General features: G+C 43.7%; 3 protein-coding genes across 4 annotated transcripts in view; all 3 read left to right on the top strand.

Moving 5' to 3' along the window:
* Positions 1–59,966, top strand: part of Atp8b1 (ATPase phospholipid transporting 8B1) — a 120,555-nt gene extending 60,589 nt beyond the window's left edge. The window contains exons 3-28 of the mRNA XM_038330135.2: positions 9,437–9,534; positions 11,346–11,459; positions 13,487–13,585; positions 13,700–13,761; positions 17,238–17,310; positions 17,425–17,495; positions 18,799–18,881; positions 18,999–19,157; positions 19,387–19,475; positions 22,956–23,146; positions 26,048–26,256; positions 27,827–27,870; positions 28,888–29,044; positions 34,087–34,275; positions 36,030–36,142; positions 36,689–36,853; positions 37,849–37,960; positions 39,030–39,105; positions 42,489–42,621; positions 43,201–43,489; positions 49,393–49,616; positions 50,490–50,573; positions 51,294–51,539; positions 51,787–51,925; positions 55,220–55,350; positions 57,393–59,966. Of these exons, the coding sequence (XP_038186063.1) occupies positions 9,437–9,534; positions 11,346–11,459; positions 13,487–13,585; positions 13,700–13,761; positions 17,238–17,310; positions 17,425–17,495; positions 18,799–18,881; positions 18,999–19,157; positions 19,387–19,475; positions 22,956–23,146; positions 26,048–26,256; positions 27,827–27,870; positions 28,888–29,044; positions 34,087–34,275; positions 36,030–36,142; positions 36,689–36,853; positions 37,849–37,960; positions 39,030–39,105; positions 42,489–42,621; positions 43,201–43,489; positions 49,393–49,616; positions 50,490–50,573; positions 51,294–51,539; positions 51,787–51,925; positions 55,220–55,350; positions 57,393–57,617 (3,575 nt within the window). The 3' untranslated portion in view covers positions 57,618–59,966. The remainder of the gene's footprint in view (positions 1–9,436; positions 9,535–11,345; positions 11,460–13,486; positions 13,586–13,699; positions 13,762–17,237; positions 17,311–17,424; positions 17,496–18,798; positions 18,882–18,998; positions 19,158–19,386; positions 19,476–22,955; positions 23,147–26,047; positions 26,257–27,826; positions 27,871–28,887; positions 29,045–34,086; positions 34,276–36,029; positions 36,143–36,688; positions 36,854–37,848; positions 37,961–39,029; positions 39,106–42,488; positions 42,622–43,200; positions 43,490–49,392; positions 49,617–50,489; positions 50,574–51,293; positions 51,540–51,786; positions 51,926–55,219; positions 55,351–57,392) is intronic.
* A 9,734-nt stretch (positions 59,967–69,700) lies between these two features.
* Nars1 (asparaginyl-tRNA synthetase 1) lies at positions 69,701–85,586 on the top strand. Of its 2 annotated transcripts, none has more exons than XM_038331272.2 (15): positions 69,701–69,831; positions 70,830–70,912; positions 73,852–73,917; positions 74,018–74,110; positions 74,195–74,284; positions 75,335–75,413; positions 76,732–76,802; positions 78,124–78,210; positions 80,055–80,276; positions 80,376–80,575; positions 80,938–81,073; positions 81,972–82,085; positions 83,943–84,074; positions 84,394–84,525; positions 85,239–85,586. In XM_038331272.2, exons 1-15 carry the CDS (start codon positions 69,789–69,791, stop codon positions 85,368–85,370), a joined length of 1,680 nt encoding a protein of 559 aa, XP_038187200.1. In that variant the 5' UTR covers positions 69,701–69,788; the 3' UTR covers positions 85,371–85,586. The 2 variants fall into 2 exon arrangements, with proteins under 2 accessions (XP_038187200.1, XP_038187201.1); XM_038331273.2 differs by having other exon boundaries at positions 69,709–69,831; positions 70,833–70,912.
* A 9,217-nt stretch (positions 85,587–94,803) lies between these two features.
* Positions 94,804–129,474, top strand: Fech (ferrochelatase). Its single transcript, XM_038331593.1, has 11 exons — positions 94,804–94,968; positions 100,432–100,558; positions 106,551–106,670; positions 109,905–110,053; positions 114,710–114,844; positions 118,129–118,235; positions 121,777–121,875; positions 123,627–123,734; positions 124,154–124,318; positions 127,254–127,313; positions 127,747–129,474. Exons 1-11 carry the CDS (start codon positions 94,902–94,904, stop codon positions 127,879–127,881), a joined length of 1,272 nt encoding a protein of 423 aa, XP_038187521.1. The 5' UTR covers positions 94,804–94,901; the 3' UTR covers positions 127,882–129,474.
* Positions 129,475–142,898: the final 13,424 nt, after the last annotated feature.

Genomic DNA, 142,898 nt, shown 5'->3' with positions numbered 1-142,898 from the left:
TCAATACAAGGAATGTCTGTTCCAAAACGTGTTCCTACCACACCATGACCGGGCTAGTCTTCCCACACCACCAAATGTCCAGCATTACATTTAGTATATGGTCATCTTATTGTCTGGATGTTTAGGTATCTCTGTGTTCCCTACTCTGGCTGGACAATCATGGTTTTTTTGTGGGGGTGGGGGTTGAGGTTAAGCTTGATCCACAGATGTTTCTCATTGGATCTGTCTCACAGAATATCCCTGCTTTCTGAATTTCTGTGTTCAGAAGCTTGTGAGAAACATCATGGAGCTCCATCTACAGTTTCCATGGCCATGGATCCTGGGGTGGGGCCTAAGAGCCAACATTTCCAAGTGCCCATGTGTGGCTGTTGGTGGTCTGGAACCCTCACTCCCAGAATTACAGCTGTGGTCAATTCTAGCCAATCTGTTCTTAGTCCATCCATGATTTCAGAGACTGTGGTTATGGGTGGAAGTGGACTTCATATAGGAACATGAGAAGCCATGGTAGTGAGATAAGTTCTATACCTTCCTTGGTGAAGATGGTTCTGGGACTTTAGGGGCACCTTCTGTTCCACCCCTGCCGCCTGTTGACAGAGCAGCTGCTTCGCTAGGCTCACACTGGAGCAGGACAGGAGGGAGGCTGGAGCCTTTCTGCGTAGAGAGGACAGGGCTATCTTCGCTTCCTCCCCATTTCCTCTCCCGCCCTGGGTCAGTTGTACTCTTTCCCAGGTGCAGTCAGAGCCCTTCAGAAGCACGTGGCTTGGTGGCACTGTGAAGTTAACACTTAAAGTTCTATCACCTCTGCCCATTCTTCTGGCTGTCAGAGGCCAGAGCTAAATTCTTTCCGTCTCTCTTTGCCTGCCTGCCTTTCTTTTTAGATTTTGTTTTGTTTTGTTTTTCTGTTTTGAGTTTTGGTTTTGGTTTTTGTTTGTTGAGACAAAGTGTTGCTATGTAGCCTTGGCTAACCTTGAACTTGCTAAATAGATAGACCAGGTCGGACTTAAACCTGCAGGCATCCTTCTGCCTCTGCATCTTCCTGGAGTTACAGGCAAAAACATCTGGTGCACATCTGACATTGGTGTCTTTCTTTTCATATGTTTTACAATTCTGAAAGCCACAGAGAACACAAGTCCCTGCCTAAACAATCATTCCATGAACATGTGGAATTGTCCCCATGTCAAACATGAGCATACGGCCGATGGCCAGGAGAGCTTACATTTCTTCCCTCCCTCCCAGCTCAGAGAAAAATTCCATCCTTTTCTTTAAAACTTTTAGTACATTTTATTTACTTGTTTGTTTTGTGTGTGTGTGTGTGTGTGTGTGTGTGTGTGTAAGAGAGAGAGAGAGAGAGAGAGAGAGAGAGAGAGAGAGAGAGAGGTATGTGTATGTGTGAGAGAGCATTATGTACAACAGCCCACAAGTGATGGTCAAAGGACAATTTGTAGGAGGAGTCACTTCCTGTCTTCCACCCTGTGGTCCTAGGGATCAAACTCAGGTGGTCATGCTTGGCAGCAGGCATCTTTGTCCTACGAGCCATCTTGCTGGCCCCATTCTTATTTTCAGAGCCACAAGTCCTTTTCTTTTCTTTGTTGTTTTGCTATCTGAATCCACGTCTCTAAATACTGTAGTTTAGTTCTGTATGCTTTCGAACTTTGTGTTTATCTGTATGGGTCTGTGCAATATGTATTCTTATTCAAAAACATTTTAAAGATGCACTTAGGCATATTTCCATGGCTGTGCAAAATTGTCATCTTTTCTAGTGTTTTCCACCTCCTCCCCACACCAGTGTTAGGGATTCACACAAGCTAGGTAAGCAGTCTCCCACTGAGCGATGACTCCAGCCCATATACTCCACTTTTTATTTATCCTTACCCATAACCCATTCGCCTTTAGAATTTACATACACATATGTATATGTAATAGTAAATAGAATGGCATAATGACTATAAAAATGAAACAGCTTATATATTCTTTTTACATAAATTGAGAGAATACATTCACATGCATATTTTTAATGGTAATATATGCAAATGGATCCACATTTGCATGGGCAGAAAGTGAAAATTCCACATCCCTGGCTCTATCTTAGCCATGAATTTTTGTTTTCTGGGAAGAAACTTGCTCTTACTAGTTAGTCTCTCATAGACCCAGAGGTATATGGATATGCACACATGGACATTCACAAACGCTTACATACCTATTGCTCTATGGACCCAGGGATACGTGTGTACATATGGTTATACCATGTATTGCTTCTGTGTATCTCAGAGCTAAAGGCCTAGGATAATAGATGTCCTCTGCCATCGTCAGTGGGATGTGATGTGGAGGATTTCCCTATTTGTCCATATCAAGCCACCTTATCTGTTTTATTTTGCTTTTTCTATCATCTTAGACTTTCATTATGTGAATGTTTAACCAACTGTTCGCAGTTGGCGTTTTGCTTAGTCCTAATCCTTGGAAAATTTGGCTGTATTCAGAAGCTCTGCACTGTGCCATCTCTCCCCTGCAGAGTAGTCCATACACGGAGAGTAACTCCTAGAAGTTGGGGTACGCTACAGTGCACTGGGTGTCAAATTTTGAGACATGGTCAAAACTGCTCTCCGCGGAGGCTCTCCACAGGACCCAATTCTTTACTCTTTTTAACTCGGTGTCATTAGATTCTTTATTCTTCACCAGAATTTCAGCTTTATAAGATAAAAATGGTACCTCTGTGGATGCTGCATTGCTCTTTGATGATCTTCAGGGTCTTCTCTCCGGTGAAAGGACTGTCTGTCTTTCTTTCTGTGTGGCGTGCCTGCCTGTGTACCCATGCTTCTCTGGGATGGTTCTCCTCTTAGTACTATGATTCTAAGCTTTTGATTTTTCTAGTCTCCTGCGTCTGTTGCAGTTTACACCAACTAATCCAGGCTTTTGGTTGTTGGTGGCTTTGTAACTGAGAGTTCAGAGCAGCAAAGAGGATAGGGACAAGGCCATGCTCACTTTCTTTGCCAGATGGCACTGATCAAAGCCCTTGTCATCTGCGGGAACACTCCAGACATCACGTAGCTGTGCTTAGATGTATCAGCGACACAAGCATTTAGCAGAGCGTGGAGTGATACTGAGCCACATGTGGCTGATGTTACAAGCATCGCAGACATACGCCTGGTTGGTTTGTTGCTGTAACTCTGGTTGATTTTCTGTCTACCATCCAACCGCTAGGCCATATGGTAAAGATGTATTTTCTGAAATATTTTATAATTTCTTCTCTTTCTCAATATTTTTGTTCTAGAAAATGGGACAAGGTGATTTGTTTGACTAAAAATTGTGGTATAAGTGTATGGTAAAATATATCCTAAAAGCAAGTGCTTCTCAGTGTTGCTTTGCTGGCCTTCCTAAAGGCATGCACATTAACACAGCATTTCAAACCATACTAATAAGTGTTCTCTGCTTTTTTAAATTTTATATGTTTGAGCATTTGAACATGCATGTATATATTGTGCCATGTTTGTATAATGCCTACAAAGACAAAAGAGGTCATCAGATTTCCTAGAACTGCAGTTATAGATCACTGTGAGTCACCTATGGGTGCTGTGGACGAATCCAGGTCATCTGCAAGAACAAGAAGTGCTCTTAATCTCTTAGCATCTGATTTTTTAAAAATATTCATGGTCACATTAATTTTGCAAAGCTAGCATAAATAAATAATCTTTATGTGTTAAAGGTGTTGGAAAAGAGGTATTTCAAGTGTCTTCTTTAAGTAGATTTGACCATAGACCACCATCCTCAGATCTTTTTATGGTCTCTAGTTATACACTGCCCAAGTCTCCAGTGGTGAAGAGACACCCAAGATGCTTGTCCACACAAGTCAACCAAGAGCCTTGACTCTAGGCGGTTTCTGAAGTAGAGGTGAGGAGCTCCTGTGGCTAACCCTCAGATGCAAACCCACGGGGCACTTTCTCCAGGTCTCTCAATGTATTATATTAGCACACATATAAAACACAGAGACTAAGGTCATCTCTGGCAATCCTCACTGCTTCTACCGGGAGTTAGCAATTGCCCTCTGTTTACAGCTTACAAATGAAAACAGGCTGGGTTACTAGTTAGTTTCTCATAGACCCAGAGGTATATGGATATGCACACATGGACATTTACAAATGCCTACATGCCTATTGCTCTATGTACCCAGTGATGAGTCTAAGTTCTGTAACTACCTGCTAAGGCCTTCATTATAGAAGGGAATTTAGGAAGCTGGTAGGCTTGCAGTGGGGCTGGACCCAACACACCAGGGGAAGGTGGGAAAGCTCACTATGTTCAGCCCATTCACAGAATGGCTTGTTCTTTCCTCCTAGGCTCTTGTGCTTGTTTGTTTTGTTGTTTGGTTGGTTGGTTTGCTCATATTTTTCTTTTAAAACAGGGTGTTACAGTGTAGTCCAGACTGGCCTGTAACTCTTTTCTCACTTTTAAAGATTTATTATATATATATATATATATATATATATATATATATATGGGTGTTCTGCATGCATGTATGTATGTATGTACTCCATGTGTGTACCTGGTGCCCACAGAAATCAGAAGATGGTGTTGAATTCCCTGGAATTAGAGTTATGGATGGTTGTGAACCATTATCTTACTGCAGGGAACTAAGCTTCGGTCCTCTGCAAGAGCAGCCAGTGTTCTTAACTGCTGAGCCATCTCTCCACCTTTGGTCTTCCTGCCCCAGCATCCTGGGTAACTGCTGGAATTGCTGGTGTGTACCACCCTTACAGGCCCCCCCTGGGTGTTTCTAAGACTGAGTCCCAATGCTTCCCACTGACCTTTTCTTCTTGGGGAACCCTGTCATCTTCTCTTCCCTTACTGAATACCAGTGCCTAGAATGTGTCAGATCATCAATGAGCTCAAGTCAAACTTTAAAAGCGGGTGTCACTAGATGTGATACACACCACTGTAACCCAGCACTTGGGAGACTGAGGCAGGATGATAACAAACTACTGACCAGCTTGGGCTATGTCATGAGACTCTAAAAGAATAAAATAATAGGGGCTGGAGAGTTGGCTCAGCAGTTAAGAGCACTCTCTGCTCTTTCAGAGGATCTGGGTTGAATCTCCAGCATCCACATGGCAGTTTACGACTGTAACCCCAATTCCAGGGAGCCCAGTGGTCCCTACTAACCTCTGTGGGTCCCAGGCATGCATGCAGTGCATATACATACCTGCAGGCAAATACTAACACACATATAATAAAAATTAACAAATCCTGTAGAAAATCATAAAACCCAGATACATCTGCAAACTGCTACAGGGGAATGGATTCAAGAAAACACCTTTTTTTAAAGCTACTTTCCTTTGGAGCTCTCCTTTGAGTGGGAGGGACGTGTTCTGATTGCAGGTCTCATCACGGTGCTCATGGGTTGTTTTGCACTTCCACTTCCATTTTCCCTTTTGATGAAATTGCTCTTGAGCTGAGAAGATGCCAGGAGCGTCTCTACTTGTCATAACACAACACTTATGATTTCGTGGTGAGAGGCAGCCAAACCACGCAAGGAAACGCTCAGTAATGGTATTGTGATTTCAGAAATGTAATCAGGTTCATTATTCGCATTCTCTGGCAGTCTGCGCTTGATCTCTTATACTAGTATCTGTGTTTCCTAAGGGGCAGGATGATGAAAAGTGAGTCGCTTAAAAAGATGATGTATTTTCATAAGTACCACTTTGATTTTTACAATTGCTGCACGGTTGATCGCATTATGATCTCTTACTCCTAAATTTTCTTTGCTCCCTTTCCCCTTCCAAAAATGGCGTGTCATACTCACTGTTAATTTCATCTAAACTTGACCCACCCAATCGTGTCACTCAAAGGAAGTCACCTCCCTGCAGGTTGATGAAGAAGTCAATGCCAAGGGATGCTGCCTTTGGCCTAACTCCTAACTAATGACATCCATATTTTGAACTTTCATGACAGCAATACATTTGCACCTTTGTATTAGGAGATCAAGCATGGCTGTATTCTGCGGTAATAAAGGTGATCCTGGTCTCATAAATGACCTTCCCAAGTTGCTCCTGCTGGCCGAGTGGTTCCAAAAGAAGGGCCTAGCCAGCAAAGCAAGGTGGGGGTAGGGGCAGCTTACACTAGAGGCTCAGAGAGACCAGTCAGATTCTGAGTCTTAGCCCCCTAGTCTACACTTGCTGATCCTGCCAATGCCTTAGTGTCCTGAGCTATAAAATAAAGAAGTTAACCACTAAACACCATGCCTGACACATACAGAGAATGAATGAGCATGTTGTCTATAAAGCTGACATAATATAGGGCCGCAGAAGCCCAGTGTGGAGGAACAAAGACAAAACACAAGAGACGCAGCCTCTTTGTCAACAGACGTCACCTCTGTGTTGGAAGGTCCTTGGAGCCTAGATTTTCACTGAGTGCAGGGTTTCAACAACAGGACACCAATTGATATGGACATGGAGCAAACTGAACTGTGAATTTAGCATTTCCAATTCAGTCTGAAGATACTTTTGGTGCTAATGCATTTAGAACACATGGAAGACCTGTGAGGAATTCAGGGATAACCTTGGCATGCTCCAGGCTCTCCTGGGAACCAGTCTGGGCAGGGGGGAAGACACAGCACCAAGGTGAAGTGTAGCTAGAACAGCAGTGGTCACTGTTGTCCCTCTTACTGACTTGGGTAGGTGTGGAGGGGAGGTCTAGCTTCTGTCTGTCCTCATGAGAAAATGTTCATTCTCTATGTCCCAAAGTGTCTTTCTGCCTCCGGCTCTAGGGTCAGGGTCAGCTCCATCCCTTGAAGACCCAAGGGGCACAGACAGAAGACAGAACAAACTGTGTAGTTTGGAGTGGTGCTGATAAAGGACGTGCCACCAACCGCTTGAAAGGCTAAACGCTGCCCTGTAAAGGGGATTAGATTGGGGCAACTATGCCTGGAACGTGATGGCTAGTTACACTACACCTCCTATCTAAGGATTGTGATTTTCCATATTCAAAGTCAGAGCAGCCAAATGACGGCTGCCAATGAGCAGTACACTAGCATGTTGAACATGTCTAGAGGGGACACTCTCCCAGAGGGACGGCGATAGTCGTGCAGCCATTGGTGTCAGAGCAGCGCAATCCATACTGGCACAAGAGTAAACATGGCCACAAGGTCTTCAAGTATGCTGCTGGGAGTCATGCTGTTGGCCCATTCAGCCCTTGGTTATGCTGAGCCTGACTAAGTCTCCAGCAACTTCAGAGTAACCCACACTCCCTGTCTTGAAGCTTATAAAAGACCTCTGGCCATGACTATGAGAAACATCAACTGTCCAAGAAACTTTCTATTGGTTAGCTTTCTGTGAAGCTGTGTACCCCTCTAGGCAGGTGGAAAGATACCATGGGCTACAGGGGAAAATGCATGTATCTCATGAGGCTACCATGAAGAACCTCATCAGAATTTAGGCCATCCCAGCTGTGGTCACCCATGGACATGCCTGTATTTGCAGCAAAGGTGTGGAGTCCTACAACTACAGGACTTTGGGGAGGTTGGGATGTGTTTGGTATGAAAAGCCTCTGCCCTTCACAATAAGCAGACTTGGGAGTGACAACGGCTACAGGGTGGGAAGGACGGTGTCCCCAGTTTCGTTTCCATTGCTGTGATCAAAACACCCTGACACACAACAAGGGGTATATACTTACTTTTTTCTGTTTCCTTTTTAAAGGCTGCACATGGCAAGTCAAAGCAAATGACTGCAGGTCCCACAACCAACCTCAGTTTATCAACATAAAAGTTATTTTGTCTGAAGGAGAGCAAATATGTGATTTGATGTTTGCTCACAATTCCAGGTTACAATCCATCATAGCAGGGAACTCAAGGTGACAGGAACTTAAAATAGTGGGTTAGATCACATCCACAGCCCAGAGCACAGAGAAATGGGCACACGTGTGCTTATCATTATTACTCAGATACCTTTCTATCTTCTTATGCAGTCCAGGACTCAGATTCAGGGAATGCCGCCGCCTACAGTGGACAGGGTAATCCCACATTAATTAATCTATTAAAGACAACCCTCATAAACACGCCCACAGACCCAACTGATCTATCAATTCCTCACTGACACTCTCTAAGCAGGTGACTCTAGAGTGTGTCAAGTTGGCAGTTAAATGGACCACCACTGTTGGAGATAAGATTAGTGCACAAATTGTGTGTGTGTGTGTGTGTGTGTGTATGAAACATAATATAGCATATATGTATGTTTAATATATATGTTTCAGTAGAGTTGGAAACTGTGGTGTCCCTCTGCCGGTGACCTCAGGTATCCACCCTAGGGAGACTCAAGTTAGCAGTTCAGTATAGTGGACATAAGTAGATGTATAAGGAGACACGTGTTGGAAAGGAAACGTTCTCTTCAGAATCAGGGATCCTATAGATCTTCTAAAGTTCCCTGGAATTCAGACAGAGCAAGGACATGGAAGGAACTTGAGCAAATGACAGGCATTAGTCACCAGGAAAAGGCATGCACAACATCAATCCAAGATCATGGCTCAGAAGTGTGGGGTTAGTTGGTGATACCCTTCTTTGTGATTTATTCATTCACTAAACATTTTAAAAATGTAAGTATTAGAAACCCAAGTCAATGAAATTGAAAATTTAATATAGCTGGGGACTTCTAGATCTTTAACAATTTTATTTTGGTCATGTTTAGGGGTAGATTGTTCTTTTAGAGCATTAATGTTCTGTGAGCATCTGATCAAAACGCAACGTGCTGGGACCACACATGGTAATTTAAACACCCGGCATATATTCTCATGAGTCCCTAGTCTCAAAGACTGAGATGACGCTGTTGGTAGGGTTGTTCTTTCCCAGGATTTTGAGATTGGGATCTGCCTTACTTACTTTCCCTGCTGTGATAAAATGCCTAAACAAAGGACACTTAATGGAAAGAAAGGAGTCTCTTCTGGCTCACAGTTCAAGGGCACGGTTGATCATGACAGAGAAGTCCTGGCTCTAGGAGGTTGGGGCAGCCAGTCACGTTGCTGCCATACTCATTCAGAAAATAGTGGAGAAGAATACCTGTGTTTGGCTCCCTTTCTCCTCCTTATTCAGGTTAGGACCTGAGCCCATCTGTTGTGCGCACAGGTCTCCTACTTCAGTTAATATAATCAAGATAATTCACACACAGGCTTACCAAGAGCTCTGTTTTCCATGTGATTCTGGACCTCATTGTCAACCCAAACTGACAATTAAGATTGACCATCCCAGGTTCCACCCCAGGCTCTATGACTATAGATTTCCATCTTGCATGAATGACGTCACACCGTTCTCCTTCCTTGCTGGTATCCCAGTGGCCCCTTCGAAGAGGCCATGACACACATAGTGGATTAGGGCCCATTCTGCAGACCTCACTGTGAGTTGATTCCTTCCCCAGTGACCCTCATTTCTACTTACATTTTTTTTTCTCTTTCTCTTTTAAAGATTGCACATGGCAAGTCAAAGCAAATGATCGCAAGTTCCATGAACAACCTCATTTTATGAACACCAAATTCTTTTGTATTAAGGAGAGCAAGTATGCGGTAAGTTAATGGCAGAACTGTTTTTATACTAGCCCAAGTTTGCCTAGTCAATGTCATGCTTGTCCACCTCAAACCGCACCTTCCTTCTAGGTGGCTGCCAGCCTGGGGCTATTGACAACCCTCTCCCATCCTGAAGACTGTCATTTTTACTAAAGTTTAACAAAGGTTGGTAGGTGTGACCTGAAACAATAGAATTATGCCGGTGTAAACATCCCCTGTGTAGTGGCAAAGTTCTTGCTAAAATATTTAATGAAAATTATAAAATACTATCACTGAAGCCTTTTTTTAAAGTAACAAAAGTGACTCTGCCTTAGATGGATTTAGAGATATCAAAGATATTTTCACCTAAAAATGTTTATTTACTTCAAAATATGATAAAGCTTATAGGTGAGTAGAGCTGGAGACGAGATGGTTCCGCGATTAAGAGCACTTGCTGCTCTTGCAGAGGACCCAGGTTCAGTTTCCAGCACCCACATGGCAACTCACAACAATCTATATAATTCCATTTCTTAGGAATATGGCTTCCTCTTCCGGCCTCTGCAAGAGTCAGGCATGTATGTGGTACGCATACATACATGCAGTCAAAACATTCAAACACATAAATAAAAATCAATCACCCTATAAGAAAGAATACAGACAAGTGTTAGTTAAAAGCAGAGAAATGAATTTATTTACTGTGGCCACGTTGAGAAGAGTAACAACTAAAGCAATCTGGTGATTTTGCAAGTCCGTCTTCCAGATCTTTCTGTGAAGTTAAGGATAACTATAGCACAAGAGATATGCATAATTAAGCTATTCTAGTCAACATATTGTCCACCCATCACTGATCCATCATTGGGATGGTCTAGTCAGATCTCTGAGGTGATCTTACAGGTTGCCACAACTGTGTGAAATCTCTTTCCGGGAGAGAAATTCCTCCTCTGGCTGGCACCAGGTTTCAGCCTTTTCCTTCTCCCAGCATGAGAGTGTTGGGACAATTCAAATTTCTTGAGGACCATTGTTTCAATAGTTTAGTAGCCAAACAGAAGGCCATAAGTGCTTATTCTTAGACTCTTTTCTCCTGTGGACCACTAGAGTACCACAACTGTGTGACTTAGGAAGCAGAACATTATTTTCTAATAGTTTGGGGAGTTGGAAGTCCAGAGTCAAGAGGCTGGCAAGGTAGGTTCCTGATGGATACTCTCGGGACCAGATCTGTGCCTGCCCCAACATCTGGTGCTTGCCCACAATTCTTACCATTTTTTGGCTTATAAATATATCACTACAATCTCTGCTTCTGTCTTCTCCCTGTGTGTCTCCCAGTTTCCCCCACATTCCTATAAGGGCATTAGTCATTAGCTTAGACCTCTCCCTTGTCCACTGTGAAGTCACCTTGATTTCACCTGGACCCCATAGACAAGCAATATCTTGTTAACAGGCATTAGAATTAGGGACTAGTATACCTTTTGGAGGGCACAATTGACTTGCAAGAATGGTTTTTGCTCTTTCTAACACAGTGGCCTTCATCTTCTCTTAATAAAAGGTACTTTCTTGCTCTGTTTGTGTTGGCATCCAACTTCGCCCCAAGTTCTAGGAAGTCCTGTGGTTCAAGAAATGTGACAGCAGGATCCCTAAGGTGACAGTCTGGTGTCTTGTAATCTACATTCATCCCAAGCCCCGCTAGAATGAACTACTTTAATAAAATCTCAGTGTTCTTCTGACTGGAGAATTATGGCTCTGGGTTTTGGGCTGTGGGAAACAGTCATTTGTGCAGGTGGGTGTACTTGTTGTCTGGTACCATTTAGAATAATTCTTTATTTTTCCCCCAACAGAATAATGCCATTAAAACATACAAGTACAACGGATTTTCCTTTCTACCCCTGAATTTATTTGAACAATTTAAGCGAGCAGCCAATTTCTATTTCCTGATCCTTCTTATCTTGCAGGTAATGCCCTTTGATGCCTTGAATCTGTTGTCAGTGATATGTATTGTAGGCATACAGCAAGTACCAGTCTCAAACGTGTTTTCTATTTATATCAGGGATTTTTACATAAGGGATCTGTGCCTTGTGCACAGAACCAGCTCAGTGAGTGTTTAAAGAGAATAAATGAGACAAATATTATTCTGATTCTATTTTGCATTTTTGTTTCAAATGGGGGGATTGAACTTTGAACTCATGCATATTCTACCCCTGGGCTACATCTTCAGCCTTCTTTTTTTCTTTTTAAAATTGAGGCAGAATATCACCCACATTCTCAGGCAGGCCTCGAACTGGTAGTCTTCCTGCTTAGGCATCCTAAGTATCTAGGATAACAGGCCTAAACCAACAGACATGCTTTAATTCTGTTTTCAGAAAACTGATATGAACTATAAAATTATATCCCTAAAGTAAATAAAACTAAAATATTTATAAAATTATTTTTACCTTAAAATTAATAGGGTTTTTGTTGTTTGTTTTATATTTGCCTTTTTTTAAACTTAGTCATCTGTTATTCCATAAGGATACTATTGACTTTTTATTGAAAATTTTTTCCTAAAGCTTCTAAGTAAGCTTCTAAGTTAATTTTGTGAATTGGTTTTACATTAGAAACAAAACACTTCTCTTTTTGAAGCCAAGGAATCCTTATCTGGAGCCTTAGACTTTTATCTGTATAGAAACGGTTGCTATAATCAAGCGGCTCTACACATTTTAGCTAGTGCTCAGAATCGACCTTTAGTACCTGATATGTGGGTTATAAAGATAACAGTCAGTTGGCTTTATCAGATTCTTTATCACAAGGGTTGGATTGGAAATCACAACTGGGATTTACTAATGATGTTTTAAATGTAGTAGATGTATGTCTGAGAAGGATGTAGGGTATGTGGAGCAGAAAGCATAGAAGAGAGAAAAGACACTAGGAAGAAGAGGCTACTTAATGGATGTTGGGGAACAAAAAATTTTGATAACTTGATTGGAAAAGGTGTGTCACCGGGTGAGTGTAGCGGTGTACACTTCAAGTCATGCTAGGTCTCTCTGTGGCTAGTGGGCTCCTTTTCCCTTCATCTATTTATAAAAGGAAGAGGGCAGACAGTTCGCAATATAGCTGCAGCCCATTTGCTTTCTGTTTAGGTGCGGCAATCTGCGTTAGGGTGACAGCAACAGACAGGTTGTTTGCCTGCTTACTTGCTCTCTGTGAAGTAAACACCAGCATATGCTCCATCTTGCAGAGAAGAGCGGAGGCTTGGTGTGGTAAAGTAACTTGCCCAAAGTCTGAAAGCCTAGATGTGTAGAGCAGAACAGCGCTGACTGGGAGATTAACTTCAAAGAACCGGATGTGGTCCAAAGATCAACATTATTAAAGATATATCCATCCACCTGAGATACTGTCTTGATCCAACATAAGAGCTTGCTTTGTTGCCTGAGCCATTGGCAACGACCATGATGGGGACTTTGCCTACTCAGTTGCCTTCAGAAGCAGCCATCTTCTGTTGCGTTGCAAGACCCACAGTAGCCTCTGGCTGGGCAGAGTGCTGCTCAGAGCTAAGGGCTGCTTCCACCCGACCCCACCTACTTTGAATTTTTTTTTTCCAGACAGGGTTTCTCTGTGTAACAATTCTGACTGTTCTGGAACTCGCTTGGTAGACCAATCTGTCCTCAAACTCACAGAGATCCTCCTGCCTCTGCCTCTGCCTCCTAGTGCTGAAATGAAAGGTGTGCCACCAGCGCCGCCCAGCCCTACTTTGAATTTTTACAAAATAGCTAGGTTATGATGCAAACTCTGTTTGATGTCTAGTTAAAGCCATGGTGCCAGACTGTTTTGTGTGCCAGAAGTCAGAGAGAGCCAGAAGAATGGCTTTTAAATGTCCTTTCCTCAATGTGCTCCAGGACATAGACTTGCTCAATCAGACATTAGGATTAGCAAACCTAAAATCAAGTATCCGCTACTTGTAAGTCATGTTTTCATGTGTATTAAGTTTTTCCTTTTCTTTTAGGCCATTCCTCAAATCTCCACCCTGGCATGGTATACCACACTTGTACCCCTACTTCTGGTTCTGGGCATCACAGCAATCAAAGACCTAGTAGATGATGTGGTAAGGATTTCTCAAGCCACCTTCTTCTTATCATCCTGACCTTGCTGACATTTGTCACTGGGGCTCTATATATTGAGATGATTCAAATAATACCTCCTTATCTTCCTTCCAAAGGCTCGCCATAAAATGGACAAGGAAATCAACAATAGGACATGCGAGGTCATTAAGGATGGCAGGTACCTATTTTTAACTTATCTACAAAGATTTCACGTATAAATATGTCTAGAAGCATACTGAAAAACAAGTAGCAGAGCCTAGAAGTCTAGGGCACATTAGCATTGTGTGTATATCTTCGTGGACGTGAGTCAAGGTGACAGAAGTCAATGTCAGGCGTCTACTGCCTTCATTTTTGAAATCATATCTCTTGAGGTTCTGGTTCTCACTGGTTCAGTTAGACTGACCAGCAAGTAAGCCCAGCATCTGCCTATCTCTCCCTACCACCAGGGTTACAAGCATTGACTGCCATTTCTGGCTTTTCCACACGGACTCTGGGAATCAAACTCAGGTCCTCAAGATTGCATTACAAGCGCTTCATTGATGGAGCCATCATCTCAGTCCAAATACATTCGTATTTCAATAGTGAGTCATTTCTGATAAAGAGAGATGTTACCTCACCTTCAGGGTTGTGTGTCTGTGGAGTTTCCTGCCTAGACGGCCTATCAACACTGTCCTGGCAACCGTTCCCCAAATAACCACACAGAGATTTGTTATTAACTATAAATGTTCGGCCAATAGCATAGACTTATTTGTAGTTATAGCGTATAATTTAAATTAACCCATTTCTATTAATTTATGTGCTGCCCCGAGGCTTGTTTACCTCATCTCTGTACTTTCCTTGCTGCTTTTTTCTCGCATCTGACTGGTGGCTTCCCTGACTCCACCCCTCTTCTTTCCAACATTCTCTCTGCCCAGAAAATCATGCCTTGCCATCAGCCAGTCAGCTCTTTAGTAACAATGAGAATAACCACGTCTTCCCAGTGGACAGAAGGATTATTCCACAGCAGCTGTGCAGCTGGACCCAAAGTGGATTCGATGTAGTTGCTGATTGAGCTTATGCTCCCAGAATATCGAACATTTCCACAAGGCTCCTGCTTCTGTCCCCATCAATCCCAAATGTGTCCCTTTCAGAGATGTCTCCATACCTTTCCTCATTTGCCACCTAAAGTGATTTCTCCCTCTTCACCGCTTTCAGAACATTTAGTGTTCGTCTCTTTTGTGATGTGAATTGTATTAGAATTATATGTGTAGATGTCTCATCTCCTGGCCCAGACTATGCCTTGGCATCTAATATGCAGAAAGCGCTCAATAAACTCTTGTTCTAGAAACACAGAATGCAGTCAACTCTGGCCAAGTCAGCCACCTGAGGGCTCAGTAATGAGTTGTTTGATGAGCAAGATCCTCAAAGAACGAGTCCAAAGTCAAGTACTAAAAATAGGAATGAAGGACTAACTCAAAAGACGGTGTAATGTGTCCACAATTCAGAATATAACCCAATTTACAGTCACACATCCGCTGCACTTGGTTCAAACTAGGTGCCACCAAGTTGTAAATGTTGACACAGGATTTTTTTTTTCTCCTTGTAAATAAATGGATTCTGGGTTGGAAGTTACCTCTGGAATCACCTAGCATCAATATTGTGAAGGGGATAAGAGTCTTTGCCACCCCACCTCACTGTTCAGTGTGTGTCAATGACACTCGTCATGAGCAGCCCTGAGGCTAGAGAGGGAGCCCAGAGCAGAGCACCAGCCTACCCTGCCCGAGGCCCTGGGTACCATCCTGAGAAATACACACACACTGCCTCAGAGTTGGAGTGGAGGAGTCATCTCCAGCAGCACTGTGCCCTGGCAACTCGTACAGTGGAACCTGTAAGAACCTGACCCTCAGGGAGCCCAACAGAATAGCCTCTGGTGTTCCCAGAGTTGGGACATAAAATTGCTAATATGTCCCTTCGTAATTTGGGATTAACACATATATTTATTTCTAAATCGTAATGTAAGAAAGATTGAAATATAAATTAAGTATAAATTTCTCTCTGCTTTCTGTTTTGTTTTTTTTTTGTTGTTGTTGTTGTTTGTGTTGTAGTTTTATTATTGTTTTTGCTGCTGATGCTTGAACTCAGGACCTTATACATCCTAAACCTGAGCTCTTTCACCACGCTACATCTCCAGCCCTTACAATTTCATTTATGGATGATAAGCCAAGATTATTTTTAAAAGTTCTGGCATTGACAATTTAAGTTCTTACAAACTGGAGAAACTTGGTATTAGCAAATACTTAAAACATATTTTAAATTTCAAGTTTTCTGTCATGTGAGCCCATGAGGGGACAGCATAGTAATTTAATGTCTGTGTTCAGACCATGGCTTACTGGTTACTGTAGGATCATCACGACCAATACATAGTGCATCTGATCCTTTTGCTACTCATGGCTCCTTTTTTTGCCTGAGAAATATTTGTGAAACCTCAAGTATATGGGTACATAAAATATGAATACAAATTAATCGTTGTCTGATAATAAATCATAAAAATTATTTTGGAATTATTCTTTGGTATCAGTATAATTTTACCATTTATTAAGGATGAAAGTTCACTTTTATACTTTCTGAGGAATATGAGAGGAAATATTGAAATCATTGTTTCCCACAATTAAAGAGTTATGTCTCAGTCAGGTGTGGTGACATATACTATCAGTCTCAGCACTCAGGAGGCAGAGGCAGACAGATTTCTCTGAGTTCAAGGCCAGCCATATCTACAGATTGAGTTCCAGGAAAGCCAAGTTATACAGAGAAACCCTGTCTCTCACACACATAAAAAGTTGTCTCTTTAAAAACAGGAAACACTGTGCGTACGATGGAAATACCACACGTACACGTAGTCATCTCAAGCCTGAGCCAAGGCTTCTGACCAGTGTTTATTGACAGAATCATGTCTGCAGTGAAGTCCCATGATGCAATGTGGATGGACCCTCCCAGAACTACCTCAGGCTCCTTAAGAATTTGAGTTGTTTGTTCATACACCTGTTATTGTTGCCAAATGTTTCCTAAACCCCATGGTCATATGACCTCGGATAGAATAGTAACCCCAGGGTTTACCAAACTGTGAGAGAATACACCTTTTGTATGTGTGAAAAGTTTTGGGCCAGGGTATTATAGTTTGAAACTTTGTAAACATGGTTTCATTAGAAAGGGAGAGATTCTGTGGATTTAAAGAATGAGAGGAGCCCAGCTCTAAGGCCATTGAGGATTCTTGGTGGCCTATGGTGAGTCATGCATGCCTGTCCTTGTACTAGCACTAAACAAAGTGATGAGCGACAGAGGAGAGCTACAGAGGAGAAAAAACAAACAAACAAACCAGGGAGCCATAGCAAGCTCTGAGCACAAAGACAGAGGTGCCCACTGTCCTCACTAGGTTGAAGTGCCCTCTGGTGGGTTCTTCCTTATGTTGGGTAGGGTGGAAAGAACACAACAAAGTCCCTTTGCCAGTGCCTCCTAAGCAGGGTAAGGTAACTCTTGTGACCTCATTGAAAGGCAGAGCTTGTAGCAAATGCTTCCTTGTAATTTGCACATTTTTCAGAACCTTTGATACCCAGAAAGAATAATCATTTCTTGACCTTAAACTTAAAAGCCTGAATTATTGTTATTTTTGATTCTTAGGTTCAAAATCATCAAGTGGAAAGACATCCAAGTTGGAGACGTCATTCGTCTGAAGAAGAACGATTTCATTCCTGTAAGTGAGCAGCTTCCCGTTCTCTCATTCTCCTCATGAGTACCCACCCCACCCGAGGGGATGTGCCTTCCACCCTGGGGACCCCATGTGACAGGTGTCTTTGGTTTTGGACAGGCTGACATTCTGCTGCTGTCCAGCTCAGAACCAAACAGCCTCTGCTATGTGGAAACGGCTGAGCTCGATGGGTGAGTGCGTCTCAGGGGGACCTGCTTCAGAGGGGGCCTGGACGGGAAAATGCATTGCATATTTTGGGTAGGACACCTGAGGCGTGACTTTGCCTCAGCCACCAGCTGTCAATCTTACAGTAGCCATAGTGGACGGACTCCTTTTATCTATAAAATGGGGCTTCTACTCTAAGATGGGACTGTTCCTACCTTCTGTCAAGATCACATACCTAGCCCCTTATAAACAAACTGCTGAGCAGTGATCAGACTCAGAGATGACCATGGGTGCTGTTATATCTTCAGAAACGCAATTAGGTTCTTTGTCGATAGGCAATTTTGAACTTGTTTAATTCTTTTAGAATAAAGTGCTGCTTTTCAAGCAATTTTCGGTAGATTTATTGAGTACTCAATTGCATGTAGATATTCCTAAGTATTAGCTCATTCAGTCTTTTCAACAGCTATGTAATTGTTACCATGTGAGGAAGCTGAGGCTCAGAGAGGTGAAGTAGCCTAGCTGAGGTCACAGAGTAAGGGCCAGTCAAGGCTCTGTTCTCTGTGGCTCCTTTTTCTCATATCCCAGATGTGGACCCACTGCTCTCTGGAGGTCTAGACTCAGGAGTGGAAATCCAGCTTCCCTCGCTCTGTAGATCAGCTAGCTAGTTGAGCATCCCGTGTTTGCAGTGACACAGTTTTTGTTCTGAAGTTTTCCAGAGACAGGAAGTCCCATCATGCCTTTTCGTAACTGAATGGTGGAGCTGGGATCACCAGCCAGCTTCCTAATGAGTGGAGACTCTTGTGTGACTGGCAGCCCTGCTTTCCTGAGAAGATGTACCTGCCTGCCCCACCAAGCGCTAACACTTGCTTTCCTTTGTGCTGTGGTTGGAGCAGCCTGTGTATTACTGCCACCTCCTTTCCTAGATAGAGTTGTCTTGTAGAAACACCTCCACTGCCTGCTCTAGGAAGGACATTGGCTGAAGGTGCTAAGCAGGGTGTCTGTTCTGGGTCTGTTGTGGGTACCATTGTAGTGGGGCCCCCTGCTGTAGACCTCCTTGGGGTTAAGAGGTCATTTGAAAAGAAGGCTGTGGTTACTCTGTCTTCACTGGCACACAGCAAAAGGAAGGGACACATTTTAGGTTTGTAATCTTGCTCTAGAATCAGATTGCCCCACCTAAACTTTCAATTAGAGATTGAAAATAGAACAAGCCAACGGTTAAGTTTCACTCACTCCCAGGTAGGCCCCAGGTTACTTTGTGGAATTTTCTTTTTGTTCTTTTGAACTCCAAATTGTGCTCCTATAACTCTACCTGCCTCCCCTTCCCTGTAGGGAAACCAATTTGAAGTTCAAAATGGCCCTTGAAATCACAGACCAGTATCTCCAAACAGAAGATAACTTGGCGACATTTGATGGTTTGTACAGAACAACCTTACTTCGTTTTAAATTCAAATTGTTTTATTTGGTGTCCATTGGTTAAGCCTGGGTCTTTCATATTTGGCTGATTATATGGCTCTTACCTTTTGAAAAAGGTTTCATTGAATGTGAAGAACCAAACAACCGGCTAGACAAGTTCACAGGCACCCTGTTTTGGAGGAAACGGAGCTTCCCTTTGGATGCTGACAAAATCCTGTTGCGTGGTTGTGTGATTAGGAACACCGATGTCTGCCATGGCTTGGTCATTTTTGCAGGTACTTCAAGTTTTTAAGATTTCAAGAAAGCTGAGCCTAGTGGTCCAGGCTCCACATGCCAGCACTTAGGAGGCCGAGGCAGGAGGACTGATATTCCAGTTAACTGGGACTGGATAGCTAGACCACGGCTTTGGAGTGTCTATCCAAAGTCACAGAAAGAATAATTTTATTGACATGCTTATTAGTTGAATTTTCCAACTATTAATCACATTTAATTTTCCATTTTTAGGTGCTGACACTAAGATAATGAAGAATAGTGGGAAAACCAGATTTAAAAGAACCAAAATTGACTACTTGATGAACTACATGGTGTACACGGTAATTTATTTTTCATTCTGGTAGATGAGAGACTAGACCAGATGGCTGTCTTCTTCAGTAATTTTGATGTATGTTTTTCTAATGCAAGGTGATCTTGCAGCTTTAGACGGAGCACAAAGAGGCCTGGATGCACCAAGCCTAGTAGGATGGATGGAAAGGGGGTCCCAAGGCTTTCCTGAGAAATTTTACACTTCAGCAAGGACAGCCCCACTGGGGAGAGAAAATTCAGAGACTATCCCCAGGTGTTTTCATGATTGACTGTTGACAAGTTAAGAACCAGGGGCACCACCATGGGGCTCTTACCAGAGCTGTTAGGGTCAGAGCCAGGACCCTGGCATCCCCAACAAGTTGGTCTTGGCCACCCAACCTCATTAGGTCAATGAAACAGGCAAGAACTAGTCAGAAACCGAGAAAGGCGGTTTCCCCAGCGTGGCCACGTAAGGACAAGAATCCTACACCTGTCCATCAGGGTCCTGGCAACAGTTTTCGTCGCAGATGGAAGGAAAGAAGTGTACAAAAGGAAGCAGCCTTGGCTAGGTCGGGTCCTACCCATCCCTGACCCATCATTGTCTGAGCTCCAGTACCAATCCTCTGGCTGGCACCAGATTACAGCCTTTTCCTTTGCCCAGCATTAGATTCCTGGGGAAATTCCAATTACTTGGCGACCCTCGTCTCAAAAGACTGGTAGACAAAGGGGGTGGGGCACAACTATTTCTCTTTAAAATATCTCCCCTCTTGCCAGGAGCGTTATAATTCCAGGAACTGGGAGGTAGATTTACAGACATTAGTTTCCTATTTCCCATAGGGGCAGTTATCATAAATGCAAGTGTGTGTGTATGTGTGTGTGTGTGTGTGTGTGTGTGTCTGTGCATGTACTGTCATGTGTGTATGCACTTCTTGCATGCCAGCCCACCTAAGGCAAGGCTAAAAATAAGGTTTGTTGAGGGTCTTCAAAGCTGCACTCAGGCTCAAGATTGGGAGGAGCCACAGGGTTTGGCATAGACAGATGCTCACATCTGTGTCTTGCTGCAGCCCACGGTTACAAAACAGGATGAGCAGAAGGCTCACCAGATGAAATCTCAAGGGAGTTGGTTTAAATCCCACATGCAGCCACACCAGACAGGCACTCAGTTCCCTCAACAACAGTTTGTGACTGTGTGTGCTCCCTGTTGTCTCCAGTGACTCTTTTAGCTGGGGGCTAGGTGTGTAGGCTCCACATGCCCACCATCCTCCAAATCCCAGACTTCTGTAAAAATGCTGCTTGACAGCCTCAATGGTGTTGTTGGCCCAAATAAGCATAGTGAACTGTTTCTATATAGAACAGTGAGTCTCAACCCATGGGTTAAGACCCCTTGGTGGGGGTGGAGGATGGGGGTGTCAGAAGACCCTTTTACATATCAGATATTTGCTTTATGATTCATAACAGCCACAAGTTACAGTTATGAAGTAGCGAAGAAAATAATTTTATGGTTGGGTGGTCACCACAACATGAGGAATTGTAATAAAGGGTCACAGCATTAGGAAGACTGAGAACCACTGTTTTAGAAGAATCAGAAATAAGAAGCTGGGAAGCCCTCCCCAAACCTAAGTCTCCATTTGCCAGCCTATCTTGAAAGCCACCTTCCAAGGAGAGTGGGCTTAGGCCTGCGGTGCAAACCCTTCTGCACACACTGAGAATTGCTTTTCCAATATTTAAGGTTCAACCTGAATGAATAAACTCTTTAGAATGCAGTGACAGTTTGTTCAGGTGTGTACATACTTACAGCCACAAGAAATAGTAAAGCTGTCTGAAGACCAACACCCCCACCCTTAATTTTATGACCTGGAATATTTATATCTAGTGTTATTGTAACCATCCCAATGCAAGCACTCATAGATCATGTCTCTCCTCTGGGACCACTCATCTCAAGAAGATACTTTGAGAGCCTGTGTTCAGAACACTACGTTCTCCCTGGAAATTTTATTACTACGGTGAAAATATAAATATGGCTAGGAGAATTGAAAAAAGAAATTGAGACAAGGTTTTACTATGCAGCCCAGGCTGGCTTGAATTTTTTTGTTCTAAAAATATATGCTTCTCAGCCCCCTAACATAGCACCTATTACACCTTAGATAATCTTGTCTACTGTATTAGTTACCTTTCTGCTGCTATGATAAATACCATGACCCAAAGCAGCTTAAAGGGGAAAAGGGCTTTATTGGCTCATGGTTCCCAGTAAATAAAGTCTGTCACGTGGGAAGGCATCACCTAGCCAAAGAAGCATAAGGTGGGCCCAACAGTCAGGAACCAGAGACAGGGAACAGGAAGTAGAACCAAGCTTCTTTCATCAAGGCTCCACCTCCTAAAGATTTCACAACCTTCTTAAAAAGCACCATCAATTGGGGACCAAATAAAAAAAATGCATGAGCCTATTGGAGATGTTTTATCATTTTGCATTTTTTATAAATTTTATATAAATATTTGCATTTACAACTCCTATAGCATTGACCATGTATGAATACTTTCCCCACCTTTCTTTCTTTTCTTTGTTTTTTTTTTTTTTTTTTTTTTTGGTTTTTTGTTTCTTAAGACAGGGTTTTTCTGTAGCTTTGGAGCCTGTCCTGGAACTAGCTCTTGTAGACCAGGTTGGCCTCAAACTCATAGAGATCCACCTGCCTCTGCCTCCCGAGTGCTGGGATCAAAGATGTGTGCTACCACTGCCTGACTTACCCACCTTTCTTAAAAGCAAGCAAACAAACAAACAAAAACCAAAATAGCTGGATATGGTGGCCCATCCCTATATTCTCAGCATTTGACAGCTGAGGCAGGATTGAGAGGTCAGAGCCTGCCTGGCTACACAGCAAGATCTGTCTTCGGAGGAAAAAACAGATAGCAATATAGCCCAACTGGTAGAGAATTTGCCTAGTATTAATGAAGCCCTGGGTTTGGATCCCCACCATCTCATAAACAGCGGGTCTTCATTCCCAGCACCCATCAGTGGGGGCAGGTAGATCAGAAAGGCTATAGTCACCCTTGAGTATATGGGAAGGTCAAGGCATGCATGGACTACATGAGACCCTTACTCAAAAAAAAATTAGAACAACTTCCATTCACTATTATCTATGACCCTCTCAAGTCAGTGTTATTTTAAGTTTCTTCATGCAAGGGTGAATTATCTTTCCAAACAATATATCTCTGTTTGAAGTAATAATATCTGCAAGGCTACCCTGTCATAAGAAGGACTTTAAGGATTGAACGTAAGACATCAGCTCCTCTTTTGAAAGATGATTTGGGGAAGAAAACCTAGCATTATAAATGTAAAGAAATCAGCTGTTACTTGCTAGACTTTCAAAGCAAACTTATAGTCCTGTTTTCTTCTAAGTGTACTGTTTTTACAGACCATTAAAAGGTCATATGTATTATAAAGTGCTAGATAATATTATGAGAATCTTTGAAATGTGTGGAGTTGGAAGTCCTGTTTTGCAATACATGTCTTCTAGATCTTTATTGTACTCATCCTGGTTTCTGCCGGCCTCGCCATTGGCCACGCTTATTGGGAAGCACAAGTTGGCAATTATTCCTGGTACCTCTATGATGGAGAAAATGCCACGCCCTCCTACCGGGGCTTCCTGAATTTCTGGGGCTACATCATTGTGCTGAACACCATGGTGCCCATCTCTCTCTATGTCAGGTAAGCCTGGCCTCCCCTTTCTCTTACTTTCAGAGCAACGTGGTGCTTTTTCCCAGTGATCCACCTTCATGTTTAGCAACAATCGTTTCAAAGATCAAAAGGAAGAAGAAAATAAACTTCTTTTGGAACTGAGAGTGAGGTAGAAGGCCATGAACTTTGTATATCTCTCCTGTGCTAAGCATCTTCTATCTTGTCGTCTGTGTAGATAAGGCTAGTGACATTCCACGGGCAAAGGTGACAGTCGTTTGCTTGGCGACTCCTCCTCAGTGGGTTCCAAAGCACAGGGTTCAAAAAGAGTTCCTGGAGAAAGTGGAGATTTAGAGCGTTGGGGAAAATTCTTCCTTTTCAAAGCCTCTGTTCCCTTGCCAGAACCTTCTTTATTACAGTTGTTCCAGCTTTGCTCGCCTGTCAGGCCCCTGCTTCTCGCTGCTACCTCGTGGTAGGAAGGGTGTTTCTGTCTTCCTTCAGCCTCTCTAAACGCTGCTTCTCTCTGCAATGCCAATCCTCATCCCAACAAAAGGTCAGGGTCACAGCTCCCTGCTTTATAACCATCCCTCCTCCTTCTCTTCCTTCTTCCTCTCATATCAAAGTTCACAATTATTGACCAGTTGGATTTGGGGCCATTGAAGGAGAAACTGGGCCTTGGAATACATAGAGTAACCAGTCAGTCCTTCACCGAACCTGGAACTCACCATCTTAGCAAGACTTGCTGGGCAGTGAGCACCAAGACTCTGCCCGCCTCCACCCTACTACTACTTTCCTTCCTGAAGCACTTGGTTACAGACACACACCAGCATGTCCAGCTTCTATGTGGGTGCTGGGGATCTGAACTCATCTTCTTGCTCGTACAAGAAGCACTTTACCCACTGAGTCATCCGTCTCCTTAGCCCTGCCATCTTGGTTCGGCATCTTGGTTTCCGGTAAAGTGTGCACTGAACAGAAGGCAGCTCTAGGGATTTACCTCCCACTCAGAGAATATCAGTAGCTACATGTAATAAAATCAAAATAAAAACAAACACACATGTCATAAAATTTAAATTAATTAAAGCTTCTAATGACATGAGTATATGAGATCCCAGGTGCCTCTGGGCTGTTGTTCAGGTAATGACTGCCTGGTTACTCTGTATTACAAGGCTCAGTCTCGGCTTCAAAGGTCCCAAATCCAACTGGTGCATAATTGTGTTACCTTATCTTCCTGGCCTCTCCCTCGCCTGATCTAAATGGTTACTTCCCCTTCCTATTGGTCTCTATCTGCTGCTCTCTACTTTGATTTTCTACCTAGAATGTGCAACCCTCGAGAGTTTACATTTGCTGGACTGTTTTGTTTGTCCGCTTATGGGCAGGGACTTCATCTGCTTTGTCTGCAGTGTTCAACACCAAGCAGGACTACCATTTGTTAGGGACTTATTCCCACCTATAGGCCTTCTGCAGCCATGCATTGCCCACGTAGCAGTTGTGGGTGTGCAAACAGCCTCCTTACTGTTTTTAAATCTGAATTTAAATTTTAAATTTAAATTTTAAAACTGAGTCTTAAAATCTAACTGGTCCTCTTAGGATATCTCCTTTTGGACATTCTGTAAAGTCTGAGAATTTAGAAAGTGAATGTATTTTTTTTTCCCAGTGTGGTAAGCAACTAAGGTGCTAATTGCCAAAAGACCTGACTTGTTTGAGACATGAGGGTACGTCATCTAGTGGGTCCTGATTCTCTTTGTACAGGCGAACTTGACTGTCCCAGTTGTTCCTAGGTGTGAGGGAGAATGAGAGAAAAGAGTGGGGTGACTGTATCTGTGGTTCTGGCTGGAGTATCACTGTTACTGTTCCCACTGGGCTGTGTGTTCTAAGCGCAGAGTTCCTTAGCTGTGAATGACGAGCTCAGGCATGGGGAGGAAATCACTCTGATGAGATGCCATGAGGGAACATTACTCACCCTGAAACTGGAGAGTGATAGGTTTGGTCAGAGGAGCGCAGTGTAGCTTTTAAGAACTTTAATTTTCATAGTTCAGAAGACTGGGGAGTCAGTGATCAAGAGCAGAGTTCTTGGTAAGCGGTGAGAGCCCTTATTGTGCCACAGGTGGTCCCTTCTTGCATTATATCATGACAAAAGGGGGCAAAGGAGCTCCAGCAGGCTTCTTTAATACAGATGCTAATGCCATTTGTGAGCCCTAACCATCACAAAAAACTACCTACTTCAGTACTGTTACACTGAAGATTAGGTTTCACTATATGGGAGGAGGGGCGGGGTAATAACAGGTGATCTTCTCATTGGTTTAACAGTATATCTGATCAAAGAAGCTTAAAGAAGGAAGGGTTTATTTGGGTTCTTGGCTTGAGGGTACAGTCTATGACGCTGGAGAACGCATGCTAGGAGGAGTACGAGGCAGCTGGTCACATTGTATGCACTCAGGAAACAGAAAGGGACACTGATATCCTGTCACTTTCTCCTTTTTGTTCAGTCTGGAGACCCCAGCCCATCATAGGGGGCCTTCCCACCTCAGGTAAACCGGTCTTGGGAACACACTCAAGGACACAATAAGAGGTGTGTCCAGTAGGGAATGTTAAAATTCAGTCAAATGAACTGTCAGGGCTAACCATGGGGCTGGAGAGATGGCACAGCAGTCAAGAGAACATAATGCTCTCAGTTTGATTCCTAGCACCTGAGTTGGGTGTCTCACAGTCTCCTATAACTTCAGCTCCAGGAAGACTCAACATCTGCGTCCTTGAGAGCTCTTGCTTTATAAATCCGTTTTTAAAGAACGATTAACCATTATACAAGTGGACGTTAGTTTTCAAACCAAAGCAGAAGAAAAGCAGCTCATTCCCATGTGCCCAGGGAGAGCAGAATTCTTTCTTGGCCAATAGCCTCTCCACTCCCCATTGAAAAGCCTTCTTCTGTCCTCCTAGTGTGGAAGTTATCCGTTTGGGACAAAGCCACTTCATCAACTGGGACCTGCAGATGTACTATGCCGAGAAGGACACGCCTGCGAAGGCAAGGACCACCACGCTGAATGAACAGCTAGGACAGATTCATTACATCTTCTCTGACAAGACAGGGACACTCACACAAAATATCATGACCTTCAAAAAGTGCTGCATTAACGGGCAAATCTATGGTGAGTGTGAGGCTTGTGAAGTGGGGGTCAGAGCACACCCTTCCTTTCATAGGTGCCCTTGAAGCTTAGAGTATTGTCCTTCTGCAGAGCAATTGCAGAGTTATTCTTTTGCTTACTTTTCACTTACTAGGATGAGTTATGTTTGGGGTCTGAAATAACAGGCGTGGTTTACTGTTGACTAGGGGTAGAAATAGCATATCCCGGGTGCTGTCTGGGACAGAGTCTACCTTCCTATGGTTTGTTGGTACCCTCTCTGTGTGGAGTTCAATTGCCAAAGAAACATCACGGGCACTCTTGAGAACAGACAGACAGACAGACAGACACATACACACACACACACACACACAGAGAGAGAGAGAGAGAGAGAGAGAGGGGGGGGGGGACAAAATCAATAGTTAGAAACAAACACCCTTCAAAAACTTAAAAGCTGAATTGCTGCACGGTCTCGCAATTCTGTGCCTAGGGATCTATTATGCTCAAAAGATTTGAAAAGGAGCCACCTGGGAAGGTAGATGTTTACTCAAGCTCATAGTAACTTTATTCATATTTGGCAAAGGGTAGGAACAGCCCACTTATCTATCACTGGATGAAGAAATGAGCAAAATGTGCTACAACATGAATGGGCCCTCAGGACATTACCCGAAGTGATATAAGCTCACAAAAGCTTTGTGTGGTTGTACTTGGAGTAGTCAAAGTCACAGGGACAAAGGAGAGTACCGGCTGCCAAAGTTTGGAAGTTACTGTGAAATGCTAGAGAGTTCGGTTATCAAGATAAAGACATCCAGAGGTAGATAGCAGTGAAAGTTGCACAAGGTGACTGCACCTTGTCACCAAGCTGGGCACTAAAAAGGATTTCAATAGTTTATAGTTGACCTCCACCCTACTCTCCTGGAACATTCTCTACACACGAATAGTGTTTAATGTTGCCTTGAAGTATTGATTTTTTTTAACTTTTGATTTTTTTTTAAATACACACGTGCACATTTTCCCCCTTTAGAAAATATGTATGGTGTGCATGCGTTTCCCCATCATTGAAGAAGACAGCACACTGTGGGGTTGAGGAATTTGTCACCATAGTGATGGCAGACTAAAGTGTGTCAAAGGACACCATTCCGGTTCCAAAGGAGAATTGTGGAACAGGCATCAGTATTTCAAACAGCTCTGGTCAGTATTTGGCCATCTTTTTCTGTGAAGAGCCAGATAGTAAATATTTTAGCCGTTGCAGGCCACATAATGATTTCTAACAAATATCCTTTATCTTTAGAATATATTTATGTATTTATTCAATTCATTTTTGAACAGGATTTTACCCAATAGCCCAGGCTAGCTTTTAACTCGTGGTGACTTTCCTATTTTAGCCTACCAAGTACTTAGGTTATAGGCACGAGTCATCAAGGCCTGGGTCTAATATTCTTCTATTTTTCAACTCCTGAAAAATGATTCTTTACCCCAGAACCATCCCAAACCAAGAATGACAGCCACATCTGACACTACAACTGTGCTTGCAAATCCAGGTAGGAGGGGCTCTGCTCACTCAGACTCAATTTGTTTTGTTTTGTTTATTTCTTAGGAGACCATCGGGACGCTTCTCAACACAGCCATAGCAAAATAGAGGTGAGTGGTTCAGGCAAAGCACTGCTTGCTGTGGATTCGCTTCGGTGGGTACCAGGTTGAGTGGCCTCAGACTGGGGCATAAAGTAGCAGAACTGATCTCCCCCCATTTCTGGAGACTGGAATTCTTATGTTGGTTCCTCCAAGAGTTCTAGGGAGAAGATTCATGGCTTCTCCATAGCCTCTGGTAGTTTCCAGTGATCCTGGCTTGTAGGCTCCAGGCTCTAACCTCTATTTCTCTTGTCACGTGGGGTTCTTTCTCTTCATGTGTTTGGTTCTGTTCATACTGGTCTCTTACAAGGACATCTGCCTTTCCATCCTAGTCCACATGACCCCATCTTAACCCGATCACAGCTCCAGACATACCTGTGTGAAAGACACAATTCAGCTCACTATAGTGTGCAAAAACTTCACGAATTAGGACAAGAACGTGAATGGCTTTGCAGTTAAGAGCAATTGCTGTTCTTTTCAGAGGGCCGAGGCTTTAGTTTCAGCACACACACTGTAGCTCACAACTGTGGGTAACTCTAGTTCCAAAGGGTGCCCTCACACCCTCTCCTGGCCTCTGTGGGCACCAGGCATGCCCATGGTCCACATACATATAGGCAAAACACTCAGACATAGAAAATAAAAATAAGAAGGAATGTGCTAAAATCCAAAGGTGATTTTGGCATAATTAAGAACTTAGCTACAAAGAAAAGGTAGTATCAGTTATGGGTACAGATTTTTAAACCGTGTGTATGTGTGTATGTGTGTGTGTACATGCAAGTGCACATGTGTGCTGCCACAGTGCACTTGTAGAGGTTAGAGAACCACTTGGAGGAACTGGTTCTCTCCTCTACTCTGTGGATCCCAGGTATCAGTATTAAACCAAATTTGTCAGGCCTGGTAGCAAGTGCTTATACTCCATGAACCATCTTGCTGGCCCTAATATATGTATAATATACATATATATATATATATATATATATATATATAATTTCATTAATTGCATTTTCTTTCTCTCTCCATTTCTTTCAGTTAGTGGATTTTAGCTGGAATACCTTTGCTGATGGAAAGCTTGCATTTTATGACCATTACCTGATTGAGCAAATCCAGTCAGGGAAAGAGCCGGAAGTCCGACAGTTCTTCTTCTTGCTTTCCATTTGCCATACAGTCATGGTGGAAAGAATTGATGGTGAGTGTTCCTTTGGTGTCTCAGACACTGGAGGCCAGTTTTGGAGTTGGCAGATGACTCATGACTCAAGTGTAACAAATGCCAAGTCTGTCACACACACTCAAGCAATGGCCATATGCGAACCCTGACACTGGATGTGTATGATGTAACAAAGCATGAAACGCCTTATTATTGATTTTTTAATTACTTTATTTCATTTCATTTTGGGGTAGGACTGGGCTTGAAAAGTGCTTGTGTGCTAGACAAATGTTTCTTGCATCTCCCAAAAAAACGTACTTCTCTCAAAGATGATATCTGATGTAATTATAGCTCAGAATGGGTTATCCCTTTGTAAATGAAATTAGGTTAAAAGATATGGCTGGTGACCTGGTGAGATGGCTCATCAGATAAAGGCACTTGCTGCCAAGCCTGGTGACCTGGGTTTGATCCGCAAGACCCACATGGTAGGAGAGAAGCAGCTCTCACAAGTTTTTCTCTGACCTCCAAATGTGTGCTGTATCATACACAACATACATACAAACACACATAATACACACACACACATATATAATTTATTGGATGGTTGGCTATTGAATAAAATAGCCTAAATCTTTTTTTTCTACAATTGTTCATTGGGAATGTATAATTGGGCCTTATTTGTATCATAAATGGGCATTAAACTTAAGCATTATTTTCTTCAGATTTCTTTCAGATGTCTGCTTTTGTTCTCTAGACTAAAATATTTGGAATTGGAATTAGATCAGCTAAAGCCTAGGCCTCCTTATGGTGCTTTTCTCATTTGATGGAATAAAATTAATGAGAATTCATGAGTGAGCAGCAAGGAGTTTAGGTTCTTCTGCGGAATTCTTAAGTTCAGTCTGCACCTTCTTGGTCAGAGGAAATCTGTCCAGTGTCAACAAAAAATAGTTATTTTTATCATGTGTGGACAGAAATTCTCGAATCCTCTTGCTAGACAAATGCGTTGTGGAGAGGATGAAAGGAATGCTTTGGGTGAGGCTCCAATGCAGCACTCCGCCCACACGTCACTCATCCACCTCACCCCATTCTCTGTATTACTGAAGTTCCTACAGAGCAGGAAAGCGCCTCCTGATGGAGTCCCAGCATGGATGTTTTGTATGTAGTGATATCAAACCCTCCTGAGAAGGCATATGTGTAAAAATACCATTCAGCAGGTTTCAAAGAAATCCATTCTCCTAGAATACAATGGATAGTTCCGTCAAGCAAAATAGCACAGTTCAGACAGGAGGGGCTGTGTGTGGCAGAGCAAGGGACCACAGAATGGGGTTCAGAATCTAATTACCCAAGCAAATCTGACTTATTGTAACAAGAATAAAGTAGGCTCTTTCTAAGCACCCTTGTTCTCTTAGGTCTTGATTTATTGTTAGGATTCTTCTTTGAATGTATGGAGACACTTTGGACGTTAACTGCGCCCTTAGACAAATGTACATTAATTATACAGTCCATTTTCTTGTCCTCACTGGACTGAGAGGCAAGGCCTTGGAGTGTGTGCCAGAGATGAAGCAGGCCTGGTTTAGTCCTTATCCGGCCACCGTTTTCCTCAACAGCACCGTAGAAAGCATAGTTGTTCAAAGTTCCCTCCAGCGTAATCCTGTAGCTGTTTGCCCCACTGCCAGCTGAGTTGCAGGGTTGAACATACCAAGTAATAGTTTTTGCCCAGCAAATGACAAATAAAAGCCCCTGAGAACCAAGGCAAATTGTATCTTCATGTGCAGGATCTTATAGAAGAAATGGAACTTTGATCCAGTAGAGAATCATGAGAGAGTTCTTTGGAAGGGATTTTGTGATAAACAGATTCAGATGCCAAAAGCTCTAGGGGCTTTCCTGAGACCATCCAGCAGGCATCAATTCGGTGTCCTCCTTCACCATATGGCTGTTTCTTTGGCTACCTTCTGGTGTCTCTCTTTTAGGAGGATAATGGAGAGTAAGAATATAACCCAGAGAGAGAACACTTGCTTGGCATGTGTAAGGCCTTGGGTTTGCTTCCTAGCACCATAGAAAAATGGGGATTGACTTTTTAAAAATTATTGTTGTATGAAGAGGAAGAATTCTTTTTATAGACATGGCCCTAGACATTTGACTGCCTCAGAAGACATTTTGGGTGGTGATACTTCCAGGAGTTTCCTGCTCCGTTGTGATCAGTTACTACAGCTAGGTAGCTAGAAACATCTGTCTCTGATCGCATCATTCGTGAGGTCAGACATTTTGTGTCACTTGGCTGGCTTCTCTGCTCAGCGTCTCACTAGGATCCCAGTGTGGCCATGTTCTCACATGGTGCTCAGTGTCTTCTTCCAAACTCAGGTGGTTGGGCCAAGGTTCAGTTCCTTGTCATTGTAGGGCTGAGGTCCCCATTTCTCGGTGAGCCTACAGCTAGGGTTGCTTTTTGCCCTCAGTCGTTGTGAGACTGAGTCATGTTGGGGAACCCTCCTTAAGTGAAACTCCAGGTTCTGACTCTCTTCCCAAACTAACTAGATGTCCTTCCTAAGAGTCATCTAGTTAGCTGCAGAGCACCTGGTTATTCTGTCTGTTTGTTTGGTTTTGACTGGGGCGGGGATTTTTTTTTCCTTCTTTGTCTGCACAAAGGATCAAGCCTAGCATATATTAGGCAAGTGCTCTACCACCGAGCTACATCCCTGGTAATACTCTCTTTCTTAAAGTCGGCTGATCAGGACCTACTGTGAAATCTAAAACATCCCTTCAAAGTAACGGCTAGGTTAGTGCTGAATGAATGACTGGAAGAGAATGAATGATGCCACTGGGATGGGAACCTTGAGGCCCTGGAGACTCTTCCCACAGAGGCTGCATGAGGGCAGAGTCTAAAAATGCCATGGAGCTTGTCTTGCCTGGTGCTCTTTAATCTAGTGCTCATAGAGTTTTTCATAGGAGACCTTAGCATCCCCGGATATGATATGATAGGAACTCTGGGGTGTTGGATTATTGCGAGATGCTCACAAAGAATGAGAAAGTCATGAATGTACGAGGCATTCTGTTTACGAATTTGAGAGGTCGAAGAACGGAAGGCATTTCTGAGGCTGGAGACTGGAAGCTCTGTGGTATTGTTGGTAGTCAGAAGCAGTTAGAAAAGGAAGCAGTGAGAGGTAACGATGGCATTTGTGAGTGTGTGTGTTTAATTTTTAATTAAGAGAGGTAGGGGAGGGAGGGAGAGACATAATGGATGGATGGATGGGTGGGTGGGTAGATAGATAGAAAGATAGATAGATAGATAGATAGATAGATAGATAGATAGATAGATAGATAGATGATAGATGGATGGATGGATGGATGGATAGATGATAGATGGATAGATGGATAGATGGATAGATGGATAGATGGATGAATGGATAGATAATGTAAATGTAGTACCCACAGAGGAGGGTATTGGATCCTCCAGAGCTGATGTTAAGATAGTTGTGAGTTACTTGGTATGGGTGCTGGAATCTGAACTCAGGACCTCTGTAAGCACAAGAAGTGTCTTGACCCAACTGTCCAGCCCCACACTTTTGTTTTTCTTATGATACCATCTTAATCCATAGATGAGTCTGTTAAGAAAAGCTTTGGGTTGCCCCTAGGAGGGCAATTAAAGTAAGTTTTCTTCTGAGGAGTGTTTGTTCCTCCATACTTCTCCTGCAGATGTAAAACCGAGTGTTAGATCAGGCCTCCAATGTTCTTCCCTTCTGTTTGTTGCCAAGTCTGTGATTTTACCGCTGGAACACTTCCTTTGGTAATCCAAACATCAAGGTTCGGCTGCAGTTAGGATTGTCCGAACCATGGACAATTTGCCCTTTCACTATTGTGTTTCCTTTCTCTGTCAATATTATGGAAGATATTTATGTTCCGGCCAAGTTAAAATATTGAAGGGCGGTGCCGTGTTCTCACTGCTGCTTGCCCAGCACTGGGTCAACAGTCAGTTGGCATTTGTATCTTTGTAGAGGGCTTGGATGTAGCAAGCAAGCACTCCCATGACTGCTAGCGTGGCTTTCTGGATAGAAAAAGAGCCTATAATGCCTTCTTTACTAACTAATTTGGAGGTGATCAGTTTTAGCATATGTGGGGATAATGGTGTCTGTAGTTCCAGCTATTCTGGAGGCTGAGGAGGGAAGAAGGCATGAACTAAAGACCAGCTTGAGGAGCACAGTGATTCCCCCCCCCCACACACACATCCCAAGAATGAAAGAAACAGAACAGAACTAAGATGCTGATGGGATTGGAATTTAGCCTCTGAACTAACATGGAAAGAAGGGGTTCCATCTATGGCTGTCTGCTCTTTTAGGTAGACTGAAGGAAGAGGTGTTGCCAGCACATCTGTGCCCTGCTTTCTCATTGGAAAACTAAATGCCCTTTTCTGTAAATCTTCATCTGACTGGGGAAATGCTTTTAAGTATAACTTATGACAGACATGTATACATTGTACAGCCCAGTAAATGAGTCCTTATAATGAACGTCCAGGTTTAGAAAACATATACATGTGTATGTATATACACACACACACACATGTTATTTATGTGCACACTCAATGATTATAGCAATTTTATTTTTATGGGCCAGAAAGTTTAGAAATAAACCAAATGCCTATGAGAGAAAAGAATAGCAGTTTTATACTCAGTAAAAATAATATTTATGAAGACTCTTTAAAGATATGCCAACAGACTCAAAATCTGACACTAAAAAAGAAATCAGGTTGTAAACAGCCACCCAGTGTGTTAGGATTTCAGTCATGCTGCAGAGGCCTGAGGAGACAATGAACTGTTAGTAGTGTTCTCTTCTAGATGGTGGAATTCTGAGATTCCTCTCCCCACATGCCCATTTTAAGACAGTTTTATTTGCAATCGCTATTACCACTTTTAATTTTGAAGGAAATGTAGTGTTTACAGCATTGTGATTTCTGTGTAAGCTTTCAGAAGCGCTGACTTGTTCTCTATACGATGTGCAGGGCCGTGCAAGGTTTTCTCAGTACAGCGCTCAGGTATGGCTTCCCACCTTCGTCCACAGCTCTTCTGGCATTTCTCTCTTGCTTCCCTCCCCAGGGCAGCTCAACTACCAGGCAGCCTCTCCTGATGAAGGTGCCCTGGTAAACGCCGCCAGGAACTTCGGCTTTGCCTTCCTCGCCAGGACACAGAACACTATCACGGTCAGCGAGCTGGGCACAGAAAGGACTTACAATGTGCTCGCCATTCTGGACTTCAACAGTGACCGGAAGCGGATGTCTATCATCGGTGGGTCTCTACCCCAGGCTCTCTGACTCCTTCAACTCCATGTGCCTCTTCTCCAGTTCATTCAGTGATGCTTGGATAAATGAGGACATGGATGGACAGCTGACTTCTGAAAGATGTCCAGGTTGATGGAAACTGGCTTTTCTCTGTTCTTCACTCTGCCACTACTCCCTGTGACCTTCTTGAATCCCGCAAAGGCTTTTGACATTCTCTACCCATAAGGCCTTGAGTTGCTGAGTCTATAGCGGCAGGAGAAGTACACCAACAGTGCTGCCCCAGACCTGTTCTCCTTTATGTCAGGTCCCCTCCCAACACTTCTCTGCCCATGGCCAGGAAAGGGAGGCCTTAGCAGGAAAGGCTGTGTCCATGAGTCCCAACCTCACCGCCAGTCTAGGCTCTTGACAGGTCACCAGGTGAAGATGAGGGTCTTGTTCCAGATTTGAATTTCTTTTTCTAAGTCATTTGAAATCATGTTCAACCTACAGGAAAATTACAAAGATGGCTGGTGGTGCTTTTGTGTATTCTCTAATAGCCGCTAGTTTTTAACATTTAGTTTCATTTAGATATAGGTTACTATGTTCTGAACTACTTGAAAGGAAGCTACAGGTCCAATATTCCTTCCCCATGTAGTCATTAGAGCTATCCCCTACCAACAAGAGCCTTAGATGTGTGTGAGTGAGCAGAATCAGAAGCTTGCACTGACACAGTACAATTATCACCTGCCCCCTACAGTGCTCACCTCATTGATACAGCGTTATCACCTACCCCCTACAGTGCTGACCTACAGACATTGGCGGGTCTTACCAGGAACCCTCTCGCGTTCTGATCCCCTCCTCTTTGTCTTCATCTTCCTCTTTCCGTCTGTATGAGTTTCGGTCTCAGAGATCAAACATTGAATTAGAAAATCATGATTCTGAATTAAAAAAAAACCAACAATTCTTCTTCCTCTTTTGGACCTTTCAAATATTGGCATTTTCATAAAACAAAGGTCAGTTTTGTTGTAGAATGTCCTTGTCTTGGGCTTGTCTACTTAATGCTTATATCTTGGTCACACATTGCTGGCAAAAAAAAAAAAAAATTATGTAATGATGCTGTGCTCTTCTCAGAGGGTCACCATGCAAAGGCACCTGATGTTTTATCTCACGGATAGTGATGCTAACTATTGCTTCGCTGAGTTCATAAACTTTCCCACTGTGATGCTTGAGTATTAGCGGGTGGAGTGATATTTTACTCATTGCTTCCTGGGTGCCCAACTGATAGACTGGCAATCGTCCCTGGCACCGACCTCACAGAACTTAAAGTGTAGTTAGCAGTGGAGTGTAGTCTTTGATGGTAGATTGAACGCTATAAGAAAGTGGTCACAGGAGCCTTGTTAGAAGCAGTAAATGGTGTGAGCTCAAAGGCAGGTAAGGAAGACTCCTATTAGTGTGGACAAGGAAAATTCTGTGGAAGACATTGCACATAGTATGGAACCTATAAATACTTGTTAAAATTGCATGTTAAAACAGCTTAGAAAACTGAACTGACTTTGAATGAATGGTTTCGTATTTTACTGCTGCCTTCAGTGCAGGTAGCAGTTTGCCAAGTTTGCTGACGGCAACAGTTCAATTCATGTAATTTATATATATATATATATATATATATATATATATATATATATATAGAGAGAGAGAGAGAGAGAGAGAGAGAGAGAGAGAGAGAGAGAGAGAGAGAAACCAACCTAACTTTCTTGTGGCTTTTCCTTCCCTTGCTACCAGTGCGGACCCCAGAAGGCAGTATTCGGCTATACTGTAAAGGCGCAGACACCGTAATTTATGAGCGGCTCCATCCGATGAATCCTACGAAGCAAGAAACACAGGATGCCCTGGATGTACGTCTTACTTTGCCCCATCTGCTAGAGTGTCCATTCTTGCCTTCTGGGCTGTCTCTCCAGTGAAATGAGAACTTTGCTCACTCTTAGCTAATGCTCCCCTTGCTTTGGTGTCATGGGCTGGGGACACCAAAGTAGGGACATGGTGGGTAGTGCTTTTGCTCTTGCTGCAGTGTCCTCGGTTGTGAAGCCCTTTCTCAGCATCCAGGTCTTCAGGGCTGGTACGAGGGAATACTGGCTCATGGCTCTTCCAGGGACCTTGAGCAAGGAGCTAGCTGCCTTGAGGTATAGGCTTAACAACTCTCTGGTTGCCAAGAGTTTTACCAAATTCTAGCTATGGAGTGGAGGAAAGAAAGCATTTCCAGATGTCAGGGTAATGAAGCAAAATATGGGACCCCTGAGCTCTGATGCCTTTGTTGTGACCCATATAGTCCATAGCTGCCACATGCACAGTATAAATGTAAGCATAAGTGTAATTTTGAAAATGAATTTTTGGAGAAGTAACTCTTGTTTGCATGGGTGGCTTTTGTCTTGTAAATCAAACAGGTCTTTGCTAGTGAGACTCTCCGAACCCTGTGCCTGTGCTACAGGGAAATTGAAGAGAAGGAGTTTGCAGAATGGAACAAAACGTTTATGGCTGCCAGCGTGGCCTCGACCAACCGGGATGAAGCTTTGGATAAAGTGTACGAAGAGATTGAGAAGGACCTGATTGTGAGTTCAACATTGATGACTTGCTCTTTGACATTCTCAACTGTTAAAGTTGTGTGTTATTGTGTTACTGGTAGCATGGTTTAGGGAGAGTTCTTTGATGGGCACAGTTGGTACAAAGAGCTACATCATTTGAATTTTTCTCGTTAGACAAACAATAAAAATTTCGTATCGTGGAAGAAAAACCAAAATAGAAAACCTCTCTCTCTCTCTCTCTCTCTCTCTCTCTCTCTCTCTCTCTCTCTCTCTCTCTCTCTCTCTCCCGCACTCCCTCCCTCCCTCCCTCCCTCCCTCCCTCCCTCCCCCCCCCTCTCTCTCTCTCTCTCTCTTTCTGTTTTTGCTATACTGACTTGGCTGGCCTAGCACTTGCTTTGTGGTTCATAGCAGTAAAAAAATTTTATTTCCTATTAAAATGGCAAAAAGAAAACAAACATTTAGTGATTTCGTTGGGAGAATTACTAAAGCACTTTAATTAAAGTTGTAGTAAATCTTTTATCAAAACAATTAAAATGTTTTGAAAGTCAAACATGTTTTTTTTTTATTTATATTAATGGGAAATAATCAACCAAAGGGTAGTACTGCCGTTAGCTTGGGAAACAGCCCCAAAGACAATGCAAGTGAACCTTTAACAGCTTTTTGTGCTTGTACTTTTCTGTTTGGAGAGAGAGAGAAATAAAAAACACACCATGTAGCCCAGGCAGTCTCTAACTTGTAGGTGAGCCCTCTACCTCTGCCTCTTTAGTGCTAGATTTTTCAGGGTGAGAACCCACACCCTGTGTCTATCTTGCCCTTTCTGCCTTGGTAAATTAAACCCTAGAGAAGTAGTTTTGAAGCCTTTGGTCTGAGTCAAGCATGCAATGTCCCAGCTTTGGATGATGGTACTACCAATGCCATCAGAGCTATAGCTGGTGTTGTATGACTGGTCTCCTTTTTCAGAAATAGGCAAACTGAATTTAAAGACACTTCTTATATGCTATTTTTTAAAATATGTCTTCCAGCTCTTGGGGGCTACTGCTATTGAAGACAAGCTACAGGACGGAGTTCCAGAAACCATTTCAAAACTTGCTAAAGCTGACATTAAGATCTGGGTACTTACAGGAGACAAAAAGGGTAATCCATCTCATGGGGGAGGGTGTGTTGGCTAAGTCACAATATTTATAGCTGCTATTCCTTTGCCTATGATGACCTTCATAGGCTTCCCAGCCTGTAGGGATGGAGGTGCTCCCTCCTCTCAAAAGCCTTCCTCCTAGTCCAGCCTATGCTGACCACTTCCTTCCCTGAACTCCATCAGCAGCAGAGCTTGCTCCTTAGAATTTAAGCCTCATTTTGTCTTATCTCTCCAGCCAGAGGTGAGCTCCTATCTGGGAAAGGCTATGCCCCTGTCCCTGATTTGTCTCCAGCTCTCTGCCTTTGTTGAACATAGACTAAAACAATACAAAATGTTGCTACAATAGCTCTGGTTTTCATGCCTGTTGTGTCTTGAAAATTACAACAAACCTTTTATGTGCTAGGAAGCTGTTGGGCATTTAAACCTAGGACTGAATGACTCACCATTCAGCGTTGATGCCTTATCCTCCAGTCCGTCCCCGAGAAATCATTGTCTCTCATTCCGACACTCTCCCAAGCACAGTCCTGGCCTTTGACAAACACCAAATAGATGTTAGGGGAAAGAAGCAAGTGGGGTCTTTGGTAGCAGCCCCATGTGAGGGTTCAGACTTTGATTCTGACTTATTACAGAGAAAAAAATTCTCTTTTTTATGCGGTTTCTGTACATTACTACAGGAAAAACAGCGTATTTGGTTGAATGTGGTGAGGATCATAAGTTGAAAACGTCATCAAGGAATCCCTCAAATGCTTAAAATCTAAAACTCTTTGAGCCCTGATATGATGACACCTGACCTCATGGTACACTGGGCATGGTTAGAACACGCATGATGTGTATAAAGTTGCCCAAGTGATCCATATAAAATTGCCCTCAGGTGGCGTGGGTACGGTTCATATGGAATACAAGTGAATTTGTGTTCAGACGTACATTCCATCCTCCAGATATCATGCGTGTGTGCACACTCCAAAGCCACAAATCTCAAACACTTCTGATCCCAAGCATTTCAGATAAGGGATACTCAACATGGTTTAGATAAGCAGAAGTAACAGTTGGCTTAATTTTAATCTGTCATAGAAACTGCGGAAAACATAGGTTTTGCCTGTGAACTTCTGACAGAAGACACTACTATCTGCTACGGGGAGGACATAAAGTAAGTACCCGCTGTGGGTGGACATAAGGTACCTGTTATGGGAGGACATTGTAAGTACATGCTGTGGGAGAAGACAGGTAAGTACTAGGCCTGCAGGATGGGAGGATATAGTTTGGGTTTTTCTTTTGGGTTGATTTTTTTTTTAAACAAAGTCAAGACTAGATGCAGAAGGCAGAAAATATGGAGAAATTAGAGCTAGATCATGTACTTGGGTCTCTTTCTCATGTTCAAATGAAATAAATATCGATCTCCATATTACCATGGTTCATTTTGAACAGATTTCAGTCTTAGGGGGATCCAAGAGCTTTAAGGAGCCATTTTTCTCTATTCCTTAGAAAATCTCCTATTTAAATATTGGAAAACCGGGAGCCAGCCCTGGGAATACAGGGGCATGCAGCCATACCGAGGCTACTGCAGGGGTGCTGGACCTTCAAACTCAGGTCTTCATGCCTTTCTGTCAGTCACTGCTCCCTGACCCACCTGCCCAGCCCCATTGCTAGCAAGTTAATATAAATTATGTTTATGTCCCTTTTCTAGGGACTTCATCTTTTGAAACAGACATGAGAGACAATGAAAGTTGTCCCAGCATGAAAGTGTTAATGAGTTATACAGTGTAGGTAGGCCATCTCTTGGTGGTCTCTAAAGAGAGCATACCTGATATTTCAAGGCTGGGCTTGTGCTGGGCCATTCATCAGCCCCTAATCAGTTGTAGCAAACCTGGAAACGTATAATATAAAGGCACAGTCTTGTTACAAGCCGCAAGCTTCCTGTGATGCGTTTACTGCTGGCTTAGTCGTTCCATTTATTCCTCAAGCTTTTTTTTTTTTTTAAATCACAGTCTTGTCTAATGGCACAAAGTCAAATTAAACTGTTACTACACATCTGTTGTGTGTCCTAACGCAGGATGGGGTTGATGGGACTTTCTCATGCAGACAGTCAGCTCTGTGAGCCACTCCAGTGCAGTAGGCAATTTGCTGAGTTAGGTGAAGTTGGTAGCTATATGATATACATTACTTCTGCTTGAATTAAAGCACATAAACCATGCCTCTTTGAATTGGCAAATTTTGAAAAATACCAATAAGCATGTTTACTTAAGTAGTTTTTAATTGCAAGCAATTTGGTTAAGTACCATATGGTTTTATTTACATTTTATACGTGGGCGGGGGGGTAAATAATTTTCCAATCTTTCTTCTGAGAGTGGTAGATTGGGCCTAAGCCAAGATAAACGACACATTTATCCAAACAATCAAATTTTATAAACATTCTCTCAGCCAACTTTCCATTTATAGACAGATGAGCCATCTTCCTAGATGGCTCTTTAAAACGATGGTTCCTGTCAAATAGTTCAAACAGGCAACCTCACATTCTGCACCAGTCTCTTAACGACCTACTCCCATTCATTTCTGAACTTGGAAGGGAGAATTAAATTGGTGTGGAAGGAAGTTAATAAATACCCAATCTGGACAGTGCTTCTAAGTTTTTTGTTTTGTTTTGTTTATTTGTTTATTATTGTGTATGCACATGCCATGGCACCTTTGTGGGGGGCAGGGGCAGCCTTATGGAGCCAGTTCTCTCCCTTCCAGTGTCCCATGGGCTCTCAGGCTCATACAGCAGACGTCGTGGCTCATGGAGCCACCTCGCCAGCCCAGAAGCGATGGTTCTAATTGGGATTGACTTTTGCCTTCCAGGCATCATTGGCAGTGTCTGAAAATCTCTTTGGTGGGTAGACCAGGGGGAGAAGGTTCTCTAGGGCTCTAGTGGGCAGAAGCTAAGAGGATGTTAAACTTTATAGAAAGGTTCTATGTTCTAGAATAGCTTGCCGCATAGGATGGAGAATTATCTGGCTCCAGATCCCAAGGTTGAGAAACCTGCTTCTGAAAACAAAGACTGGTGGCGGTGTGTGTTGAATGGGGAAAGGCTCAGGCCGAGGGCAGAGACCTGAGTCCTTTTGCTAGATTTCCCATCAGCTCCCTGCAAGTAAAATCACGTCACTTCTTTCTGCCTTTGTTTTTTAATTTGCCACACAAGGAGATTGGCCTCTTCTACTCTAAAGCTCCATGACTCACTTCCCCATAATATGGAAGCATTATAATAATTTTTAAAGCAGTCAGAAGGCTGGAGAGGTGGCTCAGCAATTAAGAGCGCAGACTGCTCTTGCAGAGGACCCACGTTCAGCTCCCACCACCCATGTCAGGCAGCTCAGCACCCACACATGTGACGAACAGACGCATACCTATACACATAACTAAATATAAAAATAAATCTTAAAAAAATAAAGCACTGAGAATTTTGAAAAGCAGATAGAGTTTTGAGTATGTGGAAATGAGCTTTTTTTTCCCCTGTCATACAGTAGAGTGGTGAAATTCTCATCAAGACCACCTCCCTTCTCTTGCTTATGTTACCTGCATCATGATTTGGGTCTTTCCCAAGTGGTAAAATACCAAGGTCATGGTGCCCCACAGTAAAGGTGCCAGCACTTAGACATGTCTTCACAGCGGAGGCACTGTGACTGAGGGGCATACGAAAGTGTCATGAATTCTTAGGAATATGCCAATCAAAATCACAGAATATGACTTCTTTCTGCACGACCAGAAAATAAAGAAAGAACCCAATAATAAGTGCCAGTGAGGCTTTAAGGGCCAGCACTCTGGTGTGCATCTGTGGGATGAAGCCTTGCGTGGCTGCTAGATTCTGGTGAGGCTGCGAGGGATCGGAACGCTGGTGTGCGTTGGTGGGGTGAAAAGCACATGGCCACAGTATGAGCCTTCCTCGAGTGCTTTAAAAATAGAATTTTCACATTGTTCAGTCATCCTACCCTGGGTGCCTACTCAGAGGAATTGAAAGCAGGATTTTGAAAAGGTATAGGCCCAACCACACGTTTATAGCACCGCTCACAATAGCCAAGAGGTGGAAGCAATCCACGCGTCCGTTAAGGTATGAGCTGGATAAGCAAACATCGGCATCTCCACACAATGGACTCTCTCTCACCCTTCAGAAGGAAAGGAGTGACATGTTGCATATGTAGTACTGATGGACTTGAAGATCAGCGATGTGAGCCTCACAAGACAGACTGGCTCCACGTGCAGACAGGGTCCACACAGCTGAACTACACACTCAGCAATGTGATAAGTGTCAGGCTGGGGACTTTATAGCATGATTTCTAAAAGTGATATCAAAATTAAAGTCTAGAGCCAGGCATGGTAGTGCACGTTCTTTAATCCCAGAATTTGGGAGGCAGAATTTGGTGAGTTCGAGGCCAGCTGGTTTAAATAGTGAGCTCCAGGCCTATCAGGGGTACATAGTGAGACCCTGTCTCAAAATAAAATAAAAATCTAAAGTCTTGTATAAGCATATGTTTTAAATATTTACTTATTTCCCCATAGTTCTCTTCTTCACACGAGGATGGAGAATCAGAGAAACAGAGGTGGAGTCTCGTCGAAGTTTGTACCCCCTGTGTATGAACCCTTTTTTCCACCTGGAGAAAACCGTGCCTTAATCATCACTGGCTCGTGGTTGGTGTGTATCAGTAGTGAGTCTTCACCTGTCACTCAAACAAGTCCCGTGGGGCCATTCTTGATGGCTTTGCATATTAATTGCTTGTCAATCTAAAAATCTCTTAGCCTATAAAAGCAAGTGGGACCTTTTAAAGTTTGAGTCTTTTTTTTAAAAAAAATTTATTTATTTATTATGTATACAATATTCTGTCTGTGTGTCTGCAGACCAGAAGAGGGCAGCAGACCTCATTACAGATGGTTGTGAGCCACCATGTGGTTGCCGGGAATTGAACTCATGACCTTTGGAAGAGCAGGCAATGCTCTTAACCACTGAGCCATCTCTCCAGCCCCCTTGAGTCTTAGCATTAGAGGATAGCTAAAAGAAATTAAAGCAAAATGGTGAAATTGATTATCCAGACATTTCAACAAGTGGGTAATGTCCACTTTTCCTTTAAAGATATGCAGATGTCCTATATGCTTATTGTAAGTCTTTTTTTATTCAAAGCTAAGTGTTAAAGCACATGAACTTTGCGTCCCATGACTCGAGTCTTGGTGTAAGCACTAAAGTGTTCGGTGGTGTTTTCTCCCTCTGATGTCACAGAACGAAATCCTTCTAGAGAAGAAGACCAAGAGAAGTAAGATCCTGAAGCTGAAATTCCCAAGGACGGAGGAAGAGAGACGGATGCGGACGCAGAGTAAGAGACGGCTGGAAGAGAAGAAAGAACAGCGGCAGAAGAACTTTGTGGACCTGGCCTGCGAGTGTAGCGCTGTCATCTGCTGTCGCGTCACCCCCAAGCAGAAGGCCATGGTGGTCGATCTGGTGAAGAGGTACAAGAAGGCCATCACGCTAGCCATTGGAGACGGGGCCAATGACGTGAACATGATCAAAAGTGAGTTGTGTGTGTGTGTGGCCTGTGACACCCCCCTGGCTGGACAGAAATCGTAGGAACATGGGGGCGGGGGTGTTGCTTCAGTTCCATGGCTGAGGCATCATGAGGCAGGTATCACTGAAAGCATTTAGCTGTGCCCTGCCTTGATTTACCCTCAGGAAGCCTGCAGTATGCCCAGCAGCCTGGGACTCACTGAACGTCAAGTAAGAGATGAGCTGTAGGTGGGAAAATCATAGTTTTCTTTATGTGCGGTGTGGTCTTTTTTTTCCCCCAAGATGGCTCATTTCCTGTAGTTTTAAGGGTTTATCAAAAAGCTTAATATTTTTAACTGTTGTTTCTATCCTTATTAAAAATTCAGGGGCACCTTTAATCCCAGCACTCGGGAGGCAGAGGCAGGCGGATCTCTGTGAGTTCGAGGCCAGCCTGGTCTACAAGAGCTAGTTCCAGGACAGGCTCTAAAAAAGCTACAGAGAAACCCTGTCTCGAAAAACCAAAAAAAAAAAAAAATTCAGGGGCACGGCAAATAAAGTCTATTTTTTTCCTTAATGTACTGAAAACTCTTGATATGTAATAAATTCTGCAAGAGATTTTGCTGGACTCAGCATGAACTGTTAACTCTCTTTGGTATTCGTTTTTGAGGATATGTTTTCTTATCTAAGAACTGAAGGAAACATTCTACCACAGTCTCATGGTCTTGCTCTCCCGTTGGAGGAGACCAGCTACTCACCACGGAAGGGCTGTCTTGCAAAGACATGGCTGCACCAATGTTAGAGGATGCAGATCAGACCTCTGGTCCTCACCCGTGTGCCCCATCCTGGTTCTTTTTTTTTCTTTTTTTTTTCTTTTTTCTTTTTTGCCTATAGTACTGTAAGGTAACTCAGGTGGATTATCTTCTAGCCAAAGTGTTTCAGATTTTGGAGATTTTCCATTTTGGAAAAAAAAAAAAATTGCATGGGTTTCACTTTTTGCATGCTGCTCAGCTGTTTTCATGCACTGGAGCATTTTAGATTTTAAATGAGGGGTTTTCAACTTCTGAAAGGTTATGAAAACACCCAAGCTGCCTTGACCCGAGTATCGCTTCCCTTCTTACTACCAAACTCCTGCGTCAGCTGGGCGGGGGGGGGGGGGGGGGGGGGGGGGGGGGGGAGGCGGGGATTCAGCTCAGGCTCATTTTCTCATCTGGAACCAGGAAAGTGTCTTCTCCACCCTCTCATTCTGTGATGTCACCTCGTTGCTGCTAAAGTGAATTAGTGTGTGGCTGTACACACCCAGGCACGCCCTGTTGTGCCAAGGAGCGTAAGCGTATCACATACAACCAGGTCTTAATTCAGTCTATTTTATGACTCACAAACCCATCTCTTTCTTTCCTCAGATTCTTCTCCTCCTTTCCTCCTTGGTATGTGCTAAGAGTCTCCCAACTCTGCCCTCTTCAGCAGGAGCCATCTGTATGACGTATGTCTTCTTGCTTTTTACCAATGCACGTATCTGTCGCCACTGCCAGTATCATCCCCCTCTGCTATCTGTTCTGTGCCCAGCCCACCACACAGATGCCACTGCCTGCTCTGAGTCAGTCCCTCCTTCCTCTGTGGCCAGCTCTGGATTATTTTCCTATCATGTACCTGACATGACTGTAACTTCCTATGGCAAAAGAACAACTCAAACATAGGTTTTATTCAGTTACACTGTAGACCTCTAGAGGTCCTGGAAGGGAAGGGGCCTTACAGACTTGTCATTTTATTAATGATGGAACCTTCAAAAGTTTCCTTCCTGGGTTTACCATCTGCCTTCGAGAGGGCAAAGCAAGGGAACATAGAAGAACTTCATGTGAGCCCTGTTTTCTGAAGTTATTTACACTTTTATTTTAAAAATCTTCATTTACTTATTTAACGCGTGTGTGCATGCATGTGTGCAAGTATATGTATAGGCATGTGTGTGTGCATGTGTACATGTAGGGGTGGGGCAGCAGCATGCATGTGGAGTAGGAGTTAGTTCTCTCCTTTTAACATGTGGGTTCTAGGGATTGAACTCAGGTCAGCAGGCCTGGCAGCAATCACCTTTAAAGCAGTGATTCATCCTGCTGGCCCAAGCTGTTTTAACTTTTTTATTAATATTATTATATGCTTAGTGTGTGTAATTTAGGAGCATCCATTTGAGATAGAAATGTAGAAAACTGGAGCCTACTAAGAAGTTGTCCAAATGGTATCTGTGCCTGTTTTTATCTGTAACAGTTTTCTGCTGTATCAAGAATAGTTTACACGGAAAGATAAAAATCCCATGTTCTCTCTCATATGCAGATTCTAGCTTATAATTTTATATGCATGCATGTGACGGGGCATACATGTAGGTTAGGTTACAGCACTAGAATGGAAATCGATCATAGAAGGGCTGGGGAGGAGATGTTGAAGCAGGTAAAGGGGGAAATAGGACAAATAAGATCTGTAAATAGAAAGGAGGTGAGGAGAGAGGCAAGGAGGGCAGGATACCGGGGTAGCAGTCAAGAAACAGGAAAGACAAGGGGCTGGCAGAGAGCCCACAGAAATGCATTTTGTTTGAAAATGCCATAACAAAACCTACTGTTGTGTATGCTAATTAAAACAATAATCTAAACAGAGTAATATATGTTGGGCCAGCAAAATGACTCAACACATAAGGGTGCTTGCTGCCAAGCCTAACGACCTGAATTCAGTCTCCAGAACCTATAGTGAAATGAGAACCAATTCCTGAAAGTCCTCTGACCCCCACACATGTGTCTGTCCACAGACATGCAAAATCACAAACACTCAAATGCATATACACTTTCATACAGATGCACACATACATATGCACTCACATATGTGCTCACACTTACATGCACTCTCACGTGTACACACACACACACACTTACATACAAACACTTGGGGGGTTGATAATAACTTGTTAAAAGAATACTATATGGAAAGGGTAGATTGAAATTGAGGTATTGAAAGTAAACCGGCCATTGGCTAATATGTTTCCTGCACTTTCATAGACATGAAGAAAATGCCACCATGCTATTTTGCCCCTAGCAAAAATTCCACTCTTTCTCAGGCTGCCCTTTCCCTGCCTTGTGCCCGAGGGTGTCTCACGTGAGCTGAATGAGAGCTGCCTCTTCTTGGCCTTAGACTCCAAGAATACTCACACATAAATTGTGAGAGATGAAATAAACGCAGGAAGCCTTAGGAAGTAATCAGTTTGGAGGAATTATGAAGGTGTGTTTACTAGTGAAGGTTAGACCGCATTTGGGATTCCATGAAAACTGAGGTGCCAGTGACCTACCAAAAGCCACACCCCTCAAGAAAACTTACTCCCCAACTCCCATCAGCCATCAACCAGCTGGCAATAGCCCCTGGGATAGGGGTGAGACCTCCCCAGCCCCTCCTCCACCATGCTGGATTTGCTGACTGCCCTCATCTTGTACAGGTGACCCCAGCAGCTGCGAGGCCATGAATGTAGCAGCCATGTTGTATCTTGAAGGCAGAATGCCACAGAACTCCTGCCCATCCCCCGGCTCTTACATTCTTCCTGCCTTGTCTTTCCACAGTGTTTCCTACGGGTGTGAGTGTAGATGTTCCATTTAGAGCAGAGCACTCAACCATCACTGATTCTCAGTACTTTGACCAGTTATGAGTCTCTGCACAGACAGCTGCCCACTACAAAACCAAACCAAATATGCCTCTGACTAAGGCTGTTGAGCACAGCCCCAGTCTGTGGGAATGGACATAATTGTTTAGAAGGCAATTTGACAACATGAGCTTTTAGCAAAACAACAGTACTAGGTTCTGTGTTTAGATTTTAGGGGGACACAATGTTGCCTTAGGAGTCACTGTCCTCAGCTACCCTGCGAGCTGTGCCAATGTTCGTTTTCACACACTGCTCCATGAAAAAGTTGGAGACCAAAGTGGAGGACAGAGTGCCTCTTCCCCGGGGCTTGGCAGCCCACTGGGAATCTCAGCATTTCTCTCTGTAGCCTGGGCAGAGACAGGGGAGGCCATGGTTTGCTAGGAAAGCAGTTTGGCAACCCCAACTGTTTGAAAGCACTGTTTCTGTGTTTTCAAAAGGATTGTAAATCACTAAATGAGAGTAATTATCCTTGGTTTTCTCACCTCCCCTTCCCTCCCCTCCCCTCCTATGCTCTCCCATGCCCTTCCCTCCTTTCTGTTAGAGCTACAAAGTATAATTGAAATCATAGACCTGGATAATTTTTTATAGTTAGGTTTTAAATTTTCAGACTTTGGGCTCAAAATTGGGGATGAATTTTCAAAGCTTCTTTCTCTTTGGAAACTACTGTAGAGTGTGAAGTCACTTCTAGAGGTTGGAGTAATGGCTTGTGTTCTCCAACACATTTTCTCTAAAAGATTCCACCGTCATTGTTTATGTTCATTTTAGACCTGAACAAAATTACAGATTTTCTAATTTAAAAATGCATTTAATGGCTTTTAGATGGAGTAACAAAGTTCTGGAAACTTTTTCCTCTGCAGTGTGTATGTGCATGTGCGTGTGTGTGTGTGTGTGTGTGTGTGTGTGTGTGTTAAAGCCACAGTAGGCCTTTGAACATTGAATAAAGCATCAATTAAAATTATGTTGATTAGGAATGTTAGATGACAAAGCTTACTTAAGAAAAGAATTCATTAAAAACTATATAAAGAGGTTGAAAATGTAGGTCAGTCTGTAGAAACCTTGCCTATCATGCACAAAGCCCTGGGTGACATCCTCAACACCATATAAACCAGATATGGTCAAACAGAGCTCCACCAGGAGGTAGAGGCAGGTAGACTGGGAGTTCAAAGCCATTGTTAGCTACATAGTGAGTTAGAAACAAGCATATGAGCTATATGGTGCAAAATCTCAAAATAAAGTCAATTAAAACAAACAAGCAAACAAACATGTACAGATGTTTCACGCTAGCTAAGAAGCCAGGCTTCAGAAAGACATTGGAATCAGTACCTAAAATTGCATGGGGAACCCAATGCCTGTCAGTCTGACTGCTTACCTGTCTGTCTGTCTTACTCTCTCGAGACCTTCATAAAAAAAAAAATAAATCCATTCCACACTAAGATAATTTACATGGTAAGATTCTAAAGCCCAGTACAGTTCAGTATTAATTCAAGGATCTCAATGAGAGAGCTAGATTGATCCAAATTTCGGTTTTCTATCAGCTAAGGTTCAGTACAGAAAATGGAACCTGTTAATACAGGCTTAGAGGTGCCTTCAAAAGCTTTTAATGTACTGAAGAAGTTTCTAGACTAAGTCTCTAGCCTCTGAACCACTCACTAGAGGAGCTTCTATCTTCTAGATCTCTCTGAAGAGCTTCTCAATTGAGAAGCCTTTGCCTATCAACATCTCGGAGTTGAAAAACGGTCATGAACTCTGCTGTAGAAATATCAGAAAGGGAAGGAAATTCTAAGCTCCAGGTCACCTCAGTTTTCATGTCGTGACCGGATCTGGAGAGAGGGCTGCAATCCCAATGAGGAAAGCATGTCAAGTGGCTTTCCTGCCTCCTCTACTTACAACAAAAGGAGAATGGGAGTTAACGGGGCTAGTTCTGCAGTACCTACCATAAGTGACGACAGTTGGCTCCTCTGTGGCCCATAAAGGTGCCTGGGGCTCACCCTGTGGGTAGAAGAGATGGCTGATGCATTGGGCAGATAATCCAAATGGAATTCACCACCCACCTGAGATCCTATCACAAGTATTTATGGAGTCCCATCTGTGTTTGGTCTAACATACTCCTCCCTCTGACTTTGGATTGGAATCAGGAACTGGAGGTGGGGAACTGTGTGCAAGGCCTATTGTTTTTGTTTTGCTCTGAAACTTCTTTAAGTCGCTCAATGCCTTGGCTTAAAACCAGTGTCTAACCCACCGTTTCTTTTCCCCCTGCCCCACAGCTGCCCACATTGGTGTTGGAATAAGTGGACAAGAAGGAATGCAAGCTGTCATGTCCAGTGACTATTCTTTTGCTCAGTTCAGATACCTGCAGAGGTTGCTGCTGGTCCATGGCCGGTGGTCTTACATAAGGATGTGCAAGTTTCTACGCTACTTCTTTTACAAGAACTTTGCGTTTACTTTAGTTCATTTCTGGTACTCCTTCTTCAATGGCTACTCAGCACAGGTAATCTAGGACATTATTCTTTTAAAGCTCTTTATTCGATAGAAGTTTTGCATGGACAAAATGCTAGTTCTTTTGAACATTTTATTCACTGATTGCATCTCTGTGTGTTTAGATGCACATGCGCACCACAGGAGGTCAGACAAACAACTCTAGAGTCAGTTCTACTCTTCCATCTTCACCTGGGTTCTGGGGATCGAATTCAGGTCACCAGGCTTTTGTGGCAAGAAGCCTTCGCCTGCTGAGCCGCCTGGCCAGCCCTCCTGAACTAGTTTGCTTTTAGTATTCTTTTCTAAGTATTAAAATGTTTTAAATATTCCAATGGAGCTTCGGCATTCTGATGGACTAACCAGGGAGTACAAAACTGATAAACATGGCTGGAGAAGTGGCTCGAGGTTAAGAGTACATACTATTCCTGCCGAGGACCAGAATTTGGTTCCCAATACCCATGTCAGATGACTCACACTACCTGTAACTCCCATCCCAGAGGAACCGAAGCCCTCTTCTGGCATTTGTGGGCACCTACACGCATGTGCTCACACCCGTAAACAGATGCACATATGTAGCACATAATTTAAAAAATAAAATATTTTTTAAATGAACACTGATTTTTCTAGTATTGTCAGAATAGAGTCTTCTAGCAAGACCTCCTTGTAGCGTTCCCATGCACACCTTGAAGGAGAGAAGAGGAGGAATTGTTGCTATGGAAAGGTCTGTGATGCTACCCACTGCATAGATAAACTGGTACAGGGGTAGCTGAGGGGTGCTTTCTCTTCAAGATAGGGTTCCCACTTGGCAAGGGACAACCCTGCATGGAAAGGCAGACCTGAAGTCTGTCTTTGTGCAGGGCACACAGCCTCTCTCTTCCCTTTGCAGACGGCATACGAGGACTGGTTTATCACCCTGTACAATGTGCTCTACTCCAGCTTGCCTGTACTCCTCATGGGGCTGCTTGACCAGGTAGGAACCAGGGACTGGGCTGCTCTAGACAGACCCATCTCCTGCCCGGGATAGGACAGCATGCACATCAACGCATTCTTCTGGCCTTACTCATCCTGAGTCAACCCTAGCTCACCTGGCAAGCAGCAATGACTGCTTTATGTTCTGTTAAGAAAAGAATTTCTGTAATTCATTGTTAGCAAGAATGCTTATATGTTCCGCTCAGACATCTGGCTGTTCAGGTGCCTGAGAATCCAGCATGCTTTTTTATCGATAACTTACTGATTTAAACAGTTAAGTTTTAACACTTTCCAAAGTTGATATATTTAATTCTTAAGTCACGTTTTTATCTGACAGGCAGTTCTTAGGAAATGGATAATTAATGATAAATAAATAGGAATAATTAAGGGTTAATTTATCGGTTTCTATGTGAATATTCCTTCTCTAGATTTTTAATGATACAAATACATTACCTCAGGGGGTTAAAGAATACTCTCCACATAGTTTTTGACATTACTAATTGATTGTCTTTGTGATAATGCCCTATAGCTACCCTCTGTAAAAGTCAAATACTGGTGAGTTAAAGCTGCCTGTTTGACCTCTGCTCTGGCTTCCTGCTTGCCTTCCTAAAACACAAGGGCAAGCGGCAGCTCTTTGTGAAATGCAAGATACAAATTGTGGCATACCAACATCTTTGACCCGGTAGACAACACATTGTTCTAATTTTGTTTTCTCTTTAAGGATGTGAGTGACAAACTGAGCCTCCAGTTCCCTGGGTTGTATGTAGTGGGACAGAGGGACACCCTGTTCAACTACAGGAAGTTCTTCGTCAGTTTGCTGCATGGGGTCTTAACATCCTTGGTCCTCTTCTTCATACCACTTGGCGCTTACCTACAAACGGTGGGACAGGATGGAGAGGCACCTTCCGACTACCAGTCCTTCGCCGTCACGGTGGCCTCAGCTCTAGTAATAACGGTCAATTTCCAGGTGTGTGCCTCCCCTTGACCGTATCCTATATCCTATATCCGTTGTTACCTGTACCTAACCTCATCTTAGCATTGTTCCTCTTTCTTGCTTAAGCCGAGGATGGTTTGGTTTCGGGTTGTTGACTAGTCAAACCAAATCATACCCAAATTGCCAAATTCCATTTTCAGAATTCTTAGATCCTCTCCCCACCCCACCCCTGGCCACATTCCCCAAATGAGTGCTTTGTTTTTCTTTGCTTTCCTGACAGATTGGCTTGGATACTTCTTACTGGACCTTCGTGAATGCGTTTTCAATTTTTGGAAGCATCGCACTGTACTTTGGCATCATGTTTGACTTCCATAGCGCCGGGATACACGTTCTCTTCCCATCTGCGTTTCAGTTCACAGGTTGGTATCTCAGATTCCAGAAGTAAGAAGTAAGCATGGACTGATATCATTAGGTTACATTCTGACCTAATGACTGGGTAAGTACAAAAGTACACCAAGCATGCATTGTTTGCTTGTAAGAATTGATGTTCTAACAGGAATTCAACAGAAGCGGCTGTTTGGAAGGGCCCCTAAGCAAGGTAAAGTCATATTAAGACATAACTGCGCATCTGTTAAATTAGACAGCTTTAAGGTTAAAAAGCACAGCGAATTATAAAACTCTGCATTTTGACCAGATATTTCTACTTTAAGGTTCTTTATACAAAAGTACAAAAACTACATTGCTATGACAGTTTTAATTATTTTTTAAAAGGGTGGGTAGAAATAAGTCAAAGACGTAAGAATATTAAATTAGCAAATCAAATGACAAAATAGTAATACCATGGAAACCTAGAACTCAAAAGCTGGGTCCATCTTTGGAAATATGATCAACAGTTCAATGAACGATAAACAAAAGCTCTGGGACCAGTATTTATACCTATATAAAACATATGGTTTAAGCTCCAGAGGTTGGGGCTAGAGAGCTGGCTCAGCAGTTAAGAACACTGGTTGCTCTTCCAGATGACCTGGGTTTGACTCCCAGTACCCACATGGTGGCTCACAACCACCTGTAATTCTAGCTCCAGGGAATCTGATGCCCTCTTCTGGCTTCCAAAGGCACCAGACATGCACATAGTGCACAGGCAGGAAAGATACCCATATACATAAGATTTAAAAATAAATAGAATTTAAAAGAAAAAAACGGTCCAGAGGTCAGGGAGAAACACAGTGTCTTCTGGATCTAATGGGACCTGCTGTGATCATGAGCTCACAGAGGTTTCCTGCCCCAGGTCAAGCCAGTGGGTGTTTCAGCCCAGAGTGGGAAGGGGTTCATGAGCTCTCTGCCTTTGACAGGAACAGGCGACAGTCAGTGGCGCCTGAGGGAGTCATTTTCTTTAACAGTGTCACCTCTGGTAGATCTGCCATGATCTAGTGAATGGCGCACTCTTGAGCATATGAATAACATTAAATAGACTCAGTGGATTATTAAGAAAAAAAGAGGTTGGGAGGCAGAGGCAGGCAGATCTCTGTGAGTTCGAGGCTAGCCTGGACTACAAGAGCTAGTTCCAGGACAGGCTCCAAAGCTACAGAGAAACCCTGTCTTGAAAAACAAAGAAAAATAAATAAACAAACAAACAAATAAATAAGTAAATAAATACAAATAAATAAAAATACTCTTTTAAAAAAGAAAGAAAGAAAGAAAAGAGGAAAGGAAAGGGTAAGAAGAGGGATTGATCTGGGAACAGAGGAATGGAGTTTGAATATAATCAAAATACATTGCATGAAATTCTCAGCATATTAATTAAACTGTTAAATTTTTAAAATATGGAAAATTGGCAAATGATAGACTCCCTACGGATGTAAATTTCACAAACATAAAAATAAACATGAGCTGGTATTTGCGATATTCTCAAATAGTTTGGATTTATGATGAACAAAAGATCCCCATAACTTTTTCTCTAAATAGAAGATTGGGACTTTATGGCCAGTTGTTGGGTCGTAAAAGATTTTTGCTATGGTAACCTTTTCATTTCTGGGTGGAGTTTTCATGATTTTGTTTGTTTTGTTTTTCAAGGCAGGGTTTCTCTGTGTAACAGTCCTGGCTGTCCTGGAACTCACTGTGTAGACCAGGCTGGTTTTGAACTCACAGAGATCCACCTGCCTCTGCCTCCCCAGCACTGGGATTAAAGGCATGTGCCACCACTACCAGGCTAGTTTTCATGATTTTATTTTGTTTTTCTTACTCTTTTGATGCTTACTTAGAATATTCCTATATAAAGTATTTTAGATCTAATTTATATTTAGTATTTTAAAAACAATGACCAGGGCCAGGATTTATTGAAGCGGTGTCTAGGAGCACATTCTTTTTGGAGGGATACCTTGCTCAGCCTAGATACATGGGGGAGGGCCTTGGTCCTGCCTGGAAGTGAAGTGTCAGATTTTGTTGACTCCCCTTGAGAAGCTTTAGCCTTTCTGAGGAGTGGATGGGGGATGGGAAGAAGGGTGGAGCATGAGGAGTGGAGGGAGTGGGAACAAGGATAGCTAGGTAAAATGAAAAAAAGATTGTATTTTTAAAATTCTTAATAAAATTAAAAATAAAATAAAAACAATAATTGTGTGTACACATGCATAAATATGAATAAGACTTTAAAAACTAGAAAGGAGAATAAGAGAGACTATAAAATAGATGGCAAAGGAGGGTGGAGGATGGACAAAAGGACACACAGGAATGAAAGAGCAAAAGATACGGGGGGGGGGGGGAGTCCTTGTGGAAAATTAATAACAACAGTGGGGTGGTAAGGGAAAGGGAGACTACTAAAACACACTTTGTTTCAAAAATGCCATAGTGATACCCAATACTTTGTGTGCTGATTTTAAAAAATAAGAGTTCAAATTTGAAAAATTAGTTTTATAAACTCATGTGAATACAGAAAGCATATGGTCACCTGTTCATATTATGAAATCAGATTGCTACGTTTGATATAGAAGCCTAGACAGCAAGTCACCAGTTTCTGTGGATAAAGCCTGACTCCAGCCATAGAGCGGGTTTCGGTCTTGGGGCTGCCTAGTTGTGTTTTCTTGGCAAATTTGCTAAGTTCTCAACTCAGTTTCCTGATGTGGCTCAGATGGCTACTCCCACTGCTCAGAGGAGATGGATGGCATGACCTATATGAAACACTGTGGAGTGCCAATATTTGGGACAAATATTGGAATTTCTGGCAAAAGCTAGAAGCTAGAAACCGCTTTAACTTTTTTTTTTTTTTTTTGAATCTTTACAGCCAAATGACCCCAGAGCCTGGAACCTGCTCAGCTTGTGCTCTACCTGCGAGTTATATCCTAGCTCTAACTTCCCATTGCTTATTAGTGCAGCATTAACAAAAACATCTTTCCCATTTTGTTCCTGTTTATCTACTTGTACTAAACAACTGACCCTTTTTACTTGGCTTTGCTGGGTCTTGGCTTTAAAAAATAAAAAATAAAACTATGTATTCATGATTGGGTGTGGTGGATCACACCTGCAGTCTTGGCACGCTGAAGGCTCCACGGGAAGACCCTGTCTCAAAAACGAAAACAGAAAAAACGTCCGTTTCTGGAGCAGTTTGTAGAGCTGCCTTATCTGGTTATAAAATGCTACCCGAGACAGCCTGCTGCATGGAAGGCAAACTATGTCCTCGGGATAAAGTGCCTCTGTGAGTCATTGTCGTATCTTTCCAGGTACCGCGTCCAATGCCCTGAGACAGCCATACATTTGGCTGACCATCATCCTGACCGTGGCAGTGTGCTTACTGCCTGTTGTCGCCATCCGCTTCTTATCAATGACCATTTGGCCATCAGAAAGCGATAAGGTATATAAAGATACAGACCTGTTCTCCTCCTACGCGAGTGCCCCTTCCAGGAACCAAAGCATTTCCCAGTCCTACCTCTCCTGCAGGTTTCTGGGTTGGTGGAAAGTCTGATCAGAGTTTTATTGCTTTACTATGTCTCTTTAATTCCATCTTGAAGGATAGTGAACTTTCATACATTTGTCCATACAGCGTAGCGTGTTTTGCCCCTTTTGCTTTACAGCTTTTTTTTTTTTTTTTTTTTTTTTTTTAGAGCCTGTCCTGGACCTAGCTCTTGTAGACCAGGCTGGCCTCGAACTCACAGAGATCCGCCTGCCTCTGCCTCCCAAGTGCTGGGATTAAAGGCGTGCGCCACCACCGCCCGGCTTTATCTTAACTTCTTGCCATACAAATGGGTTAGATCCTCCCCAACTATTTAAAGTGAAATGTTATCTCCTATAATACAATTGATGTCTCAAAAAGAACACATCCTCTCCCCTTGCATAATGACTAGCAGACTTCAGGCCCGGTTGGTTGAGCTATTTAATGCTGCTTTCCCATAACTCTCCTGAGGGGAATGTCTTCAGTATCAGTTTTACCTTGTGCTAGAAGATGGCCATGGCACTTCCTGGCATCACATCTGACCCGTCAATAAACAGAGAAATAGAGGAGACTTCCATCCTTCTCATCAGCATCCTGGGAACTTCTCACACACACTTTTCTCAGGTCTCATCGGTCAGAATTAGGTTGCATGTTTCACTGAACTAACCCCACAAGGAAGAAAGCTCCTTGTCTTAAGAAGGTTGTCACTATAGGGGGAGGAGTACTCGAGCTGTATAAATCAGCAACCTGTAGAAAGGCCAGAAGTGGATTTTGGGTAAGCCTCCTTCAGTGCTCAGGAGAACTGACAGTCCACAGTGTCCAGCAAATAAGAGAGGAGCCTGGGGCTGGGTAGGCAACATGCTTGCAGGGCGAGCATGAGGACTTGAGTTTGGGTTGCAGCACACACATAAACACCCTCGCCTGGCGCCCTGCACCTGTAATTCTGGAGCTAGGGAAGTGGAGACGGGAGAATTCCTGGGACTTACTGATCAGCCAATGTAGCCAGACCTATGAGCTCCAGAACTGGTTCCATGAGAAATCAAAAATGAAGGTGGAAGTGATTGAGGAAGACATCAGACATCCCTCTCTAGCCTCCATAGCCATGTGTATACACACACACACACACACACACACACACACACACACACACACACACACACACACACACGGTATGTAGTGACATGCAGAGAAAACCTGTAGAGATTTGTCTTCAGCACATACCAGTCTGCCCTGGGACTCCAAAGACTGCTGTTCTGTTATTTTCTATTGCCCTGATAAACACCATGACCAAAAGCAACTTGGGGAGGGGAGGACAGGTTTATTTCAGCTTACAGCTCCTACCTAGGTCACTGTCTGTCCCTGAGGGAAGTCAGGACACAAGCTCAAGCAGGAACCTGGAGCCAGAAACTAAAGCAGACACTGGGGAGGAGTGCTGCTCATTGGCACCTTCTTCATGGCTTGCTCGGCCTGCTTCCTGACACTACCCAGAATCATTTGCTCAGGGCTGGAATTTTCACAGTGGGCAGGGCCCTTCCACATCAACCATCAATCAAGAAAACTCCCCCTAGACTTGCTTACAGGTCAGTCTGATGGAGGCATTTTTCTAATTAACATTTCTTCTCAGATGACTCTAGATTGTATCAAGTTGACAGAAACTAACCACTAATTTAGGAAAAGTGGGGGACTTGGTTGTCCTGGAACTTGCGATGTAGACCAGGCTGACCTCCTTTTGAGTACAGGGATTAAATTCATGGACTCCCAAGCCTGGCCGTAGTTTTCCAGTTTCTACCTGCAGGATGATAGAAGCAGTCCCCAAACTCCCGCGTCCTCCATGTCTAGTTATTCTAGCAGAGCAGGGACGTTTGTGTGTGCAGCCGCTTGGCTGGGCGAGCTTCTGTCCAGTTCCTATTGGCCAGGAGTCCTCTGCTTCTCAGACCTTTCTTTTCATGGTTTCCTTTATCCAGATCCAGAAACATCGGAAGCGATTGAAGGCCGAAGAACAGTGGAAACGGCCACAGAACGTGTTCCGGAGGGGAGCATCTTCCAGGCGCTCGGCCTATGCCTTCTCTCACCAGAGAGGCTATGCGGACCTCATCTCCTCCGGTCGCAGCATCCGCAAGAAGCGTTCGCCCCTGGATGCCATTATCGCAGAAGGCACCGCTGAGTACCGGCGCACCGTGGAGAGCTGAGCACTGGTGAAATGTCCTTTTTTTTTTTTTTTTTTAAATTCAAGACTCAGGACCTTTTTTAAGAACTAACAGACAAACTGAGTTTGTCACAGAGCTACCGAGGACAATGACCTTTATAATAAACGTCTAGGGCTGAGCTGTTAAGCAATAGCAAAGCCAAGCGATCACCTGTTATTCAGCTGATTATGTCTGCTGAGATTCAAAGGGAACGTCTGAATCCAGGCTCAATCGAGGACAATTTCCACTCAAAGATGCTACTGCACTATAAAATTACAATGACACTGTGGCCTCGGGCATGATCTCTAAGGTGTGCTTCCTGCTGCTCGTCACTTTGTTTAAAACAAAAATTGTTTTTAATTTATGAGTGCAGTAACAAAAGATTCGTAATGTGTATCCCCTGACACGAAGTGGTTTAGTGACGTTTTCAGAGCTGGTGATTGGCTTCCTGTTGCTTTACACTGAGTTATAAAATTGGAAATGAGTTTCCTTGATTGAATGTTTAAATGCAAAGTTTTATTCTGGCTTCGATTCACTACCAGGTTAAATAACACATTCCATAACTTTACTATTTCATGTTTTAGCATTTCCCTGCAGTACCAAGTGGTTTGACTCCATACTTTAATTTTTCCAAAATTGATTTTTAAAAGCTGAAGACATTATCAACTAGTATTAAGTAAGTTCCATTTGGATAAGAGAAATAAACTGTGGTGTTTGTTGTACAGTAAAGGATTATGGGTAATGATAATGGAATATTCCTGAAATGCTAGATGACAGGGATTTGAATGTTTCCAAAACAAAGAAGTGATACTGTTTGAAGAAATGAAAAAACCCTCGTGTCAACATTGTGCAATATACACATGCCCCATGGCAGGCTACCTTGTGGCTTGTTGGTAAATCCAGGGTCTTAAGTCCTATCTCAGTACCAAAAGGAAGAAATATCACATGGTATCCCATAAATATGCACAATTATGGACCAATTAAAATGAACTATTTGGGAAAGAACAGGAAGGTGCCCACTGGAAATTTAACTGTAGGTTTCCTTTGGAAGACAATACCGCTTTAGCTCTTAGGAGCCACTGGAGACATTAGAGGGCAGACACACTTTGTCATCGGGTCTTGAAGTTCCTACTACTACATACCCTGTCTACAAAGTGTCTTCAAACGCTGCCTGTGACTGCATCCAGCCAAGGATAACTATGGATGCAGCCAGCCCAAAACAAAAACTATAAATTTATTTAAAACATTATGAGATCGTATGTACACATTTACATGAAGATTCCATTGCTTGGTTCTGTAGTGTGAGCTCTGTACATTGTCTGTCACCAGGTCTGGAGCTTGGCTGTACCTGGTAGGGAGTCTGGGGAACTTTCCCCTGTGTTTCTTGGAAGTGAAGGAGAGGCCTCCTGTTCAAAACAGATAACATTTAAACAAACAAACCAAAATCCCAGAGGGCATTGACAGTACATTTGGGGATGCCCCCACCCCACAGATGGAGGTTTCTCTGTCTAACAGTCCTAGCTGTCCTAGAACTAGCTCTCGTAAACCAGGCTGGCCTCGAACTCAAAGAGATCTGCCTGCCTCTGTCTCCCGAGTGCTGGGATTGAAGGCATGCGTCACCACCACCCAGTAGGACTATTTTATAGAATTGTCCATTAAAAAGAAAATGTTTGTGTGCCCCTTACTACAAAATATTGTATGCCAGTCTTTTGGGATCCTCACACTGGCATCTGTCTTATGTCTAGAACAAAGAACAGTATTTTTTTTTATTTTGAAAAACCCTTAGGTAAGTAAGGAAAATAGCCTTGAAAAGGTAACTTAATTTTTTTTTCAGAGACTTCTTCTCATTTTGTATTTTTCACAAAGCAGTTCCCCTGCTCTAGCGGAGATGTAAATGGGTTGCAGGAGGCGATGTTTTGCCCCTTGCTAACGTCCATATCTGCCTGTGAATTCCCAAGAGGAAACCATGTGTGTAGTTCGTCTTCTGTACACAGGACAGGGAAATTTGATTGTAATCTTATAATGCTTTATCTAGGTATGATGAAAGAATGTATGCCTATCCTATGGAGGTAAATTTTTGAAAGTTTACAACTTTACCTTGTAAATAAGAATTGTATGTTTTTTTCTCTTTTTTTTTACAGAAAGTTTAGCTTGTGTAATTGTCGCTTTCAGCTTTTTCGAATGGTGGGAAAGGTTGACAATGCGTATGTGTCAAAGACTTACACTGTTGGGTGCAATATTGATAATTTTGAAATGCAAATCATAAATTATTTCTATATGCTGTAAATCTGAGATTTAATGTATATTTTTGTTTAAAAAAATAAATGCTTTAGTAAAATATTTTGTAAAGTATAGCTTTATGTCCGTGCGGTTTTGTGTATATTTTGTGTTTGTTTATTTGCAGTGAATTTGAATCCAGGGCTAGGCAGACGCTCGCCACTGAGCTGTGCTTTCCAGCTGTACAATGGTTTTCTAAGTTGGGTTGGTGGTGGTGGTGGTGATGGTGGCGGCGGCTGCGGCGGTGGTGGTATGTGTATGCCATGTATGTACCTGGTGGTGGCGGCGGTGGCAGTGGTGGTATGTGTATGCCATGTATGTACCCAGAAAAGGGTGTCAGGTCCCCTGGAACTGGAACTCTATCTAGATGGTTGTGAGCTGCTCACTGTGGGTGCTGGAAACTTAGCACAAGTCCTCTAGAAGAACAACAAGTGATCTTAATGGCTATCTCATTAACCCCCTAAGTTGTGTGTTTTATTGCCTTTGTAAGACAAGCCCTCTTAGATCCCAGGCTGCTTGAACTCCTCGCAGAGTCGAGGATGACCTTGAACTTCCAGCCTCTCCGGCAGCAGGGCTTTGTGCACACTGAGGAAGCACTCTGCTAAATTACATCCCTAGCTCCTATTGTTTGATTTTGTTTGCTTTGCTTTTGTGTGTGGAGTACATGACAAAATTCTAGTCCTATGATGATGGTTCTTGAAAGAATTTAGGGCTCCACTGCTAGAAAAGATATGGCTGAGGAAGATAATTAGACTTTCAAGGAAGAGGGAGTGGCTTTCACCCGGAGACAAAGTCTGCTCCAGGCAGCTTTCTCTCAACTCCTTGGAAGGAATAAGAGAATGGAGAAATGAGCGGCTATTCTGGAAGTACTTGCCAGAGAGCTGAAAGAAACCTGGATGAACAGGAAGGAATGAGGAGGCTAATGGGGGGGGGGGGGGGGGGGGGGGAGGGCGGGAAGCAGGAGTCCCTGTGTGAGCTGAGGTGAAGTGCCATGGCCTGGGTATAGGCCAGCAAGGACGACCTGAAAAGAAGAGATGATGTTTCTCAACCAGCAAAGTACGGTTATGCCATCAAGGAGGAGATTCTCTGGGTGAGGACGTCTTTGGGAGGCACGATTAGCAGTGGGTGATGAGAGAGCGTCAGGCTGTGGGCGGGGTTGAGAGAAGAGAGGCGGGAACTAATTAGTCTCTTCGGAATAGATGAAGTAGGATATTTCTGATCAGCCTGCGAAACTGAAGGCTAGCAAACCGACGATGGCGTTGGTTGGGATATTTTCAACCCAACAGCGCCATCTACAGGTACCAATCATGTCCTCTAGCAGATGCTGCTGCCGAATGACATCTGATGGAGAGAAAACATCCCTGACAGCTGGCAATGTGGTAACAAAATGTACCCTAATGGAATCTAAATATGTTTTAAGAGGCGCCGCCTTCCTGTAATGGGAAAGAAGATTAGGAAAACTGAAAAAACGGTTTCTAAAGTTCCTTTCAGAATCTGCTAGCTAGTTTGCAATAAAATTTTTGATGTGTTTTAAAACAAAAAAAACCTGTCAAGACATTGAAGGAAATTTCTAGAGAAGGTGGAAATTGGGATTCCTAAAACAAAGCTCAGAAGAATAATTTTCTAGGGAGCTTGAGTTATTGCTTGGTGGTTAAGAGCTCTGACTGCTCTTCCAGGGGACCCTGTTTTAATTCCCAGCACCCACATGGCAGCTCACAGCCATTAATAACTCCAGCTCCAGAGGATCCAAGCCCTCTTCTGGCTTCCACAGACAGCATGCATAAGTGGTACATAGACATACTTTCAGGAAAAATACCCATACAGATAAAAAAAATACTTCTTAAGGAAAAGGAAAAATATTTCCTAGACCAGTTGCTTCTCCGAGGATCTGTGTAGATGGTTGAGGAGCACAAGGAAAGATGTTCAAGGTCCAGCCATTCAGAAAGTGAACATTGAAACAGACAGGCATGAGCAGAAGGACCATTCTCAGCATGGTGAATTTGAGGCCAATATGAATTAGGTCGATCCTACCTCAAATAGATAAGTTATCAAAATGAAATTCCTCTTCACACTCAATAGCATAGTCATGAGACTAAGAGAAAAATGGAGAAACTGAAATCTCCATGAGGATGTAGTGTAATCACTGAGGAAGACAGTGAGATGCTGACTCAGTCAAAGCAACTTTGACTCCACTCTGAGACACGTACTTGACAGTATCAGAAACAGGCACTCAAGCAAACACAAACCAGTGTCCATAGCAGCCCAAAAGGAGAAGCAACATCAGCATCATCTGATGCCGCATCAGCCGGGGAGTCAACAGATATGGTGTGTATATGATGGGGTGCAATTTGGCCACAAAAGGAATGATATGGTGATCCATGCTATAACATCAGTGAACCTTGATATACCTTAAATGGGGGAAGCCACTGTCAGGCAGGGGTGGAAGGCGAAAAACAGAAAACACATGTGTATGTGAGAGGAAGGTCAACAGTTTTTTCTAAATAATATTTTTGTTCTTTGAAAAATCCATACGTGTATACAACATATTTTGACCATATCTATCCATCACTATTGCCCTCTAGTGCCCTTCATCACCCTCTAGTGCCCCCAACTTCATGTCTTTTTTATTATTGTTATCAATAGCTCCCTAAGTCTAATTAGCACTACCCTCATACCACATAGTGCATGGGGATATAGCCATCCACTGGGAGATGAGCAACCTGCCAGGGGTCAAATCCCCAAAGGAGAGTGACCATCCCTCCTGCAGCAACCATCAACTGCCAATAGCTCTTCGGATAGGGATAGGGTCTCGGGCGCCTTCCACCATACGTGCTGAAGTTTTGACTGGCTGAATCTTGTACAGTTAACCACAGCTGCGGTTAGTTGTTGTGTACAATAGCCACATCCTAGAAATCAACACATTTTTAGGAATTAGCTTATGTAAGAGTGGTGACGTATAAATGCTTAGTGCCAGCAGGATGCCTGCTGAGATGTTGGCAGGAGACTGACATGGTAATCCTGAATCTGAAAGCTGCAAGCAGAATTCTTTACTCTTGGTGGCCCTTCATAGAAAGAGCTAAATCTCTGTATGTACCTTCAAAGCAATGTCTAGACTTGTTTGACCAGGGGGCACCACCGTCTAGCAAAGATGAAATACAATTAATCACCAAAATGGCTACAGGGGGTTCTTTGGGGATAATGAAATGGTTTGGAATTAAATTTTACCTGTAATAAATTTAAATGAAAATAGGAGCTAGCTAGGAGTATAGCTCAGTTGGTAGAATGTTTGCCTAGCTTGCATGAAGCCCTGAGCTCCATCCCTAGCCATAGAATAAAGGCCCTGGTATGGTGGCACATACCTTTAATTCCAGCACAGGCAACTAGATCTCTGAGTTAGAACCCAGCCTGATCTACAGAGCAAATTCTAGACAAGTCATACATAGTCATACATGTATGAGACCTTGTCTCAAAAATATAACTGTGAAAGCCAATAACAGCCAAACAAAATGCCTGTAATGTTAGCACACAAGAGGAATAAAACTTGAAGGTTGTCTTTAGCTACATAGTAAAGTCCAGGCCACAGGATCCCCTGTCTAGATAGATAGATAGATAGATAGATAGATAGATGTTAGATAAATGTGTTCTACCTTAACAAAAGAGAAACTAGCAAGGCTTGGTAATCCTACTGTTGAGGCTGTGTGCAAAACAAACCTGTTTTATTGTTGCAGAAGTATAAAGTGATGAAACTTTGATATGTGCAATTTAGAAATATCCATTAAAACATGACATTTCTCATCTCACAGTGCAGATATTTCTGCTCACAGAGGAAACCACATGTATGACTACAGCATTACCTCAGTGTTTACTTTTTTTATTTTTTATTTTTATTTTATGTACATTGGTGTTTTGCCTGCGTGTATGTCTGTGTAAGGGTGTTGAATCCCCTGGAACTGGAGCTACAGACAGTTGTGAGCTGCCATGAGGGTGCTGGGACTTGAACCCAAGTCCTCTGGAAGAGCAGCCAGTGCTCTTTGAACCATCTTTCCAGCCCTACCTCAGTGTTTATAATGACAAAAAACATAGAAAGCAATGAGAAAAGTCTGGTTAAATGAGGTTAGTTGTCTTTTGATGACACTAGAATGGAAATCAAGGGAGACCATGAAAGATCTACTGCTGTGAATGTGGAATATTTTAAGATGTGTTACATTTGTTTATGCAGTGGAAGATTTGTTTAATGATGCAAAGATGTGTAAATTTTTTTTTTTTGGTTTTTCGAGATAGGTTTCTCTGTGTAACAGCACTAGCTGCCCTGGAACTAGCTCTTGTAGACCAGGCTGACCTTGATCTCACGGAGACCCACCTGCTTCTGCTTCCTTAGTGCTGGGATTAAAGGCCTGCGCCACTACCTCCTGGCGTGTTGCATTTTTTTATGCTGCCTTTGTTTAACTCTGTGAAGCTGTGTTACTTGCATGTCTAAAACACCTGATTGTTCTAATAAAGAACTGAATGGCCAATAATGAGGCAGAAGAAAGGATAGGCGGGGCTGGCAGGCAGATAGAATAAAAACGAGAAGCAAGAGAGATCGGGGAGTAGAAAGAGAAGAGGCCAGTCACAGTGTAAGAGTAAAAGTAAGATATTTAGAAGCAAGAAAAGGAAAAAGTCCTGAGGCAAAAGGTAGACAGGATAATTTAAGAAAAACTGGCTAGAAACAAGCCAAGCTAAGTCTGGGCATTCATAAGTAATAATAACTCTCTGTGTGTATTTATTTGAGAGCTGGGTGGTGGGTCCCCAAAAGACTAAAGAGTAAAAAGCAAAAGAGAAAAAACTACCTGCTACAATCTATATGACTCATTGTGAAGACAGAAGGACCAAGCATAGAACCGTGTCTAGCTCTTGAAGACCAGGCTGGCCTCGAACTCACAAGAGATCTGATTGCCTCTGCCTCCCGAGTGCTGGGATTAAAGACGTGAACCATCACCACCTGGCTAAAAGAATCTTTTTAAGGTTTAGTTGGTATAGAAATAATGGGTTTCACTTTGACATGTTATATGCATTTGTTTCTGTATATTGCTCATATCTCCACTTCTCACTGTTATTTTTTTTAATCCATCATCATGATCCATCAGGAGGTATTTATTTCTCTTCACATTAGAATTCCCCCTCCATTCCCCCTCTACCTCCCTCCTTCCTCACCCTTTTCTCTCTTTCATTTTCTCTTTCATGTGTGTTTGTACATGTTCACATGTGGGGAGGTGCATGTGTTTGTGGAGCCCGAGGACGGCCTGGGTTGCCGTTCCTCAGATGTTGCTGTTTTGTTTTTTTGTTGTTGTTTGGGGTTTGTTGTTGTTGTTGTTGGGTGGTTTTTTTTTGAGACAGAGTTTCTTTGTGTCACTTTGTTGCCTGCCTGGAACTAGCTCTTGTAGACCAGGTTGGCCTCAAACTCACAGAGATCCTCCTGCCTCTTCCTCTCGAGTGCTGGGATTAAAGGCATGCACCAACACCAGGCTTTTTTTTTTTTTTTTTAAAGATAGGGTCTGGAACTCACCATTGTAGGAAGAACTGGCAACTACAACCATGAGAGCTGCAGCTGGACTGCACATGCTCAGAACAGTTCACTAACATTTTCACAAGCACACATGCCACTCACCCTTCCGGTGTTACCTATGTGACTACTCTTTCTTGAGATTGGACCACATGGCCAAGCACATGAAACTACACACACACACACACACACACACACACACACACACAAAACCTGATGCGAAAATTACCGCAGTGGGTGCAAAATGCTGCGCTCTGCCACCTTGCAAATTCTGACTGGTCTTTATTGGACCCTGAGGATAGGGTCGGGCAATGTGGACACAGTGTGGGGCTTTTTCCCTCAATACCCACATGACTGTGACAACACTCTCCCTCAGCCCTGTCCCCAGGAAGAAGACATAGGAGCCTCTTTGATAAATCATGTTTTTTAAATGATTAGATAATTGACTTATTTCACTTCGGACTGAGGTTGGATGCTCTGTGAGAAATTGCTTGTCTCTGTACGATCCTTGACATTTGTCACTGTCTGTTTTGTTACTATAAGGTTTGGTATTTTTTAATTTTAGAAAGTTTTAGATTAAAAAGAAAACTACAGTAACTGAAAAGCATCGTACTATCATAGAAACATAGATATGAGCTAGCAAGATGGTTTGGCATAGAAAAGTCATTTGCCACCATGAATGGTGACCTGAGTATGATCCCTGGAGCTCACCGTGGGAGGAAAGAATTGATTCCTGCACATTGTCCTCTGACCCTAACATGTGGACTACAGCACGTGTCTACCTATGTTCATGTGTGTACACACACATACTGTTTAGGTGGTTGGGTGCCAGGTGTTCGGTGGTCAGACGCTTAAAAGAAATCCCACACTAGCTCAGAATCGAGAAATAGATAGTCATTTATTAAGGGGTAAACTCACAAATCAGAGAATCCTCCGCTTGACCAGTTGAATCACGAGATCCAAAGGAGCAGCCAGTGGGAAAGGAGCAAGGGGAAGGAGAATGAAAGAGGCTCATGTAGATTCGGCTTCCCCGTAAATAGTATAAAAGGCCACGCCCCAGTAGGCAGGTAAATACAAGCTGTAATACTTCCTACGGCAACATACAAATAAAGATGTAATTAATGTAAATACATATACATAATTAGTGCAATAAAAAAGAGAGCCTGGAAATTGATTCACATTTATACAGCCAAGTGATTTTGACAAAGACTATAAAGATACACAAAAAACAAATGATAATCTCTTCCATAGACTGTTCTGGCAAAACTGGATATGTACCAGGGTGAGACACCTTGCCATCAATGGTTGGTTAAAGAAACCTTAGAGTGCCACTCCCCAATGCATGCTCTTGACATGCTTTTTATTCGCCCACCAGAAAGAACTATATGGTAAGATCCTACGTTTGGTTACATGACACAGAGAAAGCAGTTTAGAGCTGAGCTGGAAGCTTCCTCTCTCCTAGCTCGCTTTCATAGTCCCAGAACGTGATACTCAGGCTTCTGGGGAGAAAAGGCATCAACAGCTTACCCAGCTGTGAACCACAAAAACTCTAAGACCAAGCTATCAAACAAGATGTGCCCACTTATGCTTTGTGCTATGGGGATAACCAACTGTCTATGATGGGACTTCAGGCCTATTCAACAGGAAGGAGTGAATGAATGGAACCCTAAAATGGTTAAAAAGAAATCCCATAGTAACGGAGGTCATTGGCCCCAGGATAGAAGAGAATACTGTTATTAAGCTAAGTTACCATAGAATCTATAATGTATTGATGAATTATCATGTACTGTTTGAATCACCAAGCAGCCAGATCTGGATGTGGGCTCATCGCCCCCACCCCAGTTCAGACCCAAACATGTTTGTCTGAACATGGAACATAGTATCTTCCAAGGCCGCTTGTTTGGGGGGTAGCCTGGTCCTGCTGTGTGACAGGGAGGGGAGACAACAGCAACACAGTCCCAAAAGCTACTATTCTTTATCCCACACTATAAAAGTCGAATAAATAATAATGGGGAAGAAGAGGCAAGGTCAGCTGTGTGATGCTCAGCCTGGTGCCTCAGCTTCCAAAGATGGTTTCTGCTGACCGTCTCGAGGGCTTGATTGATATTATATCTCTATCTGCTGCTATTTGTTCCTTTACTTAGAAGCCTCGCCCCAGGGGACGTTCTGAGGTGCCCAAGAATCCCAGTGCGGACTCCAGCTGCTTCTTGCACTGAATAAAATGGGAAAGATGGATGCTGAAACAGGAAGCGTGTAGGTTTCAAGGGAGCGCTCTCAGAGGTCCCAGATAATGACGTGAAGCAAAAGACAAGTCATTTGCTAGCAGCTGGGGCAAGACAATAGGAGACTTTATGGGACACTGGCTAGGGAGATGGGAGGTGGGGAGGGAGAGTGATGGGGAAAGAGTGAAGAGTCCACCAGAACCCTCGGAAATTAGGTTGAAGGTTTTAATTCACGCATGGTCAGGGAACAAGAGTACCAAGTGTCACTCCCTAATTCACATTAGTGTGGATGCCAAACATATAGTAGGAATTCTTGCATCCTTGGTCATTTTAAATCTTTACTTTTTGAGAGATGTGTACTTATCCTTTTGCAAAGTATCCAGGACTCAAGAGGTTAGAGTTCAGATCAAGGTCATGGAGCCAGTTGTGTTATTTTCAAGTGTATTTGGCTTCAGAGCCCTAATTGCTCAAAGTCGTTTTCTTTAATGAGATATTAATTTTTAAACGATTTTACTTAAACTCCTGGATGCTTACAGACAAGCAGTTCATAAATTTGAAAAGGCTTGAGGATCACCAAAGAAAAAGTTCTCCAGGAATTAATGAACTAACTTTTGCTTAAATTTAACTCTCCAATTTGAGAGGGAAGTTGAATCTTCAGTTCCTTAAAATAGTATCGCAGTGATATCTCCACTGTCTGCAGTTATGGATTTTATACATTACTTATATTTTCCATACACTACATCTCTTTTCAGGCTGGGGAGGGGTAAGAAGAAATCACAGTGGTTTCTCTTCTCTCTTCAAAATTTGTTTTGTGGAGCAAAATATTGAAAACACATGACCACTCTTGGAAGACTTTTGTGGGTTTGACAGAACCCAGGAGAGGAACCCCAAAGCTGCCCGAAGTCAAAATAGCAACGTCGGATTTGTATGCCCTGAACATAAGCAGGTAACTATGGTGAAAGTTAAATACAGACAAACCCCTTTACGTGCACCGCAAACCAAATGGACCCGGTAGAGCTACCAGAACACTCTGGAGAACAGAACGGGAACACGGTGACCACAAGAACAAAGCGCCCCTAAATTGGCCACAGCCTGAACAATGCCACTAATTAACCACAATTCCGCCAGTGAGTCAAACAATAAAGGGCACTGTCAAATTTCAGCCCGTTTCTGGAAGCGACTCTCAGCTGTGCATCAAGGAAATGCCAGCTTCTGGAAGTTCTGATTAAATGAGACGTTTGTCTAGGAGAGTTAACCAAGCGCTTCCTGAACTCCAGGTTGTGCTGCGAGCGCTAAACCGATCCAGGCCAGACACGTTATCATAATCTGACAGGTGACATGGAAGGTCCACGGCCGTCTCTAGGTATTTTAACTTCAACAAAACGCATGCAAATAATGAAATAACGGACGCCTTATATCCAGAAGCATAGTGTCTGCAATGAGACTACATAAATCCTCATGCATTTTTTAAATCATCTGTGGATTAGTGATCAATTAATGCAATTAAATGCTATATAAACTGTTCCGTTGGGGAAGCAGGTAGATGGTCAGCTCATCACAATTCCTTTCTTCTTTTTTTTAAAGTATACTATAGGGGACTTAGCGGCTAAGAGCACCGGTTGCTCTCACGAGTTCGTTTTCAGCTCACAGCGATCCTTAACTCCGGTTCCAATGGATGCGATGACTTTTACAAGGCACGCACCTGGTGTACGTACATAGATGCCGGCAAAACGCTCATACACTACACATAAAAGTTTTAAAAAATACATATAAAAACCCCTTTCCCTCATATTGGTTGACTCAGAAACAGAATGTGCCATGCGGTCAACTAGGCGCAGAGTCGGGTAGGCAGGGAGCTTAACCACGCTGTCCAACCCACTCCAGGGAGACCCAGTTCCGCCTCCGGAGTCCCGGGAAGGCACCCCGCCCAGTGCCTCCGAACCGGAAGTGTTCTCTTCCCTGACCAAACATGGCGGCCTCCGCGTCACTTGCCCACCTCCTGCAGCCAATGGATGCCCGATGTTCCGCTGACTCATATCCGCGACGGCTGCTCTACATGGTATGATGCAACGCCTCAGTCAAGGAAGCCTTGTGTGCACGTTGAGGTGACCAGGCGGCGGTGGTGCGGAGTCGATGTCCTCGGAGGTGATCAGGGCGACTGCAGGGATGGTACTCGGTGAGTGAGCTTAGGCTTGTGGTCCGGTACAGAGATGTTCCGGCCGAATTCCAGAACTCCCTTCCGTGCTTGGCGCAGCATGGGCACGCGCCCAAATATTTGCGGGGTTCTGGTCCTTCGCACCAGACCCTCAGACCTGGGCCACCTGGGCACCAGACTCGGTGACTTAAGTCCGGTTCTACTCCAGCTCTGTGGGTCCCCGGCCACCGCCTCTTTGGCCCAGCCCTACTGCCAAAGTCTCGTGATGCCGCCCAGACTAGGGCGCAGCCAGGCGCTGGGACCTAATGAAACCCCCAACTGTGCAGTTCTTCTCTTGATCTTATGGAGGATTTAAGACTAATTATTTTCACACAACCTCAGTTTTCTGCTGAGATTTGCAGCCGTAGAAATAAGAGATTTAAGAGACCGAGGCAGTGTCCCAATTAGACCTAGCAGTTGTGAGGCCCTCAGCGGTTTAACCCCAGAGATTGGGTTTGTTTTGAAGAGCAGAGGGAACTGACGTTTTCATTTGCTCCTGGTGCATTGTTTACCGGGATGCCTGATTCACATCTTGTTCCGTTTCATCCTCAGTACATACAGCCCTGCAAGGGGTATATTGTTTTCTTGATTTTAAAGATAAAGAAATAGACACAGTAAGGTTAAATAAATTCTCCCCGGGTCACCCTGGCCTTTAAGGTACAGCATCTAATCAAGATAGGATGGATTTCAAAACCCCTGCTTTATTGTTCGCTCAAGGAAAAGAGTCGTGCCAGCAGGTTAAAATAGCGAAAAACTTCGTTTAGGAAAATCAGTTTTGTAATACATTGTGCTTGGTGGGATAGTCTTAAAAAGGGAGATCGGAAAAATAATATGTTGGTTTCTTAGGACCTGTGGGCGCTTTTACAAACCAGATGCTTTTTCTGTTTCCAAAGATAGAAAATGGATAGAGCCGCAGCATGGTAAAGTGGCTGACAGTTATTGATGAATGGCGAGTAACTTTTCCTCTTTTTTATAAACAGCAGAGCTGTATGTCTCTGACCGAGAAGGAAACGATGCAACAGGAGATGGAACCAAGGAGAAGCCGTTTAAAACGGGCCTGAAGGTAACCTCGTTGGGGTGGCTGCTCCACCTTGAGGAAGGACCGTTGTGGCGAGTGTCTGTTCAAGAATTTTATTCCATTCTTTCTTTAAAAGGAAAATACTACCCTTGTTCATGGTGGGGGACAGTATTTGTGTGCCTCTGCATATGGAGTCAGAAGATATTGCCCGCCATTTGTTCTGTCTTTCCTCCATGTTAGGTATCAAACTCAACCCCAGGTCATCATGCCTAGTGGCAGTCACCTTTCCCCTCTGGGTGATCTTTCCAGCCCAATAGTTTTATTCCACACACTAGAGTTTGAAAAGAGTCTCCTAAAAGGGAAAGTAGAGGGTGTATACACATATGTTCACATGTTAATTTAATAGTGTTAGATCAGAGCCCAAACTTGGGGGGGAGCATTTAAAGCAATTCTTTTCCTTTTTTTCCACGAGGTGTTCTTCTCTGCCCTTTTTCTCGTCAGATTTGTCTGTTTTTCAGCTCTTATAACAGTGAAAGTTACCTCTGAGTCACAATGAGCTCATGCCTTGGGAGTCTAAAGAGAGGTCTCTTGGTGTATTTATTATAGTACAGAGATCATCCTGACCTTGAGATGCAAAGACTTGACATATCAGCAGCCCATTCGAGGACCACTTCTCACAGCAGACTCAGGAATCTGAAGGGTGAAGACAGAAATGCCACCTGAGTAGTGTACTGTTCTTTCAGGGCCTAGGAACCTCATGTGAGGTTAGCTCGTTCCAAGTGGACTGTTAACATGCCACAGGAGTGCTCCAACTCACAGCTGATCCCGTCAGGTTAGGATGTGATCCAAGGTGTCTCCACCATGCTATTTATTCATTGACAGGCCCGTTGAACTGGAATGCTGGGGCCCCCTGGTTTCAGCTACCCTGTAAGAGGGAAGACTAAATGCTCTTCTCCCTCTCTGGAAGAGCAAGCCCCTGACACTACTTTTTCTGTGCGTCCATATCTGGCCGATTCTTGTTTTTCTAGATGCCTGACAATATCAGTCATCAAGTCCTCTTAACCTGGAAGGGTTTTCTCTTTAGGTCGGGCCAGGTTATGCCTTAATATGTCATACCAGGGTCTTGTGTTTTTTAAGAGTGAAGTCTTGTTCAATTGAGGCATCTCCTGTGACTTCCCAAAACTGATAACACTTGAGGTGACCAGCGGAAGAGGAGTGTTGCAGCTTGAGTCCTTCTGTTACGAGGAATGATAGGCACTTTCCATTCCTGAAAGAAAAAAATGAGTATCGATATACAGTATCAGGAAAGAAGCAAAGTCCAACTGTCTGCAGACGCAGCTGTGTGTCGATGAGAGATAGAGTCTTCTAGAACACTGTAGGCAGCCACAGCGGTCCTTCACGCTGTGGTCTGATGGGGCCATAGTTGGACATGGAGTCCATCACTGATATGGTACAAGACTGATCCTATGACAATTTACAGTTAAGTCTCTTGGTGTTTGCAGAAGATTCACATCCCTGCTCTACAGCAGGCAACAAAGTGGACAAAAATCATACTAGAAGGTTAGGGTTCCTCTTGCCCTTGGTTTTGGAAAAGGAAAAACTAGTCAAGACTGGTAGAAATGGGAGATAAACTTGCAAGCTAGCTTCTCAGGTCTTGGAGGTTGGAGGATTTAGAATATGAAGGAGGAAGATGAAGTAGTCATTGGGTGTGCTGCATGTCTTCTGAGAATGGGTGGAGATTTTCCAGGAATTAGGCATTCCTCCTCTTGTTCCTTTTATGTTTGTGGGGAGTTTGTGTGTATGTTTGTCATTTAGTATGGAGGGGTGATCTTAGCTAATCTTAAATAAATGTTGGTAATGTTTTTTTTTTTTACAGGCCTAGCTGTTTATGCACCCACGTGACAGTCCTTTGTAATTTTATGGCCTCTAGCCTTTAGCTGAAGAATGAAACCAGACAGTTGAGGACATATGACTTAGAGCAGCTGAAGTGGGACAGCTCAGTAGCCCTAATGGGGGCTCAGATAGGCAAAGAATAGACGTTTGGTAGGATCTCAGAGGTTTATAAACTTTAGATCTTATCTCCAGAAAGAATAAGACATTTCTTTTCCTGTGTGAGAAATTTTCAGACAGTGCTTAAGCTTACTACAATACTCATCTTCGCCTTGAGCCTGTAATTCCAGCACTTGGAAGGTAAAGTAGGAGGATCAGGAATTCAAGATCATCCTCAGCTACACAGCAAGGTCAAGACTGGTCTGAACTAGAGACCCCATTTAAAAAATTAGTTTTTGGGGGCCAGTGAGATGGCTCAGTGGGTAAAGGTGATTCTACCAAGCTTGACAACCTGAATTCAGTCCCTGGGATCCAAGTATTGGAAAGAGAGCTGATTCTCCTAGTTGGCCTCTGATGCCCCCCCCCCGTGATCAATAGAGGCATAACAAGCATTTTAAATTTATTTTTGTTAACTAACTTAAAACACAAATGATAAACTATTAAATAATTTATAATACAGTAATGTCTGATATGCTAATATTGCCCAAAAAAGAATAGTCTCAATAATTTTTCAGATTAAATGAAACTTAGCTGTTATTTTGCTGAGAGAGTTTCAGACCTGCCTGTCTTAGGTCTAAATTTCACAAATCGCTAACCTCTCAGATGTTGCTGGTGAAGGGGTTTTGCTCTCCGCTGCTGCTTTTGTTGGTATAGCTGTGCTTGTCCCTGGGTCTGTCTGACTCTGCTCTGCGTGGAGTTCATTTACTATGTGGGTGAATGGGTTAGAGTTTTCTGCAGTGTGACCTGCCGCTCTTAGAGCCAACTCCTGAAGGAGGCTCAGCCAGTCATCCTCGTGACACTGAGTTTTGTCTCTTGGGTCCTGATAGCTTCTTGTAAGCTCTTCGTCATGTTCAAATTCATAATCCAGGTGTGGTTTTGGTTACTAAGGATTGTGTAATATTAAAAAAAATCTTTTCTCTCCCTCCCTCCCCAAGGCTTTGATGACAGTTGGAAAAGAGCCGTTTCCCACCATTTATGTGGATTCACAAAAGGAAAATGAGGTAGGGCTCGCTAATCGCTGATCATGTTTTGTGAATGACAAATTTTTCTGAGCACAGAGAGGGGTTGAAGATAATGCGTATCTGTGCGCTCTCTCTCTAGAGGTGGGATGTCATTTCCAAGTCACAGATGAAGAACATTAAAAAGATGTGGCACCGAGAACAGATGAAGAATGACTCTCGGGAGAAGAAAGAGGTGACTAGTGAGCTTGCTGCTGTGCACGCTCTATAGTACAATACCCCAAACTACACTGACCAGTTGCATTGTGTTTCCTATCAGGCAGAAGATAACTTACGAAGAGAAAAGAACCTGGAGGAAGCAAAGAAAATTATCATTAAAAATGACCCAAGCCTTCCAGAGCCAGCCCGTGTAAGTGTCTGTTGTTTCTGGCACTGTGGGCATGGCTGTTTCTGGGTTTCTGGGTCTTCGGGACATACACATTTTTTGTTCTTATGTTTTGTTTTTCCTTCCGGGGGGGAGGGGGACAGAGACACAGTGTTTTAAGTGCTGAGGTTGGCTTTTAGAGCTTCATTTTGTTGATAAAACTAGAAATTGTGTGATAAGCAGATTCTGCTCTGGCTGATGGGTATCAGGTGTGGAGTACCAGCTGGCTGTGCTGGGTGATTTGAGGCAAATGACTTTGCCCTCTGTAGTATCAGTTTCCTCACCCAAAAGTAAAAAGGTTGAAATCTCTGTGGTTTTCATAAGTTCTGCAAATACATAAGAAGCATTTATGATTCTTTGAGGGGAAGTTTGCTTGTGTGTTTTTTTCTGGGACCCAAACAGATTGCTGACTCAGGAGTGAGTGTGGCTTGAGTTCCATTGATGCTCTTGCTGGCCAGTGTGAGATTGCTGACTCAGGAGTGAGTGTGGCTTGAGTTCCATTGATGCTCTTGCTGGCCAGTGTCTGTCACCTCCTGCTCTCTCCCATCGCCACCTCATTCCTCCACATTTCCTCTTTTGTCTTAGTTTCCTGGTGTGTAGGTGTGCACCGGGACTGGACAGGCTGGGATTGTTGCTACTGTGGGGGACAAACTAAATTCATTTCTTACCTGATTTTCTTTAATAGGATCCCAGCCAGTTGTAGTTATCCCTCATTACCAATTTTACAGTACAAATAGAAAAGAACTTTCTTTTTAATTAATTGTATGGTGGGGAGGGTTTTTTGGTTGGTTAGTTTGAGGTTTTTTGTTGTTGTTTTATTGGGGTTTTTTTTTTTTTTTTTTCCAACAAAAGGTCTCATTAGTATCCCTCATAGAGATCTGCCTGGCTTGCCTTACAAGTACTGAGATTAAATGTGTCTACCATCACACTCAGCAGTGATTGTTTTTAACACTTTATTACAATCTATAATATTAGTAAAAATCTCAGCATGTGATAAATGGCATAATTCAAATAGTTTTTATTTAAATTTGACAGGTAAAGATTTGTGCATTAGAAGGATATATAGGCCAAAGAGTGAAGGTGTTTGGCTGGGTCCACAGGTTGCGTAGGCAAGGTGAGTGGGATGGTTTTTCTTTCCCTCTTTTCAATCTTAAATAAACCCGGTCTTAGATTAAGAACTGACGTGGGATGTCATTTTCTATATGTATTGCTTTTATTGCTTGGTGAATAAAACTGTTTGGGCCAGTGGCTTAGCAGAGCAAAGCCAGGTGGGAAATCTGAGCATAGTGAGAGAGTAGGCGGAGTCAGAGAGATGCTATGTAGCTGCTAAAGGAGAAAGAGCTCTCAGAACCTTTCTGGTAAGTCACAACCTTGTGGTGATACACAGATTAATAGAAATGGGTTAATTTAAGATGTAAGAGTTAGTTAATAAGAAGCCTGAGCTAACTGGCCAAATAGTGTTGTAATTAATATAGTTTCTGTGTGATTATTTGGGTCTGAGTGGCCAGGAAATGAACGAGCAGCCTCCATTTACAAAGAACAGCATAAAAACACTTCTCCGGGTTTGTTTAGGTGTTTGGTATGTATACTGTCTTTTAAAGTAATATAATAATTTATAACCTAAATTTGTTCATATGTAATATGACTATGAAAGTTTGCAGATTATTTAGATTTTACTTGAACTGTTAGTAATCACATTGATCAAGAGGTGTATAACAAGAACATCATTCTCAAATTGAATTTTAATTATTTAATGAGAAACAGGGCTGTGTGTTATAAGGAAAAACAGATCCTGATCTGGAATGTGATCACAGGCATGTGTGTGTGTGTGTGTGTTTTAAATCTTCTTTTTTAAGTTAATATTTTTGTTGGTTCCTGTTCTCCTCCCTCCCCGTGTATGGTGTGTATGAATACATGTTTGAATGTGTGTGGCATGCTTATGTGTGGACATACGCAAGTGGAGAACTGAGATTGATGTCTGAAATTATCCAGGATCTCTCTTCCACCAGCATCTTAGTTTTGATTTTTATGATTGCCTTCAACCTGACCGTTTTTCTCTTTTTATTAGTTTATTATCTTGCTATAAGTGATTATCAAATCTTTCATAAAAACAAATGAGATATAAATAAGTGTTTAATTTCACACCTTTATGCCCCTCCTCCTGAGTGCTCAGCACTTTCTTTACATCATAGGGGATTCAGAAGTAGATAAGACAGTGCCTCAGCTCCTTAACCGACTTACCGTCCCATGATCGTTGTGTAGATTGTGTGGATCATGTGGTTAGAACATAAGGTATACAGACGAGGCTTGGGGACAGGAATGTCAAAGGAAGAGAGCATGGAGAGGTCTGAACTCCCATGACTGACCTTGGGGCTGGTTTATGTAGGAGGATTGTGAAGTACTCTGGCTGAAGTTTCATCCCTCTTCTCTAGGAAAGAATTTGATGTTTCTGGTGTTGCGAGATGGTACGGGCTATCTGCAGTGTGTCTTGTCAGATGACTTGGTAAGTATTTTATCTTACATATGCCTGAAAGATCGAATTTAATACAGTCCATTTTATAAGTTTTGAGAATTTTAGGATCTCTACACATACTTTAAACTTTTACTCTGTTAACTTGGATACCTATGTCAAAACCGTTGTGTATCATAAATGTAAAACGTTTTGATTGTACCTTGGAAAAGCTAGAGAGAAGCTTTTGTTATGGAGATTTTCTGAACTATACAGAGCAGTATAGAGAGTCTTATGACCTGGCCTGAGTAACCACAGGTTATGCTGGGTCTGCGTGTTTTTCCCTGGATGTCACATTCCTAACAGTGTCTCTTGTTGTTCATTATCTCTCTTTCTGCTCCCAGTTATTTGTGGGAGGAAAACCCAGAAATTACTCTGTGGAGTGTCTCACAGATGAGTTTGGTTAATTCCTGCCTCTCTGTCACTTAGTGTGCTTCTGCTTGCCCTATGTTTTATAAATGGACCTTTGTCTGATAGTGTTGAATTTTTTTCTTTATTTTATCCTTCACATGACTGCTTCCTGTGCAAAGCTGTTCTGGTTATGTCAGGAGGCACATGATGTTGACATGTCTTTGTGATCAGTAGCTTTCAGTGTAAGAAGCCTTATCCCTCTATTGTCGAATTGCCCGTTATTTTTCTCCTAGTGACTTTAGCTTGTGCTGGTCATCACAGTGTAGAGGGGCTCTGTCTTAAGTCAAAAGTGAACTGTGTGGGAATGTAATGGACTGGGGTCTTCTATGCTTATGTGTTCATGTAAAGGGAATGTAAATATGTTTTTACATAGCCATATGTTACTCAGCCATAGCACTACAGTCCAAGAAATACATTAGTAAGTGATCTCATTGAGCAAATATCAGGGTGTACTTCGCTATCATATCAATAGGTAATAGCAGCTACCCAGTAGGTGATAGGTAGCACTCCATTGCTAATAGAAACATGTGGTGCATAGGTACATTGCCTCCTCCAAAAATAGCGCTTTCGTGCTCTCTGTGTCTGTCTCTCTCTGTGTGTGTGTCTGTCTCTGTCTCTCTGCCTCTCTCTCTTGTCTTATTAATCAGTGGTGAACCCAGGGTGGTAGCGTAGCCTGTAATCCCAGCACTTGTAAGAAAAGGCAGGAACGTGAGCAGTGGAAGGCTAGCTGGGGCTATAGGAGACCCTGTCTCAAAAAGAAGCCAAAAATAAAATTAGTGGTGGTATCAATCCTGACTTTACAAATATTTGACTAATAACTTGTTTGTAAATAAATTCTTTAACTTTATTAGAATATTTTAAAATCAGCATAAGTAGCCTAATAGGAATTTTGCCCTTTTTGCAGTGCCAGTGTTACAATGGAGTAGTCTTGTCCACTGAGAGCAGCGTGGCGGTATACGGAACACTAAACTTGACTCCAAAGGGCAAGCAGGTGAGCGGGGTGAATGTGTGTAGTAAAGTAGTCGGTATCTAATGGTTTGTTTTCCAATGTCTTTATTGGTACATTTGGCGTTTGGCATATAAATACACAAGTGTAAAGTAATGTAAATTCAGTGGACTGTGTTCTTTTCCAGTAAAATATGTCCGCTAACAGTTTTTGTTGTAGTCTGATTTTCGTAGCTATAACAGAGTCTTGTGGCCTGGGAAATTTATGAAAACAAGAGAATTTTCTTGTAGTTCTGGAAGTTGATTAGTCCACGGTGGAGGGGCATCAAGACTAAAGAATGCATTCAGTGGGTTGGGATGGGGCTGAGCTAGCTTATGTGACAAATCTAGTCTCGTGATCATTGACGCTAACTCACCTGAGTGACCGAACTCATTCAAGCAGGTAGGGGCTTCCTGACCTGAACACCTCCCTCTGCTGCCGCAGTGGCAAGTAATGTCACTGTGACTTTGAGAGAATGCAGAGCTCGCAGTCAAATCAGAATAGCGTGGGCTCACACATCATTTTTAATCCCAGCACTTGAAGGCAGAGGTAGATAGATTTCTGTGAATCAACATGGTCTACATAGTGAATTTCAGGACAGTCAGAGCTACATAATGAGACCCTGCCTCCAAAAAACAAAACAAAACACCTTAGCTTTTCAACTTAATTCCTTACTAATCCTCTTGGTTAGTTGTGCAGCCACTTTGCTGTGGTGTATTAGTAACTTTAGCAAGGTGAAAGTAAAATCTAGACCACTGAGAGTTTCAGAACACACGTCTAAACTGAAATGTTTTGAACAGGAATTGGTATTTTTAAAAAAAATCGAAGGAGAAAGAGAAGAAAAATGTGCATAAGGGTATATTTGTGCCCTTGCCTAGGTAACCTGTCAGTCGGTAATCACAATTCAAATAACTACTGTGGTTGTAATTGTTGCCCAGGAAGAGAAACCTATAGATGTAGCATATTAACCACAAGAGGGAGCAAACACTCCTAGCCCAGAGTCCGTGTAAAGCCTGCCCTGTAATAAAAGTGAGTGTCTGAGTGAATTCACCCAGCCTTCCTTGAAGTGGCATGGTAGAGATGGAGTGGTTGTCATGGTGTTACTTGCTGTCCAGTGTTTGGCAACAAGATGACTCCATGTTCTACGAATGTGAGGCTTTTAAAAAGAATTAACTTTTTGTAGAGTCAGTAGGGGAGATTTTGACTGTCTTTCTCCAAGTAGATAAACTGCTTTTAGTAAAACTTTCCATTTAAATTTAAGATTTTATTTTTTATTACTTCAATTGTGTGTGTGTGTGTGTGTGTGTGTGTGTGTGTGTGTGTGTGTTGATGTGTGCTCTGTGCACATCAGTGCAGATACCCTCAGGAAGCAGAGATGTCAGACCCTCTGGAGCTGGATTTAAAAGTGGTTTGAGCCACTTCTAAGGTTTTAGGAACTGGACTCAGGTCCTCTGGAAGCTTAGTATGCACTCTTAACTGCTGAACCAACTCTTAGCTCCGTATTTAAGTTTTGAAATATGATAAGTATGTTAACTAAATCTTTAGGCAAATGCCAGAAAAATAAACCATGATGCTAATAGTTGTAAGTAATTACTCCAGGTCATGGAATTAGAGTTGGTTTAATTCTTAGTACATGCCTTCTTATTTATAAAAGTGTGTGTGTGTGCGCGCGCGCTTACATGGAAAGAAGTATTAAATATAAAATTTTAATACTGAGTTACTGGGTGTGTAATTTTGGAGGCTAAAACTACTAATGATGCTCTTAAAATAACATCTGGAAATTTGGGTCCAGAATCTTCAGTACTGTCAGCTTAGTGTCTGTCTCACTTCCTCTGCTTTTTAAACTGTAGGCTCCGGGAGGCCACGAGCTGAGTTGTGACTTCTGGGAACTGGTGGGGCTGGCCCCAGCTGGAGGAGCTGATAACCTGATCAATGAGGAGTCTGATGTGGATGTCCAGCTCAACAACCGGCACATGATGATCCGCGGAGAGAACATGTCCAAAATCTTGAAAGCCCGGTCCATGATCACCAGGTGCTTTAGGGATCACTTCTTCGACAGGGGCTACTGTGAAGTAAGTGCCCGTTCCAGGTCACCTTATACGGATGACTCCCCGTGCCATTGGAAGACTGCTGGCAGTAGCTGACCTGTGTGCTCCTTCTCACTGTGACAGGTTTCCACCCCGACGCTGGTGCAGACGCAGGTGGAAGGCGGGGCCACACTCTTCAAGCTTGACTATTTTGGGGAGGAAGCGTTTTTGACCCAGTCCTCACAGCTGTACCTGGAGACCTGCCTTCCGGCCCTGGGGGATGTTTTCTGTATTGCCCAGTCCTATAGGGCCGAACAGTCCAGAACACGAAGGCACCTGGCTGAGTATGAAATTGTCCTACCTAAGCTGCCCCTCGGGCTGGGATTAAAGTTCAGCTAGTCAAGTGAATGCTTAGCATACGTAAGGCTCTGGATTCTGTCCGCAGCACCACATAAAAGTAGCGGGCATGGTGGTACACGCCAGTTGGGAGGTGGAGGCAGGAAGATCAGAAGTGGAAGACCAGCCTGGGCCATAAGACCCTGGCTGAAAAGCAAGAAAAGGCAGTTGGCCTCTTAGGTACCGGTCAGTGAGGGTTGGGAGAGCAGGGCCTTGGTTCCTTTCTGGACACTTCCCCCAGGTCCAGACCTTTGCTTGAGAGAACCTTTGTGTGAAAGAAGAGCAGCTCTCAGCGGTGTCTGTTTTTCAGATTCACGCACGTGGAAGCCGAGTGCCCCTTCCTGACCTTTGAGGACCTCCTGAACCGTTTGGAGGACCTGGTGTGCGATGTGGTGGACAGAGTCTTGAAGTCACCAGTGGCGAGCATAGTGTACGACCTCAACCCGGTAGGTGTGGTGTTTGCGCGAAACGAAGGGGCTCCGGTCTTGTAGAAGACAGAATCGCTCTCAATTTTTGTAGATTTGGTGAGCTGAAATAAGTAGGTGATGTTTTGAAGACTTAAATTTAATATTGGTAATTACCAGTAACTATATTTTAACTTAATAGTATTTCTTCATTTGAAATGCTCTTTCATATTAATGATCTGTAGGATTGTTTTTCTTAAGAATTTATTATTACCTTATGTGTTAATGGTGTTTGGGAGCCTACTTGTACAGTGATGGCATGTGGAAGGCAGGGAACAGCTTCGTGGAGTTAGGTTCCACGGATCAGACCCTGGCTGTCAGGCTTGCAAAGGCGTCACGTCACCTGTCTGGTGTGGGAGGTCCTTCTGTATAGGTGTTGCTTTTATTGGTTGATGGATAAAGCTGTTTCCATCAATGGCTTAGTAGATAGAGTAAAGCCAGGAAGGAAATCTGAACAGAGATATATAGAGAGACAGTAGATGCCAGCCAGCTGCTGAAGAATTAAGACATGTAGAAAATGAGGAAACGTCACAACCACATGGTAATACATAGGCTAATATGTGTAATAATAGAACCCACTTTAATTTAAGATGTCAGAGCTAGCTAAAAATATGCCTGAGCCATTTTGCCTGCTTGCATGTCTGCACCACGTGCATGCAATGCATCTGGAAGGCAGAAGACGGTGTTGAATCTCCTGAAACTAGAGTTACAGATGGTTGTGAGCTATCATGTGGGTGATGGGAATCAAACATGGGTCCTCTGGAAGCGCAGCTCGTATCTTAACCACTGAGTTATCTCTCCAGCCCCATTTTTGTTTCTTAATGGATGTTTTAGTCTGAATGCTTTCCTTTTATATAGTTTTTTCTTCTTTTTACTCTAGAACTTTAAACCTCCTAAACGGCCTTTCAGACGAATGAACTATTCAGACGCTATTGAGTGGCTGAGGGAGCACGATGTAAAGAAAGAAGACGGGACACTCTATGAGTTTGGAGATGTATGTATCTCTTCTCCTTGCCTCAGAGGGGGTGCGTGCTTAAGGTTGCTGATGGTGGCCGCTTGATGCTGGAAGCCTTGGCTTGTCCTCAAGTCAGTAGTGCTAGCAGAAACTACCTGATAGAGTGGACTTTAGAACATCGTCCTTTTGGGCAATTCTAAAGCATTGGGGTTCCTTCTTTCACACAGCGCCCTTCTCCCTTTCCTGCTCTCATGGTCATTCCTCGGCCAGTGCTTTCCCGAGTCTACCAGCATGCATTTGGGGGTGTCAGTTATAACTGGTTCAGACCTATGTATCTGATTATTTTTAGTACACTATGGGTGCGTGTGCATGTGTATGTTTACAGGTGAAATGTGAGTAGCTGCTACTCAGCAGTTTTTCTTTGGGTTAAGAAGGAATTTGTGTTGAGAACAAACGACACATAAGCTCTTCACACTGCACTTGCTGCCTTGCAAATTCAGTTTATGATGCATAGTGTAATTCTGCACTGAAGTGGTTTTCTTTTGGTTTTGTTTTGTTTTTTGAGACAGGGTTTCTCTGTAGCTTTGGAGTCTGCTCTGGAACTCGCTCTTGTAGACCATGCTGGCCCTGAACTCAGATCTGCCTGCTCTTCCTCCCGAGTGCTGCAATTAAAGACTTTTGAACTGAAGTTTTAAGTACTTTATTATCCCTAATACTTAGCATGGTTGAATGGAACAGTCGCCACCTGTAGAGCCCAGATGTCCTAGTTCCCCAGGTGGACTCTCCCTCAGCCTGCTGTGTCACTGAAGGCTGGTGACCAGGTGAAGTGGGTAACGCCCCTGGCACAGGACGTCCTCAGTGTGTGCTGGTGGGTGATGTGCATTTCGTCTGTCCCACAGCAGGAGGACTCTGCAGCTAGCGGAGAGCTGTGGACTTTCCGGGTGTATTTTCATCTCACACAGACCCCCAGTGTGGGAGGAAGACGGACGCTCAGAGAGCAGTGGTTTCCCTGCTCATCCTTGTCTTTCATACTTGAGGGCACAGGGCTTCAGGGGTAGAGCCAGTGACTGCCAAGTTCTGTTTTAGTTTCTTCTTCTTTTTTTTTTTCTCTCCCCGCGACAGGGTTTTTCTGTAGCTTTGGAAACTATCCTGGAACTAGCTCTCATAGACCAGACTGACCTCAAACCCACAAAGATCCGCCTGCCTCTGCCTCCTGAGTGCTGGGATTAAAGGCGTGCACCACCAACGCCTGGCTGTTTCAGTTCTTAAATCAATGAGTCTTGTCCAGTTCTCAGTTTTTACTGGGACAGTTTTGAGTTCTGGTTTGATTATGATTTCTTAAAGGATGTTTTGGGAGAGACACTAATTTAGCTTGGTTTATCATCATCTAATATTTCTTGGTTATTGTTGGAGGTGTTGGAGATGTGTTGGTTATTTTATGACTGTTTCTGCCAGTAAGTGATGTTTGTAAGGAAGGGAGTGTAGGTCACAGTTTAAAGATGAGTGTCGTTAGTACTCTGCAGAGCAGTATACTGGAGCATACACAGACTGTCTTCTGCTCTGGAGACCAAGCGGGACATATTCGCTTGAGAGCTTGGGTCTGGCCACTGACCAAGATACTGAGTGGTATCTTGTCACAGCTTAGAAGTGTCTGGGCAGTGGTGTCGTTCCCTAGCAGCCTCAGCACACTTGTGGGCTGTGTTATTCCTACAGGTCACTTGATAGCCACTTAGGTTTTCCTCTTTAGAAGGACTTGTTCCTGTGTGCGTGTCTGTGGGCTTTAGGTCCGTATGTGTCCTCTGCTGTGTTACAGAAACACAGCCGGGGGCCAACGGATGCTGGAGAGCTGCTCTCGGTTCGCAGTTTTAAAGTTAATGAAATCTGGTTTCACCTCAGGACATTCCCGAAGCCCCTGAGAGACTGATGACAGACACCATTAATGAACCAATCCTGCTGTGTCGGTTTCCAGTGGAGATCAAGTCCTTCTATATGCAGCGATGTCCTGAGGATCCTCGGCTCACTGAATCTGTCAGTTTGTGGTTCTTTGAGTATTGGAACCTTTGCTGTTTTAAGGGACTGGGAACTTCATTTGGGATAGGATATAGCTCATGACAAGTTTTTCATAAATCTATAGTGACAGTAATTAAAGTTAAAAAAAATTCTCCCCGGATTGGGTTGACATGTTCTGATAAAGAATTTGAGTAATACTTGAATTTTGCATAGTCACGGGGCTTCCTTTCAAGTTAGGAGCTTAATTGTAATTTTCCTTAAAGCCTTGTAATCTTGTCTGGTAGACTGGCAGTAATTGTGATAGTTTTTTGTTTGTTTTTTGACTTCTTATTTAAAGGTTGATGTGTTGATGCCCAATGTTGGTGAGATTGTGGGCGGCTCGATGCGCACTTGGGATAGTGAAGAAATTCTGGAAGGCTACAAAAGGGAGGGGATTGACCCCGCTCCTTACTACTGGTATACAGATCAGGTAAAATCAATTGTGTAAACTTCTTTAGCTTTTTTCACTGTAATACATTTTTCATACATTGAAATGCCTTGTGTTGTATGGTGTTGTCATCCATGAGTACTCAGACGATATGTGTTTGGTTTGTATAGCATTTGGATATTGCCATTTTTGTCTTTAGCCAAGTTATAGGTCAGTGCCATTTGCCAAACTCTTTATCTGCTTCAGGGTTTTTGTATTTTTAATGTGTATGGGTATTATCCCTGCATGTGTGTTTCACATGCAGTGCCCCCAGAGGCAGAAGAGGGCTCGAGAGCTCCTGGAGCTGCCAGTACAGATAGTACTAAGCTACCTTGTGGGTGCTGGAATCTGATCCCAGCCCCTCTGGAAAAACTAAACTGCTGAGCTAATTTGCTCGCCCCTGCTGCAGTTTTTAAATCTATTACTAGATCCTGCCAACATCTAGTACTGTTCCTCACTCTCCTGATAAGTCATGGGAGTTAGGTAGAAAGGTTGAAATCATCTCTTCCTTTCAGGGTGGCTCTACATCCTCAATGTGGCTTTTATTATGTCTGTGAGGTTTATGAAGGCATATGGATTTGGACTGCGTTACTACTGCAATGAGTTAACGTTATATTACATTGTGGACGTTAGCTCATGGTAGTAATTTTAACATGTTTAGTTATAGTTTTAAAGTAAGCATACATTCTTTCTCTTTCTTCTCGCTTATTTAACAGAGAAAATATGGTACTTGTCCTCATGGAGGCTATGGCTTGGGCCTGGAAAGATTCCTAAGTTGGATTCTGAACAGATATCACATCCGAGATGTGTGCTTGTACCCTCGATTCGTCCAACGCTGCAGGCCATAACCAAGCGGCCCTGAAGCATGAAGGAAGGGAAATGTTCATGAAAAGATTAGACTGCTTCTGCAAAGAACAAAAACCCGAAACCGTCCCTTGATTTCCTGTCGGGCTAGGAGCTTTTCCTGTCTCTGTGTTTTCTTCCCATTACCATAAAAAGAAGTAGATGTGACTTGAATACAAAGTGACTTTGGTGTCCCTTTAATAAAAGTACTCATTACAAAATTTTCAGAAAGTACACGGCATATCACTTTTTAGTTTACAATCTTTTTAGTCTACAAAATACTGTAGGTTACAATCACTGTATTAAATAAACCATTTATGATTGTATAGTTTTAAATATAGTCTGATATTCCATCAACTATATTTTTGTCCTTTTAAGTATCACAGGAATTATTTAATGTATTATATACATGTTATAGCAAACATCTAAAAGAGAAATTGGCCATATGATATAAAAAATCTAGTATTAATTATTGTGCAACAGTGTAGATACTGGAATGGAATACCATAGTCTTTTACATTTGCTATTAATCTTTTCTAAATTTACACAATGCTTCTGATTCTGAGGGGCATGAATTGGTAGGAAAAAATTTATAAAGGGGGATTGAGTTAAAATTTACAATGAACATGATTTAGGTGATGGGTTATTTAAATGATTCCAAGTAACTCCTCAGCCTTCAATTTGAGAGCAGGGTAAGACTCGGCTTCCCTGTTCTGTTGTAATTCCGAGTAATGAAAAGTAAATATGTTCCCAAAGGATTTGCACCTGGAACCTTAGCCACCATTAGGCAGCTAAGTCACTCACCCAGCCTTGGGTACCATCTGCGCTGCCCGATAGGATCCTGGTAGGCTTACTGCATGGCCCCAGTGCAGGTGATTCGTTTCTCCCCCAGATGCATGCCATGTGTTCTGATGGGCTGTATTCCCACCAATCAATAAAGAAACGCTTATCAGACCACTTCTCTGGCTTGTTTTCTTAAAGCTGAAATCTCTGCCTCATATTTTATATCTTCTGCATTTTTTGAATCTGTCGTGATATTATTAGGTTCTGAATTTAGTATGAGTGGAGTTACATGATAGTAAAAGAATGGGTTTTTAAATCAGACTCTTGTGTCCTAGTTAGAACTGTTTTGCACTCTTTTGTTTTGAATCCACTAATTTCCTACTATTTTGCAAATAAGTAAAATGGCAGATGGATGCGAGGCGTTTGTGGCCGAGTACTGGAAGAATGTCAGTGAGCTGTACTTAATTAGCTTCATGACCAAAATTTAGGGGAAGAGGTTAGGCTCTGTTAGCTTGAAGTTTGATTGTATAAATCGGCTGATAATTAGAATACTAAAATGGAGCCAGGATTAGGTGAGATCAGGCATCAGGTTGTGGTGACCTGGAACCAGTGAACCGAGTGTGAATGATTACAAATCAACTTACGGCTTCGTCATTTCTCTCGTGTGGTTCTCGCTCTGCTCTGAAGATCTCAGTCCTTTGTTCCTGTAGAGGACCAGTGTCCGGACATCTCTGGTTGTAGATCCTGCTCTCCTAGGCTCCTACTTGAGGGCTCTGTCCTCTCAGGCCTGTGGTGGTCGCATCGAAAGCTTTTCACATCTTCTGTAGTAGACCTGCTCAGAGGAATGAGCAGCTATACCCCAGCAGTGCCCAGTTTAGGATAGCTTGGTGTTTGGCTTTATGCAGTGATATGAAAGATTAGCCTAGAAAGCATTTTGCTTTTCATCTTTAATAGTCAACACGTTGCAGGTCTTAAATGCTTATAAAAATATGCCATATGTTAGAGGATTTGCCTGACTGTGAGCTCAGTGCTCTGAGTATGTTTGTAGGCTAGTGTAGAAAGTACGTTTTCTACCTGTGGTATTTTTAGCTTACGCTAGGGTTTTGGGGGAGTAACCTGTATGCCAAGAAGCACCTAGATATACTTTCAGTTGTCTTTACATGTCCTTCAACCATTTTTAGCAATTCAAATTTCTCTTTATCTCCTTCCCACCGTGTTGTGTGTAACATTTCCTAAAAATGTCTTCTTAAATATATAGTTCACTTCTGTTATGAGTAACCCTGGATGCATATTGTAAATTACCTGAGGATCTTATAAACACTAGTGCTTGAATTTTACACTAGACTAGCTAAATCTGGATTTATAAATGGGGCCCTTTTTTTGAAAATTCCCAATTAAAACTGGTGTAGGATGATTCTGACAGTTACTCAAATGAACCTTTAGGCTCTCAAACTAATATTTCAGTCCTTAATGACCTCTGTCATCTAGTTGAGATGGGAATACTGGGGAAAGGCTGGGTTATTTAAACTGCCTTAGCATCATGTATGTCTCTCAAGCCTTTGAGGAGAAAAGACGTCATAACATTCAGGTACCAAAACTCATACCATCTTAAATCGTTCAGTGTAGTGACTCTTCCGCTAACAGTTTATTTGGGGGGTCGTTAGGCAGACAGTCAGCTTGATCAGAATTAAAGGCAGTCATGAGTGAACACCAAGTTCTAGAGCAGAGGTTCAGCTAGCTGATGTAGCACCAGCTTTGAGTCATGGAAGTTGTCCAAGTTTAGCTTAATTTAAATTTACCTCCATGCTGCTTGGCCCGCATGCTTTTCCGCAAGGTGCTTCATTTTAGACGTCATCTGCTCTTCGGCAAACAACTGTACTTTCCCGTGTGCACCCCTCATGTCTCCGTTCTTCCAGCTCCGTCGAGTTACCATTTCTGTTGGATGTGTAGTAAACTGCAGTTACTTGGCCTTCTGTGCCTTTTCGTTCTCCTTACAATTAATATCAGGTTTTATTCAGTTGATTCAATCCCCGAAGACATCCAGACACACGGGTAATCTTTCTGTTACCTCTTCCTGTAAAAGTCCCCTGGGCTGTCTACCGCTTTTACCTAGAACCTGCACAACTTGTCCAGGAATGCACTTCACTTGGCCCTGAGATGGGGGCGCTGCCCCACCGCAGAGTGGGACCCTGGGCATCTGACAGCTGCTTTCACGGACTTTCAATCCATCTCATTATAGCATGTTTTTCTCATCTCCACTTCCAAAGGCACCTGCTGCCGCCAGTCCTAGCCACTAGGGATTCTGTTGTCTAAATCTAAATGGTTCTTATTTTAGAATGGCCAGCTTACAATTCAGTTTTTCTTCGCCTGGCTGAACCATGAAATATTGATTCATCTGCCCTCTAGCTTCTAAAATTCTGTTCCTGTAGTGTTCTTTCCCTCTTTATTTTTGACTTGTGCTTGAGAACAAAAAGCACCCCCACCCCACCACCCCCATTCTAAGACCTCTGTGGAGATTTTGGTGGGGTTTGGGCCAAAATGAAGCTAAATCTGTGTGTAAGCCCCGTCTTTACCCAGAGGTCACAATCCTATATTTGAGCACACAAATCAGAATGAAGGAAGGGGAGGAACACTCAATCATTAGCTGTTGGGTAGCGCAGGTTGGCAAGGAATGAAGACAAATGTAGTAAATCTATGAAACTTAAAGACTGTAGGTGACGGTTAACTGGGTCTTTGGGAATCTGAGAGGCTTTGTCCTTGGACTGTGATTATTGAATGGGATTTCCATGGTGCATCGCAGCTTGGCTTCCAATCTGAATTCCTAGGTTCTCAGCTGTGGTCCTCCATGCTAATAAATTCATGACGCTAGCCATGAACTCCATGAGTGCTCTCTGGCCCCTGCCCCTGTTAGCATTTTATCTTTTTGAGTTGTATTTTGGGAGAATGGAACAGCCCCTACTTTGGGAACACTGGCACACCTGGGTGCAAACACCAGCCTTGCCCCTGGCTCTGTGGCCTCAGGCAACTCGGGTCCTCTGCACAGGTGTTTCCCTCATCTGTGGAATAGGGTGGGATCACCTTTCAAAGAGTGAGTTTAGCGAGTGGAGTCAGTGATTGGCAGGGTCTAGACATTCAGTGGAGACCCTCTTTTTCAAAATCAGCAATTCCTTTGGCAAAGGTGGGGATGAGCCAAGAACTAGGCGAACGTTCCTTACAGCTATGGTTAAAATCCTGTGTCTGTTGACTTGCTCAGGAAGAGCCCAGTGATTCAAGGACAGGTTGTTGGGAGGAAACAAACCAAAGACAATAAGAGCTTGGGTCCTGAAAGACCACCTCTAGGGGATGTGTCTCAAGCTCCTTTTTTCTTTAGGTGACTGGTGACTGCAGAATGCTGTCTCTCCAGTAGTCCAAACAGGATGTTGCAAGACCAAAGAGTTGGTCTGTTGGGTTTTGTGTAATCAGAGGTCCATACCTGGTAAATTTCGAGAACACCTTTGTTTTGTTTTCTTTGGCATCCAGGAATTAGAATGGGGGTAGGGTAGAGCATTGAGTAAATGGACCTCAGACTGTTAGTTTTGGACAGTCTTTAGATGATCACCAAGGGCTATGTGCTCATGGAGACAGGACAATCGTGGAGGAATCATTAAAGACAAGGCTTGTATTTTTTCCCTGTGCGTCCTGCCTGGCGCCAGTGTCTCCTCGGGCTCAGCATGTCTTCTCTTGTAAAATCATTTCTGTGGTTTGTGTTTTGAGACAAGGCCTTACTACTTAAGGCAGTCCTGCCTCAGCTGCTCAAGTCTGCCATGCTGACAGTTCCTCTTGTAAATTCTGATAGTACTTGGGTGAGCATTCTGTAGCCCTCTGAGCCTGAAGTCAGTGAAACTTTCGCTCACCTTTTGTCCCTGCTGTATATACATTTAATGCTTCCTCCCTTAGCTGAATGTGAAAAGGACAGCTCTGGCTGGGAGACAGAATTGCGGGGAGGAGTGGAGGTAGCATCAAAGTCAGAGCTATTGGGTTAGATTTGGGGCTGGGTAAGAACTGACCTCAGCGAAAACGCTGAGGGACTTTAAGCAGAGCATCCGTCCTTTAAGCAATGCACACATCCTAAGTGTGCTGCTCTGCCGTTCACAGGCGAACATATCCACATAAAAGCAGGATGATGGAGCCAGGGCCAGAGCCTCATGCAAAGGGGACTCAGATGCCTGGCTCTTCTGTAGAAAACTCCAGAAAGCTGGCTCTCTAGCCCGTAGCAAAATGAGCTTGGGGTTTGCACAGTTCTGGGAGGGAATAAAAGCCTCCTGGGAAGAGGGGATTGCAAATTTACACACCTTCAAAGAGCAAGACTGAAGCCAAGAAAATAACATCAGTCTGCTCAAGACTCAGGACCCCCCTGGGCTGCTGGCAAGAGGAAACAGACAGGCTCTGTTTGGCACCCTTTTGCCACTGTGGAGATGGGGACAAAGGCACCTTACAAATAGGAGCTCACAAAAAGTGATAAGCTATGGGAGGGAATAATGTGTTTAGTCATGTAGTGTGTGTGGTGTGTGTCTTGTTTGTTTTGTTTTGTTTCGAGACATGGTTTCTCTATATAGCCATGGCTGTCCTAGAACTAGCTTTGTAGACTAAGCTGGCCATGAACTCTTAAGAGTTCTCTCTGCCTCTGGAGTTCTGGAATTGAAGGTGTGAGCTCCCACCTCCTGGCTTAATGTCGGTCCAGGTGCTCCCATTTTGTCCTTTGACTGAGAAAAGGAACTCTTAGGAGCTCAGGTGTGTCAGTGCTGCAGGAAGGCAGTTCAGAAGGCCATGCCAAAGACCCCTCATCACCTGCAAAGTCCTGTTCCATCAAGGAGCCTTGGTTTCACCCCACCTCAAGCCTCACTCTGCTCAGGCCATGAGACCTCCTTGCAGGTCTCTCAAGACCCCTAAAAGAAGTTGATGTCCTAACTCCCAGATTCTGCATGTATGCATTTATTTGGAAATAAGGGTCTTTACCTATGTACTTGAAATTGGACTATGGGGTTAGTTGGTTCCAGTATAACAGGTATTCAAAGCCCTGCCTGTCACCCCACCAGACGATAGGGAGTGACCAGGATGGACAGGGGGCTTGTGGCCCTGTTGATACCTTAATGAAAGGTCTCTAAATTCCAGAGTTAAAAAGAAAAAAAACAGCAAAATTTTGAGACGTCCCACTGACAAAGGAAACTAATGCAGGCTTCAAAGGGGTCCCCATCCTTCCTCACGCAAGCTCCAGAACCCCTGCTCAGGTTTCACTTGAAGAGAGAGGTCTTCCTGTTCCTGTTTCACCTTGGCAGAATTCACGCCAGACTGTGTCTACAGAAAGTAGCAGTTCCGGCCTCTCTGCATTCCTCTGCCTTCTTTGCTTTCCTCCCTGGCCTCTAGCCATGACCTGCTTTATGTTGTGTATCTTTGTGTTTTTCGTAGTCAGCTGCCTAAGTGACCTAGAATGTTCGTTCCATGTGGGTTCCTATTATCGTTCAGTTCCACACATTAGGTGTTTGGCAGTGGCTCTGCCTTCATCCTTGTCTAGTAAATGAGCTACTTGCACGTACGTACAAGTTCCTTTAGAACCTTTCCACACTTTTATCCCACACAGTACCCGGGCAGCACTTTTCTCACTGTGGACACACTCAGTGAGTGTGAGCACTGGTGGGCTCCGGACAGTCTTCCTTGTGGCTTTAGGCAAAGCCGTGCTGCAGTTGGGTCCGGATCTGGTGGCTTAGGTCTTAATTGTGAGGACAATGGCTCAGATTTCCCTGAGTGATGATTCTAGGCTCGCCATTTGTCACGTGGAACTGCTTTTTCTCTCCGTGCAGAATCCCTTCCCCCAGTCTTTTTCTGATTAAGGAGACCGAGTGGAGTAATATAAATTTAGTTTGTGTAGCTCAGAAGTGCCAATCACTGCAAATAATGAATTAGGGGAGTCCCCCCTTCCCTGAAGCACTGAGCTGAAACCAACAAATTCATTTTATTTAGAACTGCAGGCTGAACTCGAGAGTATGGTCTGTGACAGGCGAGTGTTTTACTCACTAATTAAGTCACAGGGGCTCAGACAAATCTTCTCCCTCGCGGCTTATCTCAGTCAACACAAAGCCTGTATCTTTCAGCCTTCTGTTTGCTAATGGAATTGGTATAGAATTTTGCTTGAAACGCAAGCTGGTGTGTGTGGGGGGAACATATATGCAAATATATGTAAATCTCATTAGGGAGAGAAGTATTTATATGTATATGCAAATATTTGTAAATCTCACTTCTTTTACCTTTCAAGCGCTTTGTAAAATGTTCTGTAACCCTGAATCCGGAGTTCACAACTTCTGGGCTAAGCACTAAGTATTTTGTTTGTTTTTGGTTTCTTGAGACAGGATCTCTCTATATAGCCCTGGCTGTCCTGTCCTGGAATCACTATGTAGTCTGGCTGGCCTCAAATTTACAGAGCTCTGCCTGCCTCTGCTCCCAAGTGCTGGGATTAAAAGCGCTTGCACTATGCTCAGCAGAAACTTTTTGAAGTGTGGTAGTACATGCTTGTAATCCCAGTGCTTAAATAGTGGAAGCCAGAGGATCAATAAGTTCAGGATTGTCTCAGTTACATAGTAAGTTCAAGGCCCACGTGGGCTGTGGTACATGTGTGGAGGTCAGAGGACAGCTCTCAGGAGTTGCTGCTTCCCTTCCATCATGGATTCCAGGAATCCGAGGTGGTGGGGTTTACACAGCCAGCACTTTACCTGCTGAACCGCTTCTCACCAGCCCAAGTTTTGCCGTCTTTTTAGAACCCATGAATCCCCAGTATGTCCTTCAAGAAGCTTTGTACACAGAAAATTTTTGAGTTTTTCAGTCAGTAAACAAATAAAATGAAAGAAATCGTGCTCATTAATTTTTTGAAATGATGTTGGGCTAATGTCTGGAATAAAACGTTTTTGTCAATTCTTTTCTGCTTTCTGTCTCAGCTGTAGATTTTGTGGGAAGTGACGGCATTTTGCCCCATCGCTAACCACTAGCACGTCTCTGGGAGGGGCCAGGAAACCCCTGTTATCTCCACTTAGCAGGAGTGCTCAGCACCCAAGGTGGCGGAATGACTCCTTCAGGGCCCCCCAGAGGTGACAGAAGAGACCTCGCAGACCTGTGGCCTTGCCCTGCATCAGCGAGCACAGCATTTCCGAGTGTGTTGTGGAGCCGCTGTAGTTCATTTTCTAGAAGAACTTTAGAGAAGTTCCAGCTTTAGATGACCACAAAGGTCATCTTGTAATGATGGGTATTCAGGGGTTAGGCTTGACTCGGTATTTTGTAAGAGCCCTGGGTCCTCCCATTTCTGTTATTGTTTTTGTCTAGATGTTTGTTCCTGGGCAGGTATTTTCCCTCACCTCCACCTTCTCATAAGAAAGGAAGCAGCCCCCTCAAGAAACCAGTCTCTGCCTTATCGGCCTCTATCCCCTAAATTTCCCCCAGAGTCTCTACTAGAGAGCAATCTCCAGTACCATTTGATTTTTTGAAATCAAGAATTGCCAAAGCATTGCAATATCAGCTTCTGGGGAGGCTGCTACAAGAAAATAGCAAGTTTAAGGCCTGCCCTGGCAACTTACAAAACCCTGACACAAAATGAGATGTAAAAAGAGACAGGCCACATGCCTAGCGTGTGTGAGGCTCTGGGCTCAGTCCTCAGTCCCAAGGGGAGAATGCACACGGAGGTAATCCTGTCAGTTATATGAATTGTAATACATTTACATTTTACATCCGTCTTAGAAACACAATAAACTAGTAAAGCCAAGAGCTCAGATTTTAGCCACCAGTGGTCAGGTTTATCTGGACTCCTGCCTGCCTTCTTCTTTTGCTCTCCTTCCCTTCCTTCCATCCTTCCCCAAGCCTCCACGGGGACTTCTTCCATCAGCTATCAGCCTTACCCTACCGTTCTTTCTTCCTAGTGCGCTCTCAATCTTTCAAAATGTTCTCTCTGTTCTGCTTTTTGTCTCCCCATAGCCCCTTCCTAATCGGGTCTGCATCTGCCTTCCTGACCTCCACGCTTCCTAATGCCTTCACACCAGCGATGTTACGCTGGTTCCTTTGTCTTAAACTCTGCTACAGAAAGGTGCTTCGAAGAAAGCCCTCCCTCCCTCCCTCCCTCCCTCCCTCCCTCCCTCCCTCCCTCTCTCTCTCTCTCTCTCTCTCTCTCTCTCTCTCTCTCTCTCTCTCTCTCTCTCTCTCACACACACACACACACACACACACACACACTTTCTCTTTCTGCTCTGGAAACAAGCTGAAAGGGTCTACACTGTGATAAAGCATTGGAAGCAACCAAACTGGGAAAGGGAGGCAGAAGCCTGGGAACGTCTAAGGACAGTATGGAAACGTCCAGAAAGTCTTTTTGCTGAGTCGTAAATGCCGTTCCAGTTTCGTCCAGGATGGCAGATTGAAAGATCCTCCGGCGCTGCAGACCTAGCGGGACCCGTGATGGCAACGGGGACCTAGAGGGACTCGGGTGTGCTGATCCATGGTGGCATGGTGATTCATGGTGGCAGGATCCGAGCCACAGTCCCTCGGCCTGACCCAGCTTCCAGCCAGCAGCACCTGGCCAGTCGGGCCTACAAGCCCCGCCCCTAACCACACCCCCAGGGCGGACTCCTGCTGGCCCCGCCCCTGTCGCCTGGCGAATGTGCGGAGAGCGTTTGCCGAGCGCAGCCGGGTAGGCGCTCGCCGGGCCTAGCTGCCGCTACAGAGGATCCCTGGCCGTCCCGGAAATGCTTTCTGCCGGCGCCAACCTGGCTGCGGCCCTGCGGGCTGCGGGCTCGCTGCTCCGCGAGCCGCGTAAGTGGGGTTGTGTCTGCGATCGCGAACGCTAGGAGCGGCCGGGAAGCCGCGGGTTCGAGTCGCCAGGGTCAGCTGGGGGCCTCGAGCAGTAGCTGGAATTAGTGGTTACCGGAGGGAAGGTCTCTGAAGGACCCGACACCTAGAGATTCAGGAGTTGTTGTCACCATTACTGTTGGCATCTGCCTTGCAGTTCGCTCCCCGCTGGTGACGATCACGGTGTCTACTGCTGCTCCTCCCAGGCCAATGCCATGGCTTCTGGGTAGAAGGACCCACTGTGGGGACGCCCGGACTAGAGTTTTGCGTGGGATATTTAGAGAATAAGTGGGATCTCAAGTGTTGCTGGTACACCTCGCTAATGTGTGTGCCCACTAGATGAGCTGGTGGGACCCTGGGTGGGACACACTCGGACCGAATTGAGCTAGAACACTTTGAGCCAGGGTCCCGATCTCGCCAAACTCGCTTATTTGCTGTGAAGATTAGGACGCAGGTGAACTAGGCAGCAGAGAGCTCCTCAGTTAACTGATGTAAAAAGACTTCGGCTTTAGACACTCATTTAACGAATTTGAATGGTGACTAGACCTGACCCATTTCAAAGGAGTTTCCTAATTTGTCAGTTTGGCTTCTACTTCAGGTGGAGAAAATATACTCCGAGCATCCACACGTTATTGCAAGTGCCTTTGTTAGAAGACAATAAGGTACATTGAAGATCAGCTCCCTTAGGACACTGGGAAACAAAAGGTATTATCTTTAAGATAAGGACAGGCCAGTAAAGAAGTACCGAATTAATCCTTCACCATCTTTCCTGTGGCCAAGAAAGTCTAGCAGACCCAAGACTGGAGGTCATGAAATAATAGGAGAAAAGAAATTTTTTTGGTGTAAGTCAGAAGTAACTGAGTGAGAGGATTCAGAGACCACAATTTATCTCAGCTCCAGCTATGTTACAGGATCCAATGCTTTGGAAAAAAATAGTTTTATTCCTTGAGAATTTCATCTGTGCAAACAATTTATTTTGATCATATTCACCTCCAACTCTTTCCCCTAACTCCTTCCAGATTCATGCCCACTTCCTGTCTCCTCTCCCCCACCCTTAACTCATAAATCCAATTTATGCTACCCAAATACCTATGGGTTTGAAGTCACCCGCTAGAGTAGTGCTTCTCAACTTTCCTAACGTTGGGGCCCTTTAGTACAGTTCCTTATGCTGGGGTGACTGCCCCCCCGCCCCACTATAAAATTATTTTCGTTGCTACTTCATAACTGTAATTTTGCTACTGTTATGAATTGCAATGTAAATATATGTTTTCCAATGCTCTTAGGTGACCCCCGTGAAAGGGTCGTTTGACCCTCCCCCAAGGGTCTGCGACCCACAGGTTGAGAACCATTGCATGGTCTACCTATCAGGAACCATTCCTTAAAAAAGAACCTAACCCTTCCCTCTCCAGCAGGCATTGGTTGATAATAGCTCCTTAGCTAGGTTGGGGCTTAGGAGCCCCTCCCCACACCATGATGGACCATTGGATTGGCTTGATCTTGTGCAAATCTTGTGCAGCAACCACAGAGGCCATGAGGTCGGGAAGGTAGCAGTCTTGACACGTCCAGGTTTTGCCCTAGTTCTCCACAGTGTCTGGCGCTTACAGTGCTTCTGCTCCCACTTCTGCTGTGTCCCCACAGCCTTTTGTGATGTCACCATTTGTGGCTGAAGGCTTCATCCTTTGCACTTTAGTTGTGAGTTGCCGGGTTAAATGCTCACACGCCAGTTTTTTAAGACGGTATTACAGTGCTTTTATCATTTTGGTGGACAGGAAAAGATTAATATTAGCTAAGAGAAAACTGTATTTTCTGCAACTGAATTCTGGAAATGAAACTGGAAAAAATAGTTTTATGTTCTATGCTTTTACCATTTAGAAGTAGTAAGATGCTTCCTCCAGTGTGCCATACACCACAGACACACAGAGAGAGACAGAGTTCTGTATTTTCTTATTCAAGAGTTCTATTAAATTTATGCATGTTTTTTTTGGTTTTGTAATTTGTGTTTTTAAGATTTTATGCAGAAATTAAACTTTTATCTTTCATGATCACTTCTTATTTTGTCTTGTATATTGCAATATACAAAATCTAGTTTATTATGCATTCAATAATTTTCTGTTCAATTCCTTCTTTTTAAAATTTTATTTTTATTTTTAATTATGTGTCTGTGTGTGGGTATGACTACAGATTCCTGCAGAGGCCAGAGGGGTCAGGAGCTGAAGTACAGGTATTTGTGAGCCACCCAATGAGTGCTGACCATGTGAGCTATCCAATGAGTGCTGACCAATCTTGTGTTCTCTGCAAGAGCGGCAAGTGTGTCAACCACTGAGCCATCTCTCTAAATCCCCATCTTTTTTTTTAGGCTTAAGATACATATACACATCCATAATGTCTTCTGCTTCCTTTTTGCAATATATGTAACAGCAGCCATACATGGAAATTTTTTTCATAATATGCTCAAAGTAAAATTTCTATTTTTTTGTCTTTTCAAGACAGGTTTTCTCTGTTGAGTTTTTTAAAGATGTATTTATTTATTTTGTATACAGTGTTCTATCTGAATGTATGTCAACAGGCCAGATTTCATTGCAGATGTTTGTGAGCCACCATGTGGTTGCTGGGAATTGAACTCAGAACTTATGGAAGAACAATCAGTGCTCTTAACCTCTGAGCCATCTCTCCAGACCCTTCTCTGTTGATTTTTGAGCCTATCCTGGAACTAGCTCCTGTAGACCAGGCTGGCCTCGAATTTACAGAGATCTGCCTGGCCTCTGCCTCTGGAGTGTTGGGATTCAAGGCGTGCGCCACCACCGCCTGGCTTTAAAGTTGTTGTTGTTGTTTTTTTAATTTGTGTGTATGTGTGAACCTGTGTGGGGATATGTGCATATGAGGTACCCCAGGCATGAGATCTGGAACTGGGGTACAGGTGTTTCTAAGCTACCAGATGTGGGTGCAAGGTACTGAACGCAGGTCCTCTGCAAGAGTGGCCAGTGCCGTTAACCCCTGAGCTCTCCAGCCCCGATAGATTTTAATTTTTAATGGGTCAGAAATTACGTTGGTTCTGTAAGTTCTCCTACCATGGCCATATAGGACAGTGTTGGGTGGGAGATGGTGACAGTCCTTTTCCTATTCCTTGTTACAATCCATTGGAATAACAAAAATTAGAATAACTGTCCAAAACTGGGAGGCAAGTCCCCCTGCTCCCACAGTCCCTGCTTCTAAGATAGTGTGGGATCTTATTTAATTTTAGTTAGTATATGTAATTTGTAAAGTTTGTGTGGGTTTCTCTATGACATATTCATACCAGCATACGGCACCTTAAGCACACTCTCCTCCTCTGTAATCTTCTCTGGCCACCTGCTCCTTGTGCCCTTCAGTATCTCTAATAGCTCAGCTGCCAGAGAGGGATGTTTTAAGATGTTCTTGATAGGTGTGTTAATCCTGAGTCACAGTAGGAAGGATCCCTTATCAGTACCAAAATTTGGTCAGCCGGAGACGCAAAGGCATGACTCGTTCTAGGAAACCTTAATGTACTAGCTGGGGAATCTAGTCCTACCCCGCCTTTCCTTTCATTAGGTTCACAGAAAGGAATCTTATTTATGACCGTCAGTTAGAATTCTATCCTCATACCCCACAGGGTCTTGTTCATGCAGGGACTTAGAGACATTGCACGTGATTGAATCCCTGGTTAAATCTCACCGTGCAGTTCATAATTAAACTTGTCTGAAACAGGAGTACGGGTTGTTTGAGGCTCCTCTGAGTGGAATTGAACTTCTTTACATCCGTCTTTCCACTCTGCCTTGATTTAGTAATTTACGCCAGCGTAAGCTCGTGTGGTGGCTCTGCTGGGGCTGTGCACCCATCTGCTTTTATTTATTGGTTTTGAGACAAGATCTAGCTCAAGCCCCAGATGGTCTCATACTAAAGATCCTCCTGCCTCAGCTCGCTGAGTGCTCTGGTTACAGACATGCACCAGCTTGTGAATGTGTACTATCTGGAAAGAAAGAAATCTAGGTGATTTGGGAGTCCCATGTTCTTTTATTTGGTTCCCATTTGGGTGATTTAAAGAAGTTAGAGCAGGCATGGCTGCTTTCTCTAGAAGCTTCCAAATGAAACTTCTATACTAATATTGTAGTAGCCCCTGCCACATGGCAGGGGGTGCTACAGAGTGCTTCTCTTGATTTTTAAATCCTCCGAGTTCATTGTGATACAGAGGGGGAGATAAGGCTCTATGAGATCATAGTCTGACCCAGGTCATACTGCTTACAAAGGGGAGAGCTGCTTTGATCCAGCCTGAACTTTGCCCTCATCAGGGCACTTAGAGGAGAATCCAGGCAGAAGATGACTGGTCCCAGACTAGTTTCTAACCCGGTGTTAGGAGACAGAAGAAGGAGGCCACACAGTAGTGACCACTGTTCTTACTATCTTCCTCAGTTCTAACTTGCGGTTTCAGTTTAGTTTTATAATTATTTATGGACCAATACTTCATGTTACAACTCAGTATGGCACATGTACTCCTTGGTTCAGTTCTTTTCCTGGACCATCACCTACTTTTGTGGAGCCCAGGTCAAGGGTATACACAGAGCTATGTATATTGCACATAGAATAGCAAGTCCTGTCTGTCCCTTATCCTTAACCGATAGACCATTCTAACCATCTGGAAGGATGAAGTCTTGAACTCTCCCAAACCCCTGCAGAGAAGAGGCCTTGACAAATGTTGACCCTCAAGCTTTCTTGCTTGTCTTCCCACCAGCAGCTCTTTCCTACTACCCCTTGGCCACCCTGAAGGTCACCAGCTGCTTATATGGATGGCAGCATCTGCCCTATGGAGGAGAGATGCAGGGAAGGAGCTGCATAGACTCTGGAATTGGCTGTGGAACTTAGGGGGGAGGAAACGCCTGAGCTATCGGCCCTGGGAGCCTGGTCTGCCATGTGGGGTATTGAGTTCTGAGCTATTCTACATCTTGTGGGTGCATTCCTGCCCTTTCTTATCATGTGAGCACAGGGTAATTCTGGAATTCCCATCTCTGATGTCTTACCCAGAAGGCTTGAAGACAGAAACTGGATTGACAGTTAACTGGGAACTGGGCTCAGCTTCTACTCTAAATAACCCTACGTTAGTAGTTCCTCACCTTCCCCATGATTAGCTCTGTCCCACGGGTGGAAAGATTCTGAGTGTGCAGAGGTTCAAGGGATGAGATCTGAGCAAAATTTGCCTTCTAAAAAAAAACCGCCACCCTGGGGGAGGGAACCTGCACCCCAGCCCACTAGAGAAAGGAGTCCTCTGTGTTTTACCTGCCTACAGAGATTCTGGGGAAGTCACCTCTGCCGTGGTACCATTTTAAAATTTAAAGCTAGCAATTATGCCCTGAGGACCCCTTGAAAAGAAATTACTTCCCAACTAGATTTCATGCCAGCACTTTGATTTTGTCACAGTGGCGCATGGCAGCTCGAGGGCCTGTCAGCCGTGGAGGCGCCAGTCGGGTGCAGCGGCAGCAGCAGCCGCCACAGAGAAAGTGCATCACGGCAAATCTGCAAAACCTCAAGCTCAACCAGAAAAGAGGTAACTTTAGGCTCAGCTAAGGCTTTCTTTTTGTTTTCTATTATGACAAACGCAAGTGGGTTCAAGCAACCTAGGGGGAGAGGGACTGGGAAAGTGCAATATATTTATTATCAATGGTATGTTCTTTTCTTTGTTTCCTTTTAACAGCTACTAAATAATGGGTTTGAGGACTAATATAGGACATACAGCTAAAGGTAGTCTTCAGTCACATAAGAATGTGTTCCTAGTATATTTCAGATATGAAATCAACTGTGTGCATACTGAAAATCTGTGTGTGAACTGAACATGTTTATGCCTATAAAATGTATGGCTTGTATAGGACAAAAAGTAGCTAACCTGCCAAGAACTTTTCGAGGAGATTCTACCATTATTACCTTTTGCTTTTAACATAGTGAGCATAATTATCAATGATATCTTATGGTTTTACTTTATTAAGGAAAAAGAATGTACTTTCCTCTTGATGTTTATGAGTAGAGAGGCAGTTCTATAGCCATGGTGTAGCTGAGTGTTCTCTTCAGCAGCAGAAGCCACAGATGCTCACAGGACCTCGTCTGTGATACAGAAGAGCAGGTTTTATATGGAGAAGTTGTTCGGCTCTCAGAAGGAAAGTAGCTGTAATTAAATGACATCACGACTTTCCTGCCAGACAAGACGCCATTCTAGAACTGTATAGTATATTAGTTTATTAGTTACCTTTTTATTGCTGTGATAAAACACAACTTATAGAAGAGTGTATTTGGGCTTACAGTTCCAGAGGGTTACAAAGGCTGGAGCAGCATCAGAGAGTTCACATCTTGTACCACAAGCAGGAAGCAGAAGCAAACTGGGAGTAGTGTGAGTCTTTGAACCAGTCTGGAGGCCCACCTCCAGTGACATACTTCATCCAGCAAAGCAAAGCTACACCTGCTAAACCTGTCCAAGCAGTGCCCCCACTTAGGGACCAAGTATCCAAATGCCCCAGCTTATGGGGGACATTCTCAAACCACCATGAACAGCTATGTGAATGTTTTCATTTTGTGTTTGTTATTTTCCCTTGTGATATCTCATTGGGATATTTTATTAAATGAAGGCTAAGAAACAGGTTGATTTAGGATATGGAATTAGGGACAGGTCCCAAGTCCCTTCCTCTCATCTCTGTCTTCCTTGAAGATGTCGTCAGTGGGTAGGGTAGGAAGCACAGGCGTCTTGGGCTTGTGGCATGCCAAGCAGGACATAGCACCTTGTGTACTCTCTGGTCCCTCAAGACTCGAAAAAACTGTTAGTATGAGTGGAAGGATTAATACTCTGTACTAGCTTAGGAGTCCACAGGCTTTTTGTCAGGATTTTGGTTGTTACTTTGTTTTTAGGCTTTTTTTTAGGCAGCACCATCTCCTTTGCTGTTCTTTACCTGGAAGAAAAATGATTTCATTGCTGTCTTAGGGTTTCTAGTGCTGTGAAGAGACACCATGACCATGGCAACTCTTATAAAGGAAGAACATTTATTTGGGATGGCTTACAGTTTCAGAGGTTTAGTCCACTATCATCATGGTGTGACATGGTGGCCTGCAGGCAGACACCGTGCTGGAGAAGTAGCTGCGTGTCCTGCATCTTGACTTTCAGGCAACAGGAAATGATCTGAGACGCAGGCCATGACTTGGTATATACAGAGACCATAAAGCCTGCCTCCACAGTGACACACTTCCTCCAACAAGGCCACACCTTCAAATGGTGCCACTCCCTTTGGGGCGCATTTTCTTTCAAACAACAATTGCTATATTTTGTAGTGACAAAAGTCAATTCTATAAATGGTCTTAATATTATATTAATTGTTAAAATTAAGTAAAAGTATAAGGCTTAGGTTCTAGTAAGTAACTTTATATAACATTTATATAAAACAATAGGAAATTCAGGTGGAAGGAGGACTTAAAAGTCATAGTAATCTTACCATCTAGTGTTTTATTACCCGCTCGTACGTACTTACTGACATGTAAACAGTGCTATGCGTATTATTTTACAGGTTTTTCTGCTGTCACCATATATTTATATTTTCTATGTTGTCTTAGTTATTTTTCTTGTTGCTGTTACAAGATACCTTGCAAAAGCAACATAAAGAAGGTTTTCTTCCTGCTCACAGTTTGCGGGTACAGTCCATCATGGTGGCAGGAGTGTGAGGTGGCCAGCCACATTTTAATCTGCACTCGGGAGGCAGAGAGAGATAAATGATGGTGCTCAGTTCATTCACTCTGGGATGCATGGAATGGTGCTCCCCATAGTGAGGGTAGATCTTCCCACCTCCCTCAACTCAGTCCAAAGAGCCCCTCCCAGGCATCCTAAAGATCTGTCTCCTGACTAATTTTATATGCTATCCAGCTGACAGTCAAGCTTACCCATCTCCAAGAGCTTAGGAGTAGTTTAGGAAATCACAGTTTATTTCTCTAAGCCTGCCTTCCCGGCACTGGGTATGTCTAGTTTTGGATACTTGAGACGCTGAAGTAAGGAGTATCCTGGGGGACCATTCTGATGCCAAGGTTTTGGAAGACATGCTATTGCTTAGGGCTTCGTTTGAGCTGCTCTACTAGGTTAGGAGTCTGCAGGCTTTTTATCAGGAGTTTGGGTTGCTGTTTCACTTTTAGCTTTTATAGGCGGCACCATCTCCTTTGCTGCTCTTTACCTTTGCTGTTACAATGTCAAGGCAGCCAAAGATAAAACAGATACAGGTGGAGCTGTGTTCCCACTGTGTGCGTTCTCTCTCTGTCTCTCTGTCTCTCTCTCTCTCTCTGTCTCTCTCTCTCTCTCTCTCTCTCTGTGTGTGTGTGTGTGTGTGTGTGTGTATGTTTGTGTAAATTTGGTGCAGATTCTGTTGCTTACTGGATTCTATTCTAGAGGAAGCATAGACCCTTGGGGCACTGGTATCTTGTATTCTAGAGGAAGCATAGACCCTTGGGGCACTGGTGTCTTGTAGGTTTAGTGAACTGAGATTTTATTTCCTTTCATCAGCATTGCTTAAACAGCATAGACTAAAATGACAGTTGCTGACAGATGAGTTTCAGCTCCTATTGTGCACATTTCAAATGAAAAGCTTCGTGCTTTGAAAGTCCCAGCCTGTACCAAATGCAAAGCGTTTAAAGTTTTCCCAGCAAGTTTTCAAATCTATGTTGCTGCGCATACTTGCTGTTCAAACAAAGGGAGCCTTGGCCAGTGCGCCCGTGGTCTCAGGTGTGATCTGTCTGAGGGGCCGGGAGACAGGACCCTTGATTAAAGCCTTGCACGCCATACTGGACACGGCAGAGGCCGACTAATGCGGCGCTCCTCATGCACAACACAGTTTTGAATTAGGCGTTACGCGGGCTGGGGCATTTTCAAATCATATGCGACTCTTTCATGTATAAAACCAACACGGGTTTGCAAAACGTGAGCAGGGCCGAGGGACATCCGCTTTAGAGCCACTCTTGCTCTGAGCTCAGGTGTTATAGACGGAAAGCACAGTTCTAAATCCTGCTCGCACATTGATGCCCTTTGTGGCTTAGGTAAGTCGTTTAGCCCGGGCTTCCTTAACCAGTAATCTGCTAACTGGCAGCAATCCATGGGGAAATGCACTTAATTTATTAGGAGTCACAGATTTTGGAGGGTGAAAGACAAGAACTTAGGGGTGAGATGGGTGGTCTCAGTAGGAAGATTAAGGGAGATTGTAGCTTCACCAGGTGATGCATCTGGCGTGTTTAGGTAGCAAGGAAACTCAACAGCCCTGTTAGTGTAATTGTAGCATTTTGGGGTGAAAAACTTTGGTAGGGGCTAGGGAGGTGATTCTGGGTTAAGGGCCTGCTGAGCAGTCGTGAGTTGAAGCCCCTACACCCACATAAAATCTGGGCACAGCTTTGTGTGTCTGTAATCCCAAGGCTGGGGGGAGGGGCAAAAGAATCCTAAGGGCTCACTCTCCAGCCAGTCTAGCTGAACTGATAAGCTCCAAGTAGAAAACCATAGAGGAAGACACTAAACATCACTAGACATCAGCCCCCAGCCTCTCTGTGCACTGCTGGTACGTGTGCCACCTCCCCACGCCCCACCCCACACGCATGTGCATATACACAGGTGCCGAATATCCACACACAAAGTTCTGTAACTTATTAAGTATAATTGCTTGGTGTAATCCTCTTAGTAAGAAGAGGATTAGACCTTCTCTCTCTAAGGTCTGGAGACATCTGTAGTTGTCACAGCTGAAGTGAGGAATTAGCCTGGTTTGGTTTCCATCGCCATGACAAAGCATTGACCAAAAAGCAGCTTGGGGAGGAAAGGGTTTATGTGGCTTGCAGGTTACAGTCCGCCATTGAGGGAACCCATGGCAGGAATTCAAGGCAGGAACTAAAGCAGAGACCATGGAGGAGTGGCGCTTCCTGGCTTTCTCCCCGTGGTTTGCTCACCTCTTTTATAGGACCTGGAGCCACCTGTGCAGTGCTCACACTACCCCACACCAATAACTAATGGAGAAAATGCCTGACAGACATGCCCACAGACAGTGTGATGGGGGCAGTTTCCCTTTTCCTGAGCCACTCCAGTTTGTGGCCAAGTTGACAAAATACTAGCCAGGACAGGTAACCCTGCCCTCCCAAGCAGGTGGAGGCTAGGGATATTACCAAACACACCACATTGTGTGGGAGAGTCCTCAACAGTAAAGGACTATCCCCCCCCCCCCTCCCCAGAACGCCAGGGGTACGGAGGCTGAGAAACACTGGCCTCGGACAGGTGAAAGTGGTCCTGCTTTATCGTTACCATGGGCTCCAGGTGGAACACCAGTCTCTGTAGTAAGAAGAGGTTTGATACAGGGTGTGTAAGCATTCATAGTAGTATTGGGGACAAACTCTGGCCGGTTATTTCTCTGCCTTTTTTTTTAAATCAAGAGTGACTGGAAGGAGGAGGTGGAAGTATTGTCAGAGCTAGAGAGTGGAGAGGTACTTTGTGAGACTGTCCAGACACGGCAGGCCATTCCACTCAAGAGCTCACGCTCGTGATTGGAATGCTCAGGATTGCACTCTTTCGTAATCTAGCACAGATGGGAAAGGGGTTCCTGAGGCCCCACCCCTCCTGGAGGAGTAATTGGCAGTTCAAACTAGCGGTTCCTAGGGCCCTTTCTTCAGTAGTGTAGCCACTAGTGAGTGGCTGAATGCAAATAAAGCAAACTGAATTGTGTAGGTCACAAACAAAAACCTCGTGGCAGTAGGACAGGGACTTCTCAGCAAGAAAAGGGGGTTCTGTGGGATTAGGGGGAATTAAAGTACATCAGATACATATGTGGAATGGCCAAAGATACATAAAAATATTTTTTAAGGTAAATGGTGGAGCTAGCTATAGAGTAGACTGTTACTGAGCAGTCAAAGCAATGAAGTGCTGGTTCTTATTATAACGTGGAGAAACTATGGACATTTTGCACTGAGTGAAAGAAACCAGACATAGCTGTGTGAGTCTGTTCTGTGAAAGATCCAGAAGAACAGATTAGTGATCACCAGGAGTGAGGGGACAGGACACAGAGGGGTGAGAGCAGTGGATAGGGAGTTTCTTTGGGGGCAGAAGAAAACATCTTAGAGTTGAGAAGTTTGCTGCTACAGTCCGAGTGTAGTACAAAACGCTGAGGTGTTGGGTTTAACATGGTGACGAGTGTGGCGTATGAATGCTGCTGCCATCAAAGAGAGCAAGGATGGAGGAAACAGTCCCGCTTACTACTGCTCCCACACGGCCCTCTCGCCAGGGATCCTGCGAGGCTCAGACAGGCCTAGCTCGCAGGTCTGTGTACAGTCTTTCTCCTAGAGCTTTAATAGAGAAGTTTTGAGTTCAGTTAATGCCAACTTCAGGGCTGGCGCCTAAAGACAAGGGTCAGTGAAGAAGTGGAGGTCCTCTGTGTCTCCAAGGAGACAGCCCTGTGATGGCAGCAAAGGGCCTGTGGGTTCTTTCCAGCTGAAGTAATATCTGCCCTGGAGCAAATGAAAATGTGGCCAATGAACTGTTTTTTTTTCTTATGCAGGAAGCCAAAAACCGGCATCTTAATGTTAAACATGGGGGGCCCCGAGACCCTTGGAGATGTTCAGGACTTTCTTCAAAGACTCTTCTTGGACCGAGACCTCATGACACTTCCTATTCAAAAGTAAGATATACTGCGTAAACAGAGCGTATGTTCTGCGTCTTCTGCATCGCTCTGGCTGTGGGCATGGCAACACTGCTGTCTTCTGTTGGAAGGGAGAAGGAAGTGGTGTGTCGACACCTGCAGGGGAAGAGGCAGGCAGTGAGCTTGAGCCCTCTCCTCCTCAGAGCCCTGGGAATCGCGGCTGTCTGAGCACAGCCGAAGTCACTTTAAAGTTTCCAAGGTTTTAAAAGCTGTGTTTGTGCTTGGCATTCACCTGCTCACTAACTCAGCTTGTACTTGAGGGTGGGTTCTGGCTTCTCGCCTCTTCCTTTTATTCTTATTTCCCTACTCCTTTTCGCTAGTTCTTTCTCAAAAGATGTTTTGTAATAAAAAATTAATCCATGCATATGACTAAATGCAAACAACATATTTACACTAAATAGCAAATGTCCCTGTCACCTTGAATTCCAGCCCCAGCTAACCAGATGTCAGTGTTGTTCTGTTTGAAGCAATGCATGCATATGTGCATGTATATCCACCTGTATATATGTCCCACTTCGTTATACAGATGTGAATGTACTAATGTACCTTACTTGGCCCTTTGTGATTTTTGTTAAAGTATTTTGTTTCATAGCATGTTATATAGATCTATCTCATTTTCTTCATGACTGTTGAGAATTGCAAAACGATTAATTAACTTATACTTCATTGGTAGGCAATGCTTACAGTGTAGCAGTAAAACCTGTTTTGGGTACCTCACAGCCCACATATGCAGCCATTCAGGATTAACCCTCATTTTGTTAAATTAAGAGCAATGTGGACTGTGGAGATGTCTCAAAGTTCAGTCCCTGGAACCCATGTCTTTTGTTTTGTTTTGATTTGGTTTGGGTTTTTTTTTTTTTTTTTTTCCAAAAAGCTAGCTGTAAGCCCAGCACTGGGGAGGTGGAAACACCCAGATCCCTGGGACAGAATGACCAGCCAACCCAGCTTGCTTTGTGAGTCCCAGGCCAGGGAGAGACCCTGTCTTTAAAAGCTGGTTGGCAGAGGAACGATGTCCAAGGTCATTCTGTGGTTTACATACACATGCAATCAAGCACATATGTGTGCATACATGACTCCAAATACACATCCAAATACACACATGCATCCAAATACACATCTGCATCCAAATACACACATGCCTCCCAACACAAGCACACACACACACACACACACACACACACACACACATATGAAGAGCAATGTATGACACTGAGAATGTAGCTGTGGTAGAGAAAAAATTATGCTAAAAGTTATTTCAGCTTCGGATTCATAGACTCATTTTGTTCGGTGGCTTGCTAGTCAGGTCCCAGGATCCCCCCACTTTGTCTTTACTCTGTTGTCTTAGAATATTATTCACTCACTCGCCAGCTGAGAAACGATTGAAGCGTTTATTTCCAAATGATCTCTGTTGTCCATTTTTTCTCACTGTTTGGTGGTGTGCCACCGATGTTGGTGAACGACTGTGAGTGAGTGCCTTTGCGGAGTCCTTCCAAAGCATCCCAGCCACAGCGGCACAGTCACCTCTGCCTTGGCTTAAAGAGAGCACATGGTGGGTTACAGAGTGTCCTAAGGGCACTTAGCCTTACCATAGAGTGTACCTGAGTGTTCATGGAACTAAATACATTTCTCTGTGCAATAGTGAGAGGCTTTATTTTTTAATATATATTTTTCATTTTATCTTTTTAATTATTTTTATTTTATGTGCATTGGTGTTTTTCAACAGGAAATGGGAAGTCACAGAGAATCATAAGCCTCCATGTGGGTGCTGGGGATAGAACCTAGGTCCTCTGAAATGACAGCAATTGTTCTTAACCGCTGAGCCATCTCTCCAGTCCAGTGAGAGGCTTTTTTTAAGATTTTATTTTAAGATGAAAGGTGGTGACCCCCACCTTTAATTCCAGCACTTGGACAACAGAAGCAGGAGGATCTCTATGAGTTTGAGATCACCCTGGTCTACAAAGCAAGTTCCAGGATGGCCGGAGCTATACACAGAGAAACCCTATATCAGAAAAAAAAATTCTATTTTCAGTTTGTATATGAGTATGTGTCTGGGCATGTGTGGGCACAGGGGCTGAGGAGTGTAGAGGAAGGAAGGTTGTAGAAGTTGTAGATGGTTGTGAGCTGCCCAGCATGGGTGCTGGAACAGAACTCAAGTCCTCTGCTAGAGCAGTACATGGTCTTAACTGCTAAGCATCTTTCCAGTCCAGTAGTGAGGTTTTGATGCTCAGGAATTTTGGAATTCAATCCCCGAAGTCTCTGTTTGATATGATGCTTTCTCATCTCTTCACTGCAGTTCTGTCGCTGTTGAGAGATGATTTTTGTAATATATAATAGCATCTGTGGTTGTTTTAGAAAAGGAAGTATGGTAAGAACCACGTATTATATTCTAGAGAACTTTAAGATTGTACCCAATATGTAATAGATGTGTCAGAAACTGTTGTTTGAATCTTAATCTTTACATTGCTCCACTGAAACCCTTTTCATCACACCAAACAATAATTTCCTTTTTATATTTTATTTATTTAGTATATGTGTGTGTGTGTGTGTGTACATGCCATGGACAGACCCACATGACAGAAGGAGAGAACCAATTCAACTCCTGCCAGGTGTCCTATGACCATCACACAGAGTGCATACACACATGTACATTTGCATACATGTACACACACATATAATAAATAGTCAGCATAACAAAACGCATTTAAAAAGAGCCCTGTGTGAGTTAGACTTGGTGATGCAAGAAACTGGAGAAACAGTATCCAGGGCCAGGCTCAGCAACATTGTGAGTTCAAGAGTAGTTGACATCCCATGGTGACAGTCTGTCTTAAAACTAAAAGCAAATCAGAATGGTCCTGGGCTTCAGCTCAATGGCAGAGTCCTTGCCTAGCATGGATGAGGAGACTCTGATTCAGTTCCCAGCATCATGAAACCAATGTACGCTTCCTGTGCTTTCTCTCCTACTTCTTGTTAGGTGCAGAGTCAGCACATAGGGTGGTAGTTAGCAACATCGGGTCAGGGGTGTCAGGTACTCAGGATGTGCAGGATGTGCTCCTCGAACACTCGTGGAGTGCAGAGCTGAACTCTCACGGCAGTTTCCCTAAAGACAAGTTCTATTAGGCTCTTTAAATTTTCCTCTCTCTTCTTCATCAAGTAGCAAATGTATGTGGGATTACAAATGAATAAAGCCACTTACCTATATGTTCAATGATTTAGTAAGCTGGCGCCGTTCATCGCCAAACGCCGAACCCCCAAAATTCAAGAACAGTATCGCAGGATTGGAGGTGGATCCCCCATCAAGATGTGGACTTCTAAGCAAGGAGAAGGCATGGTGAAGCTGCTGGATGAGCTGTCCCCTGACACAGGTGTGTATTCTCATTGCCACAGTGCCGGCTTTGTTGAAATTCAGAGTCAGGCGTGGTGGCGCACGCCTGTAATCCCAGCACGCAGGAGGCAGAGGCAGGGCGATTCTCTGCATCAGCAATGTGTGTTTGTGTGTATTATGCAGTGCATGTGTGCATGTTTGTAACTATGGGAACACATGTATGTGCATGTGGAGACCCAAAGTTAGTATGTTTGGTGTCTTCCTTGATTTCTTTCCATTTTATATGCTGAGGCAGGGTCCTTTCAGTTTTATCTAGAGCTCACCAATCCAGTTAGTCTAAGCTAGCCAGTTTCCCCCAGGATCTCTTACCTCTGCCTCCTGCGTACTGGTGGCCACCTGACTTGCCCAGCTTTTTATGTGGTTACCAGGGCTCTGAACTCCAGTCTTCATGTGTGTACTGCAAGTCCTTTTTCTACTGATCCATCCCCCTGTCTAGTACTAGCAAGTATTGATTTGTGAGCTTCTATAATATATATATACTACATGGTCATTTGACTACTGAGTTTTTTTTTTTTGGTTTTTTTTGTTTTTTTTTGTTTTTTTTTTTTTTTTTTTGTTTTTCGAGACAGGGTTTCTCTGCAGCTTTAGAGCCTGTCCTGGAGCTAGCTCTTGTAGACCAGGCTGGTCTCGAACTCACAAAGATCCGCCTGCCTCTGCCTCCCTAGTGCTGGGATTAAAGGCGTGCGCCACCACCGCCCGGCCTGACTATTGAGTTCTTAAGATATTATCCTCCGACTGTAGATCCTTTTAAAATTACTGCCAATGTTACAAATACACCGAAAAGTTGGAAAGTGTGTCAAAAGGAAGTTGAAAGTGAAGTTGAGCTAGATTGTAAAGAAGAAGCAACACCCCATATACAGAAGGTGGGTAAGGCTGTTGCAATGGCCCTTTCTTCTAGTTGGATAGTAATTAGATGAGCATTTAGGAAAGTCGCTAGCCTGTAACTTAAAGTGAGTCACTGAGAAATCTTCAGCCCTGCTTTCAGCTCAGCTCACCACTGTGAGGCTAGGAGTTGCGGCTTTGGCCTAACTCCGATGGCACACACCTGGAAACTGTGAGACCCTCTCCACAGACCGAGACACTAACTGCGGGAATGAGCTACAGCTGCTACGTTCATTCCCATCCGAGGTGCACTTGATTGCAGGACACGTAGTTTCATATAATACTCAAGCATGGGCCAGTGTGAGTGTCCTAGTTTGCTTCCTATCGCTGTGATACCATACTGACCAGAAGCAGCTTGGGGGGGAAAGAGTTTATTTCATTTGTATTTCCCTGTAACAATCCATCACGGAGGGAAGCCAAGGCAAGAATTCAAGCAGGAACCTGGAGGCAGCGATTGAAGCAGAGACCACGGAGGAATGCTGCTTCCTTGTTGGTTCTCCATGGCTTGCCCAGCCTGCTTTCATATACCATCCAGGACCTCCTGCCCAGGGTCACTGTCAGTGGTGAGCTTGGCCATCTCACACCAATCATCAGTCAAGAAAATGCCCCACCAGTGGGCGCAGGCCTATGGGAGATTGGCAAGTTGCTTGGTGGGCCAGCTGTGTGTAGCGGGGCCAGAGGAGTAGCTCAGCTGCGTGGGGCGGGAGGAGGGCGGCAGTGGCATGGGCTCAGGCTACATTGGGTGCCAAACTGTAGTAGTACCAAAGAGTTCTGCAGTAGCCCGGAATGGAGTGTAACAAAGGTTTATTTATTTAGGAATAAATTTGAAGTAAGACGCAGTTCTCTGCATATGCTTGGAACTGGGAACCCAATCCAGCAGAGAAAACCACCCCACCCCCACCTCCTGCACACTTTTTGTCTGTTCTTATAGCACATGAGAGCATGCCCAAAGTGGGCCAGAATCTTAAAGGTTATTGACTGAAGGAGTTCCCACAGCACCCCGCAAAGCAATCTGATGCAGGTGATTTCTCAGATGATGTTTCTCTTCCCAGGTTTGTGTCAATGTGACATAATCGACCAGCATAATGAGAAATGTTAAAACTGAAAAAGTTCAAGTTAGGGTGTAAGAAAATATGCATTTCATGGCTTCAGACTCAGGACAAGCGTGTGGCCCTGGGCCCCTCAAAGAGAACAGTAGTCTCCTAGGCAGGACTGTCAGAGTTCTCTCTGAGAAAACGTCGCTGGGCATCAGCTTGGAATGTTCTCAGAATCTACCAGTCGACTCCCTCAGCAGAGCACTTAGGCAGTTGTTCAGCTGTACTTGTGACCAGCAGGTTTGCTTTGCTGTGGCTCCAGGGTTTTTCGTGTACAGTTCATCCACACAGGCCACAGCGCCTTTCTTTAGATACGGCAGAAAGACTTAGCTGCCTCTACGCACCCCTACTTGGGAGGGAACAAACTCTCTGATTGTTGCTAGTTTACCATGGTAGTGAATCGGAGGCACAAACCATTTAGCGGAAAGAAGCTTTAGAAAAGGGTCAGTCTTTCTGTTAGCATAGCGTCCATTCCCATGAACAGCTCTATCAGATGTCAGACTCGAGAAAGAAAACAGGCAAGCCCAGAGTAGCAGTACACACCTTTAATCCCAGTACTTGGGAGCAGAAACAAGCAGATCTCTGTGAGTTCGAGGCCATAGCCACGACTGCATAGAGAGACCCTGTCTCAAAAAAAATAAACGAACAAAACCCAGATATAGGAATGCATTCTTCCCACCTTTCTGCCTTCTCCTTCTCTGGTCTCTATGGGGAGGCCATTGAATGCCCAGACTTTCTACGGCTTCAGTGTCTGAGACTGGCTGGACAGAGTCCCAGGACACTTTCCCACTCACTGTCAGATGTCTGGTCCTTTTATCGTTGGGAACCGATGACACAGACCATATAGTGCAAAGACAGGAATTTTCATGTGACCTGTTCTGAAGCCATCAAAGACTCATACACTCATCTCATCCTTGAGATTGTTGGGGAGGCGACTTTTGCATATCGTGATTAAGCATTCTGTCCTCTGGAGAGCTGATTTTAAAATATCCAGTCCTCATTATAACTTTGGGGCTAAGCTCAGTGACTTGCCGGACAGATCATTAGTTCACCTAGTGTGGCGTCAGATCGTCTCCTGTGTTTGGTCTAATCATATGCCTGCATTTTCACCTACACTTTCGCCCATCGGTTCCTATCCTGTATCCCTCATGCGTCCATCCAACCTCCCGGTCTGTGTGCGCACTGAGCGTGTGACAGCACTGCCTTGCCCTCACAGGACCGGCTTGCCGGACCACTGTCACTCAGGCAACGGTCACTTCTCTTGGGCCTTTTGTTTCTCTGGATGTTGGAAGCTCTACTTGGGTTTCTAGCCCTTAGTGGGCCTTGGCTCTCATGATCCTCTGACAAATCGCTATCCACTTGGATGACACTACTCTTTGGGAGACGGGAGCAAACGTCTATTTACCCTAGATAGGGAACCGAAGACAGACCAAGGCATGGATGTCCCCAAAGTCCACGTTGGTGAGCCGGTGAATTTCATTGAGGTTCTTTACAGGAATGTGGACAAGAGTGACTTACAGGCACAGAAATGTCTCAAAGACAGCTGCGCCACTAAAGCCCACCATATCATGAGTGACAGCTCACCAAAGCTGGGAATCTGGAGCTCACTGCACAGACAGCAGACATATTAACAGGTTGGAGAACATCTCTGCCATGCCAGTTGGCCTGAGCCTCTTCCAGGAAGCTCGTCTGGTCTTGGTTCCTTCTAGGCATTCCTGCTGTTCCTTGCTTCCTCTGGGCTACCGGGCTGAGAGTGGCTTTCAGAAGTCTTTGTTGTTTCTTTTCTCTGGGTCAGGGTCTCACTTTATATTCTCTATTGACCGCGGATGTGCCGTAGATCAGACTGGCTTCACACTCAGTTTGCCTGCCTCTGTGATCAGGATCATGTTCTGCAGTGCCCCTCCAGCCCCTGTCGGTTGGTTCGTTTGTTTTGTTTTCTCCGTTTTGAGAAATGGTCTAGCTATGTAACTCAGACTGGCCTTGAACTTGCTGTGTAACCTCGGTTGTCCTTAACTTGACCTCCTGCTCTTGCTTTCCGAGTATTGGGAGTTGCACACTTATGCCATTTTGCTCAGTTAAGACAAAATATGTCAAGAATGGGTACTAAATTTTAAAAAGGAATTTAAAACAGGGTCTCACTATGTTGCTCTGGCTGTCCCAGAAATATATATATATATATATATATATATATATATATATATATATACACACACACACACACACACACACACACACACACTAGTCTGGCCTCAAACTCACAGAGATCCTTCTTCTGAGGGCTGGGGTTAAATAAAGGCTGTGCCACCTTGTCCAGGTAGGTACTAGTTTTTTTGTTTTGTTTTGTTTTTCCCTCCTGATGTTTCTTTAGTCTCTTTATGCCTAGTGAGAAGAGATAATTAAGAATAAAAGCTTGCGTTTTAAAGATTAAACATTAATAAAAGGTAGGCAGGTAGGACCGCTGATCTCAGAATAACTCAGTGCCCTGTTGCCTGCTAAAAGATGGACAAGATGCCAGGAATACCCTAACCTGCTCGCCGTAGCAGCATTGTAGAGAATTAGGTTAGTCGTTCATTGTTCTGGCCATTACATTATGTTTGGTGACTCTGAGGAATCTATATAAAGATTAATACCTTCTCCTTCCCACTCGTGCTTCCTAATAGCACCTCACAAATACTATATTGGATTCCGGTACGTCCATCCTTTGACAGAAGAAGCAATCGAAGAGATGGAGAGAGATGGCCTAGAAAGGGCCATTGCTTTCACACAGTACCCACAGTTCAGCTGCTCCACCACAGGTAAGGATGGCTCGAAGGTGTCTGCAGCCCTGGCAGAGCTAGCCCAGGAGTCTGAGTATTGAAGGGATTTGCAATTTGAATGGTAGATCTTGTCAAGTGTCTTCTTGACACTTGAGAGTTCAGGTCAGTCACTTTGAAATCGTATGCTTCGTGTGCTTCTGGAATTATTGGCCTGCCAGCTGAGGTTACAAATGGTGGCTGGATGGTGTGGCTATGCTTGGGTGCTGCTTTAATACAGTTGGTTAAAAGATCAACAATGAACCTTAATCACTTTCTAGGATTGTATCTTATTTTTATGTCTACTGTGAAATTCTTATTAAGTGGATAACTGTTTTCATTTTGAAAGCAGAAGTATCCATATGGAAATATGGAAATATTGCTATTTTTATTTGTGTCTATCTTCAGTTATGGGTTAGTTACTGGTTAACTTAAAATCTATCTTGTCTACTTGGGGGTGGCTCACACCTCTAAACCCAGGCAGGCTATGTGTTTGAGACCAGTTTGATCCATAGAATGAGTTCCAGGCCAGCCAAGGTTATATGATAAGAGCCTATCACAAAAAACAAACAAACAAAAACAAATAAAAAACTAACAACCAAGACAGAACAACAAACAAAAGTAACAAAAATCAACATGAGGGCTCAAATGAACATTTTACAGACTTTCTGTGTTCTTGGTTTTGGAATGTATTACTCTTGGCTGTTCTCTGTACATTTGACTGAAGATGAAACATAAGCTTGGAAAACTGTATATTCTTTTTTTCTTTGCTTGCTTTTTGCTTTTTTGAGCCAGGTCTCACTATGTAGACCAGGCTAACCTTGAACTCATGAGATCTGTCTGCATCTGCCTTCTGAATGCTGAGATCAAAGGCATGCACTACCATACCTTGCTAGGAAGCTGTTTTGGGCTCTATTTCTTGTGTCTAGACCCTTCCCCCTTTTAAGCTTTTGTAGGTTTTACTTGGATGTACACCTACCACGTTAGAGTGCCATATGTAGGTGGTGGTGTTTCCCCCTTCCTGACTACCCTCTCCCAAATATACATATAGAAGCTTATATAAATTACAAATGCTTGGCCAATAGCTCAGGCTTATTATTAACTAGCTCTTACAATTTAACCCATTTCTATTCATCCATGTAGTGCCCCAAGCCTCATGGCCTTTAGCTCTATCCCATTTCATGTGTCTGACTCGTTCGACATCTGGCTGGTGACTTCTCTGACTCTGCTCTTCCTCCTCCCATCCTTTTTGGTTCGGCTTTCCTGCTTAACCTTATCCTGCCCAGCTACTGGTCAGTCAGCTTCTTGATTAAACCAATCAGAGCATAATTTACACAGAGTACAGAAGGATTTTTTCACAACACTTGATTATAGGTATAAAGCTTTATTACCCACAAATATATTGTGTTCTCTCAAGGACTTGGGTCAGTGCATTTATATTCTTAGTTTGCTTTTGAATATTAGTGTTATTATGCCTATAAGGAGGAACAAAAGGCTATGGAGGAAACATTCCAAGTGTCGTGTGCCTTAAATGGTGAGGCACACAGACTGTGTGTGTGAGTGTGTGTGTGTGTGTGTGTGTGTCTGTGTGTGTCTGTGTGTGTGTAAAGAGATGGAGAGCACCTGTTAAAATGCCCAATCTTGCTCATACACCCAGAAATCTGAACTGTGATTTACTGTGGGAACCAACAGTTTTAAAATATCTGGTAATGTATTATTGGAGAATGAGTCAGATCTTAGAATTTTCAAGGCATATTTTTATCTTGCTTTGCACAATGACCCTCGACTTGGAGTTCTCCCTAGTACGTAAGTTGCGGTTGTTACTCGTGTGGCTGCAGATGCGCTCTGCCCACAGATGGTTCCCGCGGTGTGGCCAGGGCTCGGGGCACAAGCAGCCTTTCTCTAGTGCATCTCGTGTGTAAGGACCAAACATCTGTACTTGTGAGCTATAAATGTTTTAGGAAACACTTATTCTTGGAGGCCAATAGTCTCCTTTTGCCTCTGTGTCCTTTGAACAGGCACGTGACTATGTGTTTCTTAGGGCATCTTTCTCACTTGTCTCCCCTTCTTGATTACTTCTCCGGTAGTGTATCAGCTGTTGTCCAGTGACAGGAGGAACTGACGTGGCTCCCAGAAGCCCTTTTGTATGTCAGAAAACGACGCCCAGAAGTGCTGGGAGAGCTGCAGTGTGAATATAATGAGATACCTTGATTTCTTTGGAAATTAATTTTGTCCCTCGAATTTAGATTCTCTCACATCCCTGTCTCTACTCATTGGAATTGAGCCCTTTGTTTTTTTTTTTTTTTAATGCAAGTTGAATCTTAGCCTGAGCAAACAATTTGAGTTAAACTGTGGCTCTGGTCCCGAGTAAGCTTTTTAAACTGGCAACTTAACTATGATTCCTGTGGTAAGGAGCCCAGGAAACTGGCGGTAGGCAGTACTCAGGCATGTTGGAACTTCCCTGGTAGGACTGGTTTGTGGGTTTGACCCTGGTGTCAGCGTCCCTGGTCAGGGTGCCAGCCCTCTCCTGGATAGTCCACCTTTCACACAGAAACACGGCTTTTGTTAGGTTACCTGCCGAGTGCAGCGTCGGTTCCTTCCTTCCAGGGAATGGTACATTTTGTAAAAATTGATTAAATGCGGGGTTTTTCGACCCCTTGCTAGGCTACTTGCCCTATGATTGCACCTTTAGAGAGGGCAGCTCTAAAGCTTTCATTTGAGAAATAGTTAACTTGTAATATTGACTGAAAATGTCCAAAATGCTCTAGATATGGAATTATGCATATTCTAACCCGAAAACTTTGTAAAATGAAGCAGCTCTAAAGGAAAATGCCAGGAACCACTGTGAGAGAAGGACACAAAGCAGCATCAGCATGCTGGGATAACAGCCCACTGTGTCTTTCTTCCTCACCCCCTACACTGCCTGTAATGGGGCTGATTCCGGTCATAATGGGAGCGCCTTTCTTCACATGCTCTCAATTTTAAGACCTGGTCCCTGCAAAGTCACAATAGCTTACGTCTCGTAAACTCCCAGCCACACATCTCTCCGTGGAAATGGCCTCAATAATCTTTGAAGGTCTGCTGAAATTGATCGCTCTTTAGTGATCTTCATTTGCAGGGTAGTTAAATCTATATGCATTTTAGAGTATTGAAAAGATCGTAATTAGACTGGGTTTCTGTATAGACACAGCTGCCTACTCTGAACTTACAATTATTGCCCTTACTAGTCTGTTTTTTTTTTTTTCCACAATCAAGTGTGTCTGCTAAATGGCTCCCTTGTATTTTAGGCAGCAGCTTAAATGCCATTTACAGATACTATAACGAGATGGGACGGAAGCCCACCATGAAGTGGAGCACGATTGACAGGTGGCCCACGCATCCCCTCCTCATCCAGGTGTGTATGCCCGCCAGCAGCCTCCGTCCTCACAGCCTCTAGTGCGAGTCAGCTCTGCTCTGCCTGAGGTGTTTTCTGACCCTGCTGGTCTCTTGCTTACTTTCCGTGCTGGGAGTTAGAGCCACTCCATCAGACTTTTTGCTTGTCATGAAAAGTGACGCTAAATTTAAGGCTAAGACGGTGAGACTCTTCTCTCTGCAGATTACACATCGGTGCCATTGTTAGATTTTGAGTGTTGTATTTTTCAGTGACCAAAAGAGTGTTAAAGATTATATCAATACACAGTATTTCCATTAATTTATATACTTAGAGTGGATCACCAACAAATTTAAATTTAAAACTTCCATATTCTAAATCCTTTAAAATATCAAAAGATTAAAAAGTACAGACAGTAGAGATGCATATTCAGAGACAGGAAAGTAAACATTTCAGTGGGGGAAGTCGCATGGATCGAAAGAAAATGCTCATTTATCTTGTACACTTACCTTTGTAATATTCTGTCAATGAGTACTTTATTTTAGAAGAATCAGTTAAAACTTATAACTCTAAGTCCAATAGCTTTGAATTGGTATTATTTTATTCCTTTTTTAAAAACAACAACAAAATGAGTGAAGATTTTTTTAAAAAAGTCCTGAGTCATTCAGATAGAGTGTGTAGAGTCTGTAGACGTTCATGATTTTGAGCTGTTTTAGGTCGAGAAGTATAGACATGGTTTGGACTATAGTTCGATTTATTTTATATTCCTTGACCATTCTGTAATCCGGGCAAAATAACTGCAAAGAGCGGCAGCACTTAAAACCTGTGACCACTAGATGGTGCTAGACGGCATTAAAATCAGGCCGGCTTTCCCCAGAGCGGTGTCCTGTGGGTAGGGAAAGGGTTAACACTTGTGTTGGAGTAGAAACTAGAAAGCAGTCCCCTAGGGATGGGTGTCACTGTGAGCTGTGTGTGTGTCCAGCGGTCATCGTTCTCCCGGGTCCAGCCAGGGGTAACTGGAGTGCCTAAGGCCCTGACCGCTGCTGTGGCTGGGAAGGAGGGGGTATTTCAGGTCTGCACTGACATGTGGCACGGGAAGAGGGGTCTGCACAGCATCTGCCTGCCCTGATCGAGGGAGTAATTAGATTTGCATTAAAATTCAGCCCTTTGAAAAGGGGGAAGCAGAAAGATGGAAAGGTCTCTTAACCGAGGAAGTCTCTGTTCATAAAATGAAAGGGAATTTTAGAGGCATTTATCTGCCCTCCTGGATGGTGTGATTGAAGGCTCTGAGAGGCCGTGCTGCTTTCATTCTGCACGGGGGCTGTGCACAGAAAATCCTGCAGATGGGCTTAGGTGATTTAAGTAGCACTTCTATTTGTCCGTGCCGCTTGAGTTTTGAAGATGGCTTAGCGACTCCCGCGAGCCCCAAGGAACTGTGTTCTTACTTGCAATTTTACAAGCCCAGGAAAGGGAAGGAAGGGGGGCAAACCCCTAAAAATCTAGCCTCAATGCAACCGTGGCCTTAAATCCACATTTCTGCATGTTAGCAGTACTAGCTACTCAAAGTAGTCATAGTATTACCATCTCTCTAATACCGCTCTTTATCTGGTCTCTGGAGTAGTTGCGGTAAGTGTATGTTCCAGGCTCCTACGTAAACTTTACAGCGGCTACTTTATGTAGGCTGTTCTCTAAAAATAATCCTGAGAAGGCTTGCTCTCTAAACATTATGAACACTATAAAAACACAGCTTTTGTTTGTACCAAATATTGTCACACTTACAATATGGAGATGAGGGAAAAGGGGAGAGAGGCAAACAGTATTAGATACTGTTTCTGAGTACTATTTTGTTCAGTATTTACCGAATTTGTGAGTTCTGGAATGGTAAATATCTTAGTCTTCTTAGGGACTGGTTTGGAACCTACAGTACATCAGCTCCAAGTTGGTGTGATTCTGTCAAGTTGTTCTTTAAATTTTATTTGTACATGCAAAAATAATTACAAGAAGTAATAGTTAGAAGGCTAATGTGACAGGAGAGAGGGCTCCCTGGTTAAGAGCACATACCACTACTCCAGTTCCGTTCCCAGCGCCCTCCTCAGGTGGCTCTCAGCTGCTGCAGCTCCGGCTGCAGGGGATCTGACGCCGCCGTCCTTTGGATCTGCAGGCATCCTCACACACGTGCACATATACCGCCCCCATACACAAATATACATAATTGTAAATAAAGTAAGGGCAGGAGAGATGGCTCCGTGGTCTAGAGCACGGGCTGCTCTTGCATAGGACTCACAGTCTGAGTTCCAGTACCCACATGGGCAGCTCACAACCATTAGTAACTCCAGTTCCAGGGGATCTGATGGCCTCCTCTGGCTTCTGTGCACCAAGTATTTACATGATGTCACAGCCATACATGCAGATCAGACATCCATATGCACAAAATAAATAAAATCTTTTAAAAAATGGTATAATTAATTGCTATCTATTCTTTACCCATACTCATGTGTTAACATTTGTTTCATTTAACCTATCATTTACATGTTCTCTGTATGTGTATATATGTATATGTCCACATATATTTTTTTCTGAACTGTCTAAGAACAGATAAGCACACACACATGCACACCTTAAGATCACAGCTGTTCTTTTAAGATAACCACATTACAAAATTCCACTGCAGTTTGTTTTAACACTGATATTCGACTCCTGTCTAATTTCCCGTCACATTCCAGTTTTCTCAGTTGACCGGCTTCTGTCTCTTGGTACATTTTCCTTATGAACCAAATGGCCAGGAATGATTCAAGTGTAAGATGAAAGAAAGCCCTTTCAGATCTGGTGTTTCAGCACCTACCCATGAGACTCAGCAAGTGCCAAGGAGAAGCAAGAGGGAGCCGGTCTGGCGGACAGAGGTCTGAAGGCAGCAGGACCTGGATTCTAGTCCGCGTTCACACATATGGCTGGGCAGCCCTCCCATGGCCACATCTTGTCCCCCTCTGCGTGTTTAATGGGGGCTGTACAGCCTGTCATCCGTCAAGAAGCTTGTGAGGAGGACTGCTTTGGTGCAGACCCAGGACTCATACGAAAGATGTCATAAAAAAATAGACGAGTATTTTCTAATTTCCTATTTCTGGCTAATGTATTTTAGTGTGATAAGCCCGAGAGCCAAAGTAAGGAAGATTTAGAAAGATCCCCGTAAGCTGTTTTCCTGCTAACAGAGCAAATGCGAGATCTTAAAACAACTTCTTCTTCCCATCTGTGTTTCCTTTCCATCTGGAAGTGTGCCCTGCTCTTCCCGAGGGGAAGCAACCCTCGGCTTTCGTTTGCAGAGAGCCATTAGTGAGCGTTAGAAGTTTCCCATCAAATTCCCTAGGCCCCCGAAACCATTGCCATCCATTCTGAAGCCAAACCAAATCAAAGAGACTGTACTGTTTGCATTTTTTCAAAAAGAGGTAGAGTTCCAGATTTGGAAGATTATTCTGAGATATTTGGTATCGCTCTCATTTCTGAGATGCTTTCTTCCTTCCCTTCTTTGCCCTTCTCACTGCCTTCTCCCCCATTCTTGGGCTTCCTACAGTGCTTTGCGGACCACATTCTGAAAGAACTGGACCATTTTCCACCCGAGAAGAGAAGCGAGGTGGTCATTCTGTTTTCTGCCCACTCTCTGCCAATGTCTGTAAGTAAGAACATTTTGTTAGGTGATCTAGCGGTAAAAGATTGGGTTGTTTCACTTTCTAAGCGTGTAAAATGGACCTGGCTCCATTCTGCCCTCAATTCAGTGCAAGAATAAATTCTAAAATCCCAGCCGTAGCTTGCTCATAGATTCATTTTCTGAAACCTCCCAGCAATTAATTCGATGCACAATATTACAAACAGATCTCTTATTAATAGCCATTAATGTTAGCTGGAAGGTTCATTCATATGTAAGAATTTCCATTGAGTGTACCCGCTAAGCGTTGTGCTTTTGCCTGCCATGTGGAAGGAGAACAATGTGCAGTTTCTGTCTATGGAACTGTGTAGTCAGCTCCATTCACACTAAACCCAGTTCTCTCTTCAAGACTTAGCAGAAGCCTGTGCTTTCTGGGGAGCCAATCTGGTTCAAATTCATGAACACTAGGGACCACAATGTGACCAGAGAATACATAGCACAGAGCTCTTGACCCTTGGTTCATCATATTATACCAGGCTGTTCATTGAAATGGCACCTCCTCTGCCATGGCGGGTGCATTTCAGGAAACATGGCAATACCATGCTAGTAGGGCGCTTGAAAGATCTTGGACGCAGTGCCCAGTTTCATCTGCCCAGAACTATGATCCTGTCCCACGAACACTGTTTTCCATGCCATAGAGGTGGGAGATTACATTTGCTTAATGTGCCATCGGTCTGAACCACATGATTAACGGCACCAACCAGCGTAGGTGGAGGGTACCATGTTGCTCCGGGATGATCACCGGAGTCAAACCCTGTGCCACTCCTGCAAGGTGCAGCCACTGCATCAGTAACAAGTGGCTTTAAGGGAAGCCACTCCCTTTGGAAGCCTGTCTCTTTCGTTTCAGTGGCTTCACAACTCCTTTTTAGTGTCATGCAAAGCCTTTCAGGGATCCATTCTAGGTACCAGAGGGAAGCTCCAGAGCGGGCAGACGAATACTTACACTGGAACATCCCAGGAGCCGCCTTACAGTGGAGCCTGCCTGCAGCAGTTATACGGTGCCAAAGGCAGCTTTGTATTTCTTTCGTCCTTCTACATTTATGTTTCTAATGATTATATGGCCACCGATAATATCACAATGTATTTTCTTAGTATTTCATTTCACCAGTACAGTATTTATCGGGCACCTATTATATATATCAGACGTGGGGATGATGTAAACAGACAAAACCTTTGTTCATGTACAGTAACAGGGAAAGATAATTAACATAATATGAAGGAAAATACCATGGTGGAGCAGGCGGTAATAGACACCATAAAGCGGGGGGATGGAGTTAGGGAGTCAGTGCCCCACAAAGGATGAAAAGAGTTAGAATAAAAGTGTGTGCTGAATATCTTCAAAGGTTTCCAGTAGGCTTTCCTGTCGGGAGCGCGCGCCTCACTGCGCACAGTCATTTTGCCGCTGTCAGCTGTCAAGGAAGGGAGGAGAGATACTGAGCAGAAGACATAGATCCTATCGGTTCATATCTGAACCGGGTAGACCTTGTCCATCTTCCACAAACGGCATCTTCTTTGGGATCTTGTAGCTGACTGAATTCTTTTTGCCAATGAATAGCAGAGCCAAGGAACTTTCCCAATGGCACTCAGATACGACTGTCATTAGTTCAGGGGACAGCAAGGAAGGGGCGTGGCTCATGTTCATCATGTCTCTGCATTGCCAGTGGTTCTTGGCACCCTTTACAGTGTCGGTGACGCATGCTACTCTGTCTCCACTGCAGGTTGTCAACAGAGGGGACCCCTATCCCCAGGAAGTAGGTGCCACTGTCCACAAAGTCATGGAAGAGCTGGGCTACCCGAACCCCTACCGACTGGTGTGGCAGTCCAAGGTAGGTACCTTTCACACATTTTTAGGCCATCATCTCTTGAAAATCTGCTTTATCACTTATTTATAAATAGGAATCTGAGCTCTTCCGTGCCAGCAAGCTATTCTGTAAGTCAACTGCTCACTGCAGAAAGCAAGTAGATAGAAGGGTGAATTGAGCCACTGGGGGAGTTCCATCAGCTAATATCCGACTTTTAGCGTTAGCAGAAGAAACTATTTATTTGTACCATAGCCTCTGGAAGGATTCAAGCTTCAGTGTGAAAATGACTCAAGCCTATTCAAGGTGGTGTAGGAGGGGCTCTCACCTGGGTGGACACATGTGTGCTCCGTGTGTGTTGGGGGTGGGGGCCGTGGCGGTAATATGTTATTGACCTGTTCCATGAGAACATGTTCCATGTCTGCATTGGTCCTCCTTTCTCATAGGTTGGCCCAGTACCCTGGTTGGGTCCTCAAACAGATGAGGCTATCAAAGGGCTTTGTGAGAGGGGGAGGAAGAATATCCTTTTGGTTCCAATAGCGTTTACCAGTGATCATATTGAGACGCTTTATGAACTGGATATTGAATATTCCCAAGTGTTGGCCAAGAAGGTGAGTGTACCCATATGGCTCCTTTGTCCTATCATGATTTGTTTTAACAGGACGTTTTCTCTTCAGTTATCAATTTAAAAACATTACTGTTTATGGGGATGGGTGTGGTGTAACACTCCTTTAATCCCAGAGCTAGAAGACAGAGGCAAGCAGATCTCTGTGAATTCAAGGCCAGTCTTCTACAAAGTGAGCTCCAGGCCAACCAAAGCTACATAGAGAGACCTTCTCAAAAAAAAAACAAACAAAGGAAGCGGGGAGAGAGAGAAAGAAGAAGGAAGGGAGGGGGAAGAAGGAAGGAAAAGAAGAAAAAAACTTTTGATATGTTTAGATGTACTGAGTCCTCATCATTTTGAATAATACTTCATAAATTAATTCTATATCAGCCCTAGAAGAGGATGTTTTGCCTTTATTAAACAATGTTGCCCAATATCATTGAAACTAATGCTTTTTTTCAGTGTGAGTTTCCATGTGAAGTTGGAATCTTCAGTGAAAAGGAATTGCATATCTTATCAGTTCTGAGGGGGATGTTTAAATAGTCTGTAATTCATTCCTTGCACTTAGTACAGTTGTGGTTCTTGGACTGTTACCCTGTTTCTGGTTGGATTTGAGGGCATATGAGTCCTTGCCATTTCGGAGAGACACATAGAACAAACACAGACGCAGTGTGTGTGTGATTCCCCTGGCCTCTTCTGGGCCTTCACTTCCTTAGCTGTTTGCTAACAGGTTGTGATCAATCTGACTATTGAAATAATAAATACCACTGCTGGCATAAGATGGATGTGGTGTGTCGCTCAGGGTGGAGAAAAACTGTTGCTCACCTGTCTTGTAGCTTCTGAGGGCGAGCCTGAAACCTTTGGTGGCTTATTGCTGGGTTTCTGTGGGAAGCTGGAAGCATGGGGACTCAGGAAGCCCTTTCCCCCTCTAATCTTGGATGAAAACTCATGGCCTTCCCACATGTGACTGGTGGAAATCTGGCTCCACGGGGCACTACACCCCTTCTGGGACTGGGTGGCAGCGAGGGGCAGAGTGCAGGGTGAGGAGGGCAGAACCGAACCAGCTGTCCACCCCTGCAGTTTGTGTGCCTGTGCCAGTCACCAGTCAAACACGGATGTTTGAACATAAGGTTTTTTTATGTGTTGAGTTATGGTTTCTATTTGTTTGTATTACAAGCAGGGGCTGTTAATAGCAGCCAAGAGGATTATTAGTGATTGATAAATTAATCCCTGTAGGGAAGAAAGGAAACCATGTAGCTATCATTATTTTGATATGAAAATGTAATATGCTTGTAACAACTAACTTTAAAAGTTTAAAACATTTTATGCCACAGTGGAAATAACTTTTTTGCCTTTTGCTGATAAAAATAATAAAGTTCTCAGATGGTACCGAGAACGTGCTGTCGAGTGGGGCTCGCTCATACTCTGACCCTAAAATAGGCATTTCCGCATTTAACGAACTATTCATCCATAGTTTTGTAATCCCATTTTCTTTCCTTAAATACATATTTTGGATATAAGTGAGTAAATATAATTAAATGCCTGTGGCCATTTTAAGCAAATCCTTGATTAATAGTCATTTGAGGTTTTTTAATTTTTACTGTCATATGCTATGTCACTATCATAAGCCACGTGACTGTGATATGCTACATGATTATCATATGCTACATGACTCTCATATGCTACATGACTCATATTCTACGTGACTGTCATTTACTACGTGACTGTCATATGCTACGTGATTATCATATGCTACGTGACTGTCCTATGCTATGTGACTGTCATATGCTACGTGATTATCATGTTACGTGACTGTCATGCTACATGACTGTCATATGCTATGTGACTCTCATATGCGACATGATTATATGTTACGTGACTGTCGTGCTACATGACTGTCGTGCTACATGACTGTCATATGCTACGTGATATCATGCTACGTGACTGTCATGCCATGTGACTGTCATATGCCACGTGACTGTCATATGCTGCATGACTCTCCTATGCTACATAACTATAGATGCTTTCACTTTTCCAATGATGTTCTGCAGACAGATTCATTGCTGCTGCATCTGTCTTCCTATCCCCCGTGCCCCCTCCCCATTACTAACACTGCTTATTCTGCTGCCATGACTGGTTTGCAATTTTTTTAAGTAGAACCTCCTCCATGTTGAGGTCTAGATGTTTGCTGAATACATTGTGTTTCCCGAGTGGGTGCCTCATTTAAATGCCAATGTAAAGGATAAAGCAACTGACCATGTCTCAACATGGAGGGAGAGAGAAGGTTCTAGCTATGGAATAAACTCTATATCTGAGAATAGTTAGCTGTATCTGTTGTTGTTTGTTTGTTTCTGTTGTTTGGTTTTTATAAGATGGGAAAAGAAAGTACTGAACAATACTCAGATTTTTCTCTATAAGACCTTATTTTAAAACCCAATTCTACATTGGATTCCATTTAGACTCAGTATGACTTAGAGTCCATAAATTAATTTCCTTCTCTTGGCTCTTTCTTGGGATCAAAGCAAGTAGGAAATTTTACTTAATTACAGCAACATTTCCTCAGACAGGTCTGTACAGTTTGGATTAGAGAGGTAGAATAGGAACAAGAATGGTACGTGGACGGGAATCACTCTTGAGAATTCCATCCAGTGTAACTCAAGCGTGGTTTGGAATCCCATCACTGTGGGGAGGTGATGGGACGGAGGCGACCCAGGAGCAGAAGAGCAGCTTCTGGCAATCCGCTCAGCCCACCCAACCACCCATGACCGACATTCATGAGCAGTCTGTGACCATTCAAGGTCAGGCTGCGGAGTGTGTGCGTATATTTCTGTGCGTTTATTTTTTTGTGGCACTTAGTGTCTTTAAAAAAAAGAAAGAAAAGGAAAAGAAGGAAAGGAAAATAAAATGTGTCTGTGTTTTCTTCCCATTCTCATTTGATTCAGTGTGGAGCTGAAAACATCAGAAGAGCGGAGTCTCTTAATGGAAATCCATTGTTCTCTAAGGTACCGCAGTGTTACAACCATTTTAGTAGAACATAGTGCAGCGTAGTCCTTGGAGAAACTCCTGCACGATATTGGTTTTCTCACAGATTAGTACATTTGGAGTTCCAATTAATTACAAAACTAAGAGCGAATTCCTTCTCTGTTCCTCCTTTGTCCTTTCAGTAGTCCCAGCTTCCTTATTTTGCTACAACTGCCTAGTTTTAGATCTGCTTCTCAGTGAAAAGGGGCAGTGGGTGGGGTCAGAGGGTCCCTTTCCTAAAGTCTCCATTTGGACTCTGCCTAAGCTGACAGTCTCCTGGAAGGACTATATTTTACAGTTCTGGAACTCAGTTGGAAAGAAACCCTAACCAGAGCCGTTTTCCCGGGATGCACTGAGGGCATGAACGTGGGCCCAGCAGACTTGCCGCTGATGGCCGTGTGCTCTGTCTTGCAGGCCTTGGCTGATTTGGTGTACTCGCACATCCAGTCAAACAAGCTGTGCTCCACGCAGCTGACACTGAGCTGCCCGCTCTGTGTAAATCCTGTCTGCAGGGAGACTAAATCCTTCTTCAGCAGCCAGCAGCTGTGACCCTGCCTGAGGACCCATGGGACTCGCCGAAGCACAACCTCCAGGCGCCTCCGATGGGGACCGAAGCCACATTAGCCTGTGCACAGCCTTCAGGCACAAACCACGATTTCTTTCTTTCTTTCCTTTATTTTGTTTTAGTTTATTTTTGCTTCCCTCTGTGGTCCACGCTAGCCTCCAGTGGACCTCTTGCTCCCACTTCCTGAACGCCAGCATCACAGACACGCAGAATTGTATTTCTCGGGGAAGAGACTCTGAAATTCTTACTGAAGTTTCTGTCTTCATATACATGCACGGGGAACACTTACACCCCTTTCTGGGGTCAATTTACTCGCCTGGAGCGTCTATTGTGACTTTCCAGGAGTGAGCTTTAAGTTTTTATCTTATGAAACGCACACAGACTCTGCACTTATTGCCCTAAGCAACCTCCTAAAATAGTATGGCGGGTCCCCTCTGTATGCTTCAGTGGTGAGTAAGTCTGCAGCCTCACGGATATAGCTTAAGGGGATGTAGTTAATTTATGAAATACAATTTGTGAAAGAATTGGACTTAGGAGGTAGCTTAGTGACTGTGTGCTTGCCTAGCGTGCATGAGGCTCATAGTTTGGTTCCCCGCACTGCACGCAGATATTACGTTACCTGCTCTTTCATACCAGAATGCTGGTGAATCAGAGTGGCCACCTAGCATTGCCTCTGCTGTCCGTGCAGCCACCGTTCATCCTGGCGTCTGTGGAGGAGTCTCATTTTCCTTCCCTGAACCCGAAACAAGTGCACGTCTCAAAAGTGCTCTGCGATTCCCCGGGCACATGGCCTGATAAACCTGTGGGAATTCGGTCCTTGCTGTGTATGCCTTAGTTTGAGTCCGTGGTACCTCAGGGATGGTGGGACTCTGCTTCCTGTCTCCTAGGATGGTGCCACCGGAAAATGCTACTGATGGATTTCATCCCCCCAAGGCCAAGGAGCCCCCCAGCGTCACCCTGCTCTTAGCCGAGTGCCTCTATTTTCTGCTCACTTATTTGAAAATAATTTTATAAAGTTGACTATGTCTGATAACCTTGAGTTTTCTTCATTAATAAGTTTTTATTATGAAATATAGTCATAGAATAGGCCATTTGTAAAACATAGAGAAGGGGAAAATGACCACTCTAATGTAATAATTATCATTTTATTACAGCCTTTTCCTGTGGATATTATATATATATACATATATGTGTGTTTGTATATATATATATATATATATGTATTGATACTTTGAGAATTTCAACATATTCCATCATAGTCACCTTGCTTTCCCCTCCTAACTTGTTCCTGCCTGAATGTGTAATTAAGAGTTGTTCTAAAAGTCTAAAAATGATATCAGAGCAGAATCTGATCTTCTGCATTTGGATTTAAATGGATTTTAAAGTCTTTGGGATCCTTGAAGGATTTCTAATAATCACTTTCTCTGAAACTTTGTTCTTCAAAAAGAATATCTCTTTGAGCATTTTTATTTTTAGATAGAAAAGCAGTTCATAAAGTGGAAGTAATTAGGAAGATGCATAGATAGTCTATACTGAGGATTTACTATTAATAACCATTATAGCTTTCGTCTGTTTGATTTGTGCTGTCTTCTAAAACTGATTCAAAATGACTAAATGTGGGGCGTTCACTTTGTAATCCGGCAAAGCACCGTGCTTTCTGCTGGCTCAAAGACTGCTTATACCCATAATGGCTTTCAAATTTGACTAGCATCTCCTTTTGTTCCTAATTTGGCTTTGTCTTCATTAGTAGGCGGTTTCTAGAGAAAGGTCAAAGGTCTGGGTACTCTGGATGTCCCTGTGTCCATCACTTCTGGGGATGTCCCTGTGTTCATCACTTCTGGGGATGAGCCCCCCAGTGGACGGGCATCTCAGGGCGGGCGGCCCCTGTTGGCAGGCTCTGACGCTCACAGCCGTTACCCCTTCTCCTGCAGTGGACGGGCATCTCAGGGTTGGTGGCTCCTGTTGGCAGGCTCTGACGCTCACTGCCGTTACCCCTTCTCCTGCAGTGAATGGGCATCTCAGGGTGGGCAGCCCCTGTTGGCAGGCTCTGACGCTCACAGCCGTTACCCCTTCTCCTGCAGTGGACGGGCATCTGAAGGTGGGCGGCCCCTGTTGGCAGGCTCTGACGCTCACAGCCGTTACCCCTTCTCCTGCAGTGGACGGGCATCTGAGGATGGGTGGCCCCTGTTGGCAGGCTCTGACGCTCACTGCCGTTACCCTCCTCAGGGAACTTGCTTGTCATTAGTCTTGGCTCTTCAACAGTTTTTCAGATGAAAAGACCTTGGCCCCGGAGATACTGCTAGAAGCACCAGTTCAGAAGTCCCTGCTAGAATTCTGAAATCCTGCTTTCCTCCCTCCCTGTAGTGAAGAGGTGCGGGCGGCTTCCCGCCACCCGGCTCCCAGCCACTGGCTAGCTTATGCCCCGAAATAACAACACACAAATTGTATTCTTTTAAATACTGCCTGGCCCATTATTTTCAGCCTCTTATTCACATCTTTACTAACCCATATCTAATAATATATGTAACACCATGAGCGGTGTCTTACCGGGAAGTTTCTAGCGTATGTCCACCTTGGGCTGGAGCTTCATCTCATCTGGCTTCTCTCTCAGGAGAGGCACGGTGGTCTGACTAACTTAGGAGAGGCGTGGCATCTGACTGAGCCTTCTACCTCACTTCCTCTTCCTGTTCTGTCTACTCCACCCACCTAAGGGGCGGTCTATCAAATGGGCCAGGCAGTTTCTTTATTAGCCAATGAAATCAACTCAAACAGAAGACTCTCCCACATCATTTCCCCTTTTTCTGTTTAAACAATAAAAGAAAGGCTTTAACTTTAACATAGTAAAATTACATATAACAAAATAGTTATCAAGTAAGAATTAGTTACAATACTTATATCCATTTTATCTTTTATCATAACAAAGGAAAACTTTAACTATCTATCCATTCTTCAACTCCATCAAAGACTCAGGAAAGATATAATATTACCTAAGTAAATAAGAAGTAAGCAACTTACAAAACTCTAGAAATGACAGAGACATCTAGCTGCCTGGACAGTCACCCAAAATTCCTCTGTACCGTTGGAGCATCCATCTTCGGCCTTCAGGCCCATAGTTTCCAGCAGACATTTCCATAAAGAAGGAAATTTCAAAGACAGTTCAGTCACTATCTGCTGTGTCCTGCAGAATGTTTCGCAGACTCTTTCATGAATCAGGAACCCAGAAGGAACATCTCACCTATAGGCAAGTTCAGCAGTCCTCTCTCTGAGGGTTCTCTGTGTTCAGTTTATGCAATAGTCCAGGCAAGAGCAGTTTCTTGCCCAAATGGCTATCAAACTCCATAAGTATCCTCTTCGATGCCCATCTTCCTCTTTAAGTAGATTGGTGCTGCCAGGAGCTGACGTGTCTCATTGTCATGAAAAGCCTTAAGTTATTAAAACATCTAAAATGCGATATTCTGTAGTCTTTGAAAGATATGAAGAATGCCTATGTAACTTAAATATATCTCTATATAGCTAGAAAATCTAACTAACATAACTACAAGTTTTACTAATATTGATAACTATCCATTAACAACCTATATACATTACATTTTTAAATGAACTACACCATCACAATACATTAATCAGTATCAGAAATACATATACATTTAACAAAATTGACCTTAAATTTAAATCACTAAAGCCAAATCCATATCAATGCAAAATTACTCATCTCCATATTATATCCCCCTTTAAATGTAAAAGAACACTTATAAACAATATTTGGGAATATGGGCGCAGTTATTTCTCTCCAAACTGCTTCCTGCTGAATGGGGACGCTGTTAATCCGATCTTTTATGGTGTAAACTGTGTACCATGTTCATCTCAGTCATCAGTTGCGTAAAGTAATTTTTTGAGGATGTTCACAACAACCTTCAGGAGGGCGTGGTCTATCATACCATATTGGGATATAAGCAATCCACAGGGTCTCATTTTCTGTAAAAACAAAAGAAACTCCTTTCCAAAGCATCATGTCCTTAGATCCAAATTTTAAAGTCAAGGTATTTTCAAAATATCTATTCTGGAATAGTTTAGCAGCATTTGTAAACAAATATCTTTTAGCAGCTGTTGCTCCTTCCTCAGCATTTAAACAATTCAAAGAGAGCATAATAGCATACAGTACCAAGATTCTCTGTGTATTTTCCATCTCTGTGCAGCTTTATTTTAACCTCTATTTCGTTTATTTTTACTTTTTTTTAAGACAGGTTCTCTGTATATCTTTGTCCTGGAATAACTCTGTTGACCAGGCTGTCCTTGAACTCTCAGAGATCCACTTGCCTTTGCACCCCAAGTGCTGGGATTAAAGGCATATGCTACCACACCTTGAACTCACAGAGATCTGTCTGTCTCTGCCTCCCAGGCATTGGGATTAAAGGTGGGCGCCATTCTGTAGTGGAGGGGCTGCAGGCCGGCTTCCCGCAGCCAGGCTCCCAGCCACCAGCTAGCTTAGCCCCTCCACTTCTTGATTAACCCATATCTAATAATCTGTGTAGCACCACAAAGTGGTGTCTTACCGGGAAGTTTCTAGCTTACGTCCATCTTGGGCTGGAGCTTCATCGCCTCTGGCATCTCTCTGAGGAGAGGCACGGCGGTCTGCCTAACTTAAGAGAGGCGTGGCATCTGACTGAGCCATCTACCTCACTTCCTTCTTCCTGTTCTGTCTACTCCACCCACCTAAGGGCCGGTCTATCAGATGGGCCAGGCAGTTTCTTTATTAATTATCCAATGAAATCATCAGATAGAAGACACACCTACATCACCTCCCCAACTTGGAAAGCAAACTCTTGATGAGGAATTGTGTCCGGAATTCTATCACTGGTACTGAACTGGGGGCAGACTGCCCTTTTAGAGGCATTTGTGGGAATCCCTGCCCATGGTACCTTTGACTCTCAAGTGTTTCCCCTGACTGTTCACCACAGGTGAGGGTCACATACCGGGGTAGCATTTGGCAGGATGGAAATCTTTTTTAGAACTGCTGAGTCTTTGCGAGTCGTTATCCTGTTTGCCAGCTTTGAAGTACAGATGTTTGCCCTGGTAACGGGCAATGGACTGCCAGTGCTATCTGGGGCTGCTGTGTGTAGAGACCTGTGGCTCTAGCTGATCCAGAAGATCAGTGGGTGCTGAGAAGGTTCAGCCGCTGGTGTAATTGCTGGAAGCAGGGGAATGCTCTCCAGCAGGCCTGAGGGAAGGAGTCTGCCTCAGAAGTGAACTCGGTGTTAACTGCAACCTCACATCAGGGCCGAGTTAGTGTTGGCTGGAGAAACCAACGCCTTTGATCCTGATGCTGTCTCAAAGTGTGTGTGCTTACTCATGTGACCCCATCAGCTGAGTGTAATGTTACTTTGGACTCTCACTATTTTCATTGTGCCTGGATTAGCAGCAATCACTTCCGAAGAAAAAGTGGGCAGGGCGGTGGTAGTGCTCACCTTTAATCCCAGCACTCAGGAGGCAGAGGCAGGTGGATCTCTGAGTTTAAGGCCAGCCTGGTCTACAAGAGCTAGTTTCAGGACAGCTAGGGCTTTTGATCAGCTGCCTTTGTCTACCCATTCTTCACAGGGGTGAAGAGCACCAACCATGCCGCCTCTCTGCCACATGCTCTCCGACCATGTCAAGAGAGAGCACAAAGAGCAAGAAAGCACTTCTATTAGCTTTTCAATAGTCACCCAGACAAGACCACATCATAGGGCTTATAACCTCCAAAAAATGTTGGCTAAAGGGACCGAAATCCCACCTCACAGCCATTAAAAATTGAACAAAGGTACATACCATGTTCATCTTCTGGGTCTCAGGATGGTGTTTTCTAGTTCCATCCATTTGCATGCAAATTTAAAGGTGTTATTGTTTTTTACCGCTGAGTAATTTTTTTATTTTAAATTTAAATTGTGTAAATGTACCACATATTCTTTATCCATTCTTCGGTTGAGGGGCATCTAGGTTGTTTTCAGGTTCTGGCTATTATAAATAAGGCTGTTATGAACATAGTTGAGCAAATGTTCTTGTAGTATAATCGAGTATCCTTTGGGTATATTCCCAAGAGTGGTATTGCTGGGTCCTGAGGTAGGTTGATTCCCAATTTTCTGAGACACTACCATACTGATTTCCACAGTGGTTGGACAAGTTTGCATTCCCACCAGCAATGGAGGAGTGGAGCCCTGGGCTGAGCTCCCAAAGTCCAGCTGAAGAGTGGGAGGAGTGAGAATATGAACAGAGAGGTCAAGACCATGATGGGGACACCCATTGAAACAGTTTATCTGAGCTAATGAGAGCTCGCTGACTCTGGCTAGACAGGGAAGGAACCAGCATAGGAACAAGCTAGATCCTCTGAATGTGGGTGACAGTGTATGGCTGGGGCAGACTGTGGGGCCACTGGCAGTGGCACCAGGATTTGTCCCTGTTGCTTGTACTGGCTTTTTGGAACCTATTCTCTTTGGATGGCTACCTTGCTCAGCTTGGATATAGTGGGGAAGGCCTTGGTCCGTCTTCAAAGCAATGTTCCTTGCCTTCTCTGGGGAGGGGATGGGGTATGGGGGGAAAATAGAGGGGATAGGAGGAAGGGAGGGAGTGGGAACTGGGATTGGTATATGTAAAATAAAAAAAGATAGTTTTTCTTTTTTTTAATAAAAAGGAAAAGAAGAGCAAGGGTATGTGTATCCTCTCATTGTTCTTGACCATGGGTGTGATCCCTGCCTTGGCTTCTGCTCAGTAATGTACTGTGACCTGGAATTGAAAGCCAAATAATGCCTTTCTCTCCAAAGTTGCCTTTCGTCTGGGTGCTTTGTTGCAGCAACAGAAACTGAGACAAGCGTGCATCTGTGCATGGGCACAGACACCTCTGACTGCATCTCTGGGTCTCTGTTCAAATCCTGAAGACAGCACAGACTGGTACATCCCAGTCTGGAGGAAAAGGGAAACTTACTAGCAAGACCGAGCTGGCACTGTGGCTTTCCTCACAGACCTTCTGTTTTTCAGTTGTACTAGCAAAAGGGGAGGCATTTCTCAGAGTCAGGCTCGCACGAACATTGCTTTCACTTGTCTAAGGTTATGTCCCGGAAGAACTTCATGACTATCATTCCCAGGACCCACCTTCCGGTTTCCTCGTCCTGTGAGCCGTCTCCCCCTTGTGACTCCTCCCAGTCCAGGAGGCTTTCAGTGATACCCAAATTACTTTTATAGAGGCCAGACCCACAAGATTTCTGAGTGGCACCTGGAAAGTTCTGATGCTTAACCAGCTTCCTCCAGCTGCTCACCTGTGTGCCTCTTTTCAAAATGCATTTCTTTGGGAAATTAGAAACGGTGGGAAGTTACACAGCACTGTGCTGAGAGCTGGACCCCTTGAGAAGCAACTTGCTGCGGCTGCCACTTGCGGTGCAGCTTGTGAAGAGGGATTCTGGGAGGCATTTGCCTCTTGAGAACACAGCTGTAACATTTTAGGGTCCTAGGAGAGGGTGGAATGCCTTTTTCTTTTGATGTGGAAGCCTCTCTACAGGGAAAAGGTGAAGAAAAGGATTGTCCACTGGGGTAATCAATTTTGTACAATTTTCTTTGATAATACCGTGCGGTTGATTCTAGCTGAGTTATCAGCCTCCGTTTTTAGTACAGCAAATTAGTCTATAGTAGGCCATTATGATAGGATGTTGGAATTATTTTTTAAGCATTTATTTTTGTGATTTTTAATTGTGTGTGTGTGTGTGTGCACTCGCACACACGTGTGTGCCTGTGCGTGCATGACTGCAGGTTCCCACAGAGACCAAAGGTGTTTGATCCCTTGGAGCTGGAGTTTTAGTGTAAGCAGCCTGATGTCAGTTCTTGGAATCAAGCTTGGGTCTTCTGGAAGAATCATTACTTTTAGCCACTGAGCCATTTCTCCAGCACTGGTTGTTAAAAAGGTTTGTGCCGGGGCGATGGCTCAGTTGATCAGCACCCGCTACTCAAATGTGAGAACCTGGGTTCAGATTCCCAACTCCCATAGCAGAGGGGTACGACTGCGCATGCTTAAACGGCTGTGTTGGGCCTAGGGCAGAGACAGGCATATCCTAAGGCTTATTGGCTAGATAGAGACAGGCATATCCTAAGGCTTATTGGCTAGCCAGTCCAACTGAATCATTACACTCTGGTTTCAATGAAAGACACTGTTTCAAAAAGCAAGGTGGAGGATTGAGGACGGTATCTTATTGCCAACCTCAGGGCCACATGGATGAGTGCATCGACACAACATGTATGTAAGACACACATATGCGGGGCTGGAGAGATGGCTCAGTGGCTAAGAGCACTTGCTGCTCTTCCAGAGGTCCTGAGTTCAATTCCCAGCAACCACATGGTGGCTCACAACCATCTCTAATGAGATCTGGCACCCTCTTCTGGCGTGCAGGCATACGTGGAGGAAGAATGTTGTTTACATAATAAATAAATCTCAAAAAAAGACGCACATGCACGAGAGAGAGAGAGAGAGAGAGAGAGAGAGAGAGAGAGAGAGAGAGAGAGAGAGAGTTTTAGAATAAAGCTTGGTTTGAGCCTTTATTTTAAACCTGTGTTTAGGTCCTATTTCTGTCTCTTGCAGCTTACCACTCCGATGTTCTGTTTCCAGACCTTAGTGGGCTGCTTCTGTGCACAGACAGCTCAGACTGTCCCCCTCCAGTCTCCCCTGTGATCCAATGTCTGCCTTCCCATCATGTTAAGACAATGGGGCTGGGGTGTTTCTCAGCCATAGAGTGGAGCCTGGGGTGTACAAGAAAGGCTCTGTCCTCTATCCCCAACACTGAAGAAAATGAACAAAAGGAAGAGGCTTTTATGGATTTGACCCTGAGAACTCATAATATATTGTGTACATATTTTTCATTTTGTTCATTTGAAAGCACATTGATGTAAGGAATAAAAGTGGCCGCCATGTTGGCATGTAGCCGGTTGCTGCGGTCCCAGTTCGAGCAGTCATCTATGACCTACAGTTCAGCAGTAGCAACAGAAAAGGTGACCTTCAGATCCCATCACGCCTTATTTATTTTACCACCTCATTGTCTTGTTCTTTATCTAGACTTAAGAAAGTAATGGAGAAAATCATAGTACAGTTTAAAGTTAATCCTGTAGCCACCTCATCGATTCTTACAGACTCGTGAAGAAATGGTCTCCAGTTGTCTGAAAAGTATCATCCAGTTTACCCAACTGGCGTTTTAACATATAAGGAAGGTATCTTACACTTGCCTTACTCGTTAATGAGAGCAAAACCACCAGCATTGGGACTGGAGAGCTGGCTTAGTGTGTAAGAGCCCTGGCTGTTCTTCCTGACAAACAGGGTTCTATTCCTGCCATCCACCTGGTGACTCACAACTGTCTATCATTCCAGTCTCAGGGGACCTGAAGCCTTCTATCCTCCTTGGGCACTAGGTATGCACATAATACACAGACATGCAAGCAAAACACATGTACACATAAAATAAAAAACCAGAACATCAGCACTAAAGTCAGATCAGTTGCAAGTCAGTTGACCACAGATACAAAATCTTGGTAACAATGAGCAATGGTGGGCTGGTAAGATGGCTCAGTGGGTGTAAGTGCTTACTGCTAAGGGAAAAGCCTGAGATTGACTCTGGAACCGCACTAAGGTGGAAAGAGAGAACCAATTTCCCCAAGTTGTCCTCCGGCCTCTAGCCCTGCCCACTCACCCCTCTCTCCCAGGTCACCTCACACACAGAAATAATAAATAAATAGGACATTTTAATGAGCAAAAGAATGCATTTAGACACGTTGCACTTACAATAATGTAAACTCACCTTCATGCATAGACTGTGGTGTTGTCCTTTCTCCCCCAGATTGTTAGGTGTGACTATTTCCCAATATTCTCTACTGTGGTCCCATAGGGTGTTTTTCCAGGATGCTGGGAATGACGTATATGTACTTCCTGCTCCCTCATGCTCTCTAGGTTTCAGTCCCTAGAGGAATAGCTCTCCTGTCAGTGCCTCTTTGGGGTGAAAGCCGCTCTGGGTGACTGGTTCTGATCTTTCTGATATGATTCCCTTTGTTTCCAGCACAAGCCCGTGGGCCTGTTAGGGAATTTCTGGAAAGCAGATCTCAGAGCAGTTAGGGCTCTGAAGGAGAGTTTTCACATGCGAGGTCTGCCTGAAATGCATGCTTTGCTTTCCTCCCATCTCATTTGGTCCTATAAAACTGTCATGGGAGAACACATGCAGGTGGACCTCGTCCCGGGGGATATGAATGCTCCTTCTTAAGATGAAGCCATGACTCTGTGTCTTGCTTTTGTCCCTTTCTCTGAAGAAGCAAGCCTTGCACTGCCTCCCTCAGCTAAGATGAAGTTGAAGGACCACTGAGACAGGGGCTGCTGGGTTCTAGTTGGCTCATGAAGGCAGTCCAGCTGTTCTCTGATTCCAGAGGGACCTTCTCCATCATTTTGCTGTCATATTCCAGGGCCTCTGCTTCTGTGGTCCCTGCTTTGCCGGAAGCAAAGCCATCCTTTCCCACAGCTAGCCCCTGTAGCCAAGTATTTTTTTTCCTTATCTGTGTCTTCTCGTGTTTGTGACGTGACAGAAGAGAAAGAATTGTATCATACATGCTGAGGTGTGGCTCAGGTGGCAGAGCACTTGCTTGGCATGAGTCCCTGGCTTCAATTGCCGGCGTGTGGAGGGCACCAGACAGCAGCCTGTTTATGTCCCTCATGACTTGGCCAAATTAGAGAACCTGCAGCCCCCTCACGCTTCTTCTCAGCTTCCCCGCAGGAGCTGAGACTCCTGCATTTCTGAATTGCTTTCTTTTGTTTCCTGAAACAGGGTTCTCCTTCACTGCAATCCCTTGATCCTCTGGAGCTAGGACTGTCTCCAGGGTTTTATACCCGATCTCTTCCATATCCCATAAAGGCCAAGTACCAAACTTGAGCCATTATGATGTCCAGTAGAAAAGGTTAGCCTGGCATCACCTGCCCAGAAGTCAGTTGTCTCTTCAGGAACCTGATCAGACATTGTGTAGCAACTGTGAAGCATGAGGTACAATCTCTTTTTGAAATACTTCAATGGGTTCCCCTCCCCCTAGACTAAGGCCACACACAGTCACGTTCCCACCATCTGGACCAAACCGTCTCTCCATCATGTTGACCTCCCAGCTGTGTTATCCTCAAGTCCAGAAGATCTAGAGATGTTTGTTCAGGAAAGAGGGCTCCCAGGACTGGACAGCTTCAGGATGAGAGCAAACAAGGCTTCGAGTTCTGCATCTGAGCAGTCTCACCTAGGCGCAAGACTGGAAATATCCTGACACAGATGTGGTGTCTGCCCCTGGTACCCAGAACTCAGTTGTCTGCTTCAACTGTGGCTCAGAGCCATCAAGTTTGGACATAGAATAGGTGTTCTTGACAATCTAAGGCGGCAGAGGCTCCCTCTTTCTAGGACAGAGAAAAAAAAAAAGAACCCACACTGCGGCTACTCTAGGTCACCAGACATAGAGTTGGGATGAGAGGCCATATTGGCTTTATGAGCCAGCACACGCTAAGCCCAGCTTGCTCCTGACTCAGTCCCTCATCAGAGGCCCTTCTTTGTATGTGTCCTTGAATGTTCCACCATGCCATTGCCTTGCTCTCCTAAATAGAGCGGAACATTGAGGAACTACAGAGTAATGGGGGTGGTGGAGTCTAGAGAAGGAACAAGGCAAGTTGCTTTCAGAAATGGTCACGCTGTATCCTTATACATACTTTGTACATACTTTATACATGCTTTACATACTATATACATACTGTACCCATGAATATTCAGACACATTCCTGGTCATAATTTAAAAATATACAAGACTTAGTTTATACATAATTTTATATATACTTTAAACTTATAAAAATGTGTATCTTGTTCTTCTAAAGTATATATTTCTCATTGAATAATACCTCTTGGACATAATAATTTTTTCTCTTTCTTTCTTTCTTTCTTTCTTTCTTTCTTTCTTTCTTTCTTTCTTTCTTTTCTTCTTTCTTTCTTTCTGTCTGTCTGTCTGTCTTTCTTTCTTTCTGAGACAGGGTTTCTCTCTGTATAGTTTTTTATTCATTTATTTATTTATTTTTAATTAAAAATTTCCACCTCCTCCCCTCCTCCCATTTCCCTCCCCTCTCCCCCCCTCCCCCCGCCATATAGTTTTGACTCCTATCCTGGAACTTTCAGGCCTTGAATTCACAGAGATCCACCTGTCTCTGCCTCCTGAGTGCTGGGATTAAAGGCGTGCACCACCACCACCTGGCACTACAATACATTTTTCATGTCTACAGCAACATTACATGAATATGACTCAGTTACTGAAACTGCTTATTATTATTCTCGTTTTCACTTATTACTAAGTAGTGGCTTGATAAACATCCACATAGATAAAATCTCTAGGTATATCTGCAGTGATTTCCAGAGGAAAAATTCCTGAAGGTGAGTTTTCTAGATCAAAGGATATACTTGCAAATTTTTTTTTGCAGACGAATGAACTGTGCAGTATTTGAAATGTGTGTCTGTGTGTGTTTGTGCATGTGCCTCCTTCTGTATGTGTGTGCATGTATGTATGTGGTAATGCAGCAAATAAACAAGCCCAGTGATCTCTTTTATTAATTTGGCTAGTGGACTGCTGTAGTTTCCGGTGATGACTGTTCCAGAAGGGGAAATTCTTTGGTTTTAAGAACAATTAGGAAGAGCCTGGAGTCAGGATGCTCTAAGTTGAGTGCGCTTGCCGAGCTCCCGGCAACCTCGAGATCAATTCTTTAGTCTTGCCCTTTCTGTTCCTATTGCCGCTTCCTTTGCTCACTTGCCCTGGCTGGGTCATGGGCAGAACTAAAGACTCTAATGCTGTCAGTCTTTATTTATCAGTAAATTTGTGAAGATTTTAAACACTTGAAGAAGTTGGAAATTCAGGTTGGGAAATTTGGGGAAACTGTGTGTTGTTTTCACTTACCCTTTACAAATCTGCAGGTCCCCAAGCATTGCCTGTGTGTGTCCCTAATGCCCTTCTGCCCCCGTGGGGCTCTGAGCCGTCCATCACAGCCAGGCATGCCTTGGTTCAGGTAACTACTGTATTAACACAATTGTCCCCTTACAGAAGGCCAGCAGGGAACATGTTCCTTCCTGTTTCTGCGCTCCTGAAGGTTTTCATGTCCATGCTAATCCACAGCGGGCTTGGGCCAAGGCCAAGATGCCCATCAATATTTTAAAGCAGGAGTTATAAAATTTATGGAAGACGCACAAAGGACAATTCCCTGAAGTGATGAGCCTGCTGAGCAGGGATATTGGCTAAAAGGAGATTTCCTACTTTGAAACAGTGTGAGATCAAGTACCATGCTGAAGAGGCCCTTTCTATGCATGGGGCTCAGAGCTTGGTGTAGGGCCTGACCTGGTTTCCAATCCCACCTACAACTGTTAATTTATTTGGTTATCTATTAACGGTCTCCTGGCAGCTTACTTTTATGTTTAAAATTAAGTGCTTGATTGATTATTTTCTAGAAGCGTGATGGGCTGTTGTTCTATACTTAAGCCAATCCATTAGTGGGCTTCTCTCATTACTGATCTTTCTTTCCTTCCTAAGTTCATTGTGCTTGTGTGTGTGTGTGTGTGTGTGTGTATGTGTGTGTGTGTACATGTGAAGGTGGTGGGGCTAGGATGGAGGGCAGAGTAAAGATTTCTCCATTCTTACAGTAGAAGAAAGTGTAGCTTTTATTTTAAAATCCCAAGGGAGTTTTCAATAATCGAGGAGTAATGTTCATAGCAGGAAGCAGTGTACCAGAGAACTTTATATTATCATGATTTCATTTATCAAAATTCCTCACATAAGTTTCTATTATTGATCTCTCTCTCTTTCTCTCTCGTGTGTGTGCATGTGTGTGGTTTTTTATACAGCCAAGGCTAGCCTCAGACTTGTGATTCTCCTACCTCAGCCTCATGAATACTGAGACTACAGGTATAATTCACACCTGGCTGTACATTTTTATCTTTAAAAACCTCTATTGTCTCTTGTCAGTATTGGAGGCAGTTGATGAATTCCTGTTTTTCCAGATTTTTATCCAAAGATAGAAGGTTCATTACATTTTTTAAAATTTGGGGCTTACTAGGTATCAAATAGATAGAAGAAAAGCCCATGACATTAGGCAGAGCTCCTGACTCTGCACTTGGGTAGAATTCCCAGTAACTTGAGGGCTTCTTGGTTGCCTTCAGCCCTTGGGACTGAGAAGAATGGCACAATGTCCCATGAGCTCCAAGCCAGGTCATCTCTGGCCACTCAGAACAACAACATCACAAAATAGGATGGAACCCACATTCTGCCTGGAAAAGTCTGGGAACACTGGAATACCGTGTAAAGGATAGTAATCAAGTATGTTAACAGGTCTTTCTTTGGACTGCCAGCTCTTAAATAATGACACGGAGACTTCTTATGAAATATGAAAGCTTAGCTTTGTTTTAGCCTCATTCCCAGCTAGCTCTTAAAACTTAAACTAACATTTATATTAATCTACATTCTGCCATTTGTCTTGTTATCTCTCCTTCATACCATATGTCCTATTTCCTCTGCATCTCAATGGCAAATCTCTGCCTCTCAGATACCTTTCCAGAGTTACTATCTCTTCCAGGAAGTCCCGCCTATTCTCTCTTGCCTAGCTATTGGGCATTCAGCTCTTTATTAAGCCAACCAGAAGGTGCCTTAGGCAGATGAGATAAAACAAAAATGCATCTTCACACAGTGAAGATCAAATATCCCACAACAATCTGTTCCCCAGTTTACAGCTAATGAGTGGATGCCAAATGTCACTTTAGGCAGTAAGTGCATCTCTTCAGAGTGTTGGCTGATTACCTCTCATCTTAGCTCATCCATACAGGGAAGCTGTGGGTAGATACCACCATCCACATTCTTAGGCTGGGCTTCCAGTATCAAATGAGCAAGGGAGTCATAATTCAGTCCATCAATGTGAAGTATAGAGACATTCTCATGTCCCATCTGCCTGCTGATGGTCTTT

This window comes from Arvicola amphibius, chromosome 5 (genome assembly GCF_903992535.2).
Source record: "Arvicola amphibius chromosome 5, mArvAmp1.2, whole genome shotgun sequence".
NCBI classification, from domain to species: Eukaryota; Metazoa; Chordata; class Mammalia; order Rodentia; family Cricetidae; genus Arvicola; species Arvicola amphibius.
Note: the sequence above shows the minus strand (reverse complement) of the source record. Positions and strands in the feature narration are given on the sequence as shown.

What these genes read in the sequence shown, in the direction of transcription:
- Nars1 (XM_038331272.2), top strand. Translation starts at nt 69,789, where the DNA reads ATGTCCTCGGAGGTGATCAGGGCGACTGCAGGGATGGTACTCG. An exon ending in GCCTTCCAGAGCCAGCCCGT is followed by an intron (nt 74,285 to 75,334) that starts GTAAGTGTCTGT and finishes TAAATTTGACAG; the next exon opens with GTAAAGATTTGTGCATTAGA. An exon ending in ATCCTCGGCTCACTGAATCT is followed by an intron (nt 84,075 to 84,393) that starts GTCAGTTTGTGG and finishes TCTTATTTAAAG; the next exon opens with GTTGATGTGTTGATGCCCAA.
- Fech (XM_038331593.1), top strand. Translation starts at nt 94,902, where the DNA reads ATGCTTTCTGCCGGCGCCAACCTGGCTGCGGCCCTGCGGGCTGCGGGC. An exon ending in TGAGCTGTCCCCTGACACAG is followed by an intron (nt 110,054 to 114,709) that starts GTGTGTATTCTC and finishes GCTTCCTAATAG; the next exon opens with CACCTCACAAATACTATATT. An exon ending in GAAATCCATTGTTCTCTAAG is followed by an intron (nt 127,314 to 127,746) that starts GTACCGCAGTGT and finishes TCTGTCTTGCAG; the next exon opens with GCCTTGGCTGATTTGGTGTA.